Source organism: Phalacrocorax carbo (genome assembly GCF_963921805.1).
Source record: "Phalacrocorax carbo chromosome W unlocalized genomic scaffold, bPhaCar2.1 SUPER_W_unloc_10, whole genome shotgun sequence".
Lineage (NCBI taxonomy): Eukaryota > Metazoa > Chordata > Aves > Suliformes > Phalacrocoracidae > Phalacrocorax > Phalacrocorax carbo.
Genome location: NW_026990244.1, coordinates 2,384 through 146,562, shown reverse-complemented (window position 1 = coordinate 146,562; position 144,179 = coordinate 2,384).

The window sequence follows — 144,179 nt, the reverse complement described above, 5'->3', positions numbered from 1 at the left end:
GGGATCCTTTCTAGGGAAGGGGCATTGACAAAGCTATTTGAGAAGGTACACAAGCCCTCAGCCTCTGGAGGTGACTCCTGTGAGGTGCGAGAGAAAGGTACCCCTTCAAGTAAGATACTGTATTTTGCCTAGGAAAATGGATGACCATGGAGAAAGGTACCCAGTACCTGAGGGAACTAGCTATGCTTGAAGTGATTTATAGTGACTGTCGTGGTTTAGCCGGCAGCTCAGCCCCACACAGTCGCTCGCTCACTCCCCCACCGGTAGATGGGGGAGAGAATCAGAAGGGTAACGCTCATGGGTTGGGATAATGTAGCTGTACGCTTCTATGGGAGAACTTATCTTGGACCGCATATCTCCGGGACACAGGGCTCTACCCACCCTGGGGACAGTGATGCACAGACATCAATATGATGGATACAAAATGTCCGTTTATTTAGCTGCTTCACACGCTTATATAGCTCTTGCACTTCCTGTTCCTGCCACTCCTATGGGGAGGAGTCTATCTTTCCGTCACATCCCGTAATCTTCCGGTCGCCGATCCCTGTCTATTCCCCTACAGGATAAGAACATGTAATAATTAAAATTAAAAGAAACAACAATAGAAAATAGAAAAGTAAAGGAGAACAACGAGAGGCGTAAAGCCCCGGGGGAGGGGGGAAGGGAGGGGAGAGGGGGAACGAACCACCGAAACAAACCGCATGCAACACAGCCACTCGCCACCCGACGCTGCGCCGCTCCTGCGCTGCCACTGCCCCCCTCAATATACTGGTCATGGTGTCACATGGTATGGAATGAACCTGCCATTGGCCAGTCGGGGTCAGCTGCCCCCACCATGGCCCTGCCCCTCCCAGCCCCCCCGCCACGTGGCAGAGCGCGGGAAGCTAGAAAGGTAGCTGACCCCCACAGTGAGAAGTATTAACCCCTTCTCAGCCAAAACCAGCACAGGGAGCAAGTGAAAAATACTGGTGGCCATGTCGTCATCTCCTCCATCTTACCTGTTGGAGAAAAATGGGTGACTAGAAATAGGCAAATAATGGAAATCAACTCCTGGTTATGTGGCTGGTGTCAACGTGAGGGTTTTGGCTTTTATGACAATGGGATATTCTTCAGCAACCATAGGCTGCTAGGGAGGGCTAGACTCAACCTGTCTGGAAGGGGCAAGGGAATCTTTGGCAGCAGGCTGGCCAGCGTGGTGAGGAGGGCTTTAAACTGAGGGACTGGGCGGGGTGGTGGCCAAAGTGGCAAAGCTAATGCCATCACACACAATGCAGGAATAAGCCAGGACAGCCAGAGCAGTGACAGAGGTGCCTTAGCTGCCTCATGAGAACACAACCAGGAGACCAACCATCTCAACGGTGTGCACAGCTATAGTGGGTCCTTGTGCACCCCTCCAGCGAAACCTGCATGCTCAAGTACCTTTCTGAAATGCCTGTACACCAATGCACGCAGCATAGGAAATAAACAGGAGGAGCTAGAGGTCTGCATGTGGTCGCAGGGCCATGATCTGATTGCAATCACAGAGACATGGTGGGATAGCTCGCATGAGTGGAATATGGCCATGGATGGCTACAGGCTTTTCAGGAAAGACAGGCCAGCAAGGCAAGGTAGGGGAGTTGCTCTTTATGTGAGTGAGCAAGTGGAATGCATTGAGCGATGCCTTGGAGTGGAGGAAGATCAAGTCAAGAGCTTGGGGGTAAAAATTAAGGGGTAGGCAAATATGGGCGACACTGTTGTGGGTGTTTGCTATAGGCCACCTGACCAAGAAGAGGAAGTTGATGAAGCCTTCTACAGACAGCTGGAAGTAACCTCGCAATTGCAGGCCCTGGTCCTCGTGGGGAATTCAACCACCCTGATATTTGCTGGAAAAGCAACATGGCAAGGAATGCCCAATCCAGGAGGTTCCTGCAGAGGATTGAGGATAACTTTTCGATGCAGTTGGTAGAGGAACTGAGGAGGCAAGATGTGCTGTAAGAGAACAGCCCCTCCTTGGAAAAAAAAACAGGTGTTGTATATGTTTAATTAGCATGAATCTAGATTCCTTCCTTTTTGATCAAGCACTGTTTCATGTTTTAATATTTAACCTAAGCTTAGGTGCAGGGATGAATGTCACAGACTCCTGACAGATGTTCTGCAGAAGAACTTTATTGTCAGCTTTTCACTGCTTAGCTATCTTTTCGACACATTCCTCACGCGATTACGCGCACAAACAATGTCTGTTATTCATCAGCTAGCTCTAAGCACACGCCTTATGCTACATTCTAATAGGCTGTTCTATTTGCGCTACTTCATTTGTTTTTGCTTACTTAAATTCTTCTTGGCATTTCCCATGTTCCTGTCTCTGTTTTTTACTGCCGCATTGCTTCAGTTCAAGGATGTGTCAAACAGTGCTAAGTTACTTGCAAATTCATCCCCCACATCTCCCCCATTTTTATTTTGTATTAGCCACACGTTTCTTACTGTTCTCTCTATTAATCGCTGCAAGCACTGACCAAAGAATGGCAAAATTAAAAGCAAAACAAGGAATTAATTCACTACTTCCCATTGGCAGGCAGGTGTTCAGCCATCTCCAGGAAAGCAGGGCTCCATCATGTGTAACAGTTACTTGGGAAGACAAACGCCATCACTCCCAATGTCCCCCAGCTTTATATACTGGGCATGACATCATATGGTATGGAATATCCTGTTGGTCAGTTTGGGTCAGCTGTCCTGGCTGTTTCTTTCTTTCATCATTTATACCTAATCAACGAATAGTTCTGTAGCAATCATGCTCTTTCAGTCTGAAGTGATCCTCCTGCAGCAGCTTGTGCAGCTTTATAAACTGCTTCACATTCTTCCCTAAACTTACTAGTTATGGCCACGTAAATATTTTGAAGACTGTCAGAAGTTTATTCTGTAACAATTCTATTTCAGAAGTAAACTCAAGATGCACTTCAAAGGGGCACGCAAGATATTCATTAGAACTTGTGAAATATTAACATGAAATCACAATGATAAAATTTGACTCTGTCCATCAGCAGTTCTCAACCATCTACATAGACAAGTGTTTTGGTTTTTTCCCCAAATCAAGGTCTCGTGTGATTTCAATACCTGAAACAAAAGCTGCCTTATGGCACACATAGTATAGACATCACTAGTGCTACGTGGAAGAGCTCTATCTCCTCTCCTCCTCCCTTCCAGATGGGTATCAATATAAAACCCAGTTATCTTTGTGTTTTAGATTTACCCTTTGCTGCATAGTCAGCTGTGTATATTTAAAGTAATTCTCTGCTCAAAACCTCAGAGTAGTCTAGGAGTAAAAGCCTGCTAACTCACCACCAACAGAAGATTAAGAAAGAAGTGGGATTTAGTTTCTATCAAAAACAAAAGTATGCCTCACTTCTGGGGTGTTTTATTATTTTGCCAAAGACATGTAAATAGAGTTATTCTAGTATTCTGGTCTAGTATTAGATCACAGCCAGAAATATCAGCTTTAAGGAAAAGCCCTAATTTTACACCTATTTGAACTTCCAGTAGCTTTAAGCACCCAAATAATTTTAATTTTTCCATTTAATGAATGTTCTGCAGTTCTAGGAAGATGAGTTATGTATTGCTGTTCACATACAAAAAGACAGTCTAGCAGATGTTAAACTATTTATCAAATATTCGCCACCAATATTGTTAAATACATAATCTCATACTAGCTACTATGAAGAAATTTAACTCTATCCCAGCTGAAACCAGGACAGTATCCACCCCTTATTCCATACCAGTTACATCATGCTCAGGTTCCACACTGTCCAATACAACCTCATTAACTTCCCCCCCGCCTTCCCATCCTTTGATAAAATACACAGATATCATTTAGTCCACGGCTTTGGTCTCCATCTGTTCTTGTGGTCACTCAGGACAGGAGAGGTGGTGTGTTGCGTGGAGTTACTGGGCACCAAAGCCAGCTCAGGTCGGGTCACTGCTGCACTTGCCCTGCTTCTTGAAAGGCTTGTCCCCCATTGGTTCGGGTGGTTCCTGCTGTAGTAATTCCTATAACATGCAACTCAAATCACAGGTTACAACAATTTAAAGGTAGAACCATTACAATCTCCACCCCTGGCCCCTTTGGGCCAGGTTATAGGTTTTAACATTGCAATGAACTCTTCCCCTTGCCCATGGCTTGCTGCAGCCCCTCCAGAAGTAAACCTGTTCCAACACAGCTTTGCCCATGGCTTTAGTGTTTTACTATAGGTGGGGTATCATCATTTTGGAATGGTAGTGACAAGTGGTTCATCATGTATAATATTTTTGCTAATTGGTTGTGCAGGGTTTCTTGGCTATCTCCCCATTTTTGTTTTTGGAGTAGTTTTTTGACTGTGCAGTGTGTTCATTTGTTGGAAAACACTTAATCAAACTTGGAACTGCCGTTTCCCCCTTTCCGGCTGTAGGTCTTTCCAAATCGGGATGTCATTTTGGCTCCTGTTTCATATTCTTTCGTCATCGGTGCTGGCGGTGGGGTCAGGCGGGCGTGGATGTGGGTCCCAGGTTGGCAGCACCGCCATGGATGTGCAGCTCTGGTGTCAGTTTCTGGCTGCCGATCTGCTGCCTGTGAATGGCGCGTGGCCAACGGTGGCCTCCGCTCCGCCCCTCCCTGGTGCCGGCACCGGCCCCGGTCCCTCGCGGGGTGGCGCGGGCATTAGAGTCACGGCGCCGCTTCGTCCGCGCTGGGATTATTGCTGCTCTCGGGACAGGGCTCGGGACCATCTCTCCGCCATTTGCCCCGCTCCTTCCCATGTTTTAACGTCGAACACTGCTGAGACTGTTGATGGAGCCCCATGCTTTTGCAGGAATTTCTGTAATAACTTTACTTTAAAAGCATCATATTTAATGCCTCGCTTGCTCAATAACTGAATCAGTAACTTAACAATCGCCTCTTCTTTGGCAGACAGATTAGCTCCCATGCTTACTGCCCCAGCCACTCACCTGTAATATTAAGGTGATGTCCCGGGATTAAAGCTGCGGTCCCGCCATCAGCTTGATTCGTCCGGCTGGGGTCCCTGCAGATGCTGCTCCTCAGCATTGCACTCCCACATCGGGGTCACCATTTGCAGGGATGAATGTCACAGACTCCTGACAGATGTTCTGCAGAAGACCTTTATTGTCAGCTTTTCACTGCTTAGCTATCTTTTCGACACATTCCTCACGCGATCACGTGCACAAACAATTTCTGTTATTCGTCAGCTAGCTCTAAGCACGCGCCTTATGCTACATTTTAATAGGCTGTTCTATTTGCGCTACTTCATTTGTTTTTGCTTACTTAAATTCTTCTTGGCATTTCCCATGTTCCTGTCTCTGTTTTTTACTGCCGCATTGCTTCAATTCAAGGATGTGTCAAACAGTGCTAAGTTACTTGCAAATTCATTCCCCACGCTTAGGGATGGAATATCTTGGCCATCAGTGTTTGTAAGTTTAATCAAGGGCAAGCGTTCCTTTTAGAAAAAAATTATGGAAAGTTAGCGAGAGGAAATAGCCTTAAATTGTCGTTGCGTAACACACGGCCATGTATGGGTAAAAAGGGTTAGGGTACTTTATCTCTGAAGACCCTCGAAGAGAGGAAGGCATGTGCATAAGAATCTGAAGCGGAGCCAAGAGGAATGACTTAATGCCATTACGCAACCTATGTAGATTAGAATAAAATGTATTAGATAGGCAGAATATGTATGGACTTATTGTATAAATATAATGAGGTAGCTGGCTTCAGTGTGCTTGATTTGTGGGAAACCAGTGAGCACCCAGACTTGCACAACCCTGAAATAAATTAGCAATGTCTCTCCTGAGTGTGTGATTATTGACTCATTGCACACCGAGCAATGAATTAGCTTTTTGGACAACAGTGTTACTCGTCCTTGTACTAATGAACAAGGAAGGGCTGGTTGAGGATGTGAGAGTTGGGGGTAGCCTTGGCTGCAGTGACCACAGGATGGTGGAGTTTAGGATCCTGCGTGGTACAAGCAAAGTGACAAGTAGGATTAGACCAACCATACCCTGGGCCACATCAAAAGAAGCATGACCAGCAGGTCAAGAGAGGTGCTTCTGCCCCTTTGCTCTGGTGAGACCCCACCTGGAGTACTGCATCCAGCTCTGGAGGCCTCAGCACAAGAAGGACATGGACCTGTTGGAGCGGGTCCAGAGGAGGGCCACAAAAATTATCTGAAGGCTGGAGCACTTCTCATATGAAGACAGGCTGAGAGAGTTGGGGTTGTTCATCCTGGATAAGAGAAGGCTGCGGGGAGACCTTATTGCGGCCTTTCAGTACTTAAAGGGGGACTATAGGAAAGATGGGGCAATGTCTTTAGCAAGGCCTGTTGTGACAGGACAATGGCTAATGGTTTTAAACTAAAAGAGGGCAGATTTAGACTGGATATAAGGAATAAATTTTTTTAAATGAGGGTGGTGAAACACTGGAATAGGTTGCCCAGAGAGGTAGTGGAGGCTCCATCCCTAGAAACATTCAAGGTGATGTTGGATGGGGCTCTGAGCAACCTGATCTCATTGAAGATGTCCCTGCTCACTGCCAGGAGGGTTGGTCTAGATGACCTCTAACGGTCCCTTCCAACCCAAAGCATTCTATGATTTTATGATTACAACCCTGGACTTAGAGAGCCAACTTTGGCCTCTTCAAAGACCTGCTTGGAGGAATCCCATGGGCTAGAGCCCTAGAAGGCAGGGGGTTCCAAGAGAGCTGGACAGTATTCAAGGACCGCTTCCTCCGAGCTTGAGATCTGGTGCATCCCTAGTCAAGCAGAGGAGCCAGGAGACCTGCATGGATGACCAAATAGCTTCTAGAGAAACTCAAATGGAAGAGGGAGGTTCACAGTATGTGGAAAAAGTGACTGGCCACTTGGAAGGAATACAGGAATGTTGTCAGGGTATGCAGAGGTGCAACGAGGAAGGCCAAGACCCACTTGGAACTCAGTCTGGCTAGGGATGTCAAGGATAACAAGAAGGGATTCTTCAAATACATCAGCAGTAAAAGGAAGACTGGGGATACAGCGGGCCCACTGCTGAACAAGGAATGGGCTCTGGTGATGCAGGATCTGGAGTTACTGAATGCCTTCTTTGCCTTGGCCTTTACTGCTAAGGCTGGCTCTCAGGCATCTCAGCCCCCAGAGAAGAGAGGACAAATCTGGAGAAAGGAAGACTTCCCCTTGGTTGAGGTGGATTGGGTTAGAGATCACCTAGGCAAACGGGATCCTTGCAAATCCATAGGCCCCGATGGGATGCACCCATGAGTGCTGGTGGATGTTCTTGACAAACCTGGTGGCCTTCTATGACAACGTGACTTGCCTGGTTGACATGGGGTGGGCAGTGGACATTGTCTAGCTGGACTTCTCCAAGGCCTTTGATACAGTCCCCCACAGCTTCCTCCTGGAGAAATTAATGCATTATGGCCTAGACAAGTGGTCTGTGCAGTGGCTGGGGAACTGGCTGACAGGCCGCACCCAAAGGGTGGTGGTAAATAGCTCCTTTTCCAAGTGGCAACCTGTCACTAGTGAGGTCCTCCAGGGATTGATATTGGGCCCAGTGTTATTCAACATCTTTATAAGTGATCTGGATAATGGCATCAAGCGTAGCCTGATGAAGTTTGCAGATGACACCAAATTGAGTGGGGAAGTAGACACTCCAGAAAGGAGAGCTGCTCTGCAGGAAGATCTGGATAGGCTGGAAGAGCGGGCCAACAAGAACCTTATGAAGTTCAGTAATGACAAGTGTAAGGTCATGCACCTGGGAAAACATAATCCAGGAGTGCAGCACAGACTAGGATCCACCTGGCTGGAGAGCAGCTCTGTGGAAAGGGACCTGGGGGTCCTGGTGGACAGAGAGCTCAACATGAGTGAACAGTGTGCTGCTGCGGCCAAGAAGGCCAACAGGATGCTGGGTTGCATCAAAAAGGACATCGCCAGCAGAGAGAAAGAAGTCATCATCCCACTCTACTCAGTGCTTGTCAGGCCACACCTGGAGTACTGTGTCCAGTTCTGGTCCCTTCTATACAAAAAGGATGTGGACAGGCTGGCAGGGGTCCAGAGAAGGGCCACCAAGGTGATCAAAGGACTGGGAAGCCTGCCATATGAGGATAGGCTGGGAGAACTGGGTTTGTTCAGCCTTGAGAAAAGGAGGCTTAGAGGGGATCTCATTACAATGTACCAGTACTTAAGGGGTAGCTACAAAGAAGATGGAGACTCCCTTTTTGCAAGGAGTCACATGGAGAGGACAAGGGGGAATGGACACAAGTTGCTCTTGGGGAGATTCCGACTGGACACCAGAGGAAAATTTTTCACAGTGAGGACAGTCAACCATTGGAATAATCTCCCCAGGGAAGTGGTTGACTTGGCCACGTTGGACACTTTTAAGATTCAGCTGGACAGGGTGCTGGGCCATCTTGTCTAGACTGTGCTCTTCCTAGAAAGGTTGGACTAGATGATTCCTGAGGTCCCTTCCAACCTGGGATTCTGTGATTCTGTGAAATATTAAATAGTGATGTTGACAGCATTGCTTTCTACAGGCACCTAAAAACAAATGATGTTTAATTTATGTGGTAGCAATAAAACGTAATCTTATATTAACTCTTTTCTCAGTCAAGAACCAGTCTTCTGACTGCAGCTGAAAGATGGGGTTCCTATCATCGAACAGGAATTACTACGTATTTTAGCCAGTTTCTCTTCATTCTTTCAAGGCAATAACCTCTTTTATTCATAAACACATTCTGCTTGCTCAGGACATGTAAGCAGCAGTTTAGGTCTAAATATTGCTTTTTAAAATCAATTAGACATTATATATACTGAAAAATAATCAACTCTGAACTTTGCTGGTATTCTGAAGAACAAAATTTCAAGGTCAAATGAAATACTAAAAAAAAACCAAAATCCAAAACCCTTATTCTCAAATGCCTGCAGTATATAAATGGATCCATGTGACTGATGTCATAAGGAGCATAGCTGGACGGACCATGTGACTGCCCATGCCTTAGCACCACAGAACTAATGTGCATCTGCAGCCGATGATGGTATTGGAACTCCACTGACTGTATAGGGAATGTAGATTTTCTTAATGCAAAGATACCACCTGTGCTTAAGGAAATCCCTGAGCTGAAAACTGCTCATGGACACCACTGCTGGACAAGGCTGAGCCAATCAGTGACAGTGGTAGTGCCTCTGGGATAACATATTTAAGAAGGGGGGAAAAAACTGCTGCAAAACAGCAGCCGGAAGAGAGGAGCGAGAATATGTGAGAGAAACAACTCTGCAGACACCAAGGTCAGTGAAGAAGAAAGAGGGGGAGGAGGTGCTCCAGGTGCCAGAGCACAGATTCCCCTGTAGCCCCTGGTGAAGACCATGGTGAGACAGGCTGTCCCCGTGCAGCCCATGGAGGCCCAAGGTGGAGCAGATATCCACCAGGTGGATGTGCCCGAAGGAGGCTGTGACCCCTGTCATGGTTTTAGCTGGGATCGAGTTTATTTTCTTCACTGCATCTGGCATAGTGCTGTGCTTTGGACTTAGTATGAAAACAATGTTGATAACACACCGATGTTTTAGTTGTTGCTGGGTAGTGCTTATACTAGTGAAGGCCTTTTCTAGCTTCCCATGCTCTGCTGGGTGCACAAGAAGCTGGGAGGGGAGGGGGCACAGCTAAGAGATGGGATTCAAACTGTCCAAAGGGATATTCCATATGATGTAATGTCATGCCCAGTATGTTAACTAGGAGGAGCTGGCCAGGGGAAGCAGGCAGCAATCGCAGCTCGGGGACCAGCAGCATCAGTCGGTGGGTGGAGAGTGGTTGTATTGCTGCTTGTTTTGTTTTTTTCTTTTTCCCTTTTCCTTTTTATTCTATTGTCATCATTATTATTATCATAATCATTATTATCATTATTGTTTTATATGAAGTATTAAACTGCTCTTATCTCAACCCACAAGTTTCTTTTTTTCTTTTGCTCTTCTGATTCTCCCCCCATCCCACAGGGGTGGGGGAGTGAGCAAGCAGCTGTGTGGTGTTTAGTTTCCAACTGGGGCTGAACCACGACAGTCCTTTTTGGCACCCAACGTGGGGCACGAAGGGTTGAGATAATAACAGTTGCTGGTCACAGCATTGATTCATCTGCTCTCAGTATTAGTTTATCCGATCTGGACCATGCTCTTGTATTTGCTGTGTCTGTTAAAGATTGGTGCTGGTTTTTGAGGTCTGCTGTGCTCTGCAGTGATTACTGATGTTTTGCCTGGGAGAGTGGTTTTTAAAACACTGGCCTTGAGTTTTATTTGGTATTTGAAGTTGTCAATGTTCAGCCCCAGTAGGCCAACTATTTGGGTTGCCTGATCTGCCAATAGGTCGAGGGCCTCAGCTGTTTGATTGGTGATAATTTCTAATATGGCTTGCAGCCGGATAATGCGATTTAGTTTATAAATGGGTTCTCAAGCACCACTAATCCATTCATTGGGGTTCCAAGTTGCAGGTCCATAATGTTGTATGATACATTGGGGGTCCACACGTCTTTACCCCAGTACTGGCCACTCCCATCAATGAGGGAGGTATCAATAACTTTGGATCGTTTTTCCCGCTTCAAATCATCATATATTTGAATGCCTAAATGGTCTCCGTCTGTTTCTGAGAGTAAGAAAAACAAGGGATGGATCACCCCAACGTAACATATTCCTGACCAGTTTGCTGGTGGCGCTTTATATGCATGGTTTCCACATATCCAATAGTGTCCCTCGAGGGCCACTGATCCGTTAGCAAAGGGTCCTTTCCAATGTTCCACACGGGGTGAAGGGTCAAAATAAGGGGTAGGTTCTAAACCCAATCGGTCACTTTCAACATAACAATATAGCGATTCCTTTGTGGAGTTTTCACAACATGGTATGTCTGAACAAAGTTCTTCCCACGTTGTCCTCCAACAGGACCAATCTATTCTATTACAATATTTACAGTTGTAAGCTCCTGCTTCCTGGTCCCAAATACAATCATGGCCTACAGTGTTGCCTCGGCTGGTATTAGGGGTGAGAGACCAAAACCTGGGAAATGCATTCTGGTATCCCTCTTCATTCACCCAGGCATAGATATATACGAGTTCATCCTTTTCATGTGGCCCCTCTCCCACCTGAATGGTTATGCTTATGTTCTGGTATGTCCATTCACATGTGCTGTTACCCACAAAGATGCCATCCTTTTGTGTTCTAGCCAAACAGTATTTACCTTTTTCTGGAAATTTTGTGTGCCATTGTGAATCCTGCAAGCTCTGCCATGTTTTATTCCCTTTCGTTTTTCTATATTTACTCACCAACAATTTTGGTAGCAAAGGTACAGCTACCCAGGGCCAACTTGATAGACCAAACGGTCCTCCACATATACAGCATTCTGTGAGGTTATACACACTTGCTATTTGTTCAGCCAATTGCATAAAATAATTTTTTATATAATTTCCTTCATCCCTAAAGTCTATGAGGGGATAACTGATTGTTCCAGGGATCGCGACCCATACAATACACCAAAACAACAAAATTGACATTTTGCTCTACAAATCCAGCCTAAGCTTACAAATGTTGTAAAAACAATCACAAAAATACAAATAGTCAAAATCAAATGTTAATCTTCTCACATTCGGTTGCGTTCCCGCAGAGGTCTCCTGTGAAATGAAACAAAACATCGACTTGCCCAGTTTGGGCTTCATCTACATGGTTAAAATGAGGGAACAATCCAGTGAGTGTTAATTTAGTGCTCACTTCGGCCTCCAATACAGTTAGCTCTTGGGATCCCCCTGTCACTCCAGCAATGCTGATTGGTTCTGCCCCTATATAGTTTGATGGCATTAAGGTGCCCTGTGCGCCGGTGTCCATTGTAGCTTTATACTCCTGTGGGTCGGATGTGCCAGGCCATCGGATCCACACAATCCAGTAAACCTGGTTATCCCTTTCCTCCACCTGGCTGGAGGCAGAGCTCCTCTAGTCTTGATCATGGCATTCACAACTCACTTCCTGTAAATGTGAATCAGGAGTCCCCTCTATTATGCTTAGAAATATATTCAGCACTTCTACTCCTCTGTCTGGGGACTTGCTCACTGGAAATTGGAGCAGCAGCTTTCCTGGAAGAGCCTCCTTGAGTGACTGTTCTTCCTTGCAGTTCACACACTCGTGCCTCTAGGGTCAAGGTAGGCTTGCCATCCCACCTCATCATGTCCTCTCCGTGGTCACGCAGGTAGAACCATAGGGTAGCCCGTGGTGTGTATCCCCTCCTTTGAGCCAAAGGACGCTTATTCCTAACAGCTGAGACACTACTCTATTGAGACGGGGAGCAGGACATATCTTCTTTGAGTTGCTTGACCTCTTGGGATAGTTTCTGAACAGCAGAGGTGAGCGAGGAAGAGAAATTTGCTTCGTACTCCCGGAGTTTATCAATCAACTCTGCCACCGTTGGTGCCTTGTCATCTTTCCAGGACGTTAGTGCCAATGAGTTCTCATGCGTCGATGGTGTGTTCCGTACAAACTTCTGCCACATGGGATGTGTGCACTCGGCTTCATCTGGACCTTTGGATCACTGTTGATTGTCTAGGTCACTATAAATCACCTCAAGCACAGCTAATTCCCTTAGATACTGGATGCCTTTCTCCATAGTTGTCCATTTTCCTGGGTGATATGTAACATCATCTTTAAAGGGAGGAGTATTATAAATGAAAGATTAGGAAGAGCAAACATTTATGACCAAGATAAAAGCTATATTTTATGGTACTGTGATTCTTTATTAATTCATGTTGTCACCGAAATCGGGAATAAACCTCGTAACACCTGTGTAGTGTTAAAAGGCAGGCCGGATGCACGGGGGAATCACTCCTCCTAACGTGCATACCGTCAGAGCTCATTGTGCCAGTTAAGTACATGCTTCATATACATATTCGTCAGCCTTTTGATAAAAGATATACATATTCTGTATATGCAGATGTCATTTTGCACATGCCTATTGGTGTCTCCAGGTGGTCGTCAGGAATCTTTCGATGAAGGACATACTCTTCCTCCCTGTGACCGCTAGTTATCCCTTGTGTTCGCGCAAACTCAGTTGTGAGATTACTTATGTGCTGTCCTTGAGGGATGGTCTGTTCTTGGTTTAGTGTTTGCTCTCTGCATTTCCTTATCTTTATGGCTCTGTACATCTGCTTTTCTTAAGGCCAAATGTCATCGTTACTTTGTTTAGGTACTTCAAATCTTGAGGCCTGTCTGACTCCCCTAAAGCAACAAGGTTTAGTCATCGTGTAGGCTGTTCTTGTTTCGGCTACCTCATTATTCTGTCGTGCAGGCTGTTCTTGTTTCGGCTACTTCATTATCTTGGCTAAGTTTCGGCTCCGGGTCCCAGCATTAGTTGAGCTACAGTAGATTGTATTAGTAACTCCCAACCATTTATACCCTGAATCATTGCTACCTAAAAGTGAGGCTTTAATTTAATCCTTAAAACAGAGGTTTGGACCCTAAGCACTAGGAGTGAGGGTTTGGGATCTAAAAATTAGGCTTTGAGTCTGAAAGGAGAGGGGTTCTGACAGAAACACATTATCTATTGCATTAATGATTAACTAATGGCTAAAACACAGATCAAAGAATACACTGATTGTCCCCAGACTTAATGTTCAGTTGGATGGTATAGCAGCATCCATGTTTGGTTAACTTCATCACCCTGGTTACAATGCGCTGTTTCCCTTTTCAGTTCTTAAAGGCATATGTCATGGTTTCAGCTGGGATAGAGTTAATTTTCTTCACTCTAGCTGGTATAGTGCTGTGCTTTGAAATTAGCATGGAAAAAAACCTGTTGAGATAACACACAGATGTTTAGGCTGTTGCTGGGCAGCGCTGATACTAGTCAAGGACATGTCTAGCCTCCCATGCTCTGCTGGGTGCACAAGAAGCCGGGAGGGGAGGGGGCACAGCTAAGAGAGTGGATTCAAACTGACCAAAGGGATATTCCATATCATGTAACGTCATGCCCAGTATGCGACCTGGGAGGGGCTGGCCGGGGGAGGGAGGGAGCAATCGCGGCTCGGGGACGGGCAGCGTCGGTCGGCGGGTGGTGAGCGGTTGTATCGTTCGTGTTTCTACGTTTTTGTTCCCTGTTTTCCCTTTCCTTCCTTTTCCCTTTTATTATATTAACAGTACTGTCATTATTATCATAATCATTTATCATCATCATTCTATTGTAGTTATTAAACTGTGCTTATCTCAACCCACAAGTTCTTTTGCTCGTCCGATTCTCTTCCCCATCCCACAGGGGTGGGGGGGGGTGAGCGAGCGGCTGCGTGGTGTTCAGTTGCCAGCTGAGGCTGAACCACGACAGCATAGTAGTGTGTGTTTGTGTTTAAACATTATAGTTGTTTATTTGGTGTAAGCACAGTAGCAATCAAGTATCTTGTGTTATTAGACTGTATCTCTGACTGTTTGACAATGATAAATAGCAGATTTTGACATCCAGGTATGCAGCTGAAAAGCATTTTCTTATTTTATCACTTTTCCCCTGAATAGTTGCTCTCGTTTGTAAGCTACAGTTCAGAATTCTTCTCAGGACAAGGTGGCTAAAATCTACAATTTTCTTGGGTTGGATGGCAACAGAGGAATCATAGAATCATACAATGGTTTAGGTTGGAAAGGACCTTTAGAGGTCATCTAGTCCAACTCTCCTGCAGTGAGCAGGGACATCTTAGCATAGAATGATAGAATCGTTAAGGTTGGAAAAGACCTCTAGGATCATCAAGTCCAACCGTCAACCCAACAATACCATGTCTCATAAACCTTGCCCTGAAGTGCCATGTCTACACGTTTTTTGAACACCTCTAGGGATGGTGTAAGGGACTCTCAACATTGTTGGCAGGCAAGTTTAACTACCAAAGCCTGATCACCATGGCAACTGAGCAGGACAGTTTAATCACCAAGGCAACCCATTGAGTTCTACCCGACAGGAATGTGTGTCCTGTTGTCTCGGCGGAGTACATGTCCTCTGCATATGCGCCCAGGTCCAGGGTCGACTGACAACATATGGTCAGGCTCAGACACTCTAGAACTTTTAAGCACCTTCTAGTGATGGTACTGGGCATGTGCCCCACCGCCAAGTGGGAGGCGTGGGTATGCAAAACAGTTATTGACTATGCAAGAGAACAACCCTATAAAAAGGGGAAACCAGCAGAGACAACGAGGAGTGTTCTGGAACATTCCCCCTCCACCGGCTTCAAAGATACATCGGATGCACAGACCGCATGGACCAACCAACCAACCACATGGACTGACTGCACAGACAGATGGGCTGACCGATTGCACAGACTGACCACACGGACAGACCAACCGACCGCATGAACAGACGGACCGACCGCTGCAGATCTGTGATGGTAGCTATCGCAAGACTCTCAGTCTCTCTCTCTCTTTTTCCCTTTCTCACTTTTTCTCTCTTCCTCTGCTTTTCTCTCACGCATTTATTGTTGGGCAAATAACATGACTTGGCACTTGATGTTTTGAGTCTTAATTCTGTTTCTGAGAATGCAAAAGGAACCTAGTCACGATAAAACATTGGAGTTAATCAGAAATTAAGCCCAGCCACCCCCAACCTCCCAGAATTATCTGAAGTTGGTGGGAAAGAAAGGGGGTTTAACCTCTGCCAAATTGGTAACCCAACAGTGAATCGTGACAGATGGTGACTCTACCACCTCCCTCGGCAGTCTGTTCCAATACCTGACCATTGTTTCAGTAAAGAATTTTTTGCTAATATCCAATCTAAACCTCCCCTGACACAGATTGAGGCCATTTCCTCTCGTCCTATCACTAGTGACTTGGGAGAAGAGACCAACACCCACTTCACTACAACCTCCTTTGAGGTACTTGTAGAGAGTGAAAAGGTCTCCCCTCAGCCTCCTCTTCTCCAGACTAAACAACCCCAGTTCATAGAATCATAGAATCATTAAGGTTGGAAAAGACCTCTAGGATCATCAAGTCCAACCGTCAACCTGTAACCAAAGTGATTAAATCAGTCAACCAAGGATGTTGTTATATTATGGGAACATGGAATGTATGAATCAGTGTATCTGTTGATCTGTATTTTAATATCTAGGTAATCATTCATGTAAACAAAACAATAGACAATATGCTTCTGTCAGAAAAGGATAACAAAATGTGGTTTCGTGCAGTGGACTGAGAAAACTGGCCAGGACAGCCAAGATTAGAAGCCAAGTAGGTAAAAGGTAATTCCGGCAGGGGGAGATCGTGACCACTGACTCACGGACCACCGACCCAAGTAATACCACCTACTCAAAAGAGAATAATGGGAAAGGACACCTGAGCCTGCGCAATGATTTGCATAGGAAGTGAGCAAGTCTGTTCCAATCACCAAAGAGAATAATATTGAATATGTATAGATGAGATGAATATGTATATTTTTGGTCTATATAAATCACATGGGAAAGGTGTGTAAAGTATGCACGTTAGGAGGAGTGATTCCCCGTGCATCCGGCGCCGTGAATAAAGAATGCCTGCCTTTTAACACTACATTGGTGTTATGAGGTTTATTCCCGATTTCTATGACAGTTTTGGTGACCCAGATGACAAGGAAATGGGTAATGGTTATGTGGATGATTAGAATTGTGGATGGTTAGAATTGTGGATACAAGGGACTCAGAAACTCAAACTGTAGAACAAATCGTTGAGGTCCCACAGAAAATCCCAGAGGAAAATTTGATGATTGGATTGATAAAAGAGTTTGCTAATTTGCAAAATGTGACCCAAATTGCTGCATGCCTTCCAATTCCGAGAGCTGTAGGTGAATCAATCCCATGGGGAATTTTGACAACAAATTTGAACAAGGCGAAACCTGATAATGTCAGTTTTGGTGACCCAGATGGGACTCTGCTTTGAATCTCGACAGATCCATGGGATCATGGGACCTCCAGCCAGCACCGAGGGATTCTCGGGGAGAACTTCCAATCCCTGGACCGGAGAATTCTGAGCAAGTTGCCCTGGAATAAGGTAAACAAGGCATTCTTTTACAAAGAAACTTAGGTAGAATAATATGTGGGGTTAGCTTCCCACATAGGATAGGATAGGATAGTGGGTTAGAGTCCCACAGGCCTGCCTGTAAGGCGCAGCGAAAGCTACGCAGGGTTGGGGCAAAGAGGTACCTCGATTGGTAAGTCTCTGCTAGGCAAAAGCCTGTGGAGCAGGGCCCAAAGGAGGGGAGTCTTCAACGGGGGTTGAGGTCTCCAGGGATTTGTGGCAAGGGGCTGAGACTCTGAGATCGGAATCCAAGAGAGATTCGCGGTAAGGAGCTGAGACCCAAAGCTGAAATCCCAGAGGGAGCCCTAACAGGGGTTGGGGTCCCTCTGATTAGTGCTTGTGATAGTGCACAATCACAACCACTAGTCGATTGGGAGATGGGAATGTTTTCAAGTAAGAAACTTATCCCACAGAAAACACCTTTGCGATGTATTTTGAAGCACTGGAAAGACATTGAGGGTGGTGACCCGTTAACTCGAAAACAATTAATTGAATATTGTAATCATTGGTGGCCAATGTATAAGCTGGAGGATGAGGAGAAATGGCCTGAAAACAGAACATTAAAATATAATACCATCTTGCAATTAATGCTGTTTTGTAAAAGGGAAGGAAAGTGGAATGAAATGGCCTATGTGGATTTGTTCTTTACACTGCGAAACCATCCAGAATGGCAGAAACAGTGTGGACTACATCCACGTGACAGCACAAAAAGTATAACAATGATGGCTCTAAAAAGAGATAATGAAAAGTGCTGCTCTAATTGTAATTTGGGGAAAAAGTGTTTAAGAAAAGAGCCAGAAGAAGAAGATACTGACTTATTGGTTGCACCCTGGAGAAAATGGGGAGATAAGGGAGAGGGTGCTTCCGCTCCTCCCCTCCCAGAGGAAGATGTTGGAGGATTTAGTCCAATCTCGGGGCGTACCCAAGGGAGAAGGGGAGGAACCGAACCCACGTTTCTACAAGCCCCTCTCTGAGAGGCTGTGGGAAACGATGGTCCAGTAGTGGTAAAAGTCCCCTTCTCAATAACTGACTTAAGATCGTGGAAAGAAACTGCGGGTATCTATTGAGAAGACCCTGAAAGGGTAGCAAAGGTAGTTGAAACAATAATTAGAACACAAGATCCGGATTGAAATGATTTACAAGTAATATTGGATACTCTATTGGATGACACTGAGAAAAAGATGGTAGTGCATACTGCTAGGAAACAAGTGGAAGGAGCACATGCAAATGGAGATTTGCAAGGAACAGTAGACCAGAATTTTCCATCCACAAATCCTGGGTGGGATCCGAACCAACCAGGAGGAAGGGCAATGCTAACTAGGTATCAAAAGTGGATTTTGTTTGGGGTAAGGCATGCTATGCCAAAAGCTATAAATTGGTCTAAAATTTATGAAGTAAGACAAGATTTGAATGACGCTCTGCCCAATGTGGCTTATGAGGTTTCAGAAATCGTTTTAAGAGCCCATTAGTTTGTTCCACTATCCCATTGGCCTGGGGGTAATACGGGGTGTGGAATACCCACTTGATTCCTTCTTCCCTTGCCCACTCCTGTACTCTGGTAGCAGTAAAATGACTGCCATTGTCTGACTGAATAGAACTAGGCTTTGGGAGGGAGCTAAACCAAATTTTCAGGGCCCGCACTGTATTTTCCCCAGTTGCTCGTGGAAATGCTTCGGCCTGGACTAGGCCAGAAATTACTTCCACACCTACTAATACATATTGTTTTCCTTCCGACTTTCAGAAAGGCTCAATATAATCGATTTGCCAGACTTCCCAGAGGGTCTTTTTGTCTCTCAAATGGAGTGGGAATTCCTCCATGGGATGTCGCTCTAGCCGAAGTCGGCATTGTTCACAAGCTGAAATACAGGTCCTGCAAGCTTCCCAAGTGACAGGCCAGCCTCTGGCATGTGCCTCCTTGTATAAATCATTGGACCCTGTGTGGCCACATTTAACATGGAGCCATTCTAGGACCCTATCCCAATTTTCTCCTGTTTGGTCCTCCTCCTGCAGAGGGGCAATTCTGGCCAATTCGTCCACCCTATTATTCCAATCACTTGCCAGAGTACTCCCTTCCTGGTGGGAGGGCACCCATGCTACTGTGAAATCCCTGCGTTTGGCAATATCTGAGATTTCTTGCCGCCTCTCCTTTTTCCACACTGGCACCCGATTGACCTCCCAGTTGTTCTGTTCCCAAAAAGGGAGCCATTCTGTGCAGCCTTTGAATACTGCAAATGAGTCGGTGTAGATACACACCGGAGTCCCTGCTTTTCCCTCGCTATTAAACACACTCCATACTGCCACTAACTCTCCCACTTGGGCACTGCCCTCGCCTTCAGTAATTATTTCCCTCTTGGTATCCACATTAATAGCTACAGCCCGATACTTCCACTGTTTGCCCTCTCATTTGGCGGAAGCGTCTGTGAACCATACGGTTCGCAGCTCCTCCAAAAATGGCAGGGCAATCTTAACTACAGAAGGAGGAGGGGTATCCTCCTCCAGAAGGTTTGTCACTTCTTCCTGCATGTTTAACACCTTTGGGGTACCTTCAGTGACTGTAAAAACACTACGATAATGTTTGATTTTAGCATACCATTTCCTCACAGTATCCCTTTGGGCCACCCTGTCAGGGGGAGGGGTCCCTGCTAACACAGGCTTAATTACCTTAAAGGGTCCCATTAAAACTATAGGTTGTTGCCATATGGTTCGCTCCGCTTCTCTAAGAGCTAAGCTCACTACAAACAAACCCTTTTCCCAACTGGAGTACCGCTTTTCAGCGCCCTTAAAACTCCTAGAATAAAACCCAGTGTCGTGGTTCAGCCTCAGCTGGCAACTGAACACCACGCAGCCGCTCGCTCACCCCGCCCCCCACCCCTGTGGGATGGGGAAGAGAATCGGATGAGCAAAAGAACTTGTGGGTTGAGATAAGCACAGTTTAATAACTACAATAGAATGATGATGATAAATGATTATGATAATAATGACAGTAATGTTAATATAATAAAAGGGAAAAGGAAGGAAAGGGAAAACAGGGAACAAAAACGCAGAAACACGAACGATACAACCGCTCACCACCCGCCGACCGACGCTGCCCGTCCCCGAGCCGCGATTGCTCCCTCCCTCCCCCGGCCAGCCCCTCCCAGGTCGCATACTGGGCATGACGTTACATGATATGGAATATCCCTTTGGTCAGTTTGAATCCACTCTCTTAGCTGTGCCCCCTCCCCTCCCAGCTTCTTGTGCACCCAGCAGAGCATGGGAGGCTAGACATGTCCTTGACTAGTATCAGCGCTGCCCAGCAACAGCCTAAACATCTGTGTGTTATCTCAACAGGTTTTTTTTTCCATGCTAATTTCAAAGCACAGCACTATACCAGCTAGAGTGAAGAAAATTAACTCTATCCCAGCTGAAACCATGACACCCAGTCAGTCGAATGGGACCTTCTGGTCCTTTCTGCCAAAAATGAATTGACAATCCCGAGCGTGCGAACCCCCATTCAATTTGAACTGGGTCGGTGGGGTGGATAGGGCCCAAAGTTTGATGGGTGCTTGCTTCAAACACCAAAAGCTGCAATGCCTCATCGTGAGCTGGAGTCCATTTCCAAATCGCCCTCTTTCGCAACAGGTCATATAAGGGATGTGCAATTATTGCAAAGTTAGGGTATGCTTTCTCCAAAAGACCAATAATCCCAAGGTGTGTTGCAGCTCCTTTTTACTTTCCAGAATTTTTACCTGATCTAACGCTGAGAGGGTGTCCCGAGGAATACAGACTGACCCTCCTTTCCACCAGATGCCCAAAAACTTAACTTCACTGGCAGGGGCTTGTACTTTTTCTTTGGGTATTTGAAGGCCTATTCCTTCCAGATGATTAATAATTCTGTCCTGCATAGTCTGCACTGAAGCTATGGTATGTCCCCCTATTAGCGTGTCGTCAATATACTGATAGGCTTTGACCTCTCTTTCTGATGGGATTATTGCCAATTCCTGTGCTAGGGCATGGTGGGCCAAGGTAGGCGAGTGTTTACATCCCTGAGGCAAATGGGTAAATGTATACTGTTGTCCTTCCCAGGTGAAAGCAAATTGATCTCGATCACACTCCTGGAGTGGAACCATAAAAAACCATGTCCTTCACATCAATGGTTGCTAAGATAGGGTGGGCCTGTTCTTGAATGGTTGCAATTAATTTGGCTATGTTGGGTACAGCCACAGTCAGGGGGCCAGTGTTTGCATTCAGTCGCCGATAGTCAATGGTCAATCGCCATTTTCCATTAGGTTTGCGTACTGGCCACACTGGTGAATTGTACGGGGAGTGGGTAAACACTAAAATTCCCCGCTGTTTGAGATCCTCAATTACTGGGGCTATCCCTTCCCTGGCTCCTAGCAGCAATGGATAGGGTTTTATGTTGGTAATCTTGGAGGGGGAAGGTTTGCCATTTGCAATAGGCACACCTCCGCCCAAGATGTTTCAGTTAATTGCCTGATCTGGGGGATGCCAAAAGACCACGAGTTCCCCTGGGTGTCATGCCACTGCCTTCCCTTCAACACATCTATGCCTAAAAGGTTTGTCTGAAAAGGTCCTATGGCTACCACGGTATTGATGGGGGCTTCCTCGCCTGGTAACCATAGTGTCACTGAAGTCATAGGCATTGACTGTGTTTTTCCCAGAGCATTTAAGATAATTAGATTTCTAGATGGGATAGAGATCCCACACTGTTCTGCTTCGGTTTGCATCAGTGCGGTGATTTGTGCCCCAGTATCAATTAGAAAAATTACCGGTCTTTTCCTTGGTCCTACAGCTACTGTGATTAATAAATCCCCTCTTACATTCAAGGTGAGTTGTCTTACAAACATTCATCCTCCGCTCCCCTCCTCACCTTCGGGGAACGAAGGGTCTAGCTTTCCACCTTTTCCCTAGTCAGCTCCCCCTCAAGATCTATCAGGGGTGGAGCATTGGGAACTAATCCAAGAGTGGCCTTCTTCCCGGACCATTTCTGTACAAGTTTTTCCAATTTTGGGGTCGGAAGTCCATCCATCAGGTCTCGAGGAATGCCCTTCTGAAGCCCTAGATGCCATAACCCCTGTCGACTTAGGGGTCTCTCTCTCCCGGGATGATTGTTGTGGAGTGGCCTCAAATCCTGGCCCTTCCCAATTGACAGCGGCCGATTGTTAACTTGCTCTGCAGACCGTACAACCCTTGTTTTGGTTTTTTTGGAACGATCCACCAACAGGGCCATATTTTCTCCCAAAATTAATTAATTCCTGCGCTACCTCCCCCCACGTCCACACTTCCCTTCCTAACCGCCAATGGTCAGGGGTTATTATCCCTTCCAGAGTGGCCGTAGTTCTTTCTCCTTCGGAAGTATTTTGAATTTTCACCTGCAATTGGATCCCAATGGGTTTCAGGGAGTCAGGGTGTAACCATAGTGATGAAATTAATCAACCAGGGATGTTGTTATAGTGGTGACCCGCTAACTCGGAAACAATTAATTGAATAGTGCACTCATTGGTGGCCAATGTATAAACTAGAGGACGAAGAGAAATAGCCTGAAAACGAGACATTGCAATATAATACCATCTTGCAATTAATGTTGTTTTGTAAAAAAGAAAGGCAAATAGGAAGAAGTGGCATATGTTGATTTGTTCTTCACACTGCAGAATCATCCAGAGTGGCAGAAACAGTGTGGATATATGTCCACAAGATTCTATGGCAATGGTTTTGAAAGGAGGAAAATGTGGTGAGAACTTGAAAAAGTGTTGTTCTACTTGTGATACTGGCTACTTTGCTTGATGAAACTGACAAGAAAATAGTATGTGATACAGCCAGAAGGCAGGTGGAGGGAGCACATGCTAATGGGAATTTACAGGGAACAGTGGATCAGAATTTTCCATCTACAAATCCCAAGTGGGACCCTAATCAACCGGGACCCAGGGGAATGTTGACTAGATATCAGAGGTGGATTTTATTTGGAGTAAGACATGCAATGCCAAAAGCAATAAATTGGTCAAAAATTTATGAAGTGAGACAAGAATTAAATGAGTCCCCTTCAGCCTTTATGGAAAGACTGAAGGTGACTGTCAGAAAATATACTAATTTGGACCCAGAAAAACCAGAAGAAGCAATTCAATTGGCCTCTCTATTCATGGGACAATCAGCCCCTGATATTGGAAAGAAACTTCAGAAACTAGAAGGACCTGAATCCAGAGATCTGGGTAAAATGTTTGAAGTAGCTTGACATGAAGGAGACCGGAGAAATAAACCCTAGCTGAACACCTGCTTACACTGAAGCTAGGGAATGAAGAAATAGAATTTTTGGTAAATACGGGGGCCACTTATTTGGTATTGAATACATGTAAAGGGAAATTTAGTCATAAATCAGTAGATGTTGGTGCGACAGGGCAAAGAAAAATTGGCCTTTCTTAGAGCCATTAAAGTTTAAATTAGGAAAACAATGAGTAACTCACCAGTTTCTGTATATGCCTGAATGTCCACTACCTCTGTTATGATGAAATCTATTAAGTAAATTAGATGCACAAATAACTTTTAAAGATGGAGAGATTAAATTACTAATTCCAGAATCAAAAGCCATAGAGGCGAGTGTTTATGTTACAGGATTCTTCCAGGGAGGAACAGATTCCCGAAGAAGTGGAAAATGCAGTAATCCCTTTGGTTTGGGCAAGTGAAGTTCCGGGGCAATCTAAATTGGCAGAGCCGGTAAAAATAACGTTAAAACCTGGAGCCAAGCCGGTAAGACAAAAACAATATCATATTAAGTGGGAGGCTCAAAAAAGATTAGAGAGGCTAATTACAACATTTTTAGAATATGAGCTTTTGGTAGAATGTGAATTAGAATATAATACTCCTATATTGCCAGTAAAGAAATCTAGAGGCAAGGAATATCGACCAGTTCAGGTTTTAAAGGCTATAAATCAGATAGTCCAAGATATACACCCAGTAGTAGCTAATCCATACACTTTACTGACCTCTTTAAAAGAGGAGCATAAATGATTTACTGTACTAGATTTGAAAGATGCCTTCTTTTGCATACCTCTGGACATAAAAAGTCAAAGCATATTTGCTTTTTGAATAGGAAAGCCCCACCACAAGACAAATAACACAGCTAACATGGACTGTACTTCCACAAAAATTTAAAAATAGTCCTATGATATTTAAGAATCAGCTGGCAAAAGAATTAGAAATATGGAAAAAAACATAACCAAGGGAGAGGCATATTGTTACAGTATGTAGATGACATTCTAATAGCGGCAGACCGTGGAAGAACTGATCTTGGTGTTTCATAAAGTGTTTTGGGGTTTTAAAATAGAATTCTGTCAAAACATATCTCCATTAGACTTCCGGACTGGCCATCTGGGACTGTTAAAGGGTGAGTGGGTCTAAACTGGTGACTCCTTGGCTTTCCAGTTGATGAATAAGCTTATGGATGGGGATCAGAGAGTCTTGGTTGGTGCAATATTGCCGCTGGTGCACTGTTGTGGTGGTGATCGGCACCTGTTTTTCTTTGACCTTCAGCAACCCCACAACAGAAGGGTCCTTTGAGAGGCCAGGCAAGGTAGACAGCTGTTTAGTTTCCTCCGTCTCCAAGGCAGCTACACCAAAAGCCCACTTGTAACCTTTTGGGTCCTTGAAATACCCTCTCCTGAGGTAGTCTATGCCAAGGATGCACGGAGCCTCTGGGCCAGTCACAATGGGGTGCTTTTGCCACTCATTCCCAGTGAGGCTCACTTCGGCCTCCAATACAGTTAGCTCTTGGGATCCCCCTGTCACTCCAGCAATGCTAATGGGTTCTGCCCCCATATGACTGTCGTGGTTTAGCCGGCAGCTCAACCCCACACAGTCGCTCGCTCACTCCCCCACTGGTAGATGGGGGAGAGAATCAGAAGGGTAACGCTCGTGGGTTGGGATAAGAACAGTTTAATAATTAAAATTAGAAGAAACAACAACAGAAAAGCAATGTAAAGGAGAACAATGAGAGGTGCAAAGCCCCGGGGGAGTGGGGAAGAGAGGGGAGAGGGGGAACGAACCGCCGAAACAAACTGCACGCTCCGCAGCCGCTCACCGCCCACCGACCTGACGCTGCACCGCTCCCGAGCCACCAACTGCCCCCTTAATATACTGGTCATGGTGTCACATGGTATGGAATGAACATGCCATTGCCGAGTTGGGGTCAGCCGCCCCCACCGTGGCCCTGCCCCTCCCACCCCCCTGCTACACGGAAGCTGGAAAGGTAGCCGACCCCCCATGGTGAGGAGAATTAACCCCTTCTCAACCAAAACCAGCATACTTCTGAAGAGGTTATATCAGTGTAATTTACCTAATTTTTAGACTTGGCCTGTGATTTATTAAGAATTAGACTTGTTAAACTGGATAATTACATATTGCTACATTTAATCTCAAAACATCCTCATTGCACTAAGTTAGAATAAGACAGAATTGTTTATATAGAGTAGGTAACAGACCTATTTTTGTTAGCCTGGGCAATTTTCAGTAGCTTAATTCCATCAAAAGGAAATGTACAAGCTAAGAAACTGTGGGTTAGATGAGAGGTCAGTGAGGTGTATAAACTATAGATTGCCTTCCTCAAGTAGGTGTACTACCACATGGAACTGAAGTTTGCTCCCAGACCTAGTCTACAAACTGGGTTTTATACAGGGGTAATTATTTGAGCTATAGCTAGCCAGTTAAATTTGCTGGTCTCCCCTCAGCCTCCTCTTCTCCAGACTAAACAACCCCAGTTCCCTCAGCCACTCCTCATGAGACTTGTTCTCTAGACCCTTCACCAACTTTGTTGCCCTTCTCTGGACACCCTCCAGCACCTCAATGTCCTTCTTGTAGCGAGGGGCCCAAAACTGAACACAGTACTCGAGGTGCGGCCTCACTGGTGCTGAGTACAGGGGCACTATCACCTCCCTGCTCCTGCTTGCCACACTATTCCTGATACAAGCTAGGATACTGTTGGAGACCTTATCGCTCTCTACAACTACCTGAAAGGAGGTTGTAGTGAGGCGGGGTTGGTCTCTTCTCCCTAGTAACAAGCGATAGGACGAGAGGAAATGGCCTCAAGCTGCTCCAGGGGAAGTTTAGGTTAGATATTAGGAAAAACTACTTCACCGAAAGGGTTGTCAGGCATTGGAACAGGCTGCCCAGGGAGGTGGTGGAGTCTCCATCCCTAGAAGTATTTAAAAGATGTGGTGATTGATGATATGGTTTAGTGGTGGACTTGGCAGTGATAGGTTAGCGGTTGGCCTCGATGATCTTAAGGGTCTTTTCCAACCTTAACGATTTTATGATCCTATGATTCTATGTAGCTATGTTAGTACAAAAGTACAGTTGAAAAAAAGAGTTTATAGTCTCGTGGTTCATTCTGATTTCCAGCTGGGAAAATCTGAACCAGTAAAAGACTTTTATCCTGGTAAAACTAAAGCTGTAGAAGGGAGAATATGCTCATGTAACTATAATGGTATAGATACATAGCTAACTCTTAAATGAAGACACTGTATGTATAATAAAAATTTGCTGTTGAAAGAAGTGATTGATTTAGTTTCTGCCGTTTTGTAAATAGTGTCAAATATGTGCCAGTGCAAGTACATATTTCATTTTTTTCCTGTCAAATTTCTCATGAAGCTTTTTTAAACAAAAAACAATATGTCAGTTACATAATCACAGTCTTCATCTGGAAAAAAGAAAAACCAGGTGTATGGCTTTATCTATTGGTTATTTGTTGTTTTGCTATTGTCACGGTTTAGCCCCAGTCAGCAACTAAGCACCACAGAGCTGCTCACTCACTCCCCCACACCAGTGCCATGGGGGAGAGAATCAGAAGAGCAAAACCAAGAAAACTCGTGGGTTGAGATAAGAACAGTTTAATAATTAAAATACAACAGTAATAGTAGTAATGATGATAATAATATAATGAAAAGGAAAATAACGAGAGAGGGGTGTCGTGCTTCAGCCTCAGCTGGCAACTGAACACCACGCAGCCGCTCGCTCACCCCGCCCCCCACCCCTGTGGGATGGGGAAGAGAATCGGACGAGCAAAAGAATTTGTGGGTTGAGATAAGCACAGTTTAATAACTACAATAAAATGATGATGATAAATGATTATGATAATAATGACAATAATGTTAATATAATAAAAGGGAAAAGGAAGGAAAGGGAAAACAGGAAAAGAACGCAGAAACACGAACGATACAACCGCTCACCACCCGCCGACCGACGCTGCCCGTCCCCGAGCCCCAATTGCTCCCTCCCTCCCCCGGCCAGCCCCTCCCAGGTAGCATACTGGGCATGACGTTACATGATATGGAATATCCCTTTGGTCAGTTTGAATCCGCTCTCTTAGCTGTGCCCCCTCCCCTCCCAGCTTCTTGTGCACCCAGCAGAGCATGGGAGGCTAGACATGTCCTTGACTAGTATCAGCGCTGCCCAGCAACAGCCTAAACATCTGTGTGTTATCTCAACAGGTTTTTTTTTTCCATGCTAATTTCAAAGCACAGCACTATACCAGCTAGAGTGAAGAAAATTAACTCTATCCCAGCTGAAACCATGACAGTATCCACCCCTTATTCCATATCATTGACATCATGCTCAGGTCCCATACTATTCAGTACAAATTCAGTAATCCCTATCCATCTTCTCATCCTTTAACTATATATATATATATATATATATATATATATATTTTCATTTATCATTCCACTAGTTTATGGAACACCCCTGTAGAATGCCTGTGAAATGTCCATTGAGTTCATTTAGTCCATGACTTTGGATTTCATCTCTTGTAAGGGTCCTTCAGAGAGGCGGTGTGCGTGGGGTCAGATTGTTGCATGTCAGTCCTTGTTCCATCACCGCTGCACTGGTAGTTCTTGTTCTCTCACTGCTGCACTTTGCTCGGTTCCATTGAAAGTTCATTTGCTGTTATTATTAATTGGGAGATTCCCACCATGATAACAGTCCATTGATGCAACCATAGTAGTGATGACATACAACATCATATTACAATTAACAGCATATTATTCAGTTCATTGGCTGTTTTCACCCAAAATTAAATCCCCCTGAGGTATACACCGGACTCCTCCATCCTCCCGCATCACCCACCAAGTGCACCCAGGTCCTCGAGCAAACGCAATCCCACGAGTGGGTTTGCCTCTGCAGGAAGCAGGAATAACCCAGACTGTCTTGCCCAGCATATTTTTTATGTGCACTACAGGGACTCTATCCCCTTCCACAGTACGTAAGGATTCTGATTGGGCAGGGCCAGCTCACCTGGCAGATCCCCTCGTGTTGACTAACCAGGTGGCTTTTGCTAAATGTGTATCCCAGTGTTTAAATGTTCCAACCCCCATTGCTCTCAGTGTCATCTTTAATAGTCCATTGTATCTTTCGATTTTCCCAGAGGCTGGTGCATGATAGGGGATGTGATACACCCACTCAATGCCATGCTCTTTGGCCCAGGTGTCTATGAGGTTATTTCGGAAATGAGTCCCATTGTCTAACTCAATTCTCTCTGGGGTGCCATGTCGCCACAGGACTTGTTTTTCGAGGGTCAGGATAGTGTTCCGGGCAGTGGCGTGGGGGACAGGATATGTTTCCAGCCAGCCGGTGGTTGCTTCTACCATGGTGAGAACATGGCGCTTGCCTTGGCGGGTTTGTGGGAGTGTGATATAGTCAATTTGCCAGGCCTCCCCATATTTATATTTCAGCCATCATCCCCCATACCACAGAGGCTTTACCCACTTCGCTTGCTTGATTGCAGCACATGTTTCACATTCGTGGATAACCTGCGCAATAACGTCCATGGTCAAGTCCACCCCTCGATCACGAGCCCACCTGTATGTTGCATCTCTCCCTTGATGGCCTGAGGTGTCATGGGCCCACCGAGCTAGAAATAGTTCACCCTTATGTTGCCAGTCCAGATCCACCTCAGCCACTTCAATCTTGGCAGCCTGATCTACCTGCTGGTTGTTTCGATGTTCTTCAGTGGCCCGACTCTTGGGGACGTGAGCATCCACATGCCGTACCTTTACAACCAGGTCCTCTACCCGGGCAGCAATATCTTGCCACAGTGCGGCAGCCCAGATGGGTTTGCCTCTGCGCTGCCAGTTGCTCTGCTTCCACTGCTATAGCCAGCCCCACAGGGCATTTGCCACCATCCAGGAATCAGTATAGAGATAGAGCACTGGCCACTTTTCCCGTTCAGCAATGTCTAAGGCCAGCTGGATGGCCTTTACTTCTGCAAACTGGCTCGATTCACCTTCTCCTTCAGCAGTTTCTGCTACTTGTCGTGTAGGGCTCCATACAGCAGCCTTCCATCTCCGGTGCTTTCCCACAAGGCGACAGGACCCATCAGTGAACAGGGCATACTGCTTCTCCTTTTCTGGCAGTGTGTTATACAGTGGGGCTTCTTCAGCACGTGTCACCTCCTCCTCTGGTGATATTCCAAAGTCTTTGCCTTCTGGCCAGTCCATAATCACTTCCAAGATTCCTGGGCGACTGGGGTTTCCTACTCAAGCCTGCTGGGTGATCAGTGCAACCCATTTAGTCCACGTAGCATCAGTTGCATGGTGTGTGGAGGGGACGTTCCCTCTGAACATCCAGCCCAGCACTGGCAGCCGGGGTGCCAGGAGCAACTGTGCTTCAGTACCAACCACTTCTGAAGCAGCTCGGACCCCTTCATATGCTGCCAGTATCTCTTTTTCAGTTGGAGTATAGCGGGCTTCGGACCCTCTGTATCCCCGACTCCAAAACCCTAGGGGTCGACCTCGGGTCTCCCCATGTGCTTTCTGCCAGAGGCTCCAGGTAGGGCCATTCTCCCCGGCTGCAGTGTAGAGCACATTTTTTATGTCTTGTCCTGCCCGGACTGGCCCAAGAGCTACTGCATGAACTATTTCCCGTTTAACCTGTTCAAAGGCTTGTTGTTGTTCAGGGCCCCATTTGAAATCATTCTTTTTCCGGGTCACTTGATAGAGAGGGCTTACGATCAGGCTGTAGTGTGGAATATGCATTCTCCAAAAACCCACAACACCCATGAAAGCTTGTGTTTCCTTTTTGCTAGTTGGTGGAGACATGGCTGCTATTTTGTTGATCACATCCATGGGGATCTGACGATGACCATCTTGCCATTTTATTCCCAAGAACTGGATTTCTCGTGCAGGTCCCTTTACTTTGTTTTATGGCGAAACCAGCTTTCAGGAGGATTTGAACTATTTTCTTCCCTTTCTCAAAAACTTCTTCTGCTGTATTGCCCCACACGATGATGTCATCAATGTATTGTAGGTGTTTGGGAGCTCCACCTTGTTCCAAAGCATTATGGATCAGTCCATGGCAAATGGTAGGGCTGTGTTTCCACCCCTGGGGCAGCCGATTCCAGGTGTACTGGACGCCCCTCCAAGTGAAAGCAAACTGTGGCCTGCACTCTGCTGCCAGAGGGATTGAGAAGAATGCATTAGCGATATCGATTGTGGCATACCACTTGGCTGCCTTGGACTCCAGTTCATATTGAAGTTCTAGCATGTCTGGCACAGCAGCACTCAACGGTGGAGTGACTTCGTTCAGGCCACGGTAGTCTACTGTTAGTCTCCACTCTCCATTAGACTTCCGGACTGGCCATATGGGACTGTTAAAGGGTGAGTGGGTTTTACTGATGACTCCTTGGCTCTCCAGTCGATGAATGAGCCCGTGGATGGGGATCAGAGAGTCTCTGTTGGTGCGATATTGCCGCCGGTGCACTGTTGTGGTGGCGATCGGCACCTGTTGTTCTTTGACCTTCAGCAACCCCACAACAGAAGGGTCCTTCGAGAGGCCAGGCAAGGTAGACAGCTGTTTAATTTCCGCCGTCTCCAAGGCGGCTACACCAAAAGCCCACTTGTAACCTTTTGGGTCCTTGAAATACCCTCTCCTGAGATAGTCTATGCCAAGGATGCACGGAGCCTCTGGGCCAGTCACAATAGGGTGCTTTTGCCACTCATTGCCAGTGAGGCTCATTTCGGCCTCCAATACAGTTAGCTCTTGGGATCCCCCTGTCACTCCAGCAATGCTGATGGGTTCTGCCCCTATATAGGTTGATGGCATTAAGGTACACTGTGCGCCAGTGTCCACTAAAGCTCTATATTCCTGTGGGTCAGATGTGCCAGGCCATCGGATCCACACAGTCCAGTAAACCCGGTTATCCCTTTCCTCCACCTGGCTGGAGGCAGGGTCCCTCTAGTCCTGATCATAGTATTCATCACTCACTTCCGGTAGATATGAATCACGGGTGTCTCTGTTAAGATCAGTCAGGCCATCAGCACTTCTGCTCCTCTGTCTGGAGAATTGCTTACGGGAAACTGGGGCAGCAGCTCTCCTGGAGAAACTCCCCTGAGTAATTGTTCTCCCTTGCAGCTCACGTACCCGTGCCTCTAAGGCTGAGGTAGGTTTTCCATCCCACTTCTTCATGTCCTTTCCATGATCACGCAGGTAAAACCATAGGGTGCCCCGTCGTGTGTATCCCTTCTCTTGAGCCAAGGGACGATTACTCCTAATGGCTGGAATACTGGTCCGTACTGGTGGGGAGTAGGACATATCTTCTTTGAGTTGCTGGAACTCTCGGGACAGTTTCTCAACAGCAGAGACGAGCGAGGAAGAGCGATTCGCTTCATATTCCCGGAGTCTATCAATCAACTCAGCCACCGTTGGTGTCTCGTCATCTTTCCAGGACATCACTGCCAATGAGTTTGCATACGAGGATGGTGCGCTCCGTACAAACTTCCGCCACATGGGTCGTGTGCACTCAGCTTCATCTGGATCTTTGGAGGACCGTTGATCGTCCAGGTCACCATAAACCACCTCAAGCACGGCTAATTCCCTTAGATGCTGAATGCCTTTCTCCATGGTCGTACATTTTCCTAGGCGAAATACAATATCTTCTTTGAAGGGATACCTCTCTCTCACCGCGGCCAGGAGCCGCCTCCAGAGGCTGAGGGCTTGTGTTCCTTTTCCAATTGCTTTATCAATGCCCCCTTCCCTAGAGAGGGATCCCAGTTGTTTGGCTTCCTTCCCCTCTAGTTCCAGGCTACTGGCCCCATTATCCCAGCATCGGAGCAGCCAGGTGATAACGTGCTCACCTGAATGACGCCCAAAACCTTTTCACATATCCCGCAACTCACTCAAGGATAAAGATCAGGTAGTTTCCGTTTCTTGTACACATGGTTCCTCCTCCTCCTCCTCTTCTCGTGATGGCCCTGGTTCCTCGTAATCTCTTTCTAAACGAGTCGACCTTCTCTTCCATGATTTCTTCTTGCGTATAGGGGCGACTGATACTGGCACAGGTTGGTCCTCTGGTTCAGCTGCAACGCTTGGCACTGGGGTTTGAGTAGCTGCAGTGCCTGTCGTGGGGGTTTGAGTGGCCGCCGTGCTCATCACCGGGGTTGGAGCAGCTGCAGTATCTGTCGTGACGGGTTGGGTGGCCGCAGTGCTTGTCACCGGGGTTGGAGTAGCTGCAGTCTCTGTCGCGGCAGGTTGGGTGGCCACAGTGCTTGTCACCGGGGTTGGAGTAGCTGCAGTGTCTGTCGTGGGGGTTTGGGTGGCCGCAGTGCTTGTCATGGGGGTTGGAGTAGCTCCCTTCTCTTTCCCTTGGGGGTACTGAATAGTGTTAAATAGGGCTCGATAGGCATAAGCCAGACCCCAGCACATGGCAGTGATCTGTATCTCTCTGGAATTGCCAGGGTGACAACATACTTCCTCCAAATGTTCTACTAATTTTTCAGGATTCTGCACTTGTTCGGGGTGAAGTCCCACACCACAGGGGGTGCCCACCGTCTTAGGCATTTGCCCATACTATCCCACATACCCTGCCACGCATAGCCATCGAGCCTTGGGACAGATCTCTGGATTATATTCTTAACTTGCTTACTAACCTTAGACAGATCTGATACCACCTGCCAAAGCAATATCAACAGATGTATCTTAACTACACAAGGATGTTCAAGATACTGAAACGTTGTTGTAATGAGGGAGGAGACATTACATAAGATATTAGCTACGGTGCCATTCTGTATTTCCTCCATAAAAAACTCCTCAGAGGAGGAGGTATAATTGCTAGTTGCCTCCATGAGGTGGTAGCTGTAGTACAGTAATGGCTTCCATGCAAAACCTAAATAACTGATAACAGTCAAGGCCAGTGTTTTAATAACAAGTCTCCTAGGCAAAATATCTCTAATCACTGCAGAGCACAGCCAACTGACAAAACCAACAGCAAGTTTTAACATGTACTTTACAATCAGCATGGTAAAGACTGGACAAACTAATACTGCGAGCAGATTAATCAATGCTGTGACCAGCAACTGTTATTATCTCAAACCCTTCGGGCCGCATGTTGGGCGCCAAAAATAGACTGTCGTGGTTCAGCCTCAGCTGGCAACTGAACACCACGCAGCCTCTCGCTCACCCCCCCCCACCCCTGTGGGATGGGGAAGAGAGTCGGATGAGCAAAAGAACTTGTGGGTTGAGATAAGCACAGTTTAATAACTACAATAAAATGATGATGATAAATGATTATGATAATAATGACAGTAATGTTAATATAATAAAAGGGAAAAGGAAGGAAAGGGAAAACAGGAAAAAAACGCAGAAAAACGAACGATACAACCGCTCACCACCCGCCGACCGATGCTGCCCGTCCCCGAGCCCCGATTGCTTCCTCCCTCCCCCGGCCAGCCCCTCCCAGGTAGCATACTGGGCGTGACGTTACATGATATGGAATATCCCTTTGGTCAGTTTGAATCCGCTCTCTTAGCTGTGCCCCCTCCCCTCCCAGCTTCTTGTGCACCCAGCAGAGCATGGGAGGCTAGACATGTCCTTGACTAGTGTCAGCGCTGCCCAGCAACAGCCTAAACATCTGTGTGTTATCTCAACAGGTTTTTTTTCCATGCTAATTTCAAAGCACAGCACTATACCAGCTAGAGTGAAGAAAATTAACTCTATCCCAGCTGAAACCATGACAAGGGGTGAAACCTTGGGAGGGGGTAAGAACCCCAAACAACATGTGATGCAACCATTCACCACTGCTGACCAACATCGCCGGTCCCTGAGCCGTGATCACTGCTTCCCCCAGCCAACTCCCCCCAGTTAATACAATGGGTATGATGGCAAATGATTTGGAATATCCCTTTGGCCAGTTTGGATCACCTGCTTTGGCTGCACCCCCTCCCCTCCTGGCTTCTTGTGCACCTGGCAGAGCATGGGAGGCTGGAAAAGTCCTTGACTAGTACAAGCAATACTTAGCAACAACTAAAACATCAGTGTGTTATCAATATTATTCTCATATTAAGTCCAAAACACAGCGCTGTATCAGCTACAGTGAAGAAAATTAACTCTATCCCAGCTAAAACCATGACAGCTATTAAAGGGGCGTAACTATGTTTGGGAACTCCAGGGGCAAAAAGACTTATTATAGCTCCTTATGACTGATGGGGAATGCCACCTTGCTGGCTGCACATATGTGTCCAGTTGTATTGGATTTGTGTGGCAAGGTTTTTGTAGCAGGCGGGGCTACAGGGTTGGCTTCTGTGAGAAGATGCCAGAAGCTTCCCCCATGTCTGATAGAGCCAGTGCCAGCTGGCTCCAAGACAGACCCACTGCTGGCCAAGGCTGAGCCAATCAGTGACAGCAGTAGTGCCTCTGGGATAACATATTTGAGAATGAGAAAAATATGCTATACAACAGCAGCTGGAAGAGAGAAGCAGCGATAATATGTGAGAGAAACAACCGTGCAGACACCAAGGTTAGTGAAGAAGAAGGAGGGGGAGGAGGTGCTCCAGGCACTGGAGCAGAGATTCCCCTGCAGCCCCTGGTGAAGACCACAGTGAAGCAGGCTGTCCCCCTGCAGCCCATGGAGGTTAATGGTGGAGCAGATATCCACTCTGCAGGTCGTGGAGGACCCCATGCCAGAGCAGGTAGATGTGCCTGAAGGAGGCTGAGACCCTGTGGGAAGCCCACACTGGAGTAGGTTTTCTGGCAAGACTTGTGACCCCATGGGGGACCCACGCTGGAGCAGTCTGTTCCTGAAGGACTGCACCCTATGGAAGGGACCCACATTGTAGCAGTTCGTGAAGAACTGCAGCCCATGGGAAGGACCCACACTGGAGAAGTTCATGGAGGACTATCTCCTGTGGGAGGGACCCCATGCTGGAGCAGGTGAAGAGTGTGAGGAGGAAGGAGCGGGAGAGACAATGAACTGACCGCAAATCCATTCCCCCGTCCCCCTGTGCCACTTGGGGTGAGGAGGAGGTAGAAAAATCGAGAGTGAAGTTGAGCCCAGGAAGAAGGGAGGGGTGGGGGGAGAGTGTTTTAAGATTTGGTTTTATTTCTCGTTACCCTACTCTGACTTGATTGGCAAGAAATTAAATTAATTTCCCTGACTTGAGTCTCTTTTGCCTGTGATGGCAATTGGCGAGCAGTCTCCCTGTCCTTATCTTGACCTATGAACCTTTCATTATATTTTCTCTCCCCTGTCCAGCTGAGGAGGGGGAGTTTTAGAGCAGCTTGGTTGGCACCTGGCATCCAGCCAGGGTCAACCCACCACACCAGTGATGTCTTATAGTTGTGGCCATGGATTGTCTGGTTGCTTACATTTCAGCATGAGTTTGCAGATGGCAAGTTCTTACTGTACAAACAGCCTGTTCATGAATGCTGTCATAGCTGGCATTAACTGATGCCCTTTTTGGCAGGCTCAGCAGACACCAGCAGCTGAATGGAGACAGTGAAAGGATTCCCCCCACCCTGGGAAAATAATGCTTCTAGATGCTTAATTATTATTTAATTAAAAACCTTCTGTTCAGCTCACAGTGTGAGGGAATGAGAATGTGGGTCTCAGTAAAGAAAGAGGGTCTTTTGTTTGCAAACTAAATTTCTGAACTGCAGTCAACATGTACACGCTCAAATGTCGGGAACTGATGGTGCCACCAGAGGTCTCATGGGAACAGCCATAGCATTCAGGTTGAATGCCTCACAGTTAAATATTCATATTCAGGTTCCAAACCAGTAAAAGGCATGGTTTTCAGACACACATATTTTATCCAAAAATTATTATTTTTAAAAATGTTTTCTTTATTTCCTTAGTTCCAGTGTATTAACTGCTTAAGGAGTACTGAATACTTATTATGTCCAAGAAAAGACAGTACAGAATATTAATTGCAAAATGTTTATTGTATGGAAAGTGTGATACTTTAGTTATATAATGTTGCCTCTTGCTTTTTTTAAAAGTTCGGTTATAAAAGGAACAGGACCATTTTCCTGTTGTTTGCATTAATTCCTTTAAAGGAAAGGGTGCAAACTTAACTCATTGCTTAGTTTAAAATTAAGCATTTATTGCAAATTTTTGGTGATTCTCAGATGTGTAAGAGAAAAGAAGAGAAGGTTAAACCACTACAGTTAATGCCAATGTGCCATAGAAGGGATGACGCTTATTTCCCTCATGTTGCAGACGCTGAGTAGGCAACTGTGCTTCATTGTTGCAGTGCTTTCCAATCTGTCTATCCTCCCTTCTGGTTCTCAAGAGGTTAACTAAAAGCAGTGCTCAGGAACTTCCACTCTTACTGGGAGAGTGTGTGTCTGCTGGAGACTAACATCCTAGAATACTTTTCCCTTTTTTTTTCTTTTTTTCTTTTTCTTTTTCTTTTTCTTTTTCTTTTTCTTTTTTTTTTCTTTTTCTTTTTCTTTTTCTTTTTCTTTTTCTTTTTCTTTTTCTTTTTCTTTTTCTTTTTCTTTTTCTTTTTCTTTTTCTTTTTCTTTCCTCTCCCTCCTTCCCCCTGGGCTGCAGCAAAAGGAGGTCTGGTTTTTTGTTGTTGTTGTTTTGGAAGCTACTTTCAGAAACATTCTGCTGAATTAAGTTGCTTGAGATGGTAGCTCACGTAGCTGTACTATTTTACCATGGTTCCAGCTGTTTTTTAAGGATCGTGGGGTCCCAGCAGTTGGGAGGGAAGTGCATTGCGGGTGGGGGTGGGGCTTCAAGATGCCCCTTCACTGGAAAGCACTCAGCATGCTTGCTTCTGTTTCAAAACTGTGTGAAGCATTTGCTGCTTAAGTGATGATAGGCCTTATATATTGAAGTGGGATTACCAGTGATTTTGGTGAATACAGGTGAACTCTGCCAATGCCTGTGTGTGCGTAGTCCATCATCTCCCTGATAACTATGTGCTTCTCTTGAAAATGTGAAGTTTCTAGAAAAGGGAGCTTCAGTGTAAGAGGCATCAAGGCTTGCTGGGTTGGTATTCATGAACCTTATTCCACAAGCAATTTTTCAGGTGATGGAGGCTGAGTCCTTGCATTGCAGCTCTGGGGCGTCCTGGGCCTGACTGAAGTGGAGCCAGTCAGTTACCCCACACTGAAGAGCAGCAGTGGCAATTCCCTGGCAGACAGTTCTCCTGCACAGAGCTCCTGGTCAGTGCTGTCTCATGAAGAGTCCTGCAAGGTCTGGGGTAAATATGGTGCCCCCAATATGCTTACAGCACCTTTTACAGGAGGGACGAAAGGCTTTTTCCAACATGCTGGCTGTGATCTCTGCCAGTCATGGTGGGGGTGTCAACAACTAAGTGCCTCCAAACAGAAAAATGGCATTTGAGATCTGGGCTAGTGTCTTACATCCCAAAATGTTTGTGTTAAAAATTGTATACACATCTTTTATGTCTAAGGCAAGGATCTTCCTCTGAGTAATGCAATTTGAAACAAACAATATTTTAGTAATTCATGTAAGCTTGTTTTTAAGACAAGAAGGTGAGGTCACGATATTTATGAGGGAAGACAAAGGAAAGGGCTTTTCAATTTTTTCCTATGAGTGAGTTTACAGACTTTTTTTAATGTCATGTCATTTCCTTCAGTTTTTTTGTCCTATTAAACTGTATTTTGCTCTTATTCTGTTTAATCCTGGTTGTACAGTGCTGTGAAAAGGTTGCTTTGAAGTACTGAATAATGAAATGAGGCTCATAAAATGTTTTGGGGTTTTTTTTCCCCAAATTTAATTCAGTGTCGGTGGGATAGCTGGAAAGCAAAGGACACGTAGTGAACAATCCAGGTTCAGACTGTGTGGACTTAATCTGCCTGTGAACAAGAAGGCCTCAAGGATGTTGCAAGTTAAAACCAATGTATGTAGCTATTACTAACAAATGTGATTTTTTATTTTCCAAGACTTACAAAGGGGCATTGTACAAACTTACTGTGGGAATGTGTAGGATGGCATTACGCCTTCCTGATAAGTTGCAAATTCCAAGGTCGGCCACAGGCGGTACTCTGTCAACAGGGGCCGCATCCCATATCACTGGCAGGAGTGTCTTGTTACAGCGTAGCAAAACCAGGACGCGGGAGTTGCTGATGCTGCTAGTGGCTATCTTTGGGATAAATCCCAAGGCCATGCTGAACAATAGGCTTGTGTGTAGTAAGGTGATTACAGAGCTATATTAACCGTGCTGTGTCTGTAATAAACTGGCATTTGCTCGATCATATTGGTTGCGTGCAGTGTCCGTGACTGCCACGTCAGCAAGTGTCCTTTTACTTTTTCTGCTCTTGCATTCTCTTGTTGTTGATCATCTACCAGAAGGTTAAAATTACATATATGCATGCATGCACACGTACGTGGCTTGCTTTTTGGGTGTGTTTATTTACAGATGAGCTGCAATCTTCATCATTTTGGTGTGAATTAACTAAAAAGTTAAGTCTACCAGTTTCAGAAGAATCATGACTCCAGAAATGGCAGAAGTCTCCCAGGAATAAGCATCAACAATGAGCTAATAATAATAAAAATATTGTAAGATCCAATACAAGGTATAATTTGCACAATTCTAATTTTAAAATAGGAAAACTAAGACATAGATGGCTTGTAGAAGTTTTTAGTAACTTTTTTTAATGTTTTCAATTCTTTCTAGCATGGGAGTGTAAGTTATTTAGCAGTTAGTCTGTATTTTAATTTTCAGTCAGAAAATAAACATTAGTACAGTGAAAAAGTGTATTCTAGCTTTTTTAGTATCCTGCCCAAGTAGGAATAAGAAAATTCAGGCTCTTCTATTCCTAGTAGGTTTGGTCTAGGAATGTAGGTTTTCTTCAGTCAGGTTTATTGTCCTGGCATTGTCTCACCCATTCTCTCATTGAGTCTTTTCCCATTGGTAGTATTTGCTAAAGATTTAAAGATGACACATTTAATCATCATATGCTCCCCCATAGTTTTGGTAGGTTCAAGTGGAAAACAGAATAAGCAAGCTGGGGAGAAGGTGGACAGGGTTTCACTGTGGTAGGTATCTGGATAAACAGGCCTTCTGTCTGTAGTTTGGAGATGCTCCCATCTTTTATCTTAATTATGGACTGTGCTGGCTTCAGTTTCAACTGGATTTACAGAAAACTCAGGGTATGAGCTTGTGTTGCGTTAATAGGTGAACACATTTTGCAGAAAATAACCCCCCTTGCAATCCAGCTGGTCCTCAGATGTCAGAGGGGCAGGGGGTGGCTGGGCTTAGATTCTGAGTTATACCCAATTCAGCACTGTTAGTCCGCGAAGGATTCACTAACAGTACAATCACTATTAGTCTAGTCATGCCCAATAGTGCTTCTTGGCCAGAGTCACTAATAGTGCGGTTTATTGAAGCAACAGAAATACAGGTTCTTACTGGATTGCCAGTGATAAATGCACTGTCTGCAAAGCATGTGCAAGTATAAAGTGCTAAAACGCAAAACACAAAATAAAAAGCTTGTTCTCTAAATTTCCTGAGGGATCACTTGGTATAACCAAGTGTTCGAGTCTTACCCAAAAGGTGTCCCTATGGGGGAGAAGAGAGGTTCAGCCTGTCGACTGATCCCAGTAGTCGGCGATGGTATGTTCCCCAACATCCCTCTCTCTCGGGGTCATTTTTATACTACTTTATGTTTTAGGTGGAGCTTGAGTGACTCTACTCATACATACTTTTGTTATTGATTAGTGTAGAAATTCCTTGCTTCGATTTAAAGGTATAGACTAAGAGAAATTCAGAACTGTTGCATTAACGGTAAGAGTCTGAGGAGTGGCTAGGGAGAGACCCTACCATTGAGTCACAAGGTTCAGACAGGACCCCCTTGCTTTCTAAACTCCTTCTCAGAGATGAGTCTAGGTGCGGCTAAGTCCAGTCTTAGTCTCAGACTTGGTCAGCGGTTTATTTTCTAAGGGCTGTAGAAGTAACCGCTCATCAGAGTATTTGTTGTTAGTAACTAATTTGGCAGATTCCCTGGCCGGTAGCATTCAACAAGAACGATCACGGCTAGATTAATGAATAGTACAATTTATTAAAGCAACAGATACACAGGTTCTTTGGGTTACCGGTGATAAGATTGCTGGTTACAAGACACACAAATACTAAAAAGATGGATAACACTGCTAGGCTACAAATGCATTAAGCAAATATGAAGCATTGGAGATTTAAAGTGAAGCTATAGAGAGGTTTCTAAGTTTTCCCAGGGAAACAGTTGGTATAACCAGATGTTTTGATCTTACCCAAAGGCATCCCAGAAGGGGGTGAAAGAGCTGCTCAGCCCATCAACTGATCCCAGAAGTCAGTGTGGTACATGATGGTATCTTCCCCAACACCCTCTTTCTCTTCACACATTTTATACTAGTTTTTTATCTTTCAGGTGGAGCTTGAGTGACTCTAATCATACATACCTTTATTATGATTGGTGTAAAATTTCCTCGCTTTACTTTTAAAAGCATAGAAGAAATTCAAAGCACATGCCCAGTGAGGGGTGGTTGCACCTTAGAGGTGGGCAACTTTTGGGATGGAGGTGTGTTTCAGTATTATAATGATATTATAATGATCCAAGTTCACCAAAAGGACAGCATTTTGTCAAAAGTATGATGGACTGTTAGCCCAGGGTAGCAAATATGCAGCCTACCATCTCCATGGTACTTTGAGTTCCCATTTATCACAGAACCTGGCCGCGTTGCCTCCACACCGCTCCACCCTCCCAGACAACTCCTCTTAGAGTCAGTACGCCAAGTTCTCCTGGCATTGCCAACATCTAAGGTTACTAGGGAACTTGGGTGGAATGGTTTCCTCACATATCAGCTGCAGTTCACCCTGACAGCTTCTTCAATGCTGTGCCTTTTCTAAAAACGTAAGTTTAATTTCTAAGTCACCTCCAGCAATTATTCCACAAGTGCGCACGCTCAGTGAGGGGTGGTTGTACCTTGGAGGAAGGTAACTTTGGGATGGAGGTGTGTATTTTAGTATTATGATGAGGTTATAATGAGCAAAGTTCACCCACAGGGCATGATGTCCAGGCATGGTTCCATGGTTCTGTCCAGCCCCCAGATCTGCAGTGATTTATGGACGAGTTTGGCCATGAAGCCTTCGCTTGACTCCCTCCTCCAGTTATCTCCCTTAGATTAGGACACTGAGCTCCCTCAGTGTTCCTAACATCTAAGAGTGCAGGTGGTGTTGCTTAGGGGACAATCACTGAACCAATTTCCAGCATGCCAACCGCATTCCATCCTGGAAGTTAACTTTTATGAAATGTGGATATAACTTTAGCCTCAATAATTTCAACCTCAGTAATCTCACCCCCAGTAATCATTCCACAGCTTGGCTCCCTTGCAGTACTGAAACAGCCTGGGGAATTGGCTGTGGGTAGTCCCTGAGTCTGGATGAATGCTTTTCCAATGAAATATGGCTGGAACAAGACCTGTTTGTTTGTTGGTTTTGTTTGCTTGTTTGTTTGAGTTTTTTAAGGGCCAAACTGGGTAAAAGCTGCCAGTAGATGGGCTGTTATGTTCAGTGTAAGCATGGAAAAGGTTCTTGCTCTATACCTTAACTGCAGCTCTGGGTGGAAGAGTGAGCAGGAGATCCCCCAGCTACCTCCTTGCCCGAGTCTGGCTTCTTGGTGTTGAGATCAGCAGCAGATGCCGTGGGGCACCAGCCTAGCTCCCAAACTGGGGACAGAGCCAGTGGCAAGCACCATCTGTGACAGTGTGTTATAGTCTGGCAGACAGTGTTGCTGTTCATTAAGATAATAACTAACTATGAAGTCATAGTTTAGCTAGCTTCATAACAAGTTAAATATAACTGAAATATAACTTAAATTAAACTTTCCTGTATAAACAAAGTGGCCACATCTCAGGTCTTGCTACAGACAGCATGTTCCTCCTGAGGTAGTTTTCAGCTATGCAAATTTAACACCAGAGAAATTGTAACCACTTTTTACTATCCCTGGAGCCTTTACAGTAGCACTCGTCTTGCATTATTAATCTCTCTTGTGTCCACATGATCAGGCTTTGCATTCTGGGTATGGCAATAGTTTAATTTCTCTGTACTTGTATTAGCAAATACGACATTTTGTTTGAAGTCTCTCTTAAAATAGGGAGTTCCCTTTTAATCTTTACCTTCAGCTAAACCACTGTATTACACTGATACCAAAATTAAGAAGCTGTGTTGTGGAGTAGTGCTGTGCTCAGCATAGCCCGTGAAAGGTGATGAACTGTCATAATAGCTTGCAGTCCAAATCCATCTTCATTACAAGTGTAAATATTAAAAATTTAGGATGTTGAAATGAGATCATTATAAATTATTAAAGCAGATGCCAAATTTCCCATGAAAACCATGGCAAGTGGTAATCTCTGTCAAGATAGCCTTCTTTCCCTACTTTCTTTTGGGGAAAAAAGCAATTAACCTTTACTGTCAGTAATTTGCTCACATATTAGCCCTCATTCTGAGGAAGAAGCTTCCATTTAAGTGCATACCTCTTGCTACTTTTGCAATATCTTGATTACTCTATCAGGAAACCTGTATTTAATATTTCAGCTCTGGATGAAGTACTGCCTGTCCTGAGTATATGACTAGAAGAACTGGATTTCTGCTTCAAGTTTTTATTCTGCTTAGTGTTTCAAAGAGCTTGTGGAGTGTAGCTCTATTTTAATGGCCATACTAGTACTTTTGTCTTGTGCTTTGCTGGTTTCGATCTAGCAGTTCCATCATCTCTGCCCAAATGGCTTTTGCCTGATACAGGAAGAATTGTGGCTATTTAAGGAGCAAGTTAATCAAGCTTCATGAAACTGGATCGTGTCTTTCAGCAGCTGTAGTTAACCCTTGCTTTGAGATTATCACAGTTCAGCGCAAAACACTTTTTAGGTAGTGTCTCTGTTTTATCATGAGTACTTCTCATGGGGAGTGTTGATCATATGTAGCAGCTGGAGAAGTGACTCAGAGGTTAGCATGTTGGGCCTGATACCAGAGCTGGGATGAAGGAGGAATTCCCCAGCAGTGAGACGTAGTGAGAAGTCAGGTGTGAGTGTGCAGAAGTGTCAGTGGCAGAGGGCAGGAGGTAAGGCGGAACCTGTCTTTTAGGGATTTGGTAACCAAGTAGGAAATTATTAATTGGATTCCAAGATAAGGAACAGTGCCAGTGGTCCAGGGCACTGCTGATACTGGTGTAATGTAAACTGCTTCCAGATAGGTAGTGATCCAAGATCCAAGTTGTGGGCAACAAAGTCCAGGTAGAATCTTCCTGGGACAGAGAAGACGACAAAGGGCAAAAAAATGTAAACTTTCTATTCTGCTTAAGTTCTGCGTGCACCTCAAAGTTTGTTTATTATTGTTGAACGTAACTGAAAAATGTTGGGTTTTTTCTTTCTCTCCTACTCTCTTCTTATCCTTGGAAATAATTTTTTTCTTTGTCCTTTTTTTCAGTGCTCTAAATCCTGTGTTATATCTGCTGTCTGGCTTGCTGGTCTCTTCTCTGTGCCATGCAACTTGATCATAACATGAAATCCAAGGCTTAGAGAATTGCATTTTGTGGGTGTAGCGCTCTGTGGTTTACTAAGGTTTATGTTTTCCTAAGGTACAATCCCTGTAGACTGTTCCTGTGCTGCTATAACTTTCCTGCGGACAAAGAGGATTTCTTTCAAGGCTTGGTTTATCTTGTCGGATTTGAATGGGAGAATATATTTATGAAGACAATAGAAGGGGAAAGTTACTTGATATGTTCTCATGGTTTTAGCTGGGATAGAGTTAATTTTCTTCACTGTAGCTGGTATAGTGCTGTGTTTTGGGCTTAGTATGAAAATAATACTGATAACACACAGATGTTTTTGTTATACCTGGGTAGTGCTTGTAGTAGTCAAAGATTTTTCTAGCTTCCCATGCTCTGCCAGGTGCACAAGGAGCCGGGAGGGGATGGGGCACAGACAAGACAGCTGATCCAAACTGGCCAAAGGGGTATTCCATATCATATGATGTCATGCCCACTATATTAACTGTGGTGAGTTGGCATGGGGAGCCAGCGATTGTGGCTCAGGGACTAGCAGCTTCGGTTGGCAGATAGTGAGCGGTTGCATCACTTGTTGTTTGGGGTTTTTTCCTCCCCCAGAGGTTTCACCTCTCTCTCATTATTTCCCTTGTCATTATATTATTATTATTATTATTATTACTGTTTTAATTATTAAACTGTTCTTATCTCAACCTATGAGTTTTTTTACTTTGGCCCTTCCGATTCTCTCCCCATCTCAAAGGGGTGGGGGGACTGAGTGAGCGGCTGCGTGGTGTTTAGTTGCTGGCTGGGGCTCAACCACGACACATGTATAGAGAATCGTGCCCCTCTACTCAGCACTGGTGAGGCCACACCTTGAATATTGTGTTCAGTTTTGAGCCACTTACTACAAGAGGGACACTGAGTTGCTGGAGCGTGTCCAGAGAAGGGCAACAAAGCTGGTGAAGGGTCTGGAGAGCAGTCTTATGAGGAGAGGTTGAGGGAACTGGGGTTGTTTAGTCTGGAGAAGAGGAGGCTGAGGGGAGACCTTATTGATCTCTACAACTACCTGAAAGGAGGTTGTAGCAAGGTGGGTGCTGGTCTCCTCTCCCAGGTCACTAGCAATAGAATGAGAGGAAATGGCTTCAAGCTGTGTCGGGGAGGTTTAGATTGGATATTAGGAAAAATTTCTTTACTGAAAGAGTGGTCAGGCATTGGAACAGGCTGCCCAGAGAGGTGGTAGAGTCACCATCCTTGGAGGTGTTCAAACACCGTGTAGATGTGGCACTTCAGGGCATGGTTTATGAGACATGGTAGTATGGTAGTGTTGGGTTGACGGTTGGACTTGATGATCCTACAGATCTTTTCCAACCTTAATGATTCTATGATTCTATGATTCTATGATTCTGAGATCTAGGGAAAATGATTTTGTTTGTAGAATGGCTTGCTTTAACTTCTGAGATTCTTTTGTATATAGAAGATTGCTGTTTCAAGGCTAAATACAATTTGGCTAGTAATGCTTTGCTACCTCCTTAGTGGAACCCTGCTTCACATTTGCAGAGTTCTAGCAGCTTAGATCATCTTTCAGTATTCCCTGGAAATTTTTTTCACCCACAAAGAGCCTCATCTATAATAGCGCTATTCTGGGGGAGGAGTTATGTTTCATGTGTTATACAGGATGGAAAACGTTTCAAAATCTTTGTGAAACAGAACTGAAAAAACTAAGCTAGAGCTAGAGCTCTAGGATGGATCTATCCTTTCATGCAGTGATTTACATCTTACCTTACTAGTAAGACAAATAGAGGAGACTTCATATTTTTTATTTTCTGTTTCTCAGTAGAACATTTCACTTGAGTGTGATTAAATGATAAATTCTTCATACAGCTGCAGCCACATCTGAGTAAATAGCAAAAATTTTTTGAAATGGCAGTTGGGGGAAGTTTTCTCATTATGTAAGATCTTGGTATTGAAGGTAATGTCATCCTAGTCCCCAGAAATAATTATTTTAAATAACAAAAAAAAGAGATAACTTGAATTAGAGATCTTTCTTTGATAATGATTTGTAAAAAGGATTGCATTATCTTCACCTGAAAAATAGAAAGTTTGAATTTTAATGTAAAAGGGAATTACAAGGCAGTCATTTACTTACATATGCACTTAAGTTTATACACAGTTATAGTCTGTTTGGCTTCAAGATACTATTTTCATTGTGCATGAATGTTTGCAGTGTTGGGGATTTATATTTGTGAGAATATTAATTATAGTGGAAAGAGAAAAAAAGAAAAACACCTATGCCAACAAATATTTTAAAATGGTATGGTGTGTTTAAGAAAAATGTCTCCTTTACCAAGTTTAATAAATGTGTTAATTTACTATTTATCTTGCCTAATTATCTTGTGATATGGGAAATTACTGGCTTTGCAGATGAAAAATGTATGAATAAAAAATGCATTCATCATCTTAGGCATCACCTGTTCCATTGACAAAAGGCACGGATGATTTGTAATCATTGTATCATTCTCAGATTGATAAATCATTGCTCTTCATGGCATGTGTTTTGCAGCTACAGTTCATGCAACAGAAATAGGTTTCATCATTGAGCAGTGATTCTAAACTGAGATTGTTTTTCACATTATGCTTGTGTTGTGGTTTAACCCGGCAGTCAGCTAAACACCACACAGCCGTTCGCTCACTCCCCCACAATGGGATGGGGGAGAAAACTGAACAAAAAAAGGTAAAACTTGTGGGTTGAGATAAAGACAATTTAATAGGACAGAAAATAAAGGGGAAAAAATAATAATGAGAAAAGAATATACAAAACAAGTGATGCACAATGCAGTTGCTCACCACCCGCTGACTGATACCCAGCTGGTTACCAAGCAGCGCACCCCTGGCCACTTTTTCCCCTAGTTTATATGCTGAGCATGATGTCATATGGTATGGAATACCCCTTTGGTCAGTTGGGGTCAGCTGCCCCAGCTGTGTCACCTCCCAACTTCTTGTGCACTCCCAGCCCACTCACTTGTGGGGTGGAGTGAGAAGCAAGAAAAGGCCTTGACTCTGTGTAAGCACTGCTCAACTGTAACTAAAACATCAGTGTGTTATCAACGTTATTCACATCCTAAATCCAAAACACAGCACTATACCAGCTACTAGAAAGAAAAGTAACTCTATCCCAGCCAAAACCAGGACAGCTTGTATATTTTTATATATTAGTAAAAGTGTATGGCAGAGAAACAAGCTGCAGACAGGGAAGACCATTTTGTAAATGACTCTACAGGGGAATGTTGGTCTTTGCACAGAACAGCAAATGTGGAAGCCTGAAAAGTATCCATGGTGCATTTTCTTTGTAAACTACTGTCTTTTCCATTATCCAGTGTTATCATAGACATCCTGGACATGAACGAGTCCTACAAAAAAAAAAAGCTCTGATTTTTAATAGGAGACTGGGAAGTGAAGGAACAAAGTAACAAAATCTCAAAATGTCCGTATGTGGTACGTGCTGTTTTTCTGATGCTAATGTCTTCTTTCCTCTCCTTTTGCCACAGTTATAGAACAAGTAACAGGAAGAGTTTGATGGGCAGTGGCCAGTCTCCAGCTCTGCCTTGGTCTCATTCACCTTTCTCAGCTCACACAGGTGATTTTATATCTATGCTACTGCTGCTCTTATTAAATTGTTAAAATCTGTATATGAGGAAAGGAAATCAGAAAAATTCTCTATCCTACTACTCTTCTTTCCATTGTTTGTAGTAGCAAAAATTTGCTTATCGTTCCATCCAAATTTCTGTTACGTTTAGATCCATAAAGCCTATGTTATGGTGCGAAGCAGTCCAGAAATACCTAACACATATGATGTAGCTTCCCCCTCCCCAGTGTTCTGACAGATTCTGATGCATTTTCTCCCCCCTCTCCTTCCCTCTCTGGGCCTAGTTCAGTGTGAAAATGATATAAAATAGCTTGTAACACATGGTAAAGCTAGTGGAGTCAGTGAGTAGGGTATTACATTCTATTCCTAGTGCTTTTGCCCCCTAGGATTTGTGACATTAAGGACATTGCTGGAAATTTCTGTGTTTCAGTTTCCACAAAAAATAAAATTGTTTCACTTCTAAAGCTCCTGAAGCACTTAAAGACTGAATGGAAGTCTGTAAATAAGATACTTTATTGACATGATTGTCTTTGTTTTGAAAAGGAACATTTTTAGCATATCAAAACACATTTCCTCAAACATTTATTGTCTCATGTTTTTGGGGCACTAGCTACACATCAAACTTAAATCCCCACACCCATCCTTTTATAGGCAATGACACTGAATACTTTGTAGAACTGCTCTCAGATAGTTGCTGAAAGAGAAGGTGCAGAGTTTCAGCTGCATTTTGTTCAAAAGGATGGTGAGTTTAGTAAGGTGTCTCCAGTTTTCTTGTGGTGGCAACACTGTTAGAGAAAAAAAGGTGGTGGTTCTCACTCTGAGCAGCAGGCTATCACAATCAGGAATCCAGACAAGAACATGAAGATTTGTAAAGTCACAAGGCTGTCCAGGGAAGTGGTTGAGTCACCATCCCTGGAGGTATTTAAAACATGTGTAGATGTGTCACTTAGGGACATGGTTTAGAGGTGGACTTAGTGTTAAGTTAATGGTTGGACTTGATGATCTTAATGGTCTTTTCCAACCTAAATGATTCTATGATTCTATTTAAGCGGACAAGGTTCTTGACTTCATGTTTGTCCCGTCTTAGTCGTTATTGCAGGTCCTTATCGACTGTTCAAGTTGAATGGAAGATTGTCAGACTCTTCGAAGTCTGTCCAGGATCAATTTCTGTTAATTATCATCTTGATAGTATTCAGAGTTATCCTAGGCCCTTCTTATATAGCCCTAATAAGATTGTTTGCATTGCTTGGGAATTCAGTGCCTCAGAGGTATCTGAAGTCAGTATTTTCATCCTTTGCGAGGACATGCTTGGATCGACAAACAGCCTGTTCCCTTTTTACATTAATTCATTGCTTGTTGGGAGAACAGGCAAAATACATACATAGTTACCTTTAGTTTCATCCCATACCTGAGATGAGTTTTATTTGGACCATTAGTTTAAGCTACCTATGTTGTTTTTTCTCCCCAAAACCTCACACCTCCAAAAGCAAAAGAAGTGCTATGCATTCTTTGTGTCAAGTGAAGCAAGATGTATAAAGGGATGTTATGAATCTCAAGGTGGAGCTCTCAGAGTGTACTGCATTAGCACTGTATTGGGTTTACATGGCAAGGTTTTGGTAGCGGTGGGGGGGAGGGAAGGGGGGGTACAGGGGTGGCTTCTGTGAGAAGCTGCTAGAAGCTTCCTCCATGTCTGATAGAGCCAGTGCCAGCCGGCTCCAAGACAGACCCACCACTGGCCAAGGCTGAACCAATCAGTGATGGTGGTAGTGCCTCTGGGATAACATAGTTAAGAAGGGGGAAAAACTGCTATACAGCAGCAGCTGGGAGAGGAGTGAGAATATGTGAGAGAAACAAACCTGCAGACACCAAGGTCAGTGAAGAAGAAGGAGGGAGAGGAGGTGCTCCAGGCACTGGAGCAGAGATTCCCCTGCAGCCCCTGGTGAAGACCACAGTGAAGCAGGCTGTCCCCCTGCAGCCCATGGAGGTTAATGGTGGAGCAGATATCCACTCTGCAGGTCGTGGAGGACCCCATGCCAGAGCAGGTAGATGTGCCCAAAGGAGGCTGTGACCCTGTGGTAGCTAACCATTATACCTTACTTATGAAATTACAGGATAATCAAGCATCGTTTACAGTATAAGATTTAAAAGACACATTCTTCTGTGTCATGGTCCTAGCTGGGATAGAGTTAATTTTCTTCACTGCAGCTGGCATAGTGGACTTAGTATGAAAACAATGTTGGTAACACACCGATATTTTGGTTGCTGCTGAGTAGTGCTTATACTAGACAAGGACTCTTCTAGCTTCCCGTGCTCTGCCAGGTGCACAAGAAGCCGGGAGGGGAGGGGGAACAGCTAAGAGAGCGGCTTCAAACTGGCCAAAGGGATATTCCATATCATGTAACATCATGCCCAGTATGTTACCTGGGAGGAGCTGGCTGGGGGAGGGAGGCAGCAATCGCGGCTCAGGGACAGACAGTGTCAGTCGGCGGGTGGTGAGTCGTTGTATCATTTGTGTTTCTGGGTTTTTTCCTCTTTTTCCCTTTTCCTTTTTATTATATTATCATTATTGTTATTATCATCATAATCAATATTATTATAATTATTATAATTATTATCATTATTTTATTCTAATTAGTAAACTGTGCTTATCTGAACCCACAAGTTTTCGTTTTTTTCTTTTGCTCTTCCAATTCTCTCCCCCATCTCAGAGGGGTGGGGGGAGTGAGTGAGCGGCTGCATGGTGTTTAGTTGCTGACTGGGGCTGAACCACGACATTCCCTTTGCCTTTAGCCAAAGGAAGTCAAAATTTATTTGCATTTGAATGGGAAAGCCCTACCAGTGGTAGGAAAACCCAGCTTACCTGAACAGTGTTACTCCAAGGTTTTAAAAATAGTCCAACAATCTTTGCAAATCAATTAGCACGAGAACTTGAAACGTGGGATCCTCCCTCCAGGGAGGGAGTCCTTTTACAGTATGTGGATGACTTACTAATAGCAACTGAAACAAAACCTGATTGTATACAATGGAGTTTGTTAAACTTTTGGGGACTAAATGGGTATCGAGTCTCTCAACAGAAAGCACGGATGGTGCAGCAACAAGTAACCTACCTTGGATATGAATTATCTGGAGGACAACGGGAATTAGGAACAGAACAAAAAGAAGCCTCATCACAAGAATCAAAGCAGGGTCCCCCGATGGGAACAGCGTCACATGTGATGGTTGCACTATCTCCAACTCCACCTGGAATGCAACCATCCCCCTTACCACCGTGGGCGCCCTCTCCACCAGCACCCGAGGGAGTGCTGGACTGGATGTTGCCACAGTAGAAGATTCACCTCTCTGGGGCACACATGTACATCACATCCCATTGAATGTGAAGGGGCCAATTGGGGGAGGGTGCAGTGCACTGTTGCTAGGTCGTTTCAGTACCACCATGACAGGCCTGTTTCTCCTCCCCGGAGTAATTGATGTTGATTATAGTGGCCAAATACAAGCTATGGTTTGGACACCGGCCCCACCACTGTCAGTTCCAAAAGGAACCCAGATTGCGCAATAAATACTTTTTCGAGCAATAGTACCTATAGCCAGTGAAACAAGCCGCGGCTCTGCTGGGTGTGGATCAACAGGGCAACCAGCTGTTTTTTGGACGTCAGATATCATGTGACATCATCCAACCATACATGTAACCTTGTGGAATCCTACCGAGGAGCCACAGACGAGCCAATGCACGATGCTAGTTGTCATGGTTCAGCCTCAGCTGGCAACTGACCACCATGCAGCCGCTCGCTCACCCCCCCACCCCTGTGGGATGGGGAAGAGAATTGGACGAGCAAAAGAACCCCAACTTGTGGGTTGAGATAAGCACAGTTTAATGATTACAATAAAATGATAATGATAAATGATTATGATAATAATGACAATAATGTTAATATAATAAAAGGGAAAAGGAAGGGAAAGGGAAAACAGGAAAAAAAAAACATGGAAACACGAACGATACAACCGCTCACCACCCGCCGACCGACGCTGCCCGACCCCGAGCCGCGATTGCTCCCCCCTCCCCCGGCCAGCCCCTCCCAGGTAGCATACTGGGCATGACGTTACATGATATGGAATATCCCTTTGGTCAGTTTGAATCCGCTCTCTTAGCTGTGCCCCCTCCCCTCCCAGCTTCTTGTGCACCCAGCAGAGCATGGGAGGCTAGACATGTCCTTGACTAGTATCAGCGCTGCCCAGCAACAGCCTAAACATCTGTGTGTTATCTCAACAGGTTTTTTTTCCATGCTAATTTCAAAGCACAGCACTATACCAGCTAGAGTGAAGAAAATTAACTCTATCCCAGCTAAAATCATGACACTAGTAGATACAGGCGCAGATGTTACAGTTATCGCGGCCAAAGATTGGCCTTCCACATGGCCTACAACATCCCCAGATAGTGGATTAGTAGGAGTCGGAGGCCCGTCCAGTACATTTCAAAGTTCTACAGTCCTCACGATAAAGACCCAAGAGGGAACGACATGCGCTGTTCATCCTTATATCACACCGATTCCCATCAGCCTGTTGGGATGTGATGTGATGGGACAGTGCAAATTTACTACCTCCACCCCTGAAAATTTTCGGTAGCGGCCACTGAGGTGCGACCGCCGCTCCGCCTCAAATGGGCAAAAGAGACCCCTGTATGGGTGGATCAATGGCCGCTTACCCAGGAAAAGGTCGCAGCCCTACAGGAGCTGGTCCAGGACCAGCTTGTGCAAGGACACATAGTACCAACAAACAGTCCATGGAATTCCCCAGTATTTGTAATCAAAAAGAAAAGTTAAAAATGGAGATTGTTGCATGATTTACGGCAAATAAACACAGTCATAGAGGATATGGGCTCGTTACAATCCAGCCTACCATCACCTACAATGATTCCATCCAATTGGAATAGAATCATTGTCGATCTGAAAGACTGCTTTTTTACCATCCCATTGTACCCTGACGATGCTCCAAAATTTGCTTTTTCAGTGCCAAAACTTAATAAGGGGGAGCCAATGGATTGATATCACTGGACTGTACTCCCTCAGGGAATGAAAAACTCCCCAACAATGTGTCAGTCATATGTTGCAAAGGCAATTCGGCCAATTAGACAATGTTATCCAAATATTTCCATGTACCATTACATGGACGATCTATTGTTAGCAGGGCCAATTCGTACTGTGCTCGAAGAGGCCCCTTCAGGCCTTAAAGCAAGCACTGCAGGATGCAGGACTTCAGATAGCCCCTGAAAAGATACAGACAGAACCTCCGTGGAGGTATTTAGGATGGAAAATTTTGGAACAAACCATCCAGCCTCAAAACGTGGGAATAACCGCCAATATTCAGACCTTAAATGATGTACAGAAACCATTAGCTAATATTTATTGGATTCGAACCCAATGCAGCATTGACAATGCCACTCTTACTCCCTTGTTTGACCTGTTAAAAGGAGACACCGATATAAACGCACCATGAAGTTGGACACCAGAGGCACAACAAGCACTACAGATAATCAATGACAAACTGTCGAATCAACAATGCCGTCCCACTCACACTGTTTGTCTGTAACCAAGAGGAGCAGCCTCTTGCTATAATGGGACAGTGGGATCCATGACATAATGACCCTCTCATTCTAGAATGGGTCTTTTTACCCCACCAACCTACCAAGACCATTGCCACACAAATAGAAATGTTTGCTGACCTTATTAAAAAGGGACGGGAGAGAATAGTAGAACTTGCAGGGGAAGAACCAACACTTATTGTGTTACCTATCGTAAAAACTTATCTTACCTGGAGTATTCAAAATAGCCTAGAGTTACAATTAGCCTTAACAGGCTTTAGTGGAAAGCTAGATACCCATCTTCCCCCACACAAGATGTTTACCTTTTATTATAATGTTAAAATAGAAAATCGACCATTGTGTCAAAGACAGCAGGTCGATGGCTGTACGGTATTTACTGATGGATCAGGGAAGTCAGGCAAAGCAGTGGTAACGTGGGAAGAGAACGGAGTCTGGAAGCATGAAGGTGAGATTCTCCACGGCTCACCAGAAATAGTGGAGCTGCACGCAGTCATAATGGCCTTTCAATTCTGGCCTACCGCCCCTCTGACTCCCAATACGTGGTGGACGTGGTTCAACGTCTATTGAACATTCAGAACAGCCCTTAGTAATGATAAAAAATCTAAACATGGGCCTGTGGGAAGGCCCTCATCCACTAATAACTTGGGGGAGAGGATATGGTTGTGTCTCCACAGGTTGCAGTCCCCGATGGATTCCGGCAAAAGGAGTGAAACCATGGCTTGCGGCCTCATCACCTTCCTCGCCATCATCAGCATCTGCCATTCGTGGGTCTCTGTCCAACCATGAAAAAATGTCTGGGTTACTTTCGCAAACTTAACGGGACAGGAGTCAATATGCCTGTCCTCAGCCAGTGCGGATAATCCCTTTACAACATGTTTTGTGGGGACTCATGGTTGACTGGATGGGGAATCACAGGATGGTTCAAGGAAATAGTAAAAACGGCTATAGTATTTCTAATAATATTCCTAATTTTGCTTTTAATTTTGCCATTCTCTTGTCAGTGCTTGCAGTGATTAATAGAGAGAACAGTAAAAAATGTGTGGCTAATACAAAATAAAAATGGGGGAGATGTGGGGGATGAATTTGCAAGTAACTTAGCACTGTTTGACACATCCTTGAACTGAAGCAATGCGGCAGTAAAAAACAGAGACAGGAGCGTGGGAATGCCAAGAAAGATTTAAGTAAGCCAAAACAAATAAGCTAGAGAAAATAGAACAGCCTATTAGAATGTAGCATAAGGCATGTGCTTAGAGCTAGCTGACGAATAACAGAAATTGTTTGTGCACATGATCGCGTGAGGAATGAGTCAAAAAGATATATAAGCAGTGAAAAGCTGACAATAAAGTTCTTCTGCAGAACATCTGTCAGGAGTCCGTGACATTCATCCCTGCAAAACACTTCTATAATAGTCTCCATTTGAGACTTAGTAAGTTCTTATATTGAGGACTGTAGCAGGTAAGCTACAAGTCCTCAAAAGAAAAGGAGGGATTGATAGAGTTAGAGCTGTTGTGACTACAACTTGTTGCTTTGGGGAAATCAGAAAGGCTTCAAGACAAGAAGTGCCTAAACAAATTTACAGTGATGACATTTAACCTTAGAAAAGCAAACGTACAGAACCATAAAGATAAGGAACTGCAGAGCAACCACTAAACCAGAACAGACTATCCCTTAAGGACAGTATATACATGATCTCAGAACTGAGTTTGTGCAAAAGCAAAAGTTAACTAGCGGACACAGTGAGGAAGAGTATATCCTTCATCCACAGACCCCTGACGACCACCTGGAGACACCAACAGGCATGCGCAAAGGACATTTGCATATGATAATGAGTTCTTGGAAAGTAATGAATATTTAAATCTTTTCACGGAAGGCTAATGAATATGTATGTAAAGCTTGTATAAGTTATGCAACTAACCCTGTGCGGGTACGGACTTTAGGAGGCGTGATCCCCTGCGCATCCAGTGCTGCAATAAAGAATACCTGCTTAATAGTCATTCAGTCTACTGAGTCCTGATTTCGGCCTTTCACGGCATGAACTTCATGCCTCCTTGAAGTGCTCAGGTTGCTACTAGGTAATCATAAAAATTTGGATTGGAGTTATCCAAAATGGAGATCGGATGTGAGCAGTATTGGTCTATTTCAGAAGAAAAGCTTCTGGAAAATAATTGTAGTTCTTCGAGGTGCATTTTACACCCACACACTTGTAGTCCTGCTTTGCTCACAGGTTCGGACTGAACCAAAGGCACAGGCTATTTTCTAGTTTAAATAGACATAATTTGAGAAGGACTGATTACCCAAAGAAAATGGAATTTTTGGAATTTTCTGCTAAGCCATAACAATTAAATATGTAAGCCTGGCAAAACAGAAGTTGAAGGCCAGAGAAGGGAAATGAGAGAGAGAAGCACTTGTTTTAAAACTATATCATTGAGGAGAGCTGTGACACAGATCAAAGCAAAAGTCCCGCTTCAGTAGATGCTGAGAATGGGGTGATAAAGTGCATAGCCAAGTGTCCTGGTTTCAGCTGGGATAGAGAATTGCTGTAACCTGTGATTTGAGTTGCATGTTATAGGAATTACTACAGCAGGAACCACCCAAACCAATGGGGGACAAGCCTTTCAAGAAGCAGTGCAAGTGCAGCAGTGACCCGACCTGAGCTGGCTTTGGTGCCCAGTAACTCCATGCAACACACCACCTCTCCTGTCCTGAGTGACCACAAGAACAGATGGAGCCCAAAGCCGTGGACTAAATGATATCCATGTATTTTATCAAAGGATGGGAAGAGGGGGTGGAGGTTAATGAGGTTGTATTGGACAGTGTGGAACCTGAGCATGATGTAACTGGTATGGAATAAGGGGTGGATACTGTCCTGGTTTCAGCTGGGATAGAGTTAAATTTCTTCATAGTAGCTAGTATGGGGCTATGTTTTGGAGTTTTGCTGGAAACAGTGGTGATAATGTGGAGATGTTTTAGTTGTTGCTAAGTAGCAGTTACACTGGTCAAGGACTTTTTCAGCTCCCCGTGCTCTGCCAGGTGCACAAGAAGCTGGGAGGGGACACAGCCAGGACAGCTGACCCAAACTGACCAAAGGGATATTCCATACCATATGACGTCATGCTCAGTATATAAAGCTGGGGAAAGAAGAAGGAAGGGGGGGACATTTGGAGTAATGGTGTTTGTCTTCCCAAGTAACCGTTACGCATAATGGAGCCCTGCTTTCCTGGAGATGGCTGAACACCTGCCTGCCCATGGGAAGTAATGAATGACTTCTCAGTCCTTTGATCATCTTGGTGGCCCTTCTCTGGACCCCTGCCAGCCTTTCCACATCCTTTTTGTATAGCGGGGACCAGAACTGTACACAGTACTCCAGGTGTGGCCTGACAAGCACTGAGTGGGATAATGACTTCTTTATCTCTGCTGGCGATGCCCTTTCTGATGCAACCCAGCATCCTGTTGGCCTTCTTGGCCGCAGCAGCACACTGTTTGCTCATGTTGAGCTTCCTGTCCACCAGGACCCCCAGGTCCCTTTCCACAGAGCTGCTCTCCAGCCAGGTAGATCCCAGTCTGTGCTGCGCTCCCAGATTATGTTTTCCCAGGTGCATGATCTTACACTTCTCCTTGTTGAACTTCATAAGGTTCTTGCTGGCCCACTCTTCCAGCCTATCCAGGTCTTCCTGCAGAGTACCTCTCCCTTCTGGAGTGTCTACTTCCCCACTCAACTTGGTGTCATCTGCAAACTTCATCAGGCTACACTTGATGCCGTTATCCAGATCACTTATAAAGATGTTGAATAACACTGGGCGCAATATCGATCCCTGGGGGACTGTGCTGGTTTTGGCTGAGAAGGGGTCAATTCTCTTCACTGTAGTGCCTGTGGTGGTCAGGGACCTTTCCAGCTTCCCATGCTCTGCCACATGGGCAAGAGGCTGGGAGGGGCGGGGTCACAGGCAGGGCATCTGACCCTGTCTGGCCAGTGGGATGTTCATTTCATACCATGTGACACCATGACCAGTATATTAATGGGGACAGTTGTGGCCTGGGAAGAGGTGTTGTTTGGTGAGTGGATGTGTTGTGTGTAGTTTGTTTTGGTGGTTTGTTCCCCCCTCCCCTGGGTTTTGTGCTTCTGTTGTGTTATTTTAATTATTAAAGTGTTCTTATCTTAACCCATGAGCTTTACCCTTCTGATTCTCTCCCCCATCCCACTGGTGGGGGCGTGAGCGAGTGACTGCGTGGGGCTGAGTCGCTGCCTAAACCACAACAGTTACGTGTAAACTTCCTTTTTTGCAAATACATAATTCCTTAAAATATTCAGACTGAACTTTTGAGTGAACTGTATTGTTACTGTCAATAACATAAAATGTCACTAAGAAAACTTGTTCTTTGCACAGCCTTTTTATTTGCACAACTTGGTTACAGGTATTCAGTTGTGCTTTGTATTCATGTGATTCATTTGTTGTCAATTCCCAGTTGTGATGTTCAGTAGAAAGCTGCATGTCCTACTGCTACTTGGTATGTTGCAATTACATTGCATAACCAGGGAAAGACTTCCTTGAGGTTTGAGCAGTTAAATTCAACAAACATTTTATAATTCTGAGGTCAAGGTCAACTGGACCTGAATGCTTTCCTTCCTCATCCTTCTTAAAAGTAACGTGTTGAATCTTTTGTTCCCATACACATCTGAATCTTCACAAAAGTGCTTTAAATTTTGCTGGTGATTAAAATAGGCAGGTGTTTTGTTTACCAAAGAGTTCTCTTTGTACTTGGTTGATAGTGTGCAGATCACAAATGCTTCTTTTCAGTTAAGGTTCTTCCAAAACCTATTGCAGAGAGTACTGGGTGGTATTTGTGACTTTTTCTTTTTTCCTTCTTTAAACTTCACAGATTATTTCTTCTCAAATATTTGGTTGGGGTTTTCTTTGTTTTTAAATTATAGTGTTTGTATTGAAAGCAATATGTAGCTTCAAATTTTCGTAGTGTTTTTTTTTTAAAAAAAAACTACAAAAATATACTGTCATGGTTTAACCCCAGCTGGCAACTAAGCCCCACACCTCAGCTCATTCACTCCCCCCAAACGGGATGGGGGGAGAATCAGAGGAGTAAAGTTGGGGGAAACTCGTTGGTTGAGATAAGAACAGTTTAACAGGCCGTGCATACAAGCAAAGTGAAACAAGGAATTAATTTGCTACTTCCCATCAGCAGACAGGTGTTCAGCCGTCTCCAGGAATGCAGGGTTCCATCATGCGTAACGGTTACTTGGGAAGACAAACACCATCACTCCAAATGTCCCCCCCTTCCTTCTTCTTCCCCCAGCTTTATATGCTGAGCATGACATCATATGGTATGGAATATCCCTTTGGTCAGTTGGGATCTGCTGTCCCAGCCGTGTCCCCTCCCAACTCCTTGTGCACCCCCAGCATGCTCACTGGTGGGGTGGTGTGAGAAGCATAAAAGCCCTGGACTCTGTGTAAGCACTACTCAGCAATAACAAAAACATCCCTGTGTTATCAACACTGTTTCCAGCACAAATCCAAAACATAGCTCCATACTAGCTACTCTGAAATACCCTCTCCTGAGGTAGTCTATGCCAAGGATGCACGGAGCCTCGGGGCCAGTCACAATGGGGTGCTTTTGCCACTCATTCCCGGTTAGGCTCACTTTGGCCTCCAATACAGTTAGCTCTTGGGATCCCCCTGTCACTCCAGCAATGCTGATGGGTTCTGCCCCTATATAGGTTGATGGCATTAAGGTGCCCTGTGCACCAGTGTCCACTAAAGCTTTATACTCCTGTGGGTCGGACGTGCCAGGCCATCGGATCCACACAGTCCAGTAAACCCGGTTATCCCTTTCCTCCACCTGGCTGGAGGCAGGGCCCTTCTGGTCTTGATCATGGCAGTCACAACTCACTTCCTGTAAATGTGAATCAAGAGCCCCTCTATTACGCTCAGAAATAAAATCAGCTCTTCTACTCCTCTGTCTGGGGACTGGCTCACTGGGAATTGGATCAGCAGCTTTCCTGGAAGAACCTCCCTGAGTGATTGTTCTTCCTTGCAGTTCACGTATCCGTGCCTCTCGGGTCGAGGTCGGCTTGCCATCCCACCTCATTATGTCCTCTCTGTGGTCACGCAGGTAGAACCATCGGGTGGCCCGTGGTGTGTATCCTCTCCTTTGAGGCAAATGACGCTTATTCCTAGCAGCTGAGACACTACTCTGCAGAGGTGGGGAGCAGGACATATCTTCTTTGAGTTGCTGGACCTCTTGGGATAGTTTCTCGACAGCAGAGACGAGCGAGGAAGAGATATTTGTTTCATAATCCCAGAGTCTATCAATCACCTCCTCCACCGTTGGTGTCCCGTCATCTTTCGAGGACATCACTGCCAGTGAGTTTGCATGCGAGGATGGTGCGCTCTGTACAAACATCTGCCACATGGGTCATGTGCGCTCGGCTTCATCTGGATATTTGGATGACCGTTGATCATCCAGGTTGCCATAAATCACCTCAAGTACAGCTAATTCCCTTAGATACTGGATGCCTTTCTCCATGGTTGTCCATTTTCCTGGGTGATATGTAACAACTTCTTTGAAGGGATACCTTTCCTTCACTCTGGACAGGAATCGCCTCCAGAGGCTGAGGGCTTTTTTTTTTTCCAATTGCTTTGTCAACACCCCCTTCCCCAGAAAGGGATCCCAATTGTTTGGCTTCCTTCCCCTCTAATTCCAGGCTACTGGCCCCATTATCCCAGCATCGGAGCAGCCAGGTGACAATGTGCTCACCTGAACGACGGCCGAAATCTTTTTGCATATCTCACAACTCACTCAAGGACAGGGATCGGGAGGTCTCTATTTAATTTATGACTTCTTCCTCCTCGACTCGTGACGGCCCTGCTTTTTCATCATCCCATTCCAAAAGAGTTGACGTCCCCTTCCAATATTTTGTCTTGTGTATGGGGGCGACTGATAGTGGCACGGGTTGATTCTCTGAGTCAGCTCCAGTACTTGTCTTGGGGGTTTGAATGGTTGCAGTGCCTGTCACTTTGCCTGTCAATCCAGAGACATTCTTTTTCCCTTGGGAGCAATTAATACTGTTGAGCATGGCTCAGTACACACAGGCCAGGCCCCAGCGCATTGCAGTTACCCTGGGAACTCCAGAGAGACACAGATAACAACATATTTTCTCCAAATATTCTACTAGTTTTTCAGGATTCTGCTCTTGTTCGGGGGTGAAACTCCAAAACACTGGGGGTGCCCACTGCCCTAGGTATTTGCCCATGCTATCCCACATGCCCTGCCACTCCTAACTATCAAGCCTTGGGGCAGATTTCTGGGTGATATTCTTAAGTTGCTTAGTCAAAACCAAAACAACATGCCCAAAACCTAACAATAAGTGCACCTTAACCACCCGAGGATGTTCAAGATACAAAAAGGTGGTTGTAAGAAAGGTGGAAGCATCATAGAACAAAGTTGCAAAGGTATTATTCTGTATTTTCTCCATATAAAATCTCTCAGAGGAGGAGGTATATTTGCTAATTGCCTCAACAAGGTGGTATCCAAAGTACAGTAACGGTTTCAGCAAAAACCCCAAATACCAGATAAAGCTGAAAATGAGTGTTTGCATAACAAATCTTGTAGGCAAAACGTTACTAATCACAGCAGAACACAGCAGACTAAACAAACCAACACGAATCTTGAACACCAACTGCAAAAAGGACCACATGGTGCTGTGACCAGCAGCTGTTATCATCTCCAACCCTTGAGCCCCATGTTGGGCAACAAAAAGACTGTCGTGGTTTAGCCGGCAGCTCAGCCCCACACAGTCGCTCACTCACTCCCCCACCGGTAGATGGGGGAGGGAATCCGAAGGGTAACGCTCGTGGGTTGAGATAAGAACAGTTTAATAATTAAAATTAAAAGAAACAACAACAAAAATGCAATGTAAAGGAGAACAATGAGAGGCATGAAACCCGGGGTGGGGTGGGGGGAAGGGGAATGAACTGCCGAAACAAACCGCACGTGACACAGCTGCTCACCACCCACCAACCCGACGCCGCACCTACCCCAAGCTGCAATCTGCCCCCCCCTTAATATACTGGTCATGGTGTCACATGGTATGGAATGAACATGCCATTGGCCAGTCGGGGTCAGCCACCCCCACCACGGCCCTGCCCCTCCCAGCCTCCCACCATCCGGCAGAGTTTGGGAAGCTGGAATGGTAGCCGACCCCCCACGGTGAGGAGAATTAACCCCTTCTCAGCCAAAACCAGCACAACTGAGCATGACGTCGTATGATATGAGATACCCCTATGGTCAGTTTGGCTCAGCTGTCCTGGCTGTGCCCCCTCCCAGCTTCTTGTGTACCTGGCAGAGCATGGGGAGTTGAAAAAGTCCTTGAATAGTGTAGGTACTACTTAGCAACAAGTAAAAAAAGTGTTATCAACATTATTCTCATACTAAATCCAAAACACAGCACTGTACCAGCTATTTTGGTGAAAATGAACTGTATCCCAGCTGAAACCTGGACAATTAGTTGTAATGGATGGAAACTACATTACAGTCTTTCGATAGCTCAGTGGGCTATATCTGGTTCTACTCCATAAACTTCCAGTTGTCTGCAGACTTCACCTTTTTCACATCTATCTTACCCATTTGGAATAAAAGCCAAGTATCAATCTGAACACGTTAGCCTTCAGGACATGTGAGACAGACTAAATCACCTGCTGTGGCTTCACTCTGTCTGCATGGTCTGTGTTGCAACGCTGGATTTTCATAGTCTCTGAAAGACCTAAATGCTTGAGGGTTTCTACTATCTAAAATTCAGCTGGAGCCTGATATAGCTCTGCAGTTAAATGCTGAGCATTTTTGTCAGTCTGTGGGAAGGGTGGGTCCGAGAATATTGACAAAGATGAGAAAGGCTAAACTGCAATTCCTTTATAGACTTCTATTTAAATGGAAGACCGTAAGGATCTCATATTTCACCTTGTTTACATTAGTTCATTTCTAGGACATCATGGAAAGTAATAAGTAAGGCCTGAGAGCATGGGATCACACTCCACCCTCAGTTGCTGAGGGTTTTGCCTGAGGAAGAACATGGTGCACAGTAACAACAGACACATCTGTGAGAGCTGGTCAGATTTCTGCATACATAGACATTAACCAGAATTATATGTGCAGAGTGTTTAATTGTCGCTTTGCTGCATGGTAGCAGCTGATACAGCTCAGCCCTTCCCCTCTTCTATTTGGAAATTTCCTTCAAGTGCAGTGTCTAATGCAATGGCCAAATATGGCTTAACTGTGTCTAACTCTGGTGTTGACTGCTGATGATAATATTCAGGATATAAATATACTAATTCTGGCTTAACCTTGGGCCACCAGATTGCATGACAAAAACATGCCGAGGACCAAATATTTGCTTGGAGGACTATAACTTATAGCTGCCACAGTTGACAGGCATTCCTGTTCAGAAGGCCCCTAAAGACTCACACATAGCTAATGTGCTGAAATCTTGCTGGCAAGGACTTATTCAATTTTAGGACCACTTATCTTTCTCACGGCAGTTGCACATCTGTCTTTTTGTTCCCACCAGTACTTACCCTTTTTATTGCATAGTGCTTAAAAGTGTCAGTATTGATACCCCTTTAAAATTCACCTATGATTTGTAGCAGAACAGAAGCTTTGCACAGGATTAATGACTTGAAAACTGTTAATCAATCTCATTAATTATCTGGACAGTAATCTTGATAACACTGGTTGCTTCCAGAAAAAAAAGAAATTATACTTTGCTGCTTAGTTAGGAAGCTATATAGAACTAGTAAGGAATTTACTCGACTCCATAAATATCTACAGTTTAATCTGAGGAGAAATATCAGAAGCACCCAAATATCTATGAAAGAACCTAAAGTGCCAGAAGAGTATTTTAAAAAATAGATCACTTCTTTTACACTACCCATTTTAGGCCCTCTAATAACTATCTCACTACATCTGCAGGTAACAAACTGTAGCAAGGAGGAATATCCTGCAAATGCTGGAGAACAGGAACTGGTTTAGCACTAGGAAACTCAGCAGCTGAGATGCACTGCACAAATATGGCCAACATATGGCAATATGGCATATGGCAAACCAAACATTACAAATCAGGTGCTTAAGAAATGGCGCACACACAGATTCTTCATAAGTACTTCTCTAATACTGGAAACCCCTCAAGGACAAAAAACACAAAAAACACACACTGAATGATTAAAAAGGAAAACTCATCTGGATTTATTTGCAAACATCATGCTTCACTGTCTCTGTCTTACATATCTACATATTGCTTCATCCCACTAATATCATTATAATATTGCATGATATTGACCAAAGTTGAAAGGGGGTTGTAGTGAGGTGGGTGTTGGTCTCTTCTCCCAAGTTACTAGCAATAGGACGAGAGGAAATGGCCTCAAGCTGCATCAGGGGAGGTTTAGATTGGATATTAGGAAAAAATTCTTTACTGAAAGAGTGGTCAAGCATTGGAACAGGCTGCCCAGAGAAGTGGTGGAGTCACCATCCCTGGAGGTGTTAAAAAAACGTGTAGGCATGGCACTTCAGGGCATGGTTTAAGAAGCATGGTGGTGTTGGGTTGACAGTTGGACTTGATGATCCTAGAGGTCTTTTCCAACCTTAATGATTCTATGATTCTATAATTCTATCATTCTAAATATCACTCATTTTATTTCAATCTATAAACTGAAGCCAATTGACATGCCTTGATATCACTACTAAAAATTCTCATTAGGGTTGAATAATAGAGAAGAGGTAAATCAAAGTTAACTACTTCAGCTCCAGCCAGTCTGTCTCCACTCAAAGCATCCATTCAGCTGGGTAGCACATCAAAATTTATAGCATAGACATTTACTGTGAAAGGCTTTAACAATATGAGGAATCCTATATTTGTGCCTTGAAAGCCAATAATATGATGCAGAGCCTATATTTGCACTGTCCTACAAGAGTGCTTGGTGGCTGACAGCAACAGCAAACAAAAGCACTTATTGTCCTGTGAATCTTATTTTATCTGTGTACACTGACACTGGATTTGTTTTCCTTAAAGCTGAAAACAACATAAGATTAGAAATGGTAATGACTCCAGCCTTTTTCTTCTACTTCCAACTGAGAGGCCATAATCACATAAGAGTGATACAATTCTCCATCAAAAGGCTGGGCAACACAGCCTTGTGTTTCCAGCATCATAACTAAGCAACACAGAACAAAAATTCTTGCCCAGGGAATACAGAGCAAAGCTATTTTCCTAGAGAGCAGAACTAATGTTCTTTCAGGTTCATGAAAAGAACCAAGACTGCAAACATTTATATTGCCAACAACTTCACGCCTTCATTCTCAATATTACCAATGATGATATAAAAGAGATGAGCATCTGAATTACCCTCTTACTGTGAAACAATAATAATCTTGTTTGGACAAACTCTAACTTTTAAGAAAGACCCTTGAGTGGATCTGACCTAGCAGAAGTATATCCTTGCTTTCTCTTTTGACCATAAGTTTAATTTCATTGCGTATTCCTCATGAGAAACATACATGGCTAAAACAATGCATAGGATATATGTTCCACTATGTTTCCTTTTATGCTTGGACAAATGGAAATCAGGTGAATTAGTCCCACACTCTTTTTCCAGATCGGGGTCCAATCAGATGTAGAAGGTAATTGCACAGCTGCCAGAGTGCCCTTTGCAACATCTGTATTGCTTACAATCTGTTTGACAAAGCCCGAATTTTAGTAAAAGAAATTATTCTTTCCTTCATGAATGTAACAAGGTACTATTTGGCAAACAGGAAGGACAGGAGATAGGCTGACCTCAAAAGGTTCTTGATTTAATTGTTGACCTATGATTTCTTTTTACTTTGAAAAAGGAGGATTTCCTTTAGACCTATGACCTTCAGCCTGTGCTTCTAACATTCTTTACAGCCAGAGAGGATGAAAAGCCATCACAACTGTGATCTACTTTGTACAGCAGTGAAATGCACCACTGCCTGCAGAACATCAGTTGCTTAAGACTGCAACCCAGAAGCAAAGAAAGATCTTTGTTGTCACTCTCTTATATCACTGAGTAGTAATTGTGTCAGATGTGTCAAGTTAGAAGTCCAATCTACCAGAGGGATGCTCAAATGATAGGGACTTTCCCAGATCCTCAGTGGGCATACAAATAGGAAAACAACCTTGCATTAATGTAGCAGGAACCTTCGTGCATTCAAGAGTAATCAGCTCACAGCATGTTATGATATGGATTGTATGAGTTCACCACAGAGAACTATGATAGTTTTCAAAGGTTTCTGCTATCCTAGCCAAAATAGGATTAAGTGACTGATTATATGAACTACTGGGGGGACAGACTGCCAGCTGTAACTACATTTACTTAGCATTTCACTTGCTTTGTTTACTTATTTAAAGGTTCAGTATTTGCATCTGTGAAACTCTTCTGTGGGTTTTTTGTTTTGCTTTTTACAACTAATTTGGTAATAATATTTACCCCTCTCCTCTTCCACACTTTCCATCCAGAAAAGTTCAGTGGTTCAACCTCCCCTTACCTTTTGCTCTCTAAGTTTGTTTAAGCAAATCTAGGAAAAGAAGTTGTGCTTAGAAGTTAAAAAAATGTACTAGCTGGTAGTGGATAGAAAGTTTAAGTTTGAGAAACCATCATAGCATCCTTTCAAAAGCAACTTCTCTTCCTGGTCTACATTTACCCTGAATACCTTACCTTTTCTCCATTCTGGTGCCTTTGACTTTTCTTGTGTTTACTAATTGTTTGTAAATGGCTATGCATTTACTACTCAGGAAAAAAAGTTTTTTAATCTGACATGACTAATGCATATCAAGGAAAAAAACAAAGTGAAAAGTGGAAACAAAAAACCATAAGGCAAGCTATGTGAAGTCAAGCATGGCCTGTAGTGCTAACCCTGACAAGTTTATCTTCTGATACAACTCCATTTTGTTGCTAAAGCAAGTGAGGGGAGGAGTACTGGTCATTCTGTTATAAAACTGCTAGAGCTGTTCCAAAATTACTTCAGAAATTTCAAAGCTTCTTGGAAAGGGGAAATTCCTGTGACATTTCATTTTGAAATCATGACAAGCATTTCTTTTCAGATATTTCAAAGCAAACTTCTACCAAGAACAGAAGCAACCACAGCTCTTATGTGCCACTTAGCTGCACTTAGCAAATCTGAAAACCCCTGGACTGCTGAGCTCTAGGGCAGCGCATAGGATAGGCATTTCCAGAGGTGCCAACCTATTAAAACCAAGGCCATGAACCCGAGGCTGCATTATAGGTGGGTGGGCAGGCCTACAGTTGAGCAAATTGGCAAGCTTCTCATAGAAATCTGCCTGGCAGGCAACTTTTGCAGCCCTCCTTGTAGGAAAAGTTCCCAGTCTGTCCCCAGATTCCTAGATCAGCATTTCCCTGAGAGCTGATTTCATGCTATTGATTTCACATTTCTGAATAGAATAACATCAATTTGGAAACTTCTGAGCAATTCTAATAAAATTGGTTACATAAAAATAGGCATTATTCCCATTTCTTTTTATCTCAGATACCCTTGCTTTTCTTTTGTGTGACTTCATTGTCATTGCAGACAACCATCTGTGATAGAGGAATGTCCTGGTTTCAGCTGGCAGAGATAATTTTCTTCATAGTAGCTAGTATGGGGCTATGTTTCGGATTTGTGCTGGAAATAGTGGTGATAATGCAGAGATGTTTTAGTTGTTGATAAGTAGTGCTCACACTAGTCAAGGACTTTTTCAGCTCCCCATGCTCTGCCAGGTGCACAAGAAGCTGGGAGGGGACACAGCCAGGACAGCTGACCCCAACTGACCAAAGGGATATTCCATACCATATGACGTCATGCTCAGTATATAAAGCTGGGGAAGAAGAAGGAAGGGGGGACGTTTGGAGTGATGGCATTTAGCTTTCCAAGTAACTGTTACACATGATAGAGCCCTGTTTTCCTGGAGATGGCTGAACACCTGCCTGCCCATGGGAAGTAGCGAATGAATTCCTTGTTCTGCTTTGCTTCCATGCGCAGCTTTCGCTTTACCTATTAAATTGTCTTTATCTCAACCCATGAGTTTCCTCACTTTTACTCTTCCAATTCTCTCCCCATCCCACCAGGGAGGAGTGAACGAGTGGCTGTGTGGTGCTTGGTTGCTGACTGGGGCTAAACCACAACACTGTGGTTTATAATATACTTCCTGTATATTATAATATTCCATGACAATGTCTAGTGCATCAGGACCAACGGGAATCTTTCCAACCAATATATTATTAGAATTCATGAACTAATTTCTCAGCTGCATTTGCAACCCTTGCATGTTCTTGCTCCATGAATAATCAAACTCTTGCCTCTAAGAGCACAGATATTAATTAAAAGTGAAACCATAGTTCATTTGCTGAAAGTATTTGTTGTGGGTGCTCTTTTTAATGCTATTATCTAATAACAGGATTTCAGGTAGAGTATAGGGTCAATGAGTTAACTGTATGTGGCAAAGTCTATTGCCAGGGCATGACCAGGGTGAAAGGTCTTAGGGCTACAGGCTGAAGAGGCAAAAGTCAATTGGCAAAGGTCACAGTAACCTGGGGCTCGTTAGCCTTCTAGGAAGCAGCTTGCAGCAGCACAAGAGGAGGGAAAGGGGAAGGCAACTCCTAATGAAATTCAAAGGGTAGGGTTTGATTTATGTTGTAATGAAGGGTTTCTATAGATTTTTTTTGTTGTTGCTTCATAATATTTTTAGGTGTAAAGTATGTTTAAAAAGTGTTCTTATCTTGCTGTGGTTTTCTGAGAACTCAATGGGAAGCAATGTAGACAATAGATTTTTCAACATAGACAGGAAAACATATGGGATGTTACAGGTTTTTGGATCGTTACTCTGCAATGTTACTTTTTCCAAACTGGATAGAAGATAATAGAAAGATATTTATGATTAAACAGATAGGGTAGGTAGCACATAGCAATTTTGTCTTCAAGACTAGTTTGTTACAGAGGAGATTCTGTGGCTCTCCAAAGCAGCTGACTGTTTATTTTCCCCAAAGACCAAAGGTGCTAGTGGACTGTAACTACACTTGGTGTGTAGGATGTGTTCTGGGGGTGATTTCTTAAGATGAAAATGGATTAAGATGTTTCCCAAGAACAGCAGATAAAGGAACCTGCGTTCAGCCTGAGTCATAGGTAAGACAATGATCAGAGATTGTAATTTCCCTGAAAAAAGTTGATTAATTAACTGCAGCTTGCTTTTAGCTAGTGTGTTGCACTGGTCTGTAGCAGGTCACGTCATACTATTGTTGCAATCAGGAGACTGATAAACTCCTTAGCATGATGGCTCTATTTTATCTGGAGGTTCACCACCCTGCTTTAGCTAGCTTTATACCTGGCTAGAGGAAAGGCACGTCACACTTGTCATTCAACCACATCATGCCACCAAGTAAATTACAAGGGAACATGAACTTTGATAAATGCCACAGGCTGGCATCTACCAGGAGCATAGTATAACTTCTTCCTGAGGTATATTGTAAGAACTGTAAGGGGGAAGGAAAGGAGTTGTGCCCATCAAAGTCTATGTGTTGCCTTGATATGGGACTAAAACAGGGCTGAGAGGCATGAACTGAAAATTATTTTTTACAGCTGCATCTATACTGACACAGCTGGAAACATCTGCAAATATTCCTGTAAAATGTATTATAATATTGTTGACACTATGATTTTATTGCTGTTCTACCTGGAATAATTACAGCAGAACTAGTGTGAAACCTCCTTATGAAAGACAAAATGTCTTACATATACAGCCTGCGCCCACTTCCACAAATATAGGTCCTTCTTACTCCTCTCCTTTGGAACCTAGGCTGTCTTTCTGGCTTTAAGTTTACTGTTGCTAAACAAAGATTTCAGCAAAAGCTTCAATGGCCACCTGAAGTCCTCAGTAAGTGTTTCTGCAGACACATGAAACAAGATCAGAGTCTATCCACACAGCAAGCTGGGGATGTAGGTGAAAGATGAAAAGTAAGAACTAAAACTTTTTATTATCTTGCTGGGAGACTAGGAAGGACTGTGAATTGCCTGAGGCCCCGCTGCCAGCCCTTGGCCTATGGCAGAGACAATCTAAATGTCTGCCTGCATACTGTGATCCTGGACAGAAGGGTAGTACAGAAGGACTCATGCAATTCATATGAAACAAAAAATGAAAGACAAATAATTTTACTCAGGTGAGGAAACTGATTTCTGTGTCTGACTTTAAAGACATTAAGGGTTTCTTGTTTAAAGATCGGATTGTTTTGGGAACTAATTACTTCCCCTTATAGGACAGACTGAGAGAAATATATTCAGTCTTACAGGAAGCTTTCAAAGAACAAGGAGAGCTGAGGAAAAGGATTGAGCAATAACTCTTACTGGTGTGGAACAAGAACAAAGGTAAGCAAGGGAAGAGGGATGATCCAGAAGTCAGGTGTGGATGCCTGGGGAAGCAGCAGGAAATGCAGAAAGCGGGATAGAGCTGTACGCAGGGGTTCACAGTGTTTGGGGTGGGGGGGGATCACCTTTGCCCTACAGCTACCAAAGGAAGAAGAAAAGCATCATCATCTGCAGGGTCTGCCAGCCATTAACTGCCATATTTGTAATTATAATACCTGATCAAGGACCTGACTGCAGTTGGACTGGGAAAACAGCTGCTTTTGCTGCCAGATGAGATAAAGAGCAGTATTTGAGTGGCGACATGTGGCTGAGTACTGGTGAGGTGTGTTCTGAGGCCAGTGGACAACTGCTGGCTGTTGATAGGAAACACACAAAATAAGTGTTGCAGCTTGGATATCATCATGGCTAGCACACAGGCGTAAAGTATGGTGCTGAACTAAACAAGATCACTGACCTGAGCATTGAAGACAGTTGCTATTTCAGGGCAAAAGCACTGGCTATGTAATATCAAATAGTTTTGACACTGCTTTGCAAGGACTGCTGGGTACACTGCCAGCTTGAAAAGCCTCACCCCACAGCAGGCTTCTGCTCAACCACATGGACCTGTCACTTGGGTCACTGAAGTATCTGATAACTGTACTAGGTTAGCATTTGTCTGCACACAGGATGACAAGGGATAATGATGCATGTTCTGCCAGCGTTTATCACAAGCACCTGCTGACAGTAGAGAAATAGCAATATACAATTCCCCTTCGGTGGGTTTTCTTTGGGGGGGGGGGAGGAGAAGGAAATGGTAGTTTATGATTCAGTTGAAAGTTCAGGATTAGGGCATGGTTTTTACTTCCTGAATTGTGTACTGATTTGGGTACTAGAATCAACATTATGCAATACAGAATAGATTGGAGAACTTGGGTCATCCTTCAAAGCAAGGAGCTTTAGTGTTCTTTATTGTACTTGCAATTAACTCAATCCCTTACTGTGGACTGCATAAAAGGAAAGCATTGGAAAACATATGTGTCTTCTTACATTAACAGGAGATGACTGAGGGAGAGTGAAATTTTTAGGAATGTTAATAACTTGTTTGACGTGAGCTGAAGAACAACACTTTGTATTCAATCTGCTTCTGCCTGAACAATTCTCACATTGTCATCCTGTTCCCTGCTAAAAAGAATGCTAAGCATTTCTAATGTCCAATAAACCTTATTGCCTTGTTCAGAGCGTTTCTGAAATCCAGCTCTTTATTACATCAAGAAGCAATTTTGTACTTCTTTTCCAGAAAATCCCAATGACTTTCACTGATAGAACACCCAAAATCCTGCTTAACTACTGTTACTACAAAGAAAAAAAAGCTAATGAATGTATGTTGCTGATGAATTGTATTAATAAGTTACCAATAAATTATAATGCTATGACTGGCTGATGTGATGTGATTCATGCTGTTTCTACAATTCTGTGTTAAGAACTACATTGAGCAGACAAGGAATGGTGAGAAACCAACAGTTCTGGGTTACTAAAGGTTTATTTCCTCAACATAATAAGTGAAATATTTGGAAGTAGGACTAGAAAGAGCTGTGTTGTCTTAGAAGTATGATAAGCAAATTGTATTTTGTTGCTGGCCTTACTTTATAATTGAAGATCAATTTGAAATGTCATAGCATGAAAAACAAAGCATTTGAAAGTTTCAAGTATACTTTTTTTTTTTGTAAGTTTCTTGAAGAGAAGTTGGGTAAATGGTATTTTTTTCAAAATATCATTTTAATAAGAGATGGTGAGAAAAAGCATGTGAAAGCAATATGAATAGGAAACTCTAAATTATGTCTTCTTTTGGTCAATATATCTTTGGGCTTTGAAAACTTAAGACCCTGTTCTTTTTTAGGCAATGAGCAACTTTGAAACTCTTTCAGATCTTCCACTAGAACCAGCAAAGTACTTTGAAGGAGTCACATATTGACTTTGAGTATTTAAAAAAAATATACATACTTCAGCTCAAGCTAATTAAACTTAGAGCACAAAACCCCCAAGAATTTAGAAAGGCTAATGTCTGCACTGGGGTAAAGGCTGTGTTTAAAACAAAACAAGCTAAGGACCTTATACCTGGACCTCAAAGGTGTTTTGGTGCCTAACTACCATTGCCTCTGTCCAGGGACAAAGTTCTTGATGTGCATTTGCCCTGTGTCAACAAAGTAATTTTTAAGTCGTGCTGCTGGATGGATTCAGTTATCTTCCTGCAGGTTACAAAGGGTGTCTCTCTTGGTTTCAGTCAGGGGAAAGATGATGTGCAAATGCAAAGGTCAGCTGTACTAAGGATGGAAGCTTAAATAACATACTTGATAGGCTTTGTGCCTTCATTACCCAGAGCTGTAAGTACTTCATAGAGGTGATGGGCATTTATGTAAGTATCAGCAATCCAGGATTTCTGTACAGCCAGATTCATCCACTTAGCCATGTAGATCCTGTAGATTCAATTCCCGACAAATTATTCATGGCAACTGAATTTGACGTAGGTGTTGAAGACATTTTGTATTAAACATCCTATTTTATATTTAGGAAAAAATCCAAATTAAAATGAAGCATTTTTGATAACACTGAAATTAAGACAGTGATTGGGGTTTAAGAATTTACTCAACAAGGAATTCTACATGTTTTGTCTCATTTCATTCTACAGTCTGATTCCTGCCCCTCTTGATGACCTGTGCTTCTGGCCATCATATTTTTATTGGGAATGTTTCCAAAATAAATTAGAGAGTCAGCAGATAAAAAGCCATCATTTAGTTGGTTGGTTAGTAGTGGATAAAACTCCATAAACTTAGAGTTGCTTTGTTGCAGAAATTAATAGGCAAGAGAGATACAAGGGCATTGCCAGAGCATGCAGAGATGCAGTTCGAAAAGCAAAAGCCCAGCTCAAATTAGAACTGGCTGTAGATGTCAAAAATAACAAGAAAGAGTTCTTCAGGTATATCAACCACAAGCAGAAAAAGAAGGAAAATGTAGGCCCACTGTTAAACAGAATAGGAGAGTCAATCACCATTGATGCTGAAAAGGCAGAGGTCCTCAACGCCTTCTTCACCTCTGTCTTTAACAGCACTGTTGGGTCCCAGGCTTTGGTAATGAAATTGCCACTCGATCCAAACACCGACCCACCGTTGGTGAAGGAAGAGTTAGTACATGAATTACTACAGGAGCTTGACCCCTACAAATCGATGGGCCCTGACGCCATCCACCCGAGGGTGTTGAGAGAGCTGGCTGACATCATCACAAGGTGACTCTCCATAATCTTTGAGAAGTTGTGGAGAACGGGGGATGTCCCAGCGGACTGGAGGAAGGCAAATGTTACCCCTATCTACAAGAAGGGCTTGAGGGAGGATCTGGGTAACTATAGGCCCATCAGCCTTACTTCAATCCCTGGGAAAGTTATGGAACGAATCCTCCTGGGGGCCATCACAAGTCAAATGAAGCATGTGATTGGGAAAAGCCAACATGGCTTCACTAAGGGCAGATCGTGCTTGACAAATCTGGTGGCCTTCTATGACAAAGTGACTTGCCTGGTTGACATGGGGCGGGCGGTGGACATTGTCTAGCTGGACTTCTCCAAGGCTTTTGATACAATCCCCCACAGCCTCCTCCTGGAGAAATTGATGCGTTATGGCCTAGACAAGTGGTCTGTGCAGTGGCTGGGGAATTGGTTGATGGGCCGCACCCAAAGGGTGGTGGTGAATAGCTCTTTTTCTGAGTGGCAACCTGTCACAAGTGGAGTCCCCCAGGGATCAATATTGCGCCCAGTGTTATTCAACATCTTTATAAGTGATCTGGATAACGGCATCAAGGGTAGCCTGATGAAGTTTGCAGATGACACCAAATTGAGTGGGGAAGTAGACACTCCAGAAGGGAGAGCTGCTCTGCAGGGATATCTGTATAGGCTGGAAGAGTGGGCCAACAAGAACCTTATGAAGTTCAACAAGGAGAAGTGTAAGGTCATGCACCTGGGAAAACATAATCTGGGAGCGCAGCACAGACTGGGATCCACCTGGCTGGAGAGCAGCTCTGTGGAAAGGGACCTGGGGGTCCTGGTGGACAGGAAGCTCAACATGAGTGAACAGTGTGCTGCTGCAGCCAAGAAGGCCAACAGGATGCTGGGTTGCATCAGAAAGGGCATCGCCAGCAGAGATAAAGAAGTCATTATCCCACTCTACTCAGCGCCTGTCAGGCTACACCTGGAGCACTGTGTCCAGTTCTGGTCCCCACTATACAAAAAGGATGTGGACAGGCTGGCAGGGGTCCAGAGAAGGGCCACCAAGATGATCAAAGGACTGGGAAGCCTGCCATATGAGGATAGGCTGGGAGACCTGGGTTTGTTCAGCCTTGAGAAAAGGAGGCTTAGAGGGGATCTCATTACCGTGTACCAGTACTTAAGGGGCAGCTACAAAGATGGAGGTTCCCTTTTTACAAGGAGTCACATGGAGAGGACAAGGGGGAATGGATACAAATTGCTCTTGGGGAGATTCTGATTGGACACCATAGGGAAATTTTTCACAGTGAGAACAGTCAACCATTGGAATAATCTCCCCAGGGAAGTGGTTGACTCAGCCACATTGGACACTTTCAAGAGTCGTCTGGACAGGGTGCTGGGCCATCTTGTTTAGACTGTGCTCTTCCTAGAAAGGTTGGACTAGATGATCCCTGAGTTCCCTTCCAACCTGTGATTCTGTGAATAGTCTCCTGTGCTGGTTTTGGCCGAGAAGGGGTTAATTCTCTTCACTGAAGTGCCTGTGGTGGTCAGGGACCTTTCCAGCTTCTGATGCTCTGCCACGTGGGCAGGAGGCTGGGGGGGCAGGGCCACAGCCAGGGCAGCTGACCCCAACTGGCCAATGGGATGTCCATTCCATACCATGTGACACCATGACCAGTATATTAATGGGGGCAGTTGTAGCTTGGGGACTGGTGGTGTTGGGTTGGGGGTGGGGGGTGAGTGGCTGTTTCTGATGGTTCATTCCCTCCCCTCCCCCTCGGGTTTTGCACCTCTCATTGTTTTCCTTTCCATTGCATTTGTGTTATTTTAATTCTTGAAGTGTTCTTATCTCAACCCATGAGCTTTACCCTTCTGATTCTCTCCCCCGTCCCACCGGTGGGGGAGTGAGCCAGCGGCTGTGTGGGGCTGAGTTGCTGGCTAAACCACAACATCTGCTTTGCTTTGAAATTCTAATTCTATATTTTACTTTTTAGTGTCATAAAGCATAGACATTTTTCAAACAAACTTAAAATAGGAGCAGCCTTTTTTATAAGTTTAAATAGCTCTTATAAATAATACTTATTGAAGCCCCATTCTTCTATTTGGCAAGCTTGATGTTCTACATGTGTTCTACATGTCCTGAAAGCTGGATGTGTTTTGTGGCAGCCTTCTGTTATAGACTGAAAATAGAAATGCCTGGTGATGGGATCAAAGCCAGAGAAAGAAAAAATTAAACAGAGAAGCATCTACTTAAAAAACAGTAGCAAATACTGGCAGCAGAAGACTGAGCTGTACAGTGTCCTGCAGCAGGAGCTACGATTCAGTGTTATTCCATTGCTGTGGAAATGTAATGAAGGCCCTACATTCTTTGAAGGTGTAATGAGGTGCATTGAACAATTTGGATTAGAGCAAACATCTCCTTCTAATAAAAATCTATCCCTCTGTGTACAATGCCTGAGTAAACCGGCATGGTATTTATATCTTCCTGTATACCCTGAAACCTGCCTGGCACTGTAACCTATACAGTGGGACATGTGTACAGCTTACCACCCTCCCAGATCCAGAGGTTTCATTCTGTCTTACCTATGCCCTGCAATAGGATCACAAAGACCTGATATAGTAGAATCTATAATCATGTTTAGAAAAGCAAACCAAATTGAGTAGACTGGTTATTTGACATTTCTGGCTTAAAACAAATTGCCTTGGCACAAATTTAGGATGAAAAAGCTGTCATCTGTCAGAAAGAGGGATGCTTTCTCTTTGTCCAAACTATAGTGCATTAAAAAAATCTGCTTATCACTTGGTGATTGTTATATCTGTAGTTGGACCTTTTTTTTTTTTCCCCCTCCATTTCCAAAGCCATAAACTGGCTTATAAGGCTGAAGTAGTTGTGGGATGCCAGTTAGCAAATGAAGAATAGCAGTTCCTAAATGATAGTTCCTGTTCCACCATTGGAAGATCTGCATAGATTTAGGTGATGATGCTTGACAGGAATTGGCTATGTGAATTTCTTTTAGTTCTCCTTAACTAAAATACTTTTAAAACTTGACACAGGGCAGTGAAAGTAACATATGACTCCTTTCCCACCAGAAAGCTTGTAAAACGCTTTGGGAAATGTTGAAGTCTACTGTGGGCATTTTCTCACCCGCATGGCTCCAGCCAGTATCTGCCAATGGGATTCCAAATGGTGTTTGCTAAATTGCAGAGCAATGCATGCTGTGAACAGAGAAAGCTTTACACTAGTGGTTTACACATGTATTCTAGTAGGTGGATCAACTGTTTAAAGAAGTCACAACATCAGAATGAGATGGTAAGTGGTATATATCTGTGCATACCTACAGTTAGTGTTGGCAAATACCAAGTCGTCCTAACTATTTCAGATGAGAGTACTTTAATTTATTTATAAACCTCACATACTCTGGAATTGTATTAGTCTGCTTTCCACTTCCAGGAACAAGTTCCAAAGAGCTCCAGAAGTACAGAAAAACATAAAGGAGGCTGCTGTTTTGGGACTGATTATAGTGGCTATAAAGCCATGCCACTGAATGAGGGGTGATATCCTCTAAAAGAGGAAACTATCAGGTAGAGGAGAGAGCTGTTCATTTTGCGAGTAGAGGCATAATGCAGCAAGTTGCACATGAGAGAAACGTGAAGGCCTATACAAACATTAAAACTAGGGTCTGATTATGAGAGCTACAAGTCGCAGGAGTCCGGTAGTAAAAATGAACGCTAAAATATAGAAATGGTATTTGCAGTCGCTCTTAGTATGGGATGAGGCTGATCCCAGCAGGAACCTAAATATTCTGGCTGTTGTCTCTCTCACCTCCATGCTGAAATTCACCTAACACTTCAAGGACAAAACATAATGTTTTTCTTGTACCTTAAAGTCAGGTTGGAAATATTTAAAAAAAAGAAAAAAAGAGAATAATCTACCCTCTCTCCTCTGCCACGTTTCCATGCCTGAGTTTCCCTCAGAGCATACTGTAAAATTTCCAAATTTCCACACCTGTATTTACCTCTCAGTTTACAGTCCAAGGAGTAGAATGCTAGAATTCCTTGCTCAATGAGGAAAAAATAATGCTGCTCATTTTTGCACAGCTCAAAGTTTTAGACTACAGCATTATTTTCTTATTCATATTTGAAGACTGGTGACAAGGATGGTATAACTTTTTTTTGAAAGAAGAGTCTATAGACCCATACCAACCTTTCTTCAGGAGTTGTGTCATACTTATCTCAGAATGTCATTCTTTCATAGCTTACTATAAATGCTTCACTCCGAAACTGTCCTGAAGCCATTAATAGCCACCTGTGAGTCAAAGATCTTGAAATCAAGAAATCTGGATGGTAACTATTTATCTAGGATACCTGCCATTTCAAGAGTTGTCTCTAAGAAACATGGCACTCCCCAGTATGTGGAAAGGCTGTGCAGACTGAAATGCCATCAAGACTTCAGTGTTCACATAGCCACCATATGGAGCAACAGCACTGGAAGGAGGAGTAGTAACCTTTGCTCTCCAAGAGCATGTCCATCTGCAGAATGCTGCCTGGTTTGTCTCTACCACATGTATTAAATATCCAATAAATTTGGCAAGATTTACAGTAACTTATCTTGGTAATTTATGACTTGAAGATTAATTCATGTTAGTTTGTTGTCCCTTCTGAACACATGTCAGTTCTTGGATACATTTCCATCCTTTCTAGATACTTTGCAAGAGGATGCCTATATTCCATAAGTGAAAATTAGACTAAACAAACTGAAATTAGTTTCTTATCTAGGAAATTATATGCCCAGCTGTTGTAGTTTAGCCCCAGCTGGCAAATAAGCACCACACAGCCTCTTGCTCACTCCCCCACCAGCAGGATGGGGGAGGGAATCAGAAGGATAACAGTGAGTAAATGCATGCATTGAGATAAGAACAGTTTAATAACTAAACTAAAACAATAATAATATAATGAAAAGGAAAATAACAAGAAAGACAAAGAGAGGCAAAACCCAGGGGGTGGGGGGAATAAACAACCAAAACAAGTGATGCAACCGCTCACCACCTGCCAACCCATCCCCAAGCCACAATCATTCCTCCTCCAGCCAACTCCCCCAGTTAATATACAGGTCATGATGTCATATGATATGGACTATCCCTTTGGCCAGTTTGGATCAGCTGACTTGGCTGCAGCCCCTCCCCTCCTGAATTCTTGTGCACCTGACAGAGCATGGGAAGCTGGAAAGGTCCCTAACTAGTATAGGCACTACTTAGGGACACTTAGCAGCTACTTAACAACAACTAAAACATCATGTGCCATCAGCACTATACCAGCTACGGTGAAGAAAATTAACTCTATTCCAGCCAAAACCAGCACATTCTCCACCCATTACTCCATACCACTTACATCAGGCCCAGGTCCCATACTATCCAATACAAGCTCACCAACCACCACCCCCCTTCCCATCCTTTCACATAATACACAGATATCATTCCCTTAGTCTATGGATGACCCCTATAAAATTTCTGTAAAATATCCACAAATGTCCACAAAAATGTCCATTGAGTTCATTCAGTCCATGACTTGGGGCTCCATCTATCATAACAGTCTTTCAAGGCAGGAGAGATGGTGTATGTGGTGTCAGATTATTGCATGCTGAAGTCAGTCCTTGTTCCATCACTGCTGCACTTTGCTTAGATACATCAAAGATAATTTTTCAAGAACTGGAACATTTCTACTGTGATATCATTTATATGGCACATAGGAACCACAGAAGAGATTACATAAAATATTGTATAGCAATTAGCATTAAGCCGTTCAGTTCATTGGCCATTCACACCCCTTGGGGTACACATCGGACTCCTCCATCCTCCCACATCACTCACCAATTATACCGAGGTCCTCGAGCAAACGCAATCCCACAAATGGGTTTGCTTTTGCCTGAGGCAGGAATAACCCAGACTGTTTTCCCCAGCATATATTTTACATGCATTACAGGGATTCTATTCCCTTCCACAGTACGTAAGGGTTCTGACTGGCCAGGGCCAAATTGATTGGCACATTCCCTAGTGTTGACTAACCAGGTGGCTTTTGCTAAATGTGTATCCCAGTGTATGAATGTTCCACCCCCACTGCTCTCATTCTAGTCTTTAACAGTTCATTTTATTGTTCAATTTTCCCAGAGGCTGGTGCAAGATAGGGGATGCGATACACCCACTCAATACTATGCTCTTTGGCCCAAGTGTTTATGAGGTTGTTTTGGAAATGAGTCCCGTTGACTGGCTCAGTTCCCTCTGGGGTGCCATGTCACCATAAGACTTGTATTTCAAGGCCTAGGATAGTGTTCCGGGCAGTGGCATGGGGCACGGGATATGTTTCAAGCCAGCTGGCCCTTGCCCTGGCAGGTCTGTGGAAATGAGATATTATCAATTTGCCAGGCCTCCCCATATTTATATTTCAGCCATCGTCCCCTATACCACAGAGGCTTTACCCGCTTGGCTTGCTTGATTGCAGCACACGTTTCACATTCATGGATAACCTGCCCAATAGCGTCCATGGTCAAGCCCACCCCTCAACCACGAGCCCACCTGTGTGTTGCATCTCTCCCTTGATGACCTGAGGTGTCATGGGCCCACCGAGCTAGAAACAATTCACCCTTATGTTGCCAGTCCAGATCCACCTAGGAAATTTCAATCTTAGCAGACTGACCCACCTGCTGGTTGTTTCGATGTTCTTCAGTGGCCCGACTCTTGGGGACGTGAGCATCCACATAACGTACCTTTACAACCAGGTTCTCTACCCGGGCAGCAATATCTTGCCACAGTGCAGCAGCCCAGATGGGTTTGCCTCTGCGCTGCCAGTTGTTTTGCTTCCACTGCTGTAGCCAGCCCCACAGGGCATTTGCCACCATCCAGGAGTCAGTATAAAGATAGAGCACTGGCCACTTTTCCCGTTCAGCGATGTCTAAGGCCAGCTGGATGGCCTTTACCTCTGCAAATTGGCTTAATTCTCCTTCTCCTTCAGCAGTTTCTGCTACTTGTTGTGTAGGACTCCATACAGCAGCCTTCCATCTCCGGTGCTTTCCCACAAGGCGACAGGACCCATCGGTGAAGAGGGCATACTGCTTTTCATCTTCTGTCAGTTTGTTATAGAGTGGGGCTTCTTCAGCATGTGTCATTTCCTCCTCTGGTGATAATCCAAAATCTTTGCCTTCTGGCCAGTCCATAATCACTTCCAAGATTCCTGGGCGACTGGGGTTTCCTACTCGAGCCTGCTGGGTGATCAGTGCAACCCATTTACTCCACGTAGCATCAGTTGCATGGTGTGTGGAGGGGACGTTCCCTCTGAACATCCAGCCCAGCACTGGCAGTTGGGGTGCCAGGAGCAACTGTGCCTCAGTACCAACCACTTCTGAAGCAGCTCAAACCCCTTCATATGCTGCCAGTATCTCTTTTTCAGTTGGAGTATAGCGGGCTTCGGACCCTCTGTATCCCCGACTCCAAAACCCTAGGGGTCGACCTCAGGTGTCCCCTGGTGCCTTCTGCCAGAGGCTCCAGGTAGGGCCATTCTCCCCGGCTGCAGTGTAGAGCACATTTTTTATATCTTGTGCTGCCTGGACTGGCCCAAGAGCTACTGCATGAGCTATTTCTCGTTTAATCTGTTCAAAGGCTTGGTGTTGCTCAGGGCCCCATTTGAAATAATTCTTTTTCCGAGTCACTTGATAGAGGGGGCTTATGATCAGACTGTAGTGTGGAATATGCATTCTCCAAAAACCCACAACGCCCAAGAAAGCTTGTGTTTCCTTTTTGCTGGTTGGTGGAGACATGGCTGTTATTTTGTTGATCACATCCATGGGGATCTGACGACGACCATCTTGCCATGTGATTCCTAAGAACTGGATCTCTTGTGCAGGTCCTTTAACTTTACTTTGTTTTATGGCAAAACCAGCTTTCAGGAGGATTTGAACTATTATCATCCGTTTCTCAAAAACTTCTTCAGCTGTATTGCCCCACACAATGATGTCATCAATGTATTGTAGGTGTTCGGGAGCTCCACCTTGTTCCAAAACATTATGGATCAGTCTATGACAAATGGTAGGGCTGTGTTTCCACCCCTAGGGCAGTCGATTCCAGGTGTACTGGACACCCCTCCAAGTGAAAGCAAACTGTGGCCTGCATTTGGCTGCCAGAGGGATTGAGAAGAATGCATTAGCGATATCAGTTGTGGCATACCACTTGGCTGGCTTGGACTCCAGTTCATATTGAAGTTCTAGCATGTCTGGCACAGCAGCACTCAATGTCGGCGTGACTTCGTTCATGCCACGATAGTCTATTGTTAGTCTCCACTCTCCATTAGACTTCCACACTGGCCATATGGGACTGTTAAAGGGTGAGTAGGTCTTACTGATCACTCCTTGGCTCCTCAGTTGGTGAATGAGTTTATGGATGGGGATCAGAGAGTCTCGGTTGGTGCGATATTGCCGCCGGTGCACTGTTGTGGTGGCGATTGGCACCTGTTGTTCTTTGACCTTCAGCAACCCCACCACAGAAGGGTCCTTCGAGAGGCCAGGCAAGGTAGACAGCTGTTTAGTTTCCTCCGTCTCCAAGGCAGCTATACCAAAAGCCCACTTGTACCCTTTTGGGTCCTTGAAATACCCTCTCCTGAGGTAGTCTGTGCCAAGGATGCACGGAGCCTCGGGGCCAGTCACAATGGGGTGCTTTTGCCACTCATTCCCGGTTAGGCTCACTTCGGCCTCCAATACAGTTAGCTCTTGGGATCCCCCTGTCACTCCAGCAATGCTGATGGGTTCTGCCCCTATACAGATTGATGGCATTAAGGTGTACTGTGCACCAGTGTCCATTAAATCTTTATACTCCTGTGGGTCATACGGGCTAGGCCATCGGATCCACACAGTCCAGTAAACCCGGTTATCCCTTTCCTCCACCTGGCTGGAGGCAGGGTCCCTCTAGTCCTGATCATAGTATTCATCACTCACTTCTTGTAAATATGAATCATGAGTGTCTCTGTTAAGATCATTCAGGACATCAGCACTTCTGCTCCTCTGTCTGGACAATTGCTTACACGAAACTGGAGCAGCAGCTCTCCTGGAGAAACTTCCCTGAGTAATTGTTCTCCCTTGCAGCTCACGTACCCGTGCCTCTAGGGCTGAGGTAGGTTTTCCATCCCACTTCATCATGTCCTCTCCGTGATCACGCAGGTAAAACCATAGGGTGCCCCGTCGTGTGTATACCTTCTCTTGAGCAAAGGGACGATTACTCCTAATGGCTGAGGTACTGGTCCATACTGGTGGGGAGTAGAACATATCTTCTTTGAGTTGCTGGAACACTCGGGACAGTTTCTCAACAGCAGAGATGAGCGAGGAAGAGAAATTCGCTTCATATTCCCGGAGTTTATCAATCAACTCAGCCACCATTGGTGTCTCATCATCTTTCCAGGACATCACTGCCAATGAGTTTGCATACGAGGATGGTGCGCTCCGTACAAACTTCCGCCACATGGGTCGTGTGCACTCGGCTTCATTTGGATATTTGGAGGACCGTTGATCATCCAGGTCACCATAAACCACCTCAAGCATGGCTAATTCCCTTAGATGCTGAATGCCTTTCTCCATGGTCGTCCATTTTCCTAGGTGAAATACAATATCTTCTTTGAAGGGATACCTCTCTCTCACCGCGGACAGGAGCCACCTCCAGAGGCTGAGGGCTTGTGGTTTTTTTCCCAATTGCTTTGTCAACACCCCCTTCCCCAGAAAGGGATCCCAGTTGTTTGGCTTCCTTCCCCTCTAGTTCCAGGCTACTGGCCCCATTATCCCAGCATCGGAGCAGCCAGGTGATAACGTGCTCACCTGAATGACGCCCAAAACCTTTTCACATATCCCGCAACTCACTCAAGGATAAAGATCAGGTAGTTTCCGTTTCTTGTACACATGGTTCCTCCTCCTCCTCCTCTTCTCGTGATGGCCCTGGGTCCTCGTAATCTCTTTCTAAACAAGTTGACCTTCTCTTCCATGATTTCTTCTTGCGTATAGGGGCGACTGATACCGGCACAGGTTGGTCCTCTGGTTTAGTTGCAATGCTTGGCACTGGGGTTGGAGCAGCTGCAGGGTTTGTCGTGGGGGGTTGGGTGGCCGCAGTGCTTGTCACTGGGGTTGGAGTAGCTGCAGGGTCTGTCGTGGGGGGTTGGGTGGCCACAGTGCTTGTCGCTGGGGTTGGAGTAGCTGCAGTGCCTGTCGTGGGGGTTTGAGTGGCCGCAGTGCTTGTCGCTGGGGTTGGAGTAGCTCCCTTCTCTTACCCTTTGGGGTACTGAATAGTGTTAAATAGGGCTCAATAGGCATGGGCCAGGTCCCAGCACATTGCAGTGATTTGTATCTCTCTGGAATTGCCAAGGTGACAAAATACTTCCTCCAAATATTCTACTAATTTTTCAGGATTCTGCACTTGTTCAGGGGTGAAGTCCCACAACACTGGGGGTACCCACTGTCTCAGGCATTTGCCCATACTATCCCACATACCCTGCCACGCGTAGCTATCGAGCCTTGGGGCAGATCTCTGGATGATATTCTTAAATTGCTTATTAACCTTAGACAGAACTGACATCGTCTGCCAAAGCAATACCACCAGATGTATCTTAATTACTCAAGGATGTTCAAGATACTGAAAAGTTGTTGTAATGAAGGAGGAGACATTATATGGCATGAAAGCTAAGGTGCCATTCTGTATTTACTCCATAAAAAACCTCTCAGAGGAGGAGGCATAATTGCTAATTGTCTCCATGAGGTGGTAGCTGAAGTATAGTAATGGCTTCCATGCAAGACCTAAATAATTGTTAACGGTCAAGGCCAGTGTTTTAATAACAATTCTCCTAGGCAAAATATCTCTAATCACTGCAGAGCACAGCAAACTACAAAAACCAACAGCAATTTTTAATGTGTACTTTACAATCATCATGAAATAGACTGGACAAACTAATATTAAGAACAGATGAATCAATGCTGTCAGCAGCAACTGTTATTATCTCAAACCCTTCGTGCCCCTCGTTGGGCGCCAAAATGGACTGCTGTGGTTCAGCCTCAGTTGGCAACTAAACACCACGCAGCCGCTTGCTCCCCCCACCCCAGTGGGATGGGGGAGAGAATCAGAAGAGGAAAAGAACTTGTGGGTTGAGATAAGAGCAGTTTAATAATTAGAATAAAATAATAATTATAATAATTATTATTATTATAATGACAATAATCATAATAAAATGGAAAAGGAAAGACAAAACAGAAACACAAATGATACAGCCACTCACCACCCGCCGAACAATGCTGCCCGTTCCCGAGCCGCAATTGCTCCCTCACTCTTCCGGCCAGCCCCTCCCAGTTGACATACTGGGCATGCCGTTACATGATATCGAATGTCCCTTTGGCCAGTTTGAATCCACTCTCTTAACTGTGCCCCCTCCTCTCCTGGATTCTTGTGCACCCGGCAGAGCATGGGAAGCTGGAAAATTCTTTGACTAGTACAAGCACTACCCAGCAACAGCCCAAACATCTGTGTGTTATCTCAACAGGTTTTTTTCCATGCTAATTTCAAAGCACAGCACTATACCAGCTAGAGTGAAGAAAATTAACTCTATCCCAGCTAAAACCATGACACCCGGTTATCCCTTTCCTCCACCTGGCTGGAGGCAGGGCCTTTCTGGTCTTGATCACGGTATTCGTCACTCAATTCCTGTATATGCGAATCACAAGTGTCTCTATTAAGACCAGAAATAAAATCAGCGCTTCTGCTCCTCTGTCTGGGGAATTGCTTACAGGAAATTGGAGTAGCAGCTTTCCTGGAGAAACCTCCCTGAGTGATTGTTTTCCCTTGCAGTACACGTACCCGTGCCTCTAGGGTCGAGGTAGGCTTGCCATCCCACTTCATCATGTCCTCTCCATGGTCACGCAGGTAAAACCACAGTGTGCCCCATCGGTGTATCCCTTCTCTGGAGCAAAGTGACGCTTACTTCTAATGGCTGAGATACTGGTCCGTACTGGTGGGGAGTAGGACACATCTTCTCTGAGTTGCTGGACCTCTTGGGATAGTTCCTCCACAACAGAGATGAGTGAGGAAGACATATTTGCTTCGTACTCCCGGAGTTTATCAATCAACTCCACCACTGTTGGTGTCTCGTCATCTTTCGAGGACATTAGTGCCAATGAGTTTGCATGCGAGGATGGTGCGCTGTGTACAAACATCTGCCACATGGGTCGTGTGCGCTTGGCTTCATCTGGATCTTTGGATGACCGTTGATCGTCCAGGTTGCCATAAATCACCTCAAGCATGGCTAGTTCCCTCAGGTACTGGATACCTTTCTCCATGGTCATCCATTTTCCTAGGCGAAATACAATATCTTCTTTGAAGGGGTACCTTTCCTTCACTCTGGACGGTAGTCGCCTCCAGAGGCTGAGGGCTTGTGGTTTTTTTCCAATTGCTTTGTCAACACCCCCTTCCCCAGAAAGGGATCCCAGTTGTTTGGCTTCCTTCCCCTCTAGTTCCAGGCTACTGGCCCCATTATCCCAGTATCGGAGCAGCCAGGTGATAATGTGCTCACCTGAACGACGCCCAAAATCTTTTTGCATATCCTGCAACTCACTCAAGGACGGCGATCGGGTAGTTTCCGTTTCTTGTACAAGTTCTTCCTCTTCCTCCTACTCTTCTTGTGATGGCCCTGGTTCCTCATAATCTCTTTCTAAACAAGTTGACTTTCTCTTCCAAGATTTCTTCTTGTGTATAGGGGCGACTTGTAGGGGAATAGACAGGGATCGGCGACCGGAAGATCACGGGATGTGACGGAAAGAGAGACTCCTCCCCATAGGAGTGGCAGGAACAGGAAGCGCAAGAGCTATATAAGCGTGTGACGCAGCTAAATAAACGGACATTTTGTATCCATCATATTGATGTCTGTGCATCACTGTCCCCAGGGTGGGTAGAGCCCTGTGTCCCAGAGATATGCGGCCCAAGATAAGTTCTCCCATAGAAGCGTACAGCAACAAGTGGTGACCCCGACGTGATCGGCGGGGCGGCATGGCAAGTTCGCCAGGGGGAAAAGATAGCTTGGGGCACGCAGGGGTGGGACGGGGAGCCGCAGGACAGCGGGCGCGCCATGGAATCAGTCGTAAAGGTACTGAAGGGATTGGGGAAGGAATATGGTACTTCGATTTCGAAGGCGCCTACCTCAAAGGCCATCCAATGGATGGATGCAGGGGCTCATACGGAGTCCTGCAGACATATTTAATAAAGATAATTGGGTGAGAATTAAAGAGGAGTTAGCCGAAAGGGCTATGATGGGAAAACCCCAGTACATACAGCTCTGGGGAAAGATACACCGGTTACTATTGAAAGCTCAGGATGATCAGGAGATGTGGCGGCAGGCGCGGCTGTGCCTGCACGGTGCTACAGGCGACAGTAGCCCGGAAATAGACCCAGGAGGGGCAGTGGGGACGCAGACAGGGGCAAGCATCGCGGGGGATGGGGAAGAAACGGAGAGTTCGGATGGAGTAGCCTGGCCAACTACTCAGTCTGAGGCTCCCGAAGAGGTGGATCGGGAAGCGGCGGTGTTCCCTGTTGAGCCAGCAGGACCTTTGGAATGACCCCCTGCATACCCCTGGGACGATTTGGCACAGGCGCAGGTACCTGCGCGCGGGGAGGGTGACGTGGCGGCAGACACAGCGGGAGTGACGGAGCGGAAGGAGAAAGATGATCAGCGCCGGCAACGGTGCTGCCCTCTGCCCGACCCTCGAGACTGGCTCCCGGGGCAACCCTTGAGATGGGAGTCGGACGAGGAGGGGGATTGGGGTGCCTGGAGGGGAGGACAGGATGGGTATAGATCAACCTCGAGTAGCAGCGAATCAGAAGTTGGGGGAGAAACCGATGTCCACATGTGGGAAGATGGGGCAGATTGCCTGCAGCGCGCAAAAAAGAGGCATAAGGCAGCAGGGACTCGGAGGACCAATCAGAGTGAGGGAAGAGAGAGACCGCCAAAAGGGGAGGTCCGGAGCGCTGCAGCTCTGGAGGGGTCCGCGGATGACGTGCTGCGGCAGCTGCAGCAGGCTATGCGCACACTAGGGGAAGTAACTCGGCGGCAGACAGGACTCTTAACGAAGGGGGCGCCCCAGCGACAGTCAGTTGAGTTACCTAACTGGCGGCTGATAGCCAGAGATTGTAGCCTCGATGGAGTAAGGATAGAGATGCCCTGGATATTCCCTGTCCGGATGGCTCCTGGAGGAGGGGCAGGGAGCTGCAAGCGGTAATGGAGAGTTCCCGCAGAGCGTATAGCGAAGTGGGCAGGTATGGAAAAAAAGCAGAACCTTGGCAAAAGATACAGCAAGGACTAGCAGAGCCATTTACAACATTTTGTGACAGGTTGCAGAAGGCTATTATAGAATCAGAATTGCCACCAGCAGCCAAGGAGGCAGTCCTTATGGATTGCCTCCGAAGTCAAGCAAATCCGCAAACACAAGATGTCCTCCGCACCCTGGCAGTGGGGGCATCATTGGGTCAAACCATCAGGCATGTCTTGCGCCAGGAGGCGTTGAATCAGCACGGCAGTGTGGGAGCGCACATCTGCCAGAACCCTGACTGTGGAAGCGAAGAAAGGGTGATGGTGCAAGCGGCCGGGGTGGGGCCGAGATGTCACTTGTGTGGACGGCAAGGGCACTTTAAAGCTGGGTGCCCGCTAGCGGAAAGGGGGGGACGTAATGGAGGAGGAGCGCGCCCAGTAGGGAGGTGCTGGGTGTGTGGGAAGCCAGGACACCTGTCAAGAGATTGTCCAACCACAAAGCCGGGAAACAACCAAAGGAGGGCGAAGCGAGGGGGATTCGTGCCTCCTGTGAGTCAAATGGCCCCCATCATGGTGCCAGTGCCAGGAGCTTGGCCCACCGTAGCGGGCCAAGGGGGAGTGAACCTTCAGGCAGGGGAGCAGAACCAGCAAGATTTGCAGGTTACAGCCCCCGCGTGGCCTTGGTCATAGGCTGTGACGAGAGACCCATGGCGGCGGTGATGATTACCCCGCAAGAGCCGAGTTGCCTGGCACGGATATGCCTGGGAATGTTAGTGGATACCGGGGCGGATGTCACAGTGATGCCACTCGAACGGTGGCCACCAACTTGGCCCCTCACCATGGGAAAACGTATAATAGGGGTAGGAGGAGAACAACAGACGAGGACTAGTACTTGCCCTGTGAAACTCAAAGTCATGGACGAGGAGGCAGGGAAGCTCCTCACGGCCATAGTGACCATACTAGTAGCAGATGGGGTAGCAAGCCCCTTGTTGGGGCGAGACGCCCTTGCCCAGATGGGGATCGGGTTGAAAAATTTAGCATAAGGGCCACTGCCTCAGAGGGGCTTCGTCAGCACAAGTTAGTGTGGAAAACCGAACAGCCCGTCTGGGTGGAGCAGTGGCCCCTGACAACAGAGAAAACAGAGGCTGTAAGAGCTATAGTAAAACAAGAGCACGAAGCAGGGCACCTAGAGCCCTCGATGAGCCCGTGGAACACCCCTATATTTGCTGTAAAAAAGAAAGATAAAAACCAATGGAGGATGCTGCATGACCTTAGAGCAGTGAATCAGCAAATGGAGGACATGGGGCCTCTCCAACCCGGCCTACCAGATCTGAGTGCTGTCCCGAAAGGATGGCGAGTCATTGTTTTAGATATCAAAGACTGCTTCTTCAGTATTCCGCTACATCCAGATGATAGAAAGAGATTTGCCTTTACTCCGCCCGCGGTGAACCGCGCAGAACCAGGTAGTAGATGGCAGTGGGCAGTACTTCCGCAGGGGATGAAAAATTCTCCAGCGATCTGCCAGAGGTATGTGGCTTCTGCATTGCAGCAAGTAAGGCAGCAGTATCAGGAGAGAATCTACATGATCCACTACATGGATGACGTCCTCATAGCTGCGCCCACCGAGGCATTGTGTGAACAAGTCTTTTCAGACACCCAAAGGGGCCTTGCGGGACAGGGCCTCAAGGTAGCTGAGGCAAAGGTACAGCGAGGACCAGTGTGTGGATTTCTGGGTGCTAGAATAGAAGGGGATTGCATACAAGCTCACCCTATTAAACTTACACCTAAGGTTAAAAATTTACACGATGTACAGAAGCTGGTAAGAGCACTGCAGTGGTTGCGGACGTTCGTGTGTGTCACCGGTGAGGAGATGCAACCTTTCTATGCGTTGCTGAAAGGGACCGACCCATGGGAGCCCAGGAGTTTAGACGCTGAGGCAGTCCAGCAGTTGCAGATGATAGAACGTCAAATGCAAAAGGAAGGAGTACGGCAGTGGGACCCTCAGGAGGAATTAATCGCAGGTTGGATTCTGACCGCCGGTGGAGGATTAGGATTGCTATATCAAATACGGGCGGGGGAAGAAAAACCACTGCAATGGGTATATCAGAAGGTTCCCAAGGATGCATTCTCCACAAAAGTCAAGGTAGCCGGGGGAATGATTTGGCATCTGCAACGGGAGAGCAAGGGAATCTTTGGGAAGGAGCCAGATAAGCTCACAGTGCCGTGGAATGGGGAGAAATGGCGGAAGGTGGTAGAGAGTGAAGAGGATATACAATTGGCGGTATACTCATACCCAGGAAAAATCGTCACAGGCACGGTACAGAGGTGGGCCGAGACAGCCAAAGTGGTGGATTTAAGTGTGGATAGTAGAGTTTTGGATACCCCTCACCCAGGACCAACATATTTCACAGATGCTTCCTCGAAGACGAACAGAGAGGCGGTAGTGTGGAAAGAAGGGAATAGTTGGATGCGCCAGACGTATGAGGAGCAGGGTAAAAGTGTGCAGTGGCTAGAAGCGAAAGCGCTAGAGATGGCCCTGCGAAAGGATATAGATCGGCATATAAATGTGTGCACGGACTCCTTATATGTGTATAAAGTAGTCACGTCCATGAAACGAGAGGGTGTACCACACACGGAAATTGCCTTGATGCTAGAGGTTGCTTTATCGCAGCGAGGAGCAACTGTGACAGTAATTCACATTCGCAGTCATCAGACGGGGCCTGGACCACTGATTGAGGGGAATCGCATGGCTGATGAGGCAGCCGCGGGAGTCTGGACATTGACGGAGGCAAAGAAACTGCATGACCAACTGCACCTGGGTGCTAAAGCCTTGGCAAAGGAGTGTGGCATCTCAATAAGAGCAGTAAGAGAAGTAGTAGCCACCTGTCCTTACTGTCAGCACTCGCCATTGTGGGAGGCAGGAGTCAACCCTCGAGGACTGGAAGCAAATGCTATCTGGCAGACTGACTTTACTGAATGTCCACAGTTGGCCCCCGGACGGCACCTGGCAATTACAGTTGATACATATAGTGGAGTCATCATGGCTACTCAACATCAGAAGCAGACCGCAACGCACTTGACTGCGCATTGGACCACGGTAATGGCGTGGCTTGGAAAGCCCACCGAGATAAAAACAGACAATGGACCATGCTTTCGGGCTCGAAGTACCCAAGAATGGTGTAAAGCTTGGAATATTGTATTAAAACACGGCATTGCTTACAATAGCATGGGGCAGGCAATAGTTGAACGCGCTCATCGCACCTTGAAAGCAAAAATAATACAGCTTGGGGAGGGGGAGGGGTATAAGGGAGCTATACCTGTAGCAGCTCAGCAAACTATTTTAATGCGTGCATTATATTTGCTTAATCATTTTATACGCGGGCAGGAGCAAGTTACAGCAGTGGAGAAGCACTTTGGCAAAGCTCAAGCAGGCGAGCGCTATCCGCAGGTACGAGTAAGGTTCCCAGGCAGTGAGCAATGGGAGAGAGGATGGAAACTGAGATGCCTGGGGAGGGCCTACGCCGCGGTTGAGAATGAAGGGCGCATAGAATGGGTGCCTGCAAAGTGTGTGAAAGCAGAACTGTGCAAGGATGTACAATGAATAATCCCTTTCTGAGTTGTCTCTTTGCAGGGTCTGCTGACATGGATCCTCATGCTAGCCGTACCATTGGGAAAAGAAATGAGCTCCTTGACAAGATCGCAAGCAATATTGCAACAAGAGCGACACTGGGAGAGGGCGGCAAAAGAGGGATATGAACTGGGATTGGATAGTAATAATTGGGGGGATCTTGTTGTGTGTAGTAACCATGGTTACTTGTGGGCTGCCATTGTTATGCTGTGTTATAAGACAAATCAGAGAGCTCCTGCGAGAGTTACATGAATATAGACCTGACCGCAATATGTATCCGCTTACGCAAGAGACTTTGTAGAACTTTTAGTAGCATGGGGAGGGGGAGATGTAGGGGAATAGACAGGGATTGGCGACCGGAAGATCACGGGCTGTGACGGAAAGATGGACTCCTCCCCATAGGAGTGGCAGGAACAGGAAGCGCAAGAGCTATATAAGTGTGTGACGCAGCTAAATAAACGGACATTTTGTATCCATCATATTGATGTCTGTGCATCACTGTCCCCAGGGTGGGTAGAGCCCTGTGTCCCGGAGATATGCGGCCCAAGATAAGTTCTCCCATAGAAGCGTACAGCAACAGCGACTGATACTGGCACGGGTTGGTCCTCTGGTTTAGCTGCAATGCTTGTCACTGGGGTTTGAGTAGCTGCAGTGCCTGTCATGGGGGTTTGAGTGGATGCATTGCTTATTGCTTTCCTTGTCTTTGTCTTTTAAGATCCAGAGGCCTTCTCTTCCCCTTGGGGGTACTAAGTATTGTTAAACAGAGCTTGATAGGCATGGGCCAGGCCCCAGCACATTGCAGTGATTTGTATCTCTCTGGAATTGCCAGGGTAACAATATACTTCCTCCAAATATTCTACTAATTTTTCAGGATTCTGCACTAGTTCGGGGCGAAGTCCCAATACAATGGGGGTGCCCACTGCCCTAGGTATTTGCCCATGCTATCCCACATACCCTGCCACGCATAGCTATCGAGCCTTGGGGCAGATCTCTGGATGATATTCTTAAATTGCTTATTAACCTTAGACAGAACTGACACCGTCTGCCAAAGCAATACCAACAAATATATCTTAACTACCCAAGGTTGTTCAAGATACTGAAAAGTTGTTGTAATGAAGGAGGAGGCATTATAGAAGATGGTAGCTAAGGTGCCATTCTGTATTTCCTCCATAAAAAAACCTCTCAGAGGAGGAGGTATAATTGCTAATTGCCTCCATGAGGTGGTAGCCGAAGTACAGTAATGGCTTCCATGCAAGACCCAAATAACCAATAACGCTCAAGGCCAGTGTTTTAATAACCAATCTCCTAGGCAAAACATCTCTAATCACTGCAGAGCACAGCAAACTACAAAAACCAACAGCAATTTTTAACGTGCACTTTACAATCATCATGATATAGATTGGACAACCTAATATTAAGAACAGATGAATCAATGCTGTCAGCAGCAACTGTTATTATCTCAAACCCTTCGTGCCCCACGTTGGGCGCCAAAAAGGACTGTCGTGGTTCAGCCTCAGGTGGCAACTAAACACCACACAGCTGCTCGCTCACTCCCCCCACCTCTGTGGGACGGGGAAGAGAATTGGAAGAGCAAAGGCACAGAAAAACCCCAACTTGTGGGTTGAGATAAGAACAGTTTAATAATTACAATAAAATAATAATTATAATAATAATGATGATAATAACAACAACAGTAATTTTAATGATAATAAAAAGGAAAAGGGAAAAAGGGAAAAAACAAAAACCACAAATAATACAACCACTCACCACCTGCTGACCGATGCTGCCCATTCCCGAGCCGCGATTGCTGCTTCCCTCCCCTGGCAAGCTCCTCCCAGTTAGCATACTGGCCATGCCGTTACATGATATGGAATGTCCCTTTGGCCAGTTTGAATCCGCTCTCTTAGCTGTGCCCCCTCCCCTCCCGGCTTCTTGTGCACCCGGCAGAGCATGGGAAGCTAGGGGAGTCCTTGACTAGTACAAGCACTACCCAGCAACAACCAAAACATCGTTGTGTTATCAACATTGTTTTCATACTAAAGGCCAAAGCACAGCATTATGCCAGCTAGAGTGAAGAAAATAAACTCTCTCCCAGCTAAAACCATGACAGGGTAGTAGTCCGAGGGCCATACCAGGCTAGGAAGTTTCCTAGTGATCTCTCTAACCTGGGCTCCTGGGAGGCAGCAGACTTCCCTATAAAGAGGGTCAAGCCTGGCATATTGGACCCTCTCTTCCCCTCAGAAGGGAGTCTCCTACAACTATGAACCATCTTTTTTTCCTTGTGGAGGTGGTGGTAATATGGGGGGGTAGGTTTTTCTGATCTTGGCAACTCCTCTGGTGTCAATGGATCAACACCCACATCATCCACTGACTGGCCCTCCACGTTTAGAGTGTCATACCTATTGTGCAGAGGCACCTGGGGTGATGTGGTGGGCAAGGGAGTGGTTCTCTTGCTGCCCCATTTGTGGACTTGTTTCCACTCGTAGCTTCTCTTTAAGATCCTTCTACTCCTTCCCATGGGCATGCAGGTGTTCAGCCATCTCCAGGAAAGAAGGGCTCCATCACACTTCATGTTTACTTGGGAAGACAAATGCCATAACTCTGAACTTTCCCCCATTCCTTCTTCTTCCCCCAGTGTCGTGGTTTAGCTGGCAACTCAGACCCACACAGTTGCTCACTCACTCCCCCACCGGTAGATGGGGGAGAGAATAAGAAGGGTAACACTCGTGGGCTCAGATAAGAACAGCTTAATAATTAAAATTAAATTTTAAAAAAAAGAAAAATGCAATGGAAAAGATAAAAACGAGAGGCGCGAAACCCGGGGGTGGGAAGGGAGGGGGTAGGAGAATAAACCGCCGAAACAAACCTCATGCGACGCAGCCGCTTGCCGCCCGCCGACCCAACGCTGTGCTGCTCCCGAGATGCAAACTGCCCACCCTCAATATACTGGTCATGGTGTCACATGGTATGGAATGAACATCCCATTGGCCAGTCAGGGTCAGCCGCCCCCACCATGGCCCTGCCCCTCCCAGCCTCCCACCACGCGACAGAGCACAGGAAGCTGGAAAGGTAGCCGACCCCCCATGGTGAGGAGAATTAACCCCTTCGCAGCCAAAACCAGCACATTCTCCACCCCTTATTCCATACCATTTACACCATGCCCAGGTCCCATACGATGCAAAACAACTGTACCAACCACCACCCCTCCCCTTCCCATCCTTTAACATAATACACAGACATCATTCCTTAGTCTATGGACCTTCCCTGTAAAATGTCCATTAAAATGTCCATTGAGTTCACCCAGTCCATGACTCTGGGCTCCATCTGTCGTATCAGTCTTTCAGGGTGGGAGAGATGGTGTGTGTGGCATTGGGTTGCTGCATACCGAGTCATTGTTCCATCGCTGCTGCACTGCTTGTTTCACAGTCTATCTTCCATGGGTTGGGAGGCTTGTACTCTGATATCATTGATACAACACAGAGGTGACACACAATATTATACAGCAGATCGCATTGTGCCATTCAGTTCATTGACTGTTTTCACCCAAAATCAAATCCCCTTGAGGCACACATCGGACTTATCCATCCTCCTGCATCACCCACCAAGTGCACCCAGGTCCTCGAGCAAAAGCAGTACCATGAACAGGTTTACCTTTGCCTGAGGCAGGAAGACCCCAGACTGTTTTGCCCAGCATACTTTTTGTGTGCACTACAGGGACTCTATCCCCTTCCACAATGTGTAGGATTTCTGACTGGGCAGGGCCAGCTCAATTGGCAGATCCCCTCGTGTTGACTAACCAGGTGGCTTTTGCAAAATGTGTATCCCAGTGCTTAAATGTTCCACTCCCCCATTGCTCTCAGTGTAGTTTTTAATAGTCCATTGTATCTTTCGATTTTCCCAGAGGCTGGTGCGTGATAGGGGATGTGATACACCCACTCAATGACATGCTCTTTGGCACAGGTGTCTATGAGGTTATTTCGGAAATGAGTCCCCTTGTCTGACTCAGTTCTCTCTGGGGTGCCATGTCGCCACAGGACTTGTTGTTCGAGACCCAGGATAGTGATCCAGGCAGTGGCATGGGGCACAGGATATGTTTCCAGCCAGCCAGTCGTTGTTTCCAACATTGTAAGCACATGGTGCTTGCCTTGGTGGGTTTGTGGGAGTGTGATATAGTCAATTTGCCAGGCCTCCCCATATTTATATTTCAGCCATCGTCCCCCATACCACAGAGGCTTTACCTGCTTCGCTTGCTTGATTGCAGCGCGCGTTCCACATTTGTGGATAGCCTGTGCAATAACATCCATGGTCAAGTCCACTCCTCGGTCACGAGCCCACCTGTATGTTGCATCTCTCCCTTGATGGCCTGAGGTGTCATGGGCCCATCGAGCTAGAAATAGTTCACCCTTATGCTGCCAGTCCAGATCCACCTCAGCCACTTCAATCTTGGCAGCCTGATCTACCTGTTGGTTGTTTCGATGTTCTTCAGTGGCCCGACTCTTGGGGACGTGAGCATCCACATGATATACCTTTATGTCATGGTTTCAGCTGGGCTAGAGTTAATTTTCTTCACTCTAGCTGGTATAGTGCTGTGCTTTGAAATTAGCATGGAAAAAAACCCTGTTGAGATAACACACAGATGTTTAGGTTGTTGCTGGGCAGCGCTTATACTAGTCAAGGACATGTCTAGCCTCCCATGCTCTGCTGGGTGCACAAGCAGCCGGGAGGGGAGGGGGCACAGCTAAGAGAGTGGATTCAAACTGACCAAAGGGATATTCCATATCATGTAACGTCATGCCCAGTATGCTACCTGGGAGGGGCTGGCCGGGGGAGGGAGGGAGCAATCGCGGCTCGGGGACGGGCAGCGTCGGTCGGCGGGTGGTGAGCGGTTGTATCGTTCGTGTTTCTGCGTTTTTGTTCCCTGTTTTCCCTTTCCTTCCTTTTCCCTTTTATTATATTAACATTACTGTCATTATTATCATAATCATTTATCATCATCATTCTATTGTAGTTATTAAACTGTGCTTATCTCAACCCACAAGTTCTTTTGCTCGTCCGATTTTCTTCCCCATCCCACAGGGGTGGGGGGGGGTGAGCGAGCGGCTGCGTGGTGTTCAGTTGCCAGCTGAGGCTGAACCACGACAGTCTATTTTTGGCGCCCAACGTGGGGCGAGAAGGGTTTGAGATAATAACAGTTGCTGGTCACAGCATTGATTAATCTGCTCGCAGTATTAGTTTGTCCAGTCTTTACCATGCTGATTGTAAAGTACATGTTAAAACTTGCTGTTGGTTCTGTCAGTTGGCTGTGCTCTGCAGTGATTAGAGATATTTTGCCTAGGAGACTTGTTATTAAAACACTGGCCTTGACTATTATCAGTTATTTAGGTTTTGCATGGAAGCCATTACTGTACTACAGCTACCACCTCATGGAGGCAATTAGCAATTATACCTCCTCCTCTGAGGAGTTTTTTATGGAGGAAATGCAGAATGGCACCGTAGCTACTATCTTATGTAATGTCTCCTCCCTCATTACAACAACTTTTCAGTATCTTGAACATCCTTGTGTAGCTAAGATACATCTGTTGAAATTGCTTTGGCAGGTGGTATCAGATCTGTCTAAGGTTAGTAAGCAAGTTAAGAATATAATCCAGAGATCTGTCCCAAGGCTCGATAGCTATGCGTGGCAGGGTATGTGGGAAAGTATGGGCAAATGCCTAAGACGGTGGGCACCCCCCATGGTGTGGGACTTCACCCCTGAACAAGTGCAGAATCCTGAAAAATTAGTAGAACATTTGGAGGAAATATGTTGTCACCCTGGCAATTCCAGAGAGATACAGATCACTGCCATGTGCTGGGGTCTGGCTTATGCCTATCGAGCCCTATTTAACACTATTCAGTACCCCCAAGGGAAAGAGAAGGGAGCTACTCCAACCCCCATGACAAGCGCTGCGGCCACCCAACCCACCGCGACAGAGACTGCAGTTACTCCAACCCCGGTGACAAGCACTGCGGCCACCCAACCCACCGCGACAGAGACGGCAGCTACTCCAACCCCGGTGACAAGTACTGCGGCCACCCAACCCACCGCGACAGAGACTGCAGCTGCTCCAACCCCAGCGACAAGCACTGCGGCCACCCAACCCGCCACGACAGATACTGCAGCTACTCCAACCCCGGTGACAAGCACTGCGGCCACCCAACCCGCCGCGACAGAGACTGCAGCTACTCCAACCCCGGTGACAAACACTGCCGCCACCCAACCCACCACGACAGAGACTGCACCTACTCCAACCCCGGTGACAAGCACTGCGGCCACCCAACCCGTCGCGACAGATACTGCAGCTACTCCAACCCCGGTGATGAGCACGGCGGCCACTCAAACCCCCACGACAGGCACTGCAGCTACTCAAACCCCAGTGCCAAGCGTTGCAGCTGAATCAGAGGACCAACTTGTGCCAGTATCAGTCGCCCCTATACGCAAGAAGAAATCATGGAAGAGAAAGTCAACTCGTTTAGAAAGAGATTACGATGAACCAGGGCCATCACGAGAAGAGGAGGAGGAGGAGGAACCATGTGTACAAGAAACGGAAACTACCCGATCTCTATCCTTGAGTGAGTTGCGGGATATGTGAAAAGGTTTTGGGCGTCATTCAGGTGAGCACGTTATCACCTGGCTGCTCCGATGCTGGGATAATGGGGCCAGTAGCCTGGAACTAGAGGGGAAGGAAGCCAAACAACTGGGATCCCTTTCTGGGGAAGGGGGCATTGATAAAGCAATTGGAAAAGGAACACAAGCCCTCAGCCTCTGGAGGCGGCTCCTGGCCGCGGTGAGAGAGAGGTATCCCTTCAAAGAAGATATTGTATTTCGCCTAGGAAAATGGACGACCATGGAGAAAGGCATTCAGCATCTAAGGGAATTAGCCATGCTTGAGGTGGTTTATGGTGACCTGGACGATCAACGGTCCTCCAAAGATCCAGATGAAGCCGAGTGCACATGACCCATGTGGCGGAAGTTTGTACGGAGCGCACCATCCTCGTATGCAAACTCATTGGCAGTGATGTCCTGGAAAGATGACGAGACACCAACGGTGGCTGAGTTGATTGATAGACTCCGGGAATATGAAGCGAATTTCTCTTCCTCACTCATCTCTGCTGTTGAGAAACTGTCCCGAGAGGTCCAACAACTCAAAGAAGATATGTCCTACTCCCCACCAGTACGGACCAGTATCTCAGCCATTAGGAGTAATTGTCCCTTGGCTCAAGAGAAGGGATACACACGACGGGGCACCCTATGGTTTTACCTGCGTGATCACGGAGAGGACATGAAGAAGTGGGATGGAAAACCTACCTCAGCCTTAGAGGCGCGGGTACGTGAGCTGCTTCAGAAGTGGTTGGTACTGAGGCACAGTTGCTCCTGGCACCCCAACTGCCAGTGCTGGGCTGGATGTTCAAAGGAAACGTCCCCTCTACACACCATGCAACTGATGCTACGTGGAGTAAATGGGTTGCACTGATCACCCAGCATGCTCGAGTAGGAAACCCCAGTCGCCCAGGAACCTTGGAAGCGATTATGGACTGGCCAGAAGGCAAAGACTTTGGAATATCACCAGAGGAGGAGGTGACACGTGCTGAAGAAGCCCCACTGTATAACACACTGCCAGAAAATGAGAAGCAATATGCCCTGTTTACTGATGGGTCCTGTCGCCTTGTGGGAAAGCACCGGAGATGGAAGGCTGCTGTATGGAGTCCTACACGACAAGTAGCAGAAACTGCTGAAGGAGAAGGTGAATTGAGCCAGTTTGCAGAAGTAAAGGCCATCCAGCTGGCCTTAGACATTGCTGAATGGGAAAAGTGGCCAGTGCTCTATCTCTATACTGATTCCTGGATGGTGGCAAATGCCCTGTGGGGCTGGCTACAGCAGTGGAAGCAAAGCAACTGGCAGCGCAGAGGCAAACCCATCTGGGCTGCCGCACTGTGGCAAGATATTGCTGCCCGGGTAGAGAACCTGGTTGTAAAGGTACGGCATGTGGATGCTCACGTCCCCAAGAGTCGGGCCACTGAAGAACATTGAAACAACCAGCAGGTAGATCAGGCTGCCAAGATTGAAGTGGCTGAGGTGGATCTGGACTGGCAACATAAGGGTGAACTATTTCTAGCTCGGTGGGCCCATGACACCTCAGGCCATCAAGGGAGAGATGCAACATACAGGTGGGCTCGTGATCGAGGGGTGGACTTGACCATGGACGCTATTGCGCAGGTTATCCACGAATGTGAAACATGCACTGCAATCAAGCAAGCGAAGCGGGTAAAGCCTCTGTGGTATGGGGGACGATGGCTGAAATATAAATATGGGGAGGCCTGGCAAATTGACTATATCACACTCCCACAGACCCGCCAAGGCAAGCGCCATGTTCTCACCATGGTAGAAGCAACCACCGGCTGGCTGGAAACATATCCTGTCCCCCATGCCAGTGCCCGGAACACTATCCTGGGTCTCGAAAAACAAGTCCTGTGGCGACATGGCACCCCAGAGAGAATTGAGTCAGATAATGGGACTCATTTCCGAAATAACCTTATAGACACCTGGGCCAAAGAGCATGGCATTGAGTGGGTGTATCACATCCCCTATCACGCACCAGCCTCTGGGAAAATCGAAAGATACAATGGACTGTTAAAGATGACACTGAGAGCAATGGGGGGTGGAACATTTAAACACTGGGATACACATTTAGCAAAAGCCACCTGGTTAGTCAACACAAGGGGATCTGCCAGGCGAGCTGGCCCTGCCCAATCAGAATCCTTACGTACTGTGGAAGGGGATAGAGTCCCTGTAGTGCACATAAAAAATATGCTGGGCAAGACAGTCTGGGTTATTCCTGCTTCCAGCAGAGGCAAACCCACTCGTGGGATTGCGTTTGCTCGAGGACCTGGGTGCACTTGGTGGGTGATGCGGGAGGATGGAGGAGTTCGGTGTGTACCCCAGGGGGATCTAATTTTGGGTGAAAACAGCCAATGAACTGAATAATATGCTGTTAATTGTAATATGATGTTGTATGTCATCACTACTATGGTTGCATCAGTGGAATGTTATCATGGTGGGAATCTCCCAATTAATAATAATAGCAAATGAACTTTCAATGGAACCGAGCAAAGTGCAGCAGTGAGAGAACAAGAACTACCAGTGCAGCGGTGATGGAACAAGGACTGACATGCAACAATCTGACCCCACGCACACCGCCGCTCCGAAGGACCCTTACAAGAGATGAAAACCAAAGTCATGGACTAAATGAACTCAATGGACATTTCACAGGCATTCTACAGGGGTGTTCCATAAACTAGTGGAATGATAAATGAAAATCTGTATATATATCTATATATATATATATATATATATTGTTAAAGGATGAGAAGACGGATAAGGATTATTGAAGTTGTACTGAATAGTATGGGACCTGAGCATGATGTCAATGATATGGAATAAGGGGTGGATACTGTCATGGTTTCAGCTGGGATAGAGTTAATTTTCTTCACTCTAGCTGGTATAGTGCTGTGCTTTGAAATTAGCATGGAAAAAAACCTGTTGAGATAACACACAGATGTTTAGGCTGTTGCTGGGCAGCGCTGATACTAGTCAAGGACATGTCTAGCCTCCCATGCTCTGCTGGGTGCACAAGAAGCTGGGAGGGGAGGGGGCACAGCTAAGAGAGTGGATTCAAACTGACCAAAGGGATATTCCATATCATGTAACGTCATGCCCAGTATGCTACCTGGGAGGGGCTGGCCGGGGGAGGGAGGGAGCAATCGCGGCTCGGGGACGGGCAGCGTCGGTCAGCGGGTGGTGAGCGGTTGTATCGTTCGTGTTTCTGCGTTTTTGTTCCCTGTTTTCCCTTTCCTTCCTTTTCCCTTTTATTATATTAACATTACTGTCATTATTATCATAATCATTTATCATCATCATTCTATTGTAGTTATTAAACTGTGCTTATCTCAACCCACAAGTTCTTTTGCTCATCCGATTCTCTTCCCCATCCCACAGGGGTGGGGGGGGTGAGCGAGCGGCTGCGTGGTGTTCAGTTGCCAGCTGAGGCTGAACCACGACAAAAGGAAAGAAAACTGTATGGCAACTAGTATATGAAATTAATGCTACGTGCTTGGCCCGGTAGAAACACAGAACTGCTCAGGTAATGGAAAGGTGGATGGACAGACAAACTGACAGACAGAATTATTTTCATTGTGTCTGAGACTTGGTTAAAAGACTTTGGTGTTCATATGTCCACTACTTAGCAACACTTAGCCGCTACTTAACAACAACTAAAATATCAGTATGCCATCAGGACTATACCAGCTACAGTGAAGAAAATTAACTCTATTCCATCCAAAACCAACACATTCAATACCCATTATTCCATACTATTTACATCATGACCAGGTCCCATACTATCCAATACAACCTCACCAACCACCCCCCACCCCTTCCTATCCTTTGAAATAATACACAGATATCATTCCCTTAGTCTATGGACCACCCCTGTAAAATGTCCATAAAATATCCCCAAATGTCCACAAAAATGTCCATTTTGCTCACCCAGTCCATGACTCCATGCTCCATCTATCATAACAGTCTTTCAGGGCAGGAGAGATGGTCTATGTGGTGTCGGATTGTTGCGTGCTGAAGTCAGTCCTTGTTCCATCACTTGCTGCACTTAGATACATCAAAGATCATTTTCCATGAACTGGAAGATTTCTACTGTGATATCATTGATATTGTAACCAGAGCGATGGAATTAACCAACCATGGATGTTGCTATACTCCTTGTACAGCCCTATCCAACTGGACATTAAGTTTGGGGGCATGGAGTATGCCAATCAGTGTATTCTTTGATCTGTATTTTAGTCCCTAGGTAATCATTAATGTGAACGAAACAATAGACAATGTGCTTCTGTCAGAAAAGGATGACAAAATGTGGTTTCGTGTAGTGGACTGAGAAAACTGGCCAGGACTGCCAAGATTAAGAGCCAAGTAGGTAAAAGGTAATTCCGGCAGGGGGAGATCGCGACCACCGACTCACGGACCACCTACCCAAGTAATACCACCTACTCAAAAGAGAACAATGGAAGAAGACAACTGAGTTTGCGCAGGAATTTACATATGGAACAAGAAAGTTTGTACCAATCAGTAGAGAGGACAATAATGAATATGCATGAATATGTAAATTTTAAGTCTATAAATCGTATGAGAAAGGTGTGTAAGGTATGCATGTTAGGAGGCGCGATCCTCCGTGCATCCGGCGCCGTGAATAAAGAATGCCTGCTCTTTAATACTAAATTGGTGTTAAAGAGTTGTTTCTGATTTTACTGCGTTTTTCGGTAACAATATGGCATATAGCAACCACCAAAGAAATTACATACGACATTATATAGCAATTAACAGCATACGGTTCAGTTCATTGGCTGTTTTCACCCAAAATCAAATCCCCTTGAGGCACACACCAGACTCCTCCATCCTCCCGCATCACCCACGTCCTCAAGCAAAAGCAATCCCACAAATGGGTTTGCCTTTGCCTGAGGCAGGAAGAACCCAGACTGTTTTCCCCAGCATATTTTTAATGTGCACTACAGGGACTCTATCCCCTTCCACAGTATGTAAGGGTTCTGACTGGGCAGGGCCACCTTGATTGGCAGACCCCTCATGTTGATTAACCAGGTGGATTTTGCTAAATGTGTATCCCAGTGCTTGAATGTCCCACCCCCCCACCCATTGCTCTCAGTGTAGTTTTTAATGGTCCATTATATCTTTCGATTTTCCCAGAGGCTGGTGTGTGACAGGGGATGTGATACACCCACTCAATGACATGCTCCTTGGCCCAGGTGCCTATGAGGATATTTCGGAAATGAGTCCCATTGTCTGACTCAGTTCTCTCTGGGGTGCCATGTTACCACAGGACTTGTCTTTCGAGACCCAGGATAGTGTTCTGGGCAGTGGCATGGGGACAGGATATGTTTCTAGACAGCCTGTGGCTGCTTCTACTATTGTAAGCACATGGCGCTTGCCTTGGTGGGTCTGTGGGAGTGTGATATAGTCAATTTGCCAGGCCTCCCCATATTTATATTTCAGCCATCGTCCCCCATACCACAGAGGCTTTACCCGCTTCGCTTGCTTGATTGCAGCGCATTTTCACATTCATGGATAGCCTGTGCAAGAGTGTCCATGGTCAAGTCCACCTCTCGATCATGAGCCCATCTGGGTGTAGCATCTCTTGATGTCCTGAGGTGTCATGGGCCCACAGAGTTAGAAATAATTCATCCTTACATTGCCACTCCAGATCCACCTCAGCCACTTCAGTCTTGGCAGCCTGATCCACCTGCTGGTTGTTCCGATGTTCTTCAGTGGCCCGACTCTTGGGGACGTGAGCACCCATGTGACTTATTTTGCTACAATGCAGCAGCCCAGATGGGTTTGCCTCTACGCCGCAGGTTGCTCTGCTTCCACTGCTGCAGCCAGCCCCACAGGGCATTTGCCACCATCCAGGAATCAGTATAGAGATAGAGCACTGGCCACTTTTCCCATTCAGCAATGTCTAAGGCCAGCTGGATGGCCTTTACCTCTGCAAACTGGCTCAATTCACCTTCTCCTTCAGCAGTTTCTGCTACTTGTCGTATAGGACTCCATACATCAGCCTTCCATCTCTGGTGCTTTCCCACAAGGTGACAGGACCCATCAGTGAACAGGGCATATTGTTTTTCATTTTCTGTCCATTTGTTATACAGTGGGGCTTCTTCAGCACGTGTCACCTCCTCGTCTGGTGATATTCCAAAGTCTGGCTTCGGGCCAGTCCATGATCACTTCCAAGATTCCTGGGCAACTATGTTTTCCTATTCGAGCCTGTTAGAGGATAGCACGCTATGAACCCTCTGTATCCCCGACTCCAAAACCCTAGGGGTTGATCTTGCGTCTCACCTGGTGCATTCTGCCAGAGGCTCCAGGTAGGGCCATTATCCCTGCCTGCAGCATAGAGCACATTTTATACATCTTGTCCTGCCCAGACTGGCCCAAGAGCTACTGCATGAACTATTTCCTTTTTAATCTGTTCAAAGGCTGTCCGTTGCTCAGGGCCCCATTTGAAATCATTCTTTTTCCGGGTCACTTGATAGAGAGGGCTTACGATCAGACTGTAGTGTGGAATATGCATTCTCCAAAAACCCACAATGCCCAAGAAAGCTTGTGTTTCCTTTTTGCTAGTTGGTGGAGACATGGCTGCTATTTTGTTGATCACATCCATTGGAATCTGACAACGTCCACCTTGCCATTCCTAAGAACTGCATCTCCTGTGTGGGTCCCTTGACCTTACTTTGTTTTATGTCACAACAGTCTTTCAGAAGGATTTGGACTATTTTCTTCCCTTTCTAAAAAAAGTCTTCTGCTGCGTTGCCCCACATGATGATGTCATCAATACAGTATAGGTGTTCTGGAGCTCCACCCTGTTTTAGCGCAGTATGGATCATTCTATGACAAATGGTAGGGCTGTGTTTCCACCCCTGGGGCAGTCGATTCCAGGTGTACTGGACACCCCTCCAAGTGAAAGCAAACTGTGGCCTCCACTCTGCTGCCAGGGGGATTGAGAAGAATGCATTAGCGATATCAGTTGTGACATACCACTTGGCTATCTTTGACTCCAGTTCATATTGAAGTTCTAGCATGTCTGGCACAGCAGCACTCAGTGGCAGAGTGACTTTGTGAGTGAGTCGATGAATGAGCTAATGGATGGGAATCAGGGCGTCTTGGTTGGTGCGATATTGCTGAAAGTGCACTGTTGTGGTGGTGATTGGCACTTGTTTTTCTTTGACCCTCAGCAACCCCACCACAGAAGGGTCCTTCGAGAGGCCAGGCAAGGTAGACAGCTGTTTAGTTTCCTCCGTCTCCAAGGCAGCTACACCAAAAGCCCACCTGTACCCTTTTGGGTCCTTGAAATACCCTCTCCTGAGGTAGTCTATGCCAAGGATGCATGGAGCCTCGGGGCCAGTCACAATGGGGTGCTTTTGCCACTCATTCCCAGTTAGGCTCACTTCGGCCTCCAATACAGTTAGCTCTTGGGATCCCCCATCACTCCAGCAATGCTGATGGGTTCTGCCCCTATATAGGTTGATGGCATTAAGGTGCCCTGTGCACCAGTGTCCACTAAAGCTTTATACTCCTGTGGGTCGGACGTGCCAGGCCATTGGATCCACACAGTCCAGTACACCAGGCTGTCCTTTTCCTCCACCTGGCTGGAGGGAGGGCCCCTCTAGTCCCAACCGTAGTAGTCACTACTCACTTCTTGTAAATGCCAGTCAGAAGTGTCTCTGTTAATCTCAGAAAGAAAATCAGCACTTCTACTCCTCTGTCTCGGGACCTGCTCACTGGAAACTGGAGCAGCAACTTTCCTGGAAGAACCCCGAGTGATTGTTCTTCCTTGCAGCTCGCATACCCTTGCCTTTAGGGTCAAAGTAGGTTTGCCATCCCACCTCCTCTTGTCCTCTCCATGGTCACACAGGTGGCCCGTGATGACCCGCTTTTTCATAATCTCTCTGAGTTGACTTTTGCTTCCAAGATTTGTTCTCGTGTATAGGGGTGACTGATACTGGCACGGATTGATTCTCTGGTTCAGCTGCAGTTCCTGTTGCCGGGGTTGGAGTGGCTGCAGTGCCTGTCGCTTTTTCTTTTGATCCAGAGGCGTTCTCTTCCCCTTGCGGGTCCTGAATACTGTTGAACAGGGCTTGGTAGGCATGGGAAAGGCCCCAGCACATTGCAGTTATTTGTATCTCTCTGGAGTTACCAGAGTAACAACATACTTTCTCCAAATATTCTACTAGATTTTCAGGATTCTGCACTTGTTCAGGTGTGAAGTTCCAAAACACTGGGGGTGCCCACCATCTTAGGCATTTGCCCATACTATCCCACATACCCTGTCACTCATAAGTGTCGAGCCTTGGGGCAGATCTCTGGATTATATTCTGAAATTGCTTATTAACCTTAGCCAAAACCAAACCAATATGCCAAAAAAACTACCAATAAATATATTTACCCAAGGATGTTCAAGATACTGAAATGTTGTTGTAATGAAGGAGGAGACATCATAGAAGAAGGTAGCTAAGGTGACATTCTGTATTTCCTACATTGAAAACCTCTCCGAGGAGGAGGTATAATTGCTAATTGTCTCCACGAGATGGTACCCATAGTACGTTAAACTCTTCAATACAAAAGCCAAATACCCGATAAAGCCAAAGGCCAGCTTTTAATAACAAATATCCCATGCATAACATCACAAATTACTGTAGAGCATATCAGACTACAAAAACCAACACCAATCTTTAACATGTACATCAAAAACAAGAGCACTGTCTAGATCATCTAAAATAATATTGAGAACAGATGAGTCAGTTCTGTGGCTAGCAACTGTTATTATCTCAGACCCTTTGTGCCCCATGTTGGGTGCCAAAAGAGAATGTTGTGGTTTAGCCCCAGCTGGCAACTAAGACCCACACAGCTGCTCGCTCACTCCCCCACAGTGGGGATGGGGGAGAGAATCAGAATAACAAATAATAAATGATGCAACTGCTCACCACCCACCAAACAACGCTGCCAGTCCCTGAGCCAGGATCGCTCCTCCCCTGCCCAACTCCCCCCAGTTAATATACTGAGCATGATGTCATATAATATGGAATATCCCTTTGACCAGTTTGGGTCATCTGACTTGGCTGTGCCCCCTCACTTCCTGGTAGTTATCAACAACTAAAACATCAATGTGCAATCAGAACTATACCAGCTACAGCGAAGAGAATTAACTCTATCCCAGCCAAAAACAACATACCAGGAAAGGCCATTTTGCTTCCTTCTAGAACTTGGAAGAAGATTGTTCTTCGGTGAAAGGGATGTGATGGGCAACCCTGGGGCTAAGGTGTTAACAAACACATTAGCACGGGCCTGTAAACATTGCATACATCACTGTTATGCAGTGCCTAAAAGGCCCAGTTTGAAACTAGGACTCTGTATATACCTGAGAAGAGAGCTACAAGTCTATAATGTCTATTTGCCCATTATAAAATGTGACTAATATTTACCTTGGGGACGTTTTGAGGCTAACTACAGTTCAGTTTGGAAAGTACTTTAAGATCCACCACTGGAAATATCTGTAGATAGAAAGCTTTTGCCTTGATGCTACTTGTATTGGGTTTGCGGGGCGACATTTCGGTAGCAGGTTGGCTACCAGGGGGGCTTCTGTGAGAAGATGCCAGAAGCTTCCCCCATGTCCAAGAGAGCCAATGCCAGCCAGCTCCATGACAGACCTGCCGCTGGCCAAAGCTGAGCCAATCAGCAACAGTGGTAGCACCTCTGGGATAACCTATTTAAGAAGGGGAAAAAACCTGCTGTGTAACAGCGACTGCAGCTGGAGAGAGGAGTGAGAATATGTGAGAGCAACAACTCTGCAGACACCAAGGTCAGTGAAGAAGGAAGAGGAGGTTGTCCAGGCACCAGAGCAGTTTCCCCTGCAGCCTGTGGTGAAGACCATGGTGAGGCAGGCTGTCCCCCTGCAACCCATGGGTGTCCACAGTGGAGCAGATATCCACCTGCAGCCCATGGAGGACTCCATGCCAGAGCAGCTGGGTGTGTCTGAAGGAGGCTGTGACCCTCTGGGAGAGCCCACACTGGAGCAGTCTGTTCCTGAAGGACTGCAGCCTGTGGAAAGGACACATGGAAAGGACCCACGCTGGAGCAGTTCCTGAAGAACTGCAGCCCATGGGAAGGACCCACATTGGAGAAGTTCATGGAGGAGTGTCTCCCATGGGAGGGATCCCATGCTGGAACAGGGGAAGAGTGTGAGGAGTCCTCCCCCTGAGGAGAAGGAAGTGGCAGAAACAGCGCGTGATGAACGGACCACAACCCCCATTCCCCATCCCCCTGCACCACTCGGGGGGAGGAGGTAGAGAATTTGGGAGTGGAGTTAAACCCAGGAAGAAGGGAGGGGTAGGGGGAAGGTGTTTTAATATTTAGTTTTATTTTTTCATTACCCTACCCTGACTTGATTGGTAATAAATTAAATTATTTTTTCCCCAAGTCAAGTCTGTTTTGCCTGTGATGATAATTGCTGAGTGATCTCCATGTCCTTATCTCGACTCATGAGCCTTTCATCATATTTTTCTCCCCCTATCCAGCTGAGGAGGGGGAGTGATAGAGCGGCTTGGTGGGTACCTGGCATCTAGGCAGGGTCAACCCACCACACTACTAAAAAGCAGAAGTAAGATAAAGATATTAGACTGCTCTCTTTTGATGATTTTCTCCTATTTTATTGTCATGCTGCCAGCTTCCATTTCCATTGAAACAGGGCTAGGGAGGCAGTTTGTAGCAATGTGCAAGCTATAACTGGGAATGACGTGTAGATTCTAGGTGCTGGATGTTGGCTGACAGCTATAAAGTGAAGGTACAATACAAAAGGAATGACAAGAGGGAAAGGGATGGACCAGGCGAGAAAGACCCAGAGATTTCAAAGCCAATGAGCACTCCTTCTTAGTAAGGTTATGGACATTTTGTGCTTTCCCTCTGCATTATTACTTTCATTTTCCAGGCCTGTATTTGGACTTGGCCTCCTTTCTATTATTTCTGTTATAATTAGGTAATATTTAATTGCCATGGCACCTGAAGGCCCCGGAAAACCTGAGGCCCTCCTGTGCTAAGAACCATGCAAACCCAGAGCAAGAGACATTTCCATAGTGGGACGGAGAAAAAAGCGCAGGAAACATAAAATGATTTGGCTGTCATCACACACACAGGTGATTACAGAGCTAAAAATGGTCTTTATCCAGAGCTCGTTGTACAGCTCATCTCCACTCGCTCACTGCTTACTGTGCCAGTGCTGAGGGAGACATGCCTTTACCACCTCCTTCTCTAGTGCTTTCTGTGCTTCTCCTGAACCTGGGGTTTCCTTCCAGAAACTGCCTCTCCTGCATGCATATTCAATTTGAGTTGCTCTCCTAAACCCCATGTCTACAAGTAGTCTACAGAGCACTTCTTCATTAGCTCCTTTACTTGTAATAATGCATTCCTCCCCCAAACACTGCTTAGATAGAGCACTGACTCTGCTAAACCTGCTGTGAAAGAGCCATCTTTCCCTCTTCCCAGTGTACGCTAAACCCTCACCTGTCTGCCCAAGCCACCTGTAGTCCTTCAGAGAGAATTTTTGCCTGTGAATACCTATGAGCACCATTACTGACAGTTTGTCAACAACACCATGAAGAAGGTGGCTCACTGATTCTCCTAAACTGGAGCTTGGCATCTCCTGGGAACACTTTTTGGACCTGACTGATCCTATAAATTATGCTTGTCTCCAAAGCAATTCTGAGTAATGCAATTATGAAGTAACCAGAGAAATATTTCTTTTTAAATATTTTGACCACCAGGCAAGTCCCTGAGACTAACTCATGATATTACACTTTGAGTAACACTTACAGGTTAGTATCTACCTATAGTCTATGTCATGGTTCAGCCTCAGCTGGCAACTGAACACCACGCAGCCGCTTGCTCACCCCCCCACCCCTGTGGGATGGGGAAGAGAATCGGACGAGCAAAAGAACTTGTGGGTTGAGATAAGCACAGTTTAATGATTACAATAAAATGATAATGATAAATGATTATGATAATAATGACAATAATGTTAATATAATAAAAGGGAAAAGGAAGGAAAGGGAAAACAGGGAAAAAAAAACACGGAAACACAAACGATACAACCGCTCACCACCCGCCGACCAATGCTGCCCGTCCCCGAGCCGCGATTGCTCCCCCCTCCCCCGGCCAGCCCCTCCCAGGTAGCATACTGGGCATGACATTACATGATATGGAATATCCCTTTGGTCAGTTTGAATCCGCTCTCTTAGCTGTGCCCCCTCCCCTCCCAGCTTCTTGTGCACCCAGCAGAGCATGGGAGGCTAGACATGTCCTTGACTAGTATAAGCGCTACCCAGCAACAGCCTAAACATCTGTGTGTTATCTCAACAGGGTTTTTTTTCCATGCTAATTTCAAAGCACAGCACTATACCAGCTAGAGTGAAGAAAATTAACTCTAGCCCACCTAAAACCATGACAGTATCCACCCCTTATTCCATATCATTGACATCATGCTCAGGTCCCATACTATTCAGTGCAAATTCAATAATCCCTATCCATCTTCTCATCCTTTAACAATATATATATCTCTCTATACAGATTTTTCATTTATCATTCCACTAGTCTATGGAACACCCCTGTAGAATGCCTGTGAAATGTCCATTGAGTTCATTTAGTCCATGACTTTGGTTTTCATCTCTTGTAAGGGTCCTTCAGAAAGGCGGTGTGCGTGGGGTCAGATTGTTGCATGTCAGTCCTTGTTCCATCACCGCTGCACTGGTAGTTCTTGTTCTCTCACTGCTGCACTTTGCTCGGTTCCATTGAAAGTTCATTTGCTATTATTATTAATTGGGAGATTCCCACCATGATAACATTCCGTTGATATGGCATATAGCAACCATAGTAGTGATGACATACAACATCATATAGCAATTAACAGTATATTATAGAGTTCATTGGCTGTTTTCACCCAAAATTAAATCCCTCTGAGGTACACGCCAGACTCCTCCATCCTCCCGCATCACCCACCAAGTGCACCCAGGTCCTCGAGCAAACGCAGTCCCACGAACGGGTTTGCCTCTGCCTGAAGCAGGAATAACCCAGACTGTCTCGCCCAACATATTTTTTATGTGCACTACAGGGACTCTGTCCCCTTCCACAGTATGTAAGGATTCTGATTGGGCAGGGCCAGCTCGCCTGGCAGATCCCTTCGTGTTGACTAACCAGGTGGCTTTTGCTAAATGTGTATCCCAGTGTTTAAATGTTCCACCCCCATTGCTCTCAGTGTCATCTTTAATAGTCCATTGTATCTTTCGATTTTCCCAGAGGCTGGTGCGTGATAGGGGATGTGATACACCCACTCAATACCATGCTCTTTGGCCCAGGTGCCTATGAGGATATTTCGGAAATGAGTCCCCTTGTCTGACTCAGTTCTCTCTGGGGTGCCATGTCGCCACAGGACTTGTTTTTCGAGACCCAGGATAGTGTTCCGGGCAGTGGCATGGGGGACAGGATATGTTTCCAGCCAGCCGGTGGTTGCTTCTACCATGGTGAGAACATGGCGCTTGCCTTGGCGGGTCTGTGGGAGTGTGATATAGTCAATTTGCCAGGCCTCCCCATATTTATATTTCGGCCATCATCCCCCATACCACAGAGGCTTTATCCACTTCGCTTGCTTGATTGCAGTGCATGTTTCACATTCGTGGATAACCTGCGCAATAACGTCCATGGTCAAGTCCACCCCTCGATCACGAGCCCACCTGTATGTTGCATCTCTCCCTTGATGGCCTGAGGTGTCATGGGCCCATCGAGCTAGAAATAGTTCACCCTTATGTTGCCAGTCCAGATCCACCTCAGCCACTTCAATCTTGGCAGCCTGATCTACCTGCTGGTTGTTTCGATGTTCTTCAGTGGCCCGACTCTTGGGGACGTGAGCATCCACATGACATACCTTTACAACCAGGTTCTCTACCCAGGCAGCAATATCTTGCCACAATGTGGCAGCCCAGATGTGTTTGCCTCTGCGCTGCCAGTTACTCTGCTTCCACTACTGCAGCCAGCCCCACAGGGCATTTGCCACCATCCAGGAATCAGTATAGAGATAGAGCACTGGCCACTTTTCCCGTTCAGCAATGTCTAAGGCCAGCTGGATGGCCTTTACCTCTGCAAACTGGCTCGATTCTCCTTCTCCTTCAGCAGTTTCTGCTACTTGTCATATAGGACTCCATACAGCAGCCTTCCATCTCCGGTGCTTTCCCACAAGGCGACAGGACCCATTAGTGAACAGGGCGTATTGCTTCTGCTTTTCTGGCAGTGTGTTATACAGTGGGGCTTCTTCAGCATGTGTCACCTCCTCCTCTGGTGAAAATCCAAAGTCTTTGCCTTCTGGCCAGTCCATAATCACTTCCAAGATTCCTGGGTGACTGGGGTTTCCTACTCGAGCCCGCTGGGTGATCAGTGCAACCCATTTACTCCACGTAGCATCAGTTGCATGGTGTGTGGAGGGGACGTTCCCTCTGAACATCCAGCCCAGCACTGGCAGTCGGGGTGCCAGGAGCAACTGTGCCTCAGTACCAACCACTTCTGAAGCAGCTCGGACCCCTTCATATGCTGCCAATATCTCTTTTTCAGTTGGAGTATAGCGGGCTTTGGACCCTCTGTATCCCCAACTCCAAAACCCTAGGGGTCGACCTCGGGTCTCCCCATGTGCTTTCTGCCAGAGGCTCCAGGTAGGGCCATTCTCCCCGGCTGCAGTGTAGAGCACATTTTTTATATCTTGTGCTGCCTGGACTGGCCCAAGAGCTACTGCATGAACTATTTCTCGTTTAATCTGTTCAAAGGCTTGTTGTTGTTCTTTGTTTGTTGTTTGTTCTTTGTTGTTGCTTTAATAAATTGTACTATTCGTTAATCTAGCTGTGATCGTTCTCATTGAACGTGACTGGCCTGGGAATCTGCCAAATTAGTTACTAACAACCAATACTCTGATGAGTGGTTACTTCTACAACCCTTAGAAAATAAACCGCTGACCTAGTCTGAGACTAAGACTGGACTTAGCCGCACCTAGATGCGTCTTGGAGAAGGAGTTTAGAAAGCAAGAGGGTCCTGTCTGAACCTTGTGACTCAATGGTAGGTTCTCTCCCTAGCCACTCCTCAGACTACTACCATTAACACAACAGAAAATTGGAGTAGTCGGCAGGATTGACATGGATAAATTACTGCAAAACCACAAATGTGTCCCTTCCCAGGCTGGGAAGGAGTGGGCTCAAAAATTTTGGAAGGATGACGAGAAAGTGGTAGAATGCATTGAGCAGTGTCAGGCAGTGCAAAGGCTTAGAGCAAACAGTAAAGGTGTAATTTGTGTGGTGTTAGGAGCCTGTTTGTCTTGCGCTCAGTAAGAAGTGAAGGAATCCCCTGCTCCCCGACAAATTTCAAAAGCGGAATATACAGTTTTAAAATCAGAAATTGAAGTATTAAAATCATCATTGGCCTTTGAGAGGGAGACAGGCAAAAAGCTAGGAACCCAAATTGATATACTTGTGAATGAAAATAATCCACTTGCAAGTGAAAATAATAATCTTATCAGTTGAAAAGGTTGAATTGGCTGATAAATACAGTGCAACCTTCCACCCCAATTGAGCAGATTTTTATATTAACGCCCTGTACAGACCCTGAGACCGGAATATTTGGCTTGATAGCGATGATGAGATTCCAGAAACCCCCAATCTCGAACAAGAACCAGTTCATTTACAACCCTTGATTAAAACTGAGACCTCTGTTGATGATATCTTCACTACTGTGCACAGAGTTCTCTGCTCTCCTGCAGAACTGGCAAACATCCAGGAGAAATATTCAAGGTGGGTGGGAGGATCTGAAGTTGAGTATAGGTGATGAGTTTGACAGCTTCAGACCAAATTATGTTAGATGAGGGAGAAGCAGGAGACTATTGGAGGCCAGGAGTATTTTTAACCTCCACGCCGGGAAATCATAGCTATTCCTTAACTGCACGGGTTGCATATTGGGCAGGTGGTATGGATCCTCAGGAGAGAGGAGAACCACTGGAGATTAAAACTACTTGCTTCTCTGATCTGGCTGTGTCAGTACAGAAAGCAGCCTGCATGCAGGCAATGTACAAAAGAGGAAATCCCTGATGCTAGCTCCTGTCGACCCGGCACAATTAACCCCTCTTATTCGCAGTCTTGCTGATAGTCTCAAACTATTTGCAGCAAACACCCAAGATTGCATACAACCTGGCCAGCGCAGGTTTAAATTAACTGGAATTGATGGTGTGGAAAAGGAATGCACTACCTCGAAAGTTTCACTCTGGCTGCCAGGAGAAAAAAGACTAACCAAGGCAGAGATATTGGTGCACTGGTCACTAACATACTAGGATTTGATATACTGCGTGGGCGGATGTGGAAACTCCCAGACAGAACTGTGTGGAGTGTTGCAAGAAATGAGAAGGAATCAGGCATAGTGAAATTGAGTCTGTTAGAAACATCTGTACCCTTACCTGCCTCTCGTTTCCCAATCGTTTGATCATCTTGGTGGCCCTTCTCTGGACCCCTTCCAGCCTGTCCAAATTCTTTTTGTATAGTGGGGACCAGAACTGTACACAGTACTCCAGGTGTGGCCTGACAAGCGCTGAGTAGAGTGGGAAAATCCTACTGGATTTTACACTGGAAAACAAGATAATAATAACCCTGTTGGTTGTATAGTCAACCGAACACGCTTCCTTTCTTTTTATATTTACTGGAATCACCCTTTGTTATGGCGTAACCTGTCTGGGAAAGACTCCACCGGGACCGTTTCCTTCTAATCAAAATTAGTACATTCCTTCTGGTCCAGACACATGATCAAGCCACCTGACCAAGAAGAGGAAGTTGATAAGGCCTTCTACAGACAGCTGGAAGTAGCCTCGCAATCGCAGGTCCTTGTCCTCATGGGGGACTTCAACCACCCTGATATTTGCTGGAAAAGCAACATTGTGAGCCATGCATGATCCAGAAGGTTCCTGCAGAGCATCGAGGGCAACTTTTTGATGCAAGTGGTGGAGGGGCCAATGAGGCGAGATGTGCAGCTCGACCTTATACTATCAAACAAAGAAAGTCTGGTTGAGGATGTGAGAGCTGGGGGTACCCTTGGCTGCAGTGACCATGAGATGGTTGAGTTCAGGATCCTGCGAGGTAGAAGCAGGGCTACGAGTCGGGTTACAGCCTTGGACTTCAAGAGAGCCACCTTTGGCCTCTTCAAAGACCTGCTAGGAGGAATCCCATGGGCTAGGGCTCTGGAAGGCAGGGGGGTCCAAGACAGATGGACAGTATTCAAGGACTACTTCCTCTGAGCTCAAGATTGGTGCATCCCCAGGAGGAAGAAGTCAGGCAGAGGAGCCAGGAGACCTGCATGGATGAGCAAAGAGCTTCTAGAGAAACTCAAATGGAAGAAGGAGGTTCACAGTATTTGGAAAAAAGGGACTGGACTCTTGTGAGGAATATAGGAATGTTGTCAGGGTGTGCAGAGATGGGATGAGGAAGGTGAAGGCCCACTTGGAATTAAATCTGGTGAGGGATGTCAAAGATAACAAGGGCTTCTTTAAATACATCAGCAGTAAAAGGAAGACTGGGGATGCAGTGGGCCCACTGCTGAACAAGGAAGGGGCCCTGGTGATGCAGGATGCAGAGAAGGCAGAGTTACTGAATGCTTTCTTTGCTTCAGTCTTCACTGCTAAGGCTGGCCCTCAGGCATCTCAGCCCCCAGAGAAGAGAGGACAAATTGGGACAAAGGAAGATTTACCATTGGTTGAGAAGGACTGGGTCAGAGATCACCTATGCAAACTGGATCCTTGCAAATCCATGGGCCCTGATGGGAGGAAGAGACAACACTGCATAACAGTTTTAGCCACAATGTTCTGCTAGCAGTGCTATGCATTGTGATTAAAAATATGCTAAGCATAATAAAAAACCAGTATAAAGTGCATCTGTCTGATATGAAGGGCTTCCCACTTTGTGGTAATTGTTCCATTTCCAGGTCAAAAATGTGTTTTAGAGACATTCTTTCCCAAATCTTTATGATAAATCACATTGTAATTAGAGTGATGTAGCCACATTCATGTAACACAGTGAATTCCACAGACATTTCATCTGGGTAGCAAAATGTAAAGGCTGCCATGCATGTAGTGTGACATTCCTAAAGTGCTGGGCATGAATAGTGTCATGGTTTTAGCTGGGATAGAGTTAATTTTCTTCACTGCAGCTGGCATAGTGCTGTGCTTTGGACTTAGTGTGAAAACAATGTTGATAAGACACAGCTGTTTTGGTTGTTGCTGGGTAGTGCTTCTACTAGTCAAGGACTTTTCTAGCTTCCCATGCTCTGCCAGGTGCACAAGGAGCTGGGATGGGAGGGGGCACAGCTAAGAGAGCGGATTCAAACTGGCCAAAGGGATATTCCATATCATGTAATGTCATGCCCAGTATGTTAACTGGGAGGAGCTGGCCAGGGGAGGCAGGCAGCAATCGTGGCTCGGGGATGGGCAGCGTTGGTTGGCAGGTGATGAGTGGTTGTATCGTTTGTGTTTCTGGTTTTTTCTCCCTTTTTAATTTTTCCTTTTTATTATACTACCATTATTGTTATTATTGTAACCAATATTATTATCATTATTATTTTACTGTCATTATTAAACTGTTCTTCTCTCAACCCACAAGTTTGGTTTTTTGTGCTTTTGCTCTTCTGATTCTCTCCCTTGTCCCACAGGGGTGGGGGGAGTGAGTGGCTGCGTGGTGTTTAGTTGCTGACTGGGGCTGAACCATGACAAATAGTTATTCAACAACATATAATTCCTTGTGCTTAAATCCTGAACTGCTGCTCCCCTGAAGGCAGCAGGCTCAGTGGTCTGAAGAAATCAGGCAAGCTCTATGGAATGAACAAATTAACAGAGACTCTCAAACACTCCAGCTCTTTTGCCTGAATGAAATACCAAGTACCAGCAATCTCCCATGTGTTCTGCACATAACTCTGTGATAGCACCCATTTTTCTTGTTGGGCAGAACTCAGCTTCTCACAGAAGTCCTAGCGTTTCAGCTAAGCATGACTGTAATCTGGTGCGACCTTGCTGAGTGCTGGTGAACCAGCCCGCTTGGGCAGGCACTATCACCTCCCTGCGCTTGCTGACCACACTATTCCTGATACATGCCAGGATGCCATTGGCCTTCTTGGCCACCTGAGCACACTGCCGGCTCATGTTCAGGCAGCTGTCAACCAACACCCCCAGGTCCTTTTCCTCCAGGCAGCTCTCCAGCCACTCCTCCTAAAGCCTGCAGTGTTGCATGGGGTTGTTGTGACCCAACTGCAGGTCCCAGCCCTTAGCCTTGTTGAATCTCATACTGTTGGCTCCAGCCTGTCCAGATCCCTCTGTAGGGCCTTCCTGCCCTCCAACAGATCAACACTTCCACCCAGCTTGGTGTCATCTGCAAACTTACTCAGGGTGCAACTAAATCCCCTCATCCCGATCATCAATGAAAATATTGAACAGGACCGGCCCCAACACTGAGCCCTGGGGAACACCACTCGTGACTGTCCGCCAACTGGATTTGACTCCATTCACCTCGAGTACTGTGTTCAGTTTTGGACCCCTCACTACAAGAAGGACATTGAGGTGTTGGAGGGTGTCCAGAGAAGGGCAACGAAGTTGGTGAAGGGTCTAGAGAACAAGTCTTATGAGGAGTGGCTGAGGGAACTGGGGTTGTTTAGTCTGGAGAAGAGGAGGCTGAGGGGAGACCTTATCGCTCTCTACAACTACCTGAAAGGAGGTTGTAGTGAGGTGGGGGTTGACTCTTCTCTCTAGTAACTAGTTTTAGGACTAGACAAAATAGCCTCAAGCTGCGCCAGGGAAGTTTAGGTTGGATATTAGGAAAAACTTCACCGAAAGGGTTGTCAAACACTGGAACAGGCTGCCCAGGGAGGTAGTTTTGTCTCCATCCCTGGAGGAGTTTAAAAGAAGGGTAGACATGGTGCTTGATTATATGGTTTGGTGGTGGACTTGGCAGTGATAGGTTAGCAGTTGGACTCAATGGTCTTAATGGTCTTTTCCAACCTTAACGATTCTATGGTTCTAAGCCTGGTCAGCATGGTTGTGGGTGACTGCAGCATGTGGCCGCCTACTGCAACAGAGAGATTTTTCTGAGTTGGTTGTTGTTTGGTTTAAGTTAATGTTATTTTGATTATTTATGTCATGGCACTGTTGGCACAGCTGCTCAGGAAGGAGAAGGTGGGACAACATCTTCCTACCAACCTCTGGCATCCTTGTCAGAGCAAGAAGTACATGGAATGAACCTTACTCTGGCTCTGGAGACTGTTCCACACACACTGGAGACTCTTGACACTCCCTGTCTGCTTAACAGCAGGAGAAACTATTGAGCATGCACGTCTATGTCTGTGGAATTTTCTCTATAGTCTATATTGTCTGGATTACAAATGCCAGGCAAATTATAATTATATCTCTACAGCTTTTAGATATTGATGCCTCAATCTACCCTGGAAAGAAAATAGCAATTACCATAAAGAATATTGGTGATTACAGCTAAACCTCAGGAGCCTTCTAGCTACAGCTGCAGACTGGAAGACAGTCTTATCTTCTGACTCATAACCCAAACAATCTCCTGAATGTACTGACTGGGGATAAACCACGACAGTCCTTTTGGTGCCCAACGTGGGGCACAATGGGTTTGAGATAACGACAGCTTTGATTGGAATGTGCTAGATCGAATTTATAGCTGTTATTGCTGTTTAGCTATTAATCAGCAGTCTTCTGTGCTTGCTATGGGGCTTGCCTGACTTACTGTATGCCTTAAAGTCTAGTGCTCATTAGTGACTGCTTTTTTGCTTTTGCTGCTTGCTGTACTACTTATCACCTTACTCTGCTGTGCCTGGGAACATTTTGATAACGGCAATGGCCAGGTGCCTGGGCTGGCAGATGGCCAGGGCATCACTGCTGTTTCTTTGCTGCTGTACTGGACAGTCTGGAACTCCAGTATGAACTCGAGTCAAAGGGACTGTGACCTGTGGATGAGTCCATGTGGTAGCAGGACACCCTGGAGAGTCTGTGGCCGTGGCTAGTAGATATGCAAATGCTTATACTACTATTTGCTGTCTGGATACGATTGAAATATACTATGGAACACCAATCAAAATACAATCAAATAATGGTTCTCATTTTAAAAATCATAAAGTAGCAAAATGGGCCGCTGAGAGAGAGATACAGTGGGTGTGCATTGTACATGGGAATAGATGAGAATGCTCTGGAAGAACAGAGAGAGGAAGAACAGTACTGAAGGTAGATAAGGTCAGAGCAGTTCTGGTAATAAAGGCTAATTAGTAAATCAGCAATGGAGTGTTTCAATAACATAGGCTGCGTTGCATCAGAAAAAGGAAAGACAGAGTGTATCATGTGTCTGAGGGGATGGAAAAACCCAGAAGGGATGAAGTCAGCACTACTGAAGAACTACCTTTACTTAACCATTGAAGGGCTAGGTATGTCACCCATCTTAGACACTTACAGTTTTATTCACTCAGCATTTTTTCACTGTGGAGACCAAAAAGATTCAGGGTGGAGTTTAACTGGAAAAGGAGGAGCTGAATGACGTTCACTATGAAAAGGACACAGTTGGTCTTAGATGCAAGTTTAGATGGAAAGTTAATGTCCCAGCAAAGGCTCTTGGCTCACATAAAAGAAATTTTCTAGACAAAAGTGAAAGGTCATTTGAGTGTTTGAAAAATTTAAGTGAGTATCATATGTTCTGTTGCAATGAAGAGGAAAAATATTGTCATTGTCTGAAGAAAGATGAAGTATGAATTATACAAGTCATACCATAGGCCCACATCAGATTTGGCATAAAACATTATTGAGAGCAAAAATTTAGTACTATAAGAGTATTTCTAACAAAAGTAAGTGAACAAAGGAATAATTAACAAGTAAGTATATGTAATTTGTTTTTGTCTTTGCATGTCAACAGGCCTGACTTTTCACAGTGAGGAGCGGGAGTGAGAACAGCAAAATTTCTTTTGCTTTAGATTGCAGTGGCATTTTTATGAAGCTCCCCCATGTGAGCCCTCCCTGTGAGGGCTGTGATGTGGCTGCTCAGACCCATGGCTGTAAAGTCAGAATGAAAGACAATATTTAGTCTTCTGTTAAGAGGTGACTCTTCAGCACCTATGGAGTTAGAGACTTCAACGAGGAGAGGCTGATTTCACTGTGATATCAGCTGCTGTGAGCACTTGCAGCACTACAGACACGACAGTGATACACAGCATTATGTAAAGACAGCATGGTAGGGTCCCCAGCCCAAAGACAAGGGTGGCTCTTCTCGCCCTTCACATCATTGCCACTGGCGTGATAGCTACGGGTCCTGCTTCTAGATTAGGATCCCAGTGACTGAGCGAGGCTCTGCACTAATGAATAGCAAAAAGACTGTCCTTTCCCCTAGGATTTTCTATTTCTTTTTCATCAGAAATGCAGGCTAGAAAACCCTGCAGACTAGGAAGACCAGGATGAGTGAAGAGCTAATGAAATGGTGAGATTACGTAGGGCAAAAAAAGCTCAGTATGAACAGGTGGTAATGACAGGATTTCAAGACAGCTTGTTTAAAGCTATTTGTCTTTTGTTTGCTTTTATTAACACCGAGATAACATCAATTATTAATTAACAGTTGAAATAAGGAAGCTTTTTGTAAAAGCTCCACAACCTTCATTCCTTTCCACTCAAACTGCTAAATGTTCCTGAGACTTCCCCTTCTGCTCCAGCTAACCGAGAAAACCAGAATGCCACTTCCAGTATTTTTAGTACGGTAAATCTACAGACCCTTTTTTAGCTACCTCCTGCCTTTCCTCCCCCTCTACTTGCCTGTAATAATGCTACAAAACATGGCCTTTCCCCCCAAATTTATAGGGCAGTTCAGACCAATAGATACTATCTACAGCAGTCCTGATGTGTATTTTTGTTACAAAATGGGAACTGGCTAGACACATATTTAATATAGAAACATGAATTTGGAGAGAATCTTTTGTAGTACGAATCTGACCTTGATCTATATTAGAGCTGGGCTGAGGGGAACCTGATGAAGTTCAACAAGAGCAAGTGCAAGGTCCTGCACCTGGAGAGGAACAACCCCATGCACCGGCACAGGCTGGGGGCTGAACTACTGGAAAGCGGCTCTGTTGAAAAGGACCTGGGAGTGCTGGTGGACAGCAAGCTGAACATGAGCCAGCAATGTGCCCTTGTGGCCAAGGCGGCCAACTGTATCCTGGGATGCATTAAAAGGAGTGTGGCCAGCAGATCGAGAGAGGTTATCCTCCCCCTCTACTCTGCCCTAGTGAGACCACATTTGGAGTATTGTGTCCAATTTTGGTCCCCCCAGTTTAAGAAGGATATGGAACTGCTTGAGCAAGTCCAGCAGACAGCTAGGAAGATGATCAGGGGACTGGAGCAGCTCCCTTATGAGGAAAGGCTGAGACACTTGGGTTTGTTTAGCCTGGAGAAGAGAAGACTGAGGGGGGATTTCATCAATGCCTATAAATATCTAAAGGGTGGGTGTCAGGATGATGGGACTAGGCTCATAGTCTCATAGTGCCCAATGACAGGACAAGGGGCAACGGGCACAAGTTGGAACACAGGACATTCCACCTCAATATGAGAAAAAAACCCTTCTTTACTGTGAGGTTGACAGACCAGTGGAACAGGCTGCCCAGAGAGGTTGTGGAGTCTCCTTCCCTGGAGACATTCAAAACCTGCCTGGATACATTCCTGTGCCCCTTGCTCTAGGTGTCCCTGCTCAAGCAGATGGGTTGGACAAGATGCTCTCCAGAGGTCCCTTCCAACCCCTACCATTCTGTGTGATTCTGTGTGTGTTTTTTCAATTAAAGTTTTTTGAGGAAAATGATGGTTTATTGACTCATGAACACCGTCTTGGTCTTAGCAGTCTAAACTCTTCTTTCAAATAACTAGTGTGGAGAAAAGGTGTCATTCCTGTCTTGCAAGGGGACAAGCCAAGATTTGGCAGAGCCCTTCTTTCAGAGCATCCAGGGATGAGCATCTTTTTCTGGGCAGCAGCTGACCTATCCAGCTACAGGCTCCTGACTGTGATGGGTGCTCCAGCCTGGACTCCAGGGCGCTTCAGCTGTGAGCACACCCTGTTCTTGGGCCTTTCTGAAGAGGTGCTCAGCAGCAGGTGAAAGGATGTGATATGGTGATCAGTCTCTATTCCTCCTTTCCACACATCCTTTGTGTACCCTAGGCTCAGGGTATGTGTGTGAAAATGCGATGCAAAGTGGAATAAATAGAAGTATGTACATTTTGTGAATTCCAGGAAGACTTAGTAATGAGTTTCTCCCTGGACAGCACTATCATTTGGATGTCTACACACCAGCAAAAAAAACCCCCACAGAGTTTTAGAGGCTTTTATTGGAAATACAGATTCAGAAGAACTTGCCCTGTCAAATGACAAGTTGTGAGTAATAGTGGTGCCTGACAGTTGAGGTCTGATGCTTACAGAGACATTTAGGCTACATCTATGCAGCCTTTATGATCCACAAAGGGATCCTGGGGCCTCCAATCAGCTGGTGAGGGATGACTCATGCTCATGCTCTTCATGATCAGCCTGAACAAGACTTAGAACAAACCTTGTTGTGGTCTCATTCCCAGAGCCGTTCATGCTCATTCACCAACATGCTCTTGTATCTTTACTCCTCATCATCTGTGCTGCACTCTGCACAGGACCACAACAGAGCACACCAAAAACAAAAAGCAACACACCTTGCTCATTACTCCCTGGCAAAGCTGATGCCTAGCCTGTTTCCACTCCGACTTGCACCCACGGCTTCTTAGCACATGATGGCAGAAGCCCTTCACTGGACCGGCCTCAGCCTGACAGAGCCCAGTGGAGATGGGGTAGGCTTGGGTGAGGGTTACCGCCAGGTAGGGTGCAACTCTGGCTCTTAGATCTGCAGACCACACTTCCTTTTAGCTTTGCTCAAGACATCCCCACTTGCTAAAAAACCTTGGTTTTAATTGCAACCTATGGCAGTCCTTCCCTTATATGGGGAAGGTTTGGGGTTATGGACACCAGTGTCTGTCACTATCAGGACTAAACATATGAGACTGCCAACCCACAACGTAAAATTTAAAAAGATGGCAGGCCACCTGTCCTGGTTTCAGCTGGGATAGAGTTAAATGTCTTCGTAGTAGCTAGTATGGGGCTATGTTTTGGAGTCTTGCTGGAAACAGTGGTGATAATGTGGAGGTGTTTTAGCTGTTGCTAAGTAGCAGTTACACTGGTCAAGGACTTTTTCAGCTCCCCGTGCTCTGCCAGGTGCACAAGAAGCTGGGAGGGGACACAGCCAGGACAGCTGACCCAAACTGACCAAAGGGATATTCCATACCATATGACATCATGCCCAGTATATAAAGCTGGGGGAAGAAGAAGGAAGGGGGGACACTGGGAGTGATGGCGTTTGTCTTCCCAAGTAACCGTTATGTGTGATGGAGCCCTGCTTTCCTGGAGATGGCTGAACACCTGCCTGCTCATGGGAAGTAGTGAAAGAATTCCTTCTTTTGCTTTGCTTCCACATGCAGTTTTTGCTTTACCTATTAAACTGTCTTTATCTCAACCCATGAGTTTCCTCAATTTTACTCTTCTGGTTCTCTCCTCCATCCCACTGCTGGGGAGTGAGTGAGCAGCTGTGCGGTGCTTGGTTGCTGGCTGGGGCTAAACCATGACACCACCTCTACAGTGTCTGGCTGGGAACTTGGAGCACCCCTGGAGCCACATCACCGTACTTCAAATCCACTCCCACAGAGAATGTGTCAGACCTAATGGGGCCATTGATTTAGGGACTAAAAAACCCACTGTGGTGGATGCAGTGCCACTCTCCAGAGTCTGTGAACCCACGTGGTCCACATCGCACAGTCAGGATTATGAGGACCTTTGTCCCCCTGTTACCCATTTTTGGGGAGAAGCTGCTGCTAAGCTGAATAAGTGCTGAAGGTCCAGAGCAAACCATGGAGAAGTGCCTTCTTTAGTACCTATCATCCCCCTTGAAAAATCTGAAGTCTCCAGTCCCTCACAAGCTAGCTATGCCTTAACTGGAAAAAGTTTAGCTATTCCTGCTTTGAACATACTTGCATGAGGAGTGGTGTTGTGGTTTAGCCCCAGCCGGCAACTAAGCCCCACACAGGCGTTCGCTCACTGCCTCGCCAGCGGGATGGGGGAGAGAATCAGAAGGATAAAAGTGAGAAAACTCACTTTTACTGTGAGTACAGTTTACTAATTAAAATAAACAACAACAACAATAATAACGACAGTAATAGTATAAAGAAAAGGAAGATAACGAGAGAGACGCAACCCAGGGCAGGGGGAAGGGGAATAAAAAACCGAAACAAGCAAGTGCTGCAACTGCTTACCACCTGCCAACCGACGACACCAGTCCCTGAACCGCAACTGCTCTGCCCCACACCAACTCCTCCACTATACTGGTCATGACATCCTATGCTGTGGAATATCCTATTGGCCAGTTTGGGTCAGATGTCTTGGCTGTTGCCCCTCCCCTCCCGACTTCTTGTGCACCTGGCAGAGCACGTGAAGCTGGAAAGGTCCCTAACTAATATAGGCACTACTTAGGGACACTTAGCCGCTACTTAACAACTAGAACATCAATGTGTCATCAGCACTATATCAGCTACAGTGAAGAAAATTAACTCTATCCCATCCAAAACCAGCACAAGTGTGATGGAAATGTTCCTTTTAGCAAAGACCCTGAGATGATGTGCATATATGGTCTCCTTGTCCTGGAGAGTTAGCAGAAGTCCTGCCCCCCTCCCTGCACCACTTTCAGCTGGGTTTTCCAGGAGGACAGAGAGTTTTCCTTTTGGTCTCTCTGGTGAGTCCACCCAGTGAGTTCATGGTTTCCCCCCGACTCAGCTGCATTCCTGCCACCTGCCCGGCTGGGACCTGGGACATTCATTAACCCCATCCGTGCCTCCAGGTGCAGCGGGGATGGCTTGACAGAGGTACTCCTTAACTAACTGTCCAAGCTTTCTGGCACTTGATTAAATTCCCAGAAATCCAGGTGGCTGTCATAGCCTAACCGAACATGTCACTAACCACAGACCCTCCCCAGCATCACTTCCCATCCCGTTCCTTACTTTCCTATAATTAAATCCCCCATCTAATTTCTTCTCATTGTTTCACTCACAGCAATGAGAGCTGCTCTAGAGTCAAGTAGCTGTACTTAAAGACTATCCAATATTGGACAGCAAGGTGCCTTTCTCCCACATGAACTAAAACTAGCTCCTGCCCTCAACAAACCGTTTTCTGACACTATACACTTGGTTGTATTGGTTAGATTGGAAGATATTACTCAAAACAACAAACTGTATGTGCCAAGCATTACATTTTCAAACAAAGCAAGTACAAGGTATTCAAATGCAAGAACAATAACTTTTTAAAAAAAGAAAGCCTAGCTGGAAAATTGCATTTCCAATTAAAGGACTTGTAGTAAAAGCAGCTGAGTGAGAAGTGCAGGTGGCATTTTCTGAGTCATTACTGAGTCAAATTACCAGCATGATGCAAAGGGGTCATAGCATTTTATAATATAGAAGAGATAAAACTGAGACCTTGATCACATTTTAAGAATGAGCAGTCTTGTTAGGAAACATGAGAAGGGATAAATGATTTTATATACAGCTGTTTCATAACTGCATTACTGTATCTTTACTGGCTGAGTGATGACTAGTTTGAAATCACAGCGATGCCACTACAACTTTAATGTACAGGACTCAGTAGAATCTAAACAAATCAAATCAAATAGAATCGAATAAACTATTTCAGTTGGCAGGGACCTATAAAGACCGTCTAGTCATCACACATAAAAAGAGAATTTGTAGTCCAAAGATGGGTCTCCCATTCTTGACTGTGGTAGATTCAGGGTACAACAATGAAGAAGGATTTTTACCTAGGTCTTCCTTATTGCAGGAGACCATCTTAACCAGAAAGATAGTCTGTGCTGAGATCACTTGTCTTTTCTCCAGAGAGATACAGTGGGTGTGGCATTTACCTTACCACCCGCAGGGTGCAGGACTGGTGGAAAGCCTTAATGGCCTATTGAAACAGCAGCTGTGTAGATTAGGAGGTACAAAGTACATGCGATGGGTAGATCGTCTTCCTACTGCCGTGTGTGCTGAATACCCACGTGGTGGCAGGAGATAAAATGCCCCTCCTATTGATGAAAAATTACCAAGCCAAGCCAATAAAAGTACCACTCACTCTGGTGCAATACGATAGTGGCACTCAATTTACATTAACCACCGAGCGGGGATTCTTATCTCTTCATTCTGCACAGACATTAACAGTTGCTGGTGGACAAGTGACGGAAAACCAGCGGGAGACAGGCACCATCCGATGATGATCATCAAGTCTCGTTTATTGGCAATTAGCAAATATCTTTTATACCGTTCGTAAATTAGCTCATACGTATTGCAAAAGCATAGCTCATCCTTGGCTGGGAGGTAGATGCCAACTCCTCCCATGCTTATCTCTTGTGTTCAGCCTTGCAATTAGCAGTTACTTGTTTCTCACACTCCTTTACCGGTCAACAACAGCTGGGCCCAAGGTCGCTCCGACCCTGAGCCTGTCCTTCTACTTCAATGCCCGCTTTCTGCCAGCCGTTCCCGGGCTAGAGTTTCCCACATCTCCCCCTTTTTCTTTTGTTCCTTGAGAAAGGAACACGGCACTCATACTTCTTTCCATCATTTGTTGCATACATTGCGATATACAAGGGACACACATTAATATAATAATAAACAGTATAAATATTATTAATCCCATCTGCAAAATACTCTTGATCCCATTGCCAATGCCCCATCCATTAAACAAGCTGTTAAACCAATGCCATGGATCATCCTGTCTTACAGAGTCTACATCTAGTAATAAGTCAGATAATGCCTTTGATGTGGCATTTGTTTGCTTAGCTAGCCAACACCCTAGCTTGTTTAATGTCGTGAGGCTTTGAGCAACACCAACTCCAGGAGCCAAGAAGGAAACAGCTATGATCTTTGTAGGATTCCAAGATTCAGCTGTAGAGTCACAGTTATCCTCAAACTTATGAGTGCTCCTTTTGCTTCTCATCTTTCTATGATGTTGATAAATCATTGAAGTGTTAGGGGTAAGAAACGTTAGGCGACCTATAGAGCAAGGCCCTCCCTTTATATGTGACGGGATGCCAGGCCAAGCCCGATCTCCACAACTTAAAAACAAACCTGCAGGTAGCGCAATAGGCATATTGTTAGAGCGTGATATATTTACAGAGGTATAGTTACACCAAGCAGTAGCATTAAGAGAGCCCGCAAGGGCAAGCTCTTGTGGTTCTGGGCCTACGGGGAGTACATCATCCCAGATATCATACTCAACAAACACCGAAGGGGCGTCACGCCACTTAAAGGGAAGCTTCCGAGTTATATTATGCTGCTGTTGCAGCTCCGCTACGGACTGAGTAAAAGTCATAAAGGTTGCATTACTTAAAGGCACCCCAATAAGACAGGTGATAAATGGGGAGTCGGGCGTTGCTAGGCTGGCACAAAAGCTAGTTGTATTCAATGATCTAGCTAGCGTGACCCAGATATTTTCTCGTGGGTCAAAAACGTTAGGTACAAGGGCAGTGCTACATACACTTAAAAGGGCTAATACCCATAATTTCTGTTCAGCAGAGCTCATTATCAGTCCGCCTTGAATTCTCAGTAGAAAACAGACCAAACCTCGGGCGCTATGCACCCTCTGGGACCTTTGTTCCTCCTGGACCGTGGTTATTCACTGGTGAGTGCTGCACGGCGCTCCTCTGGGTTCCTTCCGCTGATCCCAACCGTTCAGGTGCCGCTTCGGCTGGTGCCGCGGTGGGCAACTGTTCTGCGTCGCGCTGTGTGGGGGAGGTGGCGGGTCTGGCACATCTAGCTGGAATCCATTGCGGCCCTGTAGGGGTAGAAACACAGAGATACCCCCTCCCCCAATATAAAACCTCCACAGGCCCTAACCATACACCCGTACGCGGGTCTTTGTATTTGACCCAAACTCGGGGTAGCTCCCGTTCGTCTTTTTTCTGTCTATAGTGAACGATGACAGCAGGCACTCCCTCAGAGCCAAATACACACAAATAGTTTAACACAAACAGTGCTTTTACCAGCCGCTCTTGCGGGTCTTTTATATCTGCATACTTTTGAACATAGGTTTTCAGCAACCCATTAGCTCGTTCCACTATTGCTTGACCCGTTGGGTTGTGAGGGATACCTGCAATGTGTTGTACTGACGCACCCACGCAGGAGGGTTATCGTGTTCTGCAAATATACATAAGTGATTTAATACAAACAAAACTTTTGCACAAACAAAACTTTTGCCATTCCAACACCCTTATCTTCTCCCCCTTTTTCTTTTTGCACTGAGTAAGTGCACCCAAAATGTGAGTAGAACCATGGAGTATGGTGAGATCGATGGGGAGACCGGGGTCCAGGCGGTCTACTGCTCTCTGGACGATCTCAGAGCTAAGACGTTGTATCATAGTGTGTTGTTCAGCAGTCGGTCGGACCGGCGCGGCAGGGTCAGTGCCCTTTAACATTGGGCGAAAAATTGAGAGTCACTGATGCGCCACCCAAGGTATTTCCATACCGGTGAACGTTGAACCTTCTCTGCTGCTATTACTAGGTCGTGTAGCTGGAGCTGTTGCTGTAAATATAATTCTTGCTGTGCTGAGAAAGGTTGTACTTGCGCAAACAAGATGTCATCCATGTAATGGTAAATTATAGTGTCCGGCCATTGCTGCCTCACTTCTTTCAATGCAGCATCTACGAAGAGTTGACACAGAGTAGGGCTATTCTTCATGCCTTGTGGCAATACTGTCCATCCGAAGCGTAAGTCAGGACCCTCTCTGTTGATTGCCGGTAATGTAAATGCAAACCGCTGGGTATCCTGAGGATGCAGCTTTGTAGTAAAAAAGCAGTCCTTTAAGTCGATAATTAGTAAATGCCAGTCAGTTGGTAGCATGGCTGGATTTGGAAGGCTAGGCTGTAAAGCCCCCATCGCTTGCATTTGCTGATTTACTGCCCGTAGATCATGTAACAGCTTGAGATGTCCTTGATCTAATTGTTGTTTTATTAATATACAGGCTTGTTGTAGACTTTCCCGTTTGAGCGGTCACTGCCCGACCCATACTGGCTCTTCTGTGAGCCATGTCAGTGGGATTGGGAAAGTCCATGTGGCAGTGACCGTCTTTGGTTACTGTTGAGAGTTTTTGGCTGGACCCAATGGGGCGAGAGCGGCACAAACTTGTTGCTGAACGTGTACCATTCCCTGCCCAACTTCCCTCAATGCTTCAACTAACATAGCTCGGGGGCCGGGAGGTACCCGACTCATGCGTTCAAGCATCACCTCAATGCCTGCGTCTAGGGGAAGTGTAATTAAAATGCTTTTAGTAGCATGGTTGGAGTTTTCCATAACACATTGACGCAGCAATGGGCCCTTCATAAAAATTTTCCAATCAAGAGGATTATGGTGTGCTAATAAATTTTGATTGTTAGCAGGGTCCGGTTGATAGATGACAGGGAAAGCCTGAGCTAACAAATCGGCAGTCTCTAGGTCCCCGTTCTGTAATGCCTCTAACCCGATTTTCCGCCAGTCAACCTGGCTGCGCACAGCAGGCACAGAACGGTGACTAGACAGCGTGCTCGGCTTATTTTCCTCCACCGGAGAGACTACATCACATAAATTTTCAATATCTTCACCTCCCTTTCCCAAGCTTATTCCTCCTCCGCTAGTTTCTACAGATGTAGATTTATCAGGGGCGGGAGGAGGGGGAATAAGGGGTTTTCGAGGTACGACAACTGGGATCCCCGAGAAGGGAGGAGAGAGATTGTCTAAGCCAATTCCAATCTTTCCAGCATTGGGGTCACAGTTGTCTAGCCGATCAGAGGTGGCTGTTGCTAATCTTTTTTCAGTTTTATATTTTTTCATACAGTTAATCACTTCCCGCCAAGGTTTCATTAACTTTTCCGCTGTCTTATCGTCATCTATCACCAAATCCCACAAACAATCATCATAGGCTCTCCCTTGTTTTATTCCCATATAAAAGGGGATCCCTCCTGTATCCTTAACCTTAGTCATAGCTGCTCGAGCAACTCTCATCGCTTCTCTACACTTCTCTGGTCCCAATAAAACCTGTGCCTCCGTTCTAAAGAACGCTCCCAGTCCTAACAGTTCATCCATGGTAACGCCTTGAAGGGGATCTCCCGGTGCCCTCTGGGTTGCAGCTGACGCCTGTGCCTCAGCTTGCCAGTGAGCCTCCCACAGCAATCTTTGGTGTGGCGAAAAAATCAACTTGGCGAGCCCTTTAATATCGGCAGGCAACAAGACATGTGCAGTGAACAGATAGTCCAGCATTTGTCTTACAGGCTCACTCGATACTCCGAACTGACTAACAGTGAACCGTAATTGGGACAATAATTTCCAGTCTAACGCAGTAATCTCCGCCTGCAGTCCTCCCCCGGGATTCGGTCTATAAATTACCGGAAAAGCGAGAGTACCACCGGCTTCAACTAGTTCAGGATCACCCTTTTCTGCCCCCTCCCGCGCTAATGCCGCCCATGCCCCTCGCCGCTCCCGTGCAATGGCTTCTGCTAAGTCAGATTCCGCTCCAGGCATCGGCTCATGGCCTAGGCCGGGAGCTGGTACCGTTGCGGGCTGGTTATTCGCAGTAGCGGGAGTTGCGGGTGACGAGGGCAAGTTTGAGGGGTCTGCCGGCCCAGGGGGCAGGTAGACAGTTGAAACCGCAGGCGGGCCCGGGGTGCTAAGTCCCCAGCCTGAGCCGTAGCTCCGATTTCGCTCTTGAGCTGAGACAGCTTGCTGCACAGCTCGCTTTTCTGCTTGTATCTGCAATAACTCGTTATGTACTACCTTCCATAGCTTACTCATTTTCTTTGCAGTTTTATCATCCTCTAACACCGCCTCCCACAAACTGTCCCTCACCTTTCTCCACTCTGCCAGTTCATGCACCTTATGTGGGTTTACAAAGTGTCCCTTCTCGCATCCCCAGCTTATCAGCAACGGTAGTTCTTTACGTAAATCTATACCCTTAATGTTACGCCTCTCTAAAAGAGATGTAAAGAAATCATATGCTGCTTGCCTCTCCATTGTGCTCGTCGGCGCCGTTGCAGCTCCCAAGGTCTCGGCAGCACGTATCGGCTGAGCCCACCTATGTGGTCGCCCAGGGCACGCAGACTGAGCCCACCTATGTGGTCGCCCAGGGTACGCAGACCAGCTGCGCTGTCTGTTTTGCCGTCCCTCTGCTTGCAGGACCCGAACCCTACGCTGGACCGTCCGTGGTATCACGTCGGGGTCACCATTTGACGGAAAACCAGCGGGAGACAGGCACCATCCGATGATGATCATCAAGTCTCGTTTATTGTCAATTAGCAAATATCTTTTATACCGTTCGTAAATTAGCTCATACGTATTGCAAAAGCATAGCTCATCCTTGGCTGGGAGGTAGATGCCAACTCCTCCCATGCTTATCTCTTGTGTTCAGCCTTGCAATTAGCAGTTACTTGTTTCTCACACTCCTTTACCGGTCAACAACAGCTGGGCCCAAGGTCGCTCCGACCCTGAGCCTGTCCTTCTACTTCAATGCCCGCTTTCTGCCAGCCGTTCCCGGGATAGAGTTTCCCACAGACAAGTCCAGTGGTTCCCTCTGGACATAAAAATAACTGTACAAGTAGAACAAACAGGTGTGGGTTTTTTCTTTTTGTTTTCACATTACATCCAAACCATGTTGCCAGTGGTTTTAATGTAATAAATCAATACACAGTAGCAATCGACAGCCTATCTCCTTAGGCATGCATAACACTGCACCAATAAGTCAGAGTAGCCCTGCAGGCCTTTTGGCATCTGTGTACTTTTGGATGATGCCTCCACTCCACACTGAACCCAACCCTGTATCGCGGATGTTTGCAGATGCACGTCTTTGGTATCACCCCCGAACAACCAGGGCCAGTTGCAGCTGAAGTGGTGGCTGCTGATGACTCACAGGCCATCACTATTGCCCTTATGGGTGAATCGACCGGGCTGTGTGTACTGGCGCAACAACTACGATGCAGAGAATTAGAAAAAAAAAAGGGGTGGGGGTATGTTTTGTCTGGTTTTGTTTTGACAGCTTTGTGCATACACATTTCCCTCATGAGCAAAATGTGTGGGTGACATTGGCAAATGTGACTGGACAAGATACCCTTTGTCTCAGCACAGTGGCTCCCCAGAATCCATTCACAACATACTTGATGGGAGTACCCCTCACCACAAGTGAGTTCAGTGATACAATTAACCTTGTGCTACGCGGAGTACTGCCCGAAGGCCTACCTGTAAAACAGTGGGACAGCTGGCTGCCGCGTTTGGGTAATTCACCTGCATTACCCCCACAAGAACTTTGAAGCCTGGGAACATTAAACGCAGACTATTTTACCTATTTCAAATATACTAGTCGAAGCAATGACATGTTTTCCTGGTGGGTAAATGCCACAGTGCCTTGGTATCACAACCACATCCAATGGTGCAATTCTGTTACCAAAACCTGGAGTAAACCTCGTAAACACCAATGTAGTGTTAAAAGGCAGGCATTCTTTATTTACGGCGCTGGATGCACAGGGGATCGCTCCTCCTAACGTGCATACCGTCAGATCTAATTGTGCCCGTTAAGTACATGCTCTAGATACATATTCATTAGTTTTCTGATAAAAAGATATACATATTCATTATATGCAAATGTAATTTGCGCATGCCTGTTGGTGTCTCTGGGTGGTCATCAGGGGTCTCTGGATGAAGGATATACTCTTCCTCACTGTGTCTGCTAGTTAACCCTTGCTTTCGCGCAAACTCAGTTCTGAGATCATGTATATACTGTCCTTGAGGGATGGGCTGTTCTGGTTTAGTGTTTGCTCTGCAGTTCCTTATCTTTATGGTTCTGTACATCTGCTTTTCTTAAGGTCAAATGTCATCGTAACTTTGTTTAGGCACTTCTTATCTTGAGGCATTTCTGACTCCCCCAAAGCAACAAGTTTTAGTCACTAAAAGCGAGGGTTTGGGACCTAAAAATTAGGCTTTGAGCTTTAAAAGAAGGGTTCTGACAGAAATACATTGTCTATTGTTTAATTTGCATTAATGTTTAACTAACGACTAAAATACAGATCAAAGAATACACTGATTGTCCCAAGACTTGATGTTCAGTTGGATAGTATAGCACCATCCATGGTTGGTTAACTTCATCACCCTGGTTACAATTCTACGGGAACGAACATAACCACCAGACAAAACCGGTCTCATCACCGAACCACCCATAACATCCATGCATTTTCTCCCAACTGTAAGGAGACAGTGGAAATCTGGGACCCGGTAAAAGACATTGCTGCATCTTTTTTACTCCGGGTGTTGCCAGTGCAAAAGCCCTGAGAACACTAAACCACCTCAGATGCTGGTTAGCCAAATTCAGTAACGCTACCAGTAGAGTTCTTTCTGATTTGTTTCTGGCGCACGTTTGCTGGCAGGATTTGTGACCCTGTGGGGAACCCACGCTGGAGCAGTCTGTTCCTGAAGGACTGCATCCCATGGAAAGGACACATGGAAAGGACCTACTCTGGAGAAGTTCGTGGAGGGCTGTCTCCCGTGGGAGGAACCCCACGCTGGAGCAGTGGAAGGGTGTGAGGGGGAGGGGGCAGCAGAGACAACATGTGATGAACTGACTGCAACCCCCATTCCTCGTCCCGCTGTGCCGCTCCGAGGAATGAGGCAGAGAAAATTGTGGGTGAAGTTGAGCCCAGGAAGAAGGGAGGGGTCGGGGAAAGGTGTTTTAAGATTTCTGTTTATTTCTCATTATAGTACTCTGATTTTGTTGGTAATAAATTAAATTAATTTCCCCGAGTCGAGTCTGTTTTGCCCATGACGGTAATTGGTGAGTGATTGCTCCCTGCCCTTTTCTCAACCCACGAGCCTTTCATCGCATTTTTCTCCCCCTGTCCAGTTGAGGAGGGGAAGTGATAGAGTGGCTTGGTGGGCACCTGGTGTCCAGCCAAGGTCAACCCACCACACCTGTGAAGAAAAGAGAGAAGACATTGAAAAAGCCCTCAAATTTATTGTTAGAAACTTGTTTCATCTGCAGCTGCAGACTTTAGGCCTTAATCTTCATTACAAGTTGCATGAAGTTTTAACAGGTATGGAATCTCTTTATGAATGTACTTTGCTATAACTGGAATTTATACTGTATATAGAATTGGAGATTAAAGCTTGTTAAGAGTTAATTTTGCTCATCAGTGTATCATGTGGGAAGAAATTACAGTGAAGACATTCAGGAAGATCATTTGTTTGATGGACCAATATCATATTTGTTGAAGAACTGAAGTAACACAACTTACTAAAGGAATTTCAATTGCTGGATGAGAACAGCTGTAGCTGGAACTAGGTAGTATGATGAATTTAAGGATTTTGATGAAAATTGGTTAACAAATAACTGCTAAGTTGCCAAAAAGAATAGTACAGAAAAAAAAGGTGCCCAGCACAAGCCTTGATCCAAAGAATTAATGAAACAAAAAATTAATGAAACTACAAAGAGTCTAGTAAATACCTCAATGAAGAAAATTACAGTAGCTGTTACTCATTAACTCTCTTTTCATAAAAAATAACAATACCCTGCTAATAACCTCCACAAGGGGTGTGTGATTTTGCAGTTAAGGGACCTCTGCAGATGACAATGGCTCTTGCTTGTGCAACTTCACACACAAAAAAAATCACAATTTGGTGGAAAATTTCTTTTTATTTTCTAGTAATTTTCCACTCTACTATACTTTGAGATTTTTGAAGGAGGGTGCACACCCTGTTCTCCCTGCACAGGGCTTGACACCTCCAATGCGACTGAGGTACTTCAATGGCGTTACGGGCCAGACAATGCAGCACACCCAGGAGGGGACAAACACCACCACCGTTTTGATGGCAGTGTTCCTAAATATCATGACCCTCCCGACAAAGCCAAAGGTAGCAAACATTTCTATTCTTAAGCCAACATCATATTAGGACAGAACAAACATATCTAATATCTAACGGACCTTCAGAAGGTGAATGGGTCTGCCTAAGGCATCCCTGGACAACCTTTGAGGCTCTTTCTCATTTCTATTTCTAGATGAGCAGCATAGTCATGTTACTTTGAGAGGGCTGCTCTGTTTTCATATGTAAAACTAAAGGATCTAAACAATGCCTGCATTGGGTGGGCTGAACCCCCACTTCGAAACCATGTGGGTTTCTTTTTTGTGAGTTTCAATAGTGTGTGGAAGGAATAATGTTGATAATACTATTGTGGGACTGATGCTCTAGCAAAAACAATTTAAAGAAAAAAGAACATAACGAGTTAAGGCTCCTGTCTGTGCTCTTGTATGTAACAGCACATCCTGAGAGAACAAGATGTGCTCTCTGCATTTTACAGTTTTTTACTGTCCTCTGGTACAGTCACCAGTTACAAATATTTTTATCAAATGAAGCAACAGTTATGACAAGCTGGAAGCTCTTAAACAAAAAAACACTTTTACAAGTGGACACTAAAGCTGCTGCTCCATTCTAGTTGGACTGCCTGGGGCATGTATCCAGCGTGCAGCAGGCAGAAGGAGTTTCACAGGAGCCAGAATCATCAAGCCCTTCTGAATTTGCCTTTAGCCCCAAAGGAGGGCTTGTGGGATGAGGCAAGGGATGCCAGCATTTTGGACCTCGGCAGCCTGCTGGTAGGTGTCTAGGAATGCAGGCTGTCCCCTCTGTGGCAGGCAGAGATGAAGAAAGGACTTGCCTGGGTCAAATGTGCATTGCTGCAGAGTTGTACTGTGGTCCCCATTGCAACAGGAGACAAATGTCCCCTGCTGCTCTCTGCTTCCCAGCCTCAGCTGAGAACCCCATTTCTGTGGCATTCTCTGCATAGGAAGCCCCTCAATGCCCCCAAAAGCCAACTTCTCCGCTTTCTCGGCTGTAGAACTAGCTCAATGTAGAACATTGAGATGCAGCAGTGACAGAGTGACATTTTTATAACTCAGTCTTTCATTTATGATCTTTTTGACTGCTGCTGTTGTCATGGGGTTGCCCACTAGGTGGGAGAGGCCTCAGGTATACCAGAGCTCCTGTGATGGAGAAGTTCTTGTGCACCAGTTGAAGTACAGTGTGATCATGCATGCTCCTAGCCTCAAATGCACAGGGCCAGACATTTTTGATGCTTAAACTACCATCTTTTTCTCTTGCTTCAGGATGAGAGAAAACATAGTTTGTTACTGTGGCTCAGCTGATGCACATGAACTTGTTCCTCCCAAGGACTGACACCTATGCCTGAACTCTGAGTGGGCAGAGTACAACCTCAAAGTATCTAAACGGTTGAGATGATGCTTTATTGGTTTCCTCTCAAGCAGCAGCTGTACAACAGAAGGGAAGTGACAGTGTTCAGTGCAATGGGCTGCGTAAGAGCTCTGAGTACAGATACTGTTGTCCCCTTCTCACCGAAAACTGTCGTTCTTGTGTTTACCCTGGACACATAATACATGCTAGCTCTGTGGTCCTGCAGCAAAATTTTTTTTTTAAACCTTGCAGGACAGAGCTACAGGTTCATCCACTGATGCTGCTCTTGCAAATGAAAGGTACTCATTAAAAGATAACAAAGCCCAATAAAAATTTGGGAAAAGGCATGCAGGAAGGCTGGGCATTCTTCAGAAAGGAAGTCTTAAAGGCACAGGAGCAGGCTGTCCCCAGGCGCCGTAAGACGAACTGGCGGGGAAGACAACAGTCCTGGCTGAACAGGGAGCTTTTGCTGGCGCTCAGGAAAAAAAAAAGGAGTTTACCACTTTTGGAATAAGGGGCAGGCAACTCAAGAAGAGTACAGGGATCTTGTTAGGTCATGCAGAGAGAAAATTAGACAGGCAAAAGCCCAGCTAGAACTCAATCTGGCCACTGTTGTAAGGGATAACAAAAAATGTTTTTACAAATACATTAACAACAAAAAGACAGCGAAGGAAAATCTTCATCCTTTACTGGATGCAGAGGGGAACATTGCTACCGAGGATGAGGAAAAGGCTGAGGTACTAAATGCCTTCTTTGCCTCAGTCTTTAATAGTCAGACCAGTTATCTCCAAGGCATTCAGCCCCCTGAGCTGGGTGGCAGGGACAGAGAGCAGAATAATCTCCCATAATCCAGGAGGAAGGAGTTTATGACCTGCTGAGCCACCTGGACACTCACAAGTCTATGGGGCCAGATGGGATCCACCTGAGAGTACTGAGGGAGCTGGCAGAGTAGCTTACCAAGCCGCTTCCCATCATTTAATAGCAGTCCTGGTTAAGAGCGGAGGTCCCAGACTGGAGGCTTGCCGATGTGACACTCATCTACAAAAAGGGCTGGAAGGAGGATCCAGGGAACTATAGGCCTTTCAGCCTGACCTCGGTACCAGGGAAGACTATGGAGAGATACATCTTGAGTAAGCTCACCAGGCAAGTGCAGAACAGCCAGGGGATCAGGCCCAGCCAGCATGGCTTCATGAAAGGCAGGTCCTGCCTGACCAACCTGATCTCCTTCTATGACCAGGTGGCCCACCTAGCGGATGAGAGAAGGGCTGTGGATGTTGTCTACCTGGACTTTAGCAAAGCCTTTGACACTGTCTCCCACAGCATCCTCCTAGAGAAGCTGGTGGCTCATGGCTTGGACGGGTATACTCTTTGCTGAATAAAAAACTGGCTGGAAGGCTGGCCCAGAGAGTAGTGGTGAATGGAGCGACCGGGCTCAGTGTTGGGGCCAGTCTTGTTCAATGTCTTTATCAATGATCTGGATGAGGGGACTGAGTGCACCCACAGTACATTTGCAGACGACACCAAATTGGGTGGAAGTGTTGATCTGCTCGAGGGTAGTAAGGCTCTGCAGAGGGATCTGGACAGGCTGAATCGATGCGCCGAGGCCAAATTGTGTGAAGTTTAACAAGGTGTCATGGTTTAGCCCCAGTTGGCAACTAAACACCACGCAGCCGCTCACTCCCCCACCCCTGTGGGATGGGGAAGAGAATTGGAAGAGCAAAAGCAAGAAAACTTGTGGGTTGAGATAAGAACAGTTTAATAACTAAAAGAAAATAGTAATTATGATAATGATTTTAATGATAATAATGATATAATATAAAGGAAAAAAAATACCACAAGTGATAAAACCGCTCACCACCCGCCGACCGACGCTGCCCGTCCCCGAGCCGCGATTGCTCCCCCCTCCCCCGGCCAGCCCCTCCCAGGTAACATACTGGGCATGACGTTACATGATATGGAATATCCCTTTGGTCAGTTTGAATCCGCTCTCTTAGCTGTGCCCCCTCCCCTCCCAGCTTCTTGTGCACCCAGCAGAGCATGGGAGGCTAGACATGTCCTTGACTAGTATAAGCGCTACCCAGCAACAGCCTAAACATCTGTGTGTTATCTCAACAGGGTTTTTTTTCCATGCTAATTTCAAAGCACAGCACTATACCAGCTAGAGTGAAGAAAATTAACTCTATCCCAGCTAAAACCATGACAGTCTAGAAGAAAATATCTGTGCTTGCTCATGGGATTTGATACTCGGTTCAGAAACTGTTCAAGGGGCTGAAGAGGAAGTTTTTGAAAGATATTATTTCTGATCAGCACCAAAATAACAGGAAGGGGGTGAACTCTGAACAAAGACCAAATGGAAGTAAAAAAATACCTAAGTAACAAATGATCTAGAAGAGCAACCAACCTCACCACCCGCCTGTTCATCAAAGGAGTTTGCTCCTGCAGCATCAGATTGATTACAATTCAACAGAGTGTCTGGCTCCTCGGGGCTGTTTTGCCTGAGCTAAAGAGTGCGCATTAGATGATCATTAGATTCAGCTGAAGAGCTGCAAGTACTGAGTACTTAGCTTCTAATGGCAGCCCCAAAATACATTTAACAGCCCACACCTGGAAGCAGGCAAACAGAAACATTCTTACTGCGGTATACAGGAGACTTTTATTCCACTTATGCCAGCTGTTCTTCACTGTCTCACCATACAGTGGATGTGCCACAGGGTGGTGAAGCAAAAGGTTCAGGGAAATGTAGATTACTTAATCATTTTGCTAATGCCTAACGTAGATTAATTCATCCCTCAAAATACCCAAACACAGAAGAAAATTTTAGCAAGCAAAGGCGGCTCCTGAATACAGTGATTGCAAGACAAATGGTACTACATTTGATAGATGACTTATGTCTTTTCTGCTTCCTTAAAATCTTTTCCTTTATAGTCCAAAGACTTCCCATAGAAGAACCAACAGAAAGTTGTAAGAGGGAAGAAAACCCTTTTTCCAAGAAAGTTATACTTTCTCAGAATTATTTTCCACCAATTATTCCGATGATACAAAGATACGGCATTGCACTTCTTTTACTAGCTTGGGACCTTGATTGAGTTTTGTTTCGTCGAGAAGAAGAAAGAAAAGCATGGGAAAGAAAGAGAAATCCCATAGACCAAATAAAAGGCAGGGGGTCAGCTTACAAGCTCAAAGCCATCTTTGCTGTGAATATTAGGTATTTATCACCACCCAGATACAAAGAAGTTAGCACAGTTCTGGCCAGCTCATCCAAGGAAAACACCAGTGCCCCTGAAGCATTCCCTGTCTCCTCTGTGTCTGGGAGGTGACACTTTCCTCCAGAAAGTGCTCTGGTTCCCTGGTGCCATTCATATGCTGATATCTCCTTGAAGGTCTGATTCGGTCACCTTGGTAGCCCCCTTGACCCAGCATGCTCACGCCTAATGCTTATAGTGCAGCTGGCAACAGAATTAGAAAAAAGTTGGATCCAGGAAACGTTAGGAAGCATTGTCCCAGAAAGTAACCAGCAGCTTACCATGAATCCCTAACCATCCTGGGTTTAAAGCTTTCCATGACACACATCTCTGGTAATGTTTGGATTTGTTTTCCTTCTCTTTAACGGAGTGAATTATCTGAAATGTTTCCTACAGTAGATTACCTACTTGAAATATTTTAAAATCAATTAAACTTCTTTCTACTTGAAGAATTGGATCCCTGCATTATTAAAAACATTCCTTGCTCTACTCATTTCTCTTTATTTCCTTATTTAGATATTGGGCTTGGGATTTTTTTTTATTCCCCTTACCTTCTTAGCTTTAATCTGACCCAAACCGAGCACTTAGGGAAAGAAAGATGACACCGTATGCTGTGCAGTCTCTCTCAAAGTTTATCAAAAATCTTGGTTAGTCAAACCTTGGCCTTTGTCAGGACTTCAAAGAATCACAGAATCAAAGAATCGTAGGGGTTGGAAGGAACCTCTGGAGATCATCTCGTCCAACCCCACTGCTTGAGCAGGTACACCGGACTGTGTCCAGGTGGGTTTTGAATGTCTCCAGGAAAGAAGACTCCACAACCTCTCTGAGCAGCCTGTTCCACTGCTCTGTCACCCTCCCCATCCTAGTTGGATATATTACGAGTATGGTAGTAAGAAAATATGTACTGCTTATGAAAAGGAGACTTATGAGGCTCATGAAAAAGGTCTCAAAGGGGGGAAACTGATATCCCAAAGAAAATGGAATTTTCTGCTAAGCAATAACAATGAACCATGTGAGCCTGGCAAAACAGAATTTGGCAGCCACAGACGGGAGCTGAGAGATAGGGAAGCATTTGTTTTACGACTCTATCCTTGAAGAAGAACTGAGAGACTGATAAAAGGGAACATTCTGCCTCAGAAGACGCCAAAAGCTAGGTGATAAAGTATACAGTGAAAGAGAACAACTATTTGGGATGTTGATAAGAACTAAAACTAAGTGTCCTTTCAGTGAACTATCCTCATTAGAATACTAAAAATCACTCCCATAGGCCAGAAAATCCCCTACTCAAATAAGCCCCTTACTCTCTGAGCATGCATGGTAAATTCAAAGGGAGCTGTACCTTTAAGATGAAGTGAGAAAGAAACTAATCAATGATCCGCTGGGGGGCATGAATATTATCTGTGTCTGACACATTTAACGGTATAAATGCCTTGTAGTTTCTTGGTGTGGTGTGCTAGCTTTGTGGAGTTACCACCTAGCACCCGTCTTTGTGCAAAAATGAAATTAATAAAATAACTCCACTCTGTGTGTAGTTTGGCATTTTGCACACTGGGTGAACGAACCCACTTTTTGGGAAAACACCGATGAACAGGAATGGCGACCTAGTATCAACAGACAAGGAGAAAGAAGGCTGGGGTACTGAACAACTTTTTTGCCTCAGTCTTCACTGGTAACTCTCCTCACCCCTCCCGAGTCGATGGATTGCAAGATGGGGACCAGGGGAGTAAAGCCCCTCCTACTGTAAGGGAATATCAGGTTCATGACCGCCTGAGGAACCTGAACATACACAAGTCTATGGGACCTGATGAGATGCATCCCAGAGTCCTGAAGGATTTGGCTGATGTAGTTGCCAAGACACTCTCCATGATATTTGAAAATCCGTGGCAGTCAGGTGAAGTCCCTGGGGACTGGAAGAAGGGAAACATTGTGCCCATCTTTAAACAGGGTAGAAAGGAGGATGTGGGGACCTACTGACCCGTCAGCCTCACCTCTGTGCTTAGGAAGATCATGGAAGAGATCGTCCTAGAGGCTATTCTAAAGCACATAGAAGATGGGGGGAGATTCAAGACAGCCAGCATGGCTTCACCAAGGGCAAGTCCTGCCTGACCAACCTAGTGGCTTTCTATGATGGAGTGACTGCATCAGTGGACAAGGGAAAAGCAATGGATGTCATCTCTCTGGACTTCTGTAAGGACTTCGACACGGTTCCCCACAGCATTCTTCTCTCTAAATTGGAGAGATACGTATTTGATGGTGTCGTGGTTCAGCCTCAGTCGGCAACTAAACACCACGCAGCCGCTCGCTCTCTTCCCCCAACCCTGTGGGACGGGGGAGAGAATCGGAAGAGCAAAAGCACAAAAAAAAAATCCCAACTTGTGGGTTGAGATAAGAACAGTTTAATAATTAAAATAAAGTGATAATTATAATAATGATGATTATTATGATAATAACGGTAATGATAATATAATAAAATGGAAAAGGAAAAAAGCGAAAAAAAACCAGAAACACAAACGATACAACCACTCGCCACCCGCTGACCGATGCTGCCCGTCCCCAAGCCACGATTTCTGCCTGCTTCCCCCAGCCAGCTCCTCCCAGTTAACATACTGGGCATGACATTACATGATATGGAATATCCCTTCGGCCAGTTTGAATCCGCTCTCTTAGCTGTGCCCCCTCCCATCCCGGCTCCTTGTACACCTGGCAGAGCATGGGAAGCTAGAGAAGTCCTTGACTAGTACAAGCACTACCCAGCAACAACCTAAACATCATTGTGTTATCAACATTGTTTTCATACTATGTCCAAAGCACAGCACTATGCCAGCTGCAGTGAAGAAAATTAACTCTATCCCAGCTAAAACCATGACAGATGGGTAGACTGTTCAGTGGATAAGGAATTGATTGGATGGTTGCATCCAGAGGGTAGTGGCCAATGGCTCGATATTCAAATGGAGACCAGTGACAAGTGGTGTCCCTCAGGGCTCTGTACTGGAACCAGTGCTGTTTAATATTTTCATCAGTGACATAGACAGTGGGATCGTGTGCACCCTCAGCAAGTTTGCAGATGACACCAAGCTGAGTGGTGCAGCTGACATGCCAGAAGGACAGGATGTCATCCAAAGAGACCTGGACAAGCTGGAGAGGTGGGCCTGTGTGAACCTCATGAGGTACAATCAAGGCCAAGTGCAAGGTCCTGCACCTGGGTCAGGATAACGCCCAGTATCAGTACAGGCTGAGGGATGACGCTTCAGGGCATGGTTTAGGAAGCATGGTAGTGTTGGGTTGACAGTTGGACTTGATGATCCTAAAAGTCTTTTCCAACCTTAATAATTCTATGATTCTATGAAGTGACTGAGAGCAGCCCTGCAGAGAAGGTCTTGTGGGTACTGGTGGACGAAAAGCTGGACATGAGCCAACAATGTGCGCTTACATCCCAGAAGGCCAACCATATCCTGGACTGCATCAAAAGAAGCATGGCCAGCAGGTCAAGGGAGGGGATTTTGCCCCTCTACTCTGCTCTGGTAAGACACCACCTGGAGTAGTGCGTCCATCTCTGGAGCCCTCAACACAAGAAGGACATGGACCTGTTGGAGCGGGTCCAGAGAAGGGCCAGAAAAATGATCTCAGGGCTGGAGCACCTGTCCTACGAGGACAGGCTGAGAGAGCTGGGTTGTTCAGCCTGGAGAAGAGAAGGCTGTGGGGACACCTGATTGCGGCCTTCCAGTACTCAAAGGGGGACTACAGGAAAGATGGGGAGAAGGCCTGTTGTGACAGGACAAGGGGTAATGGTTTTAAACTAAAGGAGGGTAGATTTAGACTGGATATAAGGAAGAAATTTTTTACTATGAGGGTGGTGGGTGAAGTGCTGGAACGGGTTGCCCAGAGAGGTAGTGGAGGTCCAATCCATAGAAACATTCAGGGTCAGGTTGGATGGGGCTCTGAGCAACCTGATCTAGTTAAAGATGTCCCTGCTCGCTGCAGGGGGATTGGACTAGATCGCCTCTAAAGATCCCTTCCAACCCAAAGCATTCAATGATTCTAAATATTGTATGCCATTAGGTGAAATGTGTCTATTTCAATAAGCTTGCATTTGGAAAAATGGAACTTAATTCCTTGGATTCATTTTTTATCTTATCAGAACAGAATATGTTCATATTTCATTTTATATTACTTAGCTTTGAATTAACATGTTACAAATTATAAAAGTTTATTTTACTTATATTTTCATGGAATTCAGGTCTTGTCAAAGAAAGGCAGCAATCTTGTTTGACATGATTATGGATGTCATTGACATAGGTAACACTATTCACAGAATCACAGAATGGTAGGGGTTGGAAGGGACCTCTGGAGATCATCTCATCCAACCCCCCTGCTCGAGCGGGTGCACAGGACTGTGTCCAGGCAGGGTTTGAGCATTTCCAGAGAAGGAGACTCTGCAACCTCTCTGGGAAGAATGTTCCACTGCTTTGTCAACCTCACAGTAAAGAAGTTTTTCCTCATATTCAGGTGGAACTTCCTGTGTTCCAACTTGTGCCCATTGCCCCTTGTCCTGTCGTTGGGCACCACTGAAAAGAGTCTGGCCCCATCATCTTGACACCAACCCTTCAGATATTTATAATATTGTATCGATACAATAACTGACATCTTCAAGGCATCCTGCATGACAAGTTGATTAAAAGACTTGTGCTGACGCAGAAGTCACGGACACTGCACACGACCAATATGATCAAGCAAATGCCAGTTTATTACAGACACAGCACGGTTAATATAGCTCTGTAACCACCTTATCACACACAAGCCTATTGTTTATTATACACAAGCCTATTGTTAATTGGTCAGCATGGCCTTGGGCTTTATCCCAAAGATAGACACTAGCAGGATCAGCAACTCCCGCGTCCTGGTTTTGCTACACTGTAACGAGACACTCCCGCCGGTGGTATGGGATGCGGCCCCTGTTGACAGAGTAGCGCCTGTGGCCGACCTTGGAATTTGCAACTTATCAGGAAGGCGTAATGCCCTCCTACACGTTCCCACAGTAAGTTTGTACAATGCTACTTTGTCAGTCTTGGAAAATACAAAATCACATTTGTTAGTAATAGCTACATACATTGGTTTTAACTTGCAACATCCTTGAGGCCTTCTTGTTCACAGGCAGATTAAGTCCACACAGTCTGAGCCTGGATTGTTCACTACGTGTCCTTTGCTTTCCAGATATCCCACAACTCCAGCCTTCAAAAAGGGCAAGAAGACCGACTTGGGAAATGATAGGCCAGTCAGCCT